The 144,179-nt window shown below is 46.1% G+C and overlaps 2 protein-coding genes and 1 non-coding gene across 3 annotated transcripts; 1 reads left to right on the forward strand and 2 right to left on the reverse strand.

Annotated features, from left to right (window-relative positions):
- The first annotated feature begins 6,761 nt into the window (after window positions 1-6,761).
- Window positions 6,762-52,622, forward strand: LOC149331259 (uncharacterized). Its single transcript, XM_089555919.1, has 13 exons — window positions 6,762-6,765; window positions 8,042-8,071; window positions 11,529-11,546; window positions 12,907-12,928; window positions 15,859-15,968; window positions 18,027-18,449; window positions 24,656-24,863; window positions 30,146-30,293; window positions 32,279-32,400; window positions 39,904-40,021; window positions 46,332-46,508; window positions 48,065-48,178; window positions 52,479-52,622. The coding sequence occupies exons 1-13, from the start codon at window positions 6,762-6,764 to the stop codon at window positions 52,620-52,622; spliced, it is 1,638 nt and encodes a 545-aa protein (XP_089412045.1).
- LOC149331260 (U6 spliceosomal RNA) lies at window positions 35,750-35,852 on the reverse strand. Its single transcript, XR_016285370.1, has one exon. It is a non-coding gene; the product is annotated as a U6 spliceosomal RNA (small nuclear RNA).
- A 7,553-nt stretch (window positions 52,623-60,175) lies between the features above and the next one.
- LOC149331261 (uncharacterized) lies at window positions 60,176-98,419 on the reverse strand. Its single transcript, XM_089555920.1, has 11 exons — window positions 98,413-98,419; window positions 96,248-96,269; window positions 92,825-92,934; window positions 90,301-90,691; window positions 83,011-83,223; window positions 78,287-78,434; window positions 75,792-75,913; window positions 66,051-66,168; window positions 63,293-63,469; window positions 62,380-62,493; window positions 60,176-60,316 (listed from the first exon to the last, which is right to left on the reverse strand). Exons 1-11 carry the CDS (start codon window positions 98,417-98,419, stop codon window positions 60,176-60,178), a joined length of 1,563 nt encoding a protein of 520 aa, XP_089412046.1.
- Between the last annotated feature and the right edge of the window lie 45,760 nt (window positions 98,420-144,179).

Consider the following 144,179-nt stretch of genomic DNA (forward strand, 5'->3'; position numbering starts at 1 on the left):
GAATAATTAAGTAGCCAAACAGTAATAGTTAAAAAGTTATGTATTCTATATTAGTTAACCATCGTGCTAGTCAGCAAGGCTTAGCAGTATTCTGATGTATTACCCCGCTCACAATGCTGCGTCTCAAAAAGCGCTCTTATAACTCACAAAGCACATTTTTAAAAACTGTGTAAACTCTTCGGTAAACGCTCTGTATATAGGCCGCCTCAATAGAGTGAGTAAATTGGTATTGGAAATGAAAAAGACGCCCATAACTTGCTTATAACTGTGCTTTCGCTCGATATTTCTTGCTAAGCAAATCTAAACCACAAGCCAACTATTTTACTTCTTGAAACATCGTTTCCACCTCTCTACTGCATGCGCCCTTTGTCCTCTGAGGAAATAACAGTTCGAAATGAAAATTTACTGCACCTCTCGTCGCAAGCAAGCGGCTATCAGAAGAAGACGAGGTTCGTAATCGCGCAAGCTTGCCTGTGCCCAAGCTCTTTCAGACTCGGTCGCTCGAGCTGTCCAGTTTCTGCGACTCTAACGGCTATCTCGGCAATCCCCGCCTGCCGCCCTTCTAAGGACTCCGGTGCTGCTCTCTTTGGCCGAGCTGCACTTGTTACCCAGGCCGACGACAACCCACCGCTACCGGTCCCTGCACTTACCAGGCTGCCCTTGAGAGCGCATCAACGTCTACCTAGGCCCCAGTCGGGGCAACCACCGTTCCCAGGTGAGCGCCTTAGGGGCTATCGAAGCCGACTCCTGCCTTAAGGGGTGCCTAAGCGACCACGGCCTCCTGCTGCTGAGCTCGAGAACGCGTGTTCTATTCCCAGCCGTGTGTGTAACGCTTTTCTCGGGCGAACTTAAAGGAAGACGTGCTTCCTACCTCGGGGTATCTTCCTGAGAGGAAACCCAAAGCCATATTGCTTAAACGGATATTTTTCGCACGTGGAAGATCACTGCAATGCCCATTTTGGCGCGGTGTCAGCTGGCTGCATCTCAACCAGGAAAGAACATCATCTTTAAAACTGCGTACCGTAGCTAAGGTACTGAGCCCCTGGCGCCGCGTGGCGATATCCTACCTCGGCCATTGGTTCCAGCCTTACGGCGTTGAGTACAGCGCTCTTGTTCTACCACCGCGCTTTTGCACCTTCGCGTGTGGGTCTCAGCTTGTATTGAACTTCGCGCTTTCCTTCTGTCTTTTTCTTTTGCATTCTTGAGAGTTGCGTGGACCTGCCATTTCGAACCGAATGTGTGCGTGTGTGTCCAAGCCTGCCGTTTCTCAGACATGGTGCTTTTTGTGAGTTCTGTCCAGGCATACAGGCTCTCCGTCCCCGATTTGCAAAACTGACTACGTATCGTTTCTTGCCCGTATGGAGAAACTCGCAACATTCAACTGTGCTCGCCTAGTGCTCGACTGAGGCTAATCGTGCTGGCAGTCGCCGCCATACCACGGCCCCCGCTCCGCCTTAAGGGTATGACGCAGTATCTAATGGGTTAACCACATACAGGGTCTGTTCTGAAATTAGTAGGACTGGTTTTTTCCTGGGCGAACGGGTGGACGAGAGGTGGCCTGCGCGTGCGGGATCGTTGAAGGGGGATATTGGGAATGCTGGGGAAAATCGGCAATCGGCTCTCGGCCGTTGAAGAGAGGAGGTCGCTTGTACTGTGAACCCCTGTCGAAACGTCTCGTCACGCAGAATCATCGATCGTTTACTGGATCAGCGATACGCGATTAAATTTTGAGTAAATCTTGGTAAAACGGGCAAAGAGACTCACAACATGACTAAGGAGGCCTACGGTGAGGCTTCCATGGGTAGATCAGGTGTTTTTTGAGTGGCACAAGCTGTTCCGAGAAGGTAAGGAAAGAGTGGAGGAAGACGACCGCTCCAGACGCCCTTCGACCAGCAAGACCAACGAAAATGTGTATCGAGTGAAACGTTTACTTAACAGTGATCGTAGAATGAGTATCAGAATGATGGCTGATGACTTGAGCATTCCTCAAACCCAAGTTTTTGAGATCGTGATAGAAAACTTATCCATGAGGAAAGCGCGCGCGAAGTTGGTGCCGGGAGTGTTGTCAGAGGCGGAAAAGGCCAACCGGTAGGATCTTGTTCATGATGTGAATGAGGACCCAATTTTTTGCCCAGCACAAGGCGGCAACGCTGCCTCAGCCCCCCCCCCCCCCCCCCCCCCCCCCCTACAGCCTCGACTTGGCCCCGCCAGACTTTTTTCTATTCCCGAGAATAAAATCGACGCTCGAGGGGAAACATCACGGATCGGTACAGGTGGTTCAACAGGCCGTGACGAGGGAGCTAAACAGCATTCCGGTCCAGGTGTTCCTGGAGGCGTACGAAAACTGTGAAACTCATTGGCAGCAGCGTGTAGGTGCGGAAGGGTGCTACCTTGAAAAATTGTAATCGTTTGTACTATTCGCTTGAATATGTTTTGTTTAAAAAAATGAGTCCTACTACTTTCAGAACAGACCATGTATATGCAGAATTGTTCTTCTTCTGTTTAACATTGATAGAATCCTGGGAAACGTCATGCCACTCTTGACGCAGCGGCGCCGTGGTTTAGTGGCGAAATAGAGGCCTGGAATGGCATGTGCTGCCATCGGTCAATTTTTGCGATTCAGGCTAATCTTCCAGGCCAATCTCGCGCAACCAATCATTCATTTAATCGCCACCTGCCAGTGCCTTGGGGTGGCAGGTGCTGCCACCGGGGGACTTCTGCGATCCAGGCTGCTCTTCCGGAGGAACCTCGCGTGACCAATCATTTACTTAACTGCCAGCTGCCAGGTTGCATGAGGACGCCACACAAGCATACACACACATTGTTTTTGCTGAATGGGTCAAGTAAAGGTTACGCCTGAAAAGAAGTGACTGCACTCTGATGCAGTCTTTAAGCAGGGCTTTAAGTGATCGTTTCGGAGCCCGAATTTAGACATCGTTGTCAGCAGTGTCCCCAAACTACTTTCTTACTTCGATCTAGAATCTAGAATACAGAAAGCACACACGGCTGTCACTACTACAGTCGAGGCACAGATAGCAGCCACAGACATAACGAAATGCCGCTTATTACGAACGTTTCAATGCTTCTGTAAAAAAATATGCATAAAGACAATGACAATGAGTCTCAGTTGCAACGAATAACTGTACCCTCATAACTTGGTTATAGGTAACGAGGAGGCGTGGTAAATTCGGCCTCAAAGTAGAAGAGCTTGCGCTTCCAGCAAACGCGGAGACAGAGGAGCGTTTCTCACCCCCAAGGAACCGCAAATAAAAGAAAATAAAAAGGCGCCATTGGAAGTGTACGTAACCGACGGTGAAGAACTCGCCGATCGCCTACTAGGTCGGTCATTGCCAGCATTTGCACCGGCTTGTCGAAACATCCGAAGTGGAAGCAGCAGCAACCGCGCATGATCATGGATGAAGTTACAACAGCCATTGCAGATGTTGAGTGCCTTGCTGGCCACACTGCACGCAAGGGGATGGAAAAGAGGTGCTCGTTATGAGCACCTCTTATAACGGGCACCTCTTTCGCCTGACCAGTCGGCTCCACGTTTTCTTGCTGCTACCATGCGCACACAATGACATATAGCAGACAGTACAGCTGATACATTCTCTGCGCACGTGCGCTGCTTTCGTCACTTCATGTGACACATGATGCTGTCTAAAACAGATGCGATCAGGCGCATGTAGATTTGTGGTAACGCGACGCTCATGCATGGATGACCGGATGCTGGCTCGGATAACTACGTTCATGCGGTGGCATCCCAGAGCCGTGGTCTCAGAGAGCCGTTGTGCGCAAAATACTAGCACACTCTAACCAAACCAAAACAAACCAGTAGGAATCTGATTAGTGCGGCCAAATTCCAGCCAGCCGCTGTGGACGCTTGAAGCCTGTTTAGTCATATCCCACTCCTCAAGTGAATTTTTGGCAGCAAGGGTGTCGGCGTGAAGAATATGACCACCCAAGACAAACTGAAAAGTCCCGCGGTATGCTCTGCTTTCAAGTAGTAAACGCACACGAAGTAGTTTTTTACAAAATAAACGCCACTTCATGCGGACTTAGTGATTTTTGTTGTAAAAAGGGGTGTCCACTTACTGTGAACATCGGATACAACAGAAGAATGGCCTGAGGGGCGAGTTGGTGCATGATGAAATGAACGGCGGCGCAACAAGGACACTAACAAGAGAGGGGACACCACATGCGCACACTACCAACTGTTTATTGCATGGAAAGATGGCATATTTAAACATACAGCTCAGGCATGACACACATCGCATTATCGCTCCGAACCCAACAAGTGGAAAAAAGCAGCAACATCAGGATAACAGACAAGAAACCTTTAACCTCAGCAGAAAAAACTAAGATTCTGATAACAGAACTTAGATGAAGGGATCTCGTAGCAAAAGCAGTGTCAAACAATTGTAGCAAAAGCAGAGTCAAACATGAGAAGCAAAAACAGTCAGAAAAAACAAAAAAAATGACAATCGTAGCAAAGGCAGAGTCAAACGCATTAACCAAAAGCAGTCGGAACCCGAAAAAACAACAAAAAGTAAAAGACAAAAACAGTTAGTGTCCTTGTGACGCCGCTGTTCATTTCATCGGATACAACGAATGCAATCGGCGTGAACGTCTGGTCCGCGATAAGCGGGCACGATGGTAGGCGATATGTAGGCCATGTAGAAACCAACTGTGAAGAAGATGCGACAGCATTAGAGTTCATATCAGGAGTAAACCAGGTGGCGCCCTGTGTTATTCATAAATATCCCTGACTGGTAGAGAGGTCGATTACGTCACGAGTTCACACGACGGGAACAAACCGAATGTTACTTAATCTATTACTTAATCAAAAGCGATGCCACCAAACCGGAAGTGATGGCCTGAATTGACGCCACCAAGGACGATTTTCCCATATCTCTTGTCTTATACTCACCGAAAGCGGACGCAGCGTCTTGCAAGGTGAGGCGTATCTGGTACAAAGACTCTGGGACCTCAGAGTGTCGCGCAAGTGCGGGAGTGCTCACTTTCTAATCAGCATGCGACATCGAACAGAATTTCTAGTCGCCACTTGCATCCGGCATCGGTCGGGAGTCGAAGTGCAAATGAACAAGTGCATGGGCGCGGATGGGACCCGGCCCGTCCAGCGAGTAAGGGCCCCTTTTACGGGCAGGTTCGGGCTTGGAGGTGACGAAGACAAATTTTCTGCTTTAATTCTATCGCATTGTTTTCACGTTGTGTAGTTATGTGGCCGCATGGTTTTTATGCCGTTTTCGAGTTCGAGATCCGGAGCAGGTTCCGAATCTTCGAAGTTGAAAAATTACGAGCAAATCTAAAGACCATTCCGCACGCCGCCCAGTCAGAATACAGAATGTGAATACAGATCTCCCATTGAAACACGCTCTTCGGTTTAATGGAGCAAAACACTTGGTCCGAGTCGCTTACTGGATGAGCCATTCCTCAGTCAAAACACAGAGAAAAAACATAGTTGCAGAGAAAGACTTTGAAGACGGAGACTGCAGCAGTTTTCCACGTGTTATTAGTGCCCATGCCGCTCAGAAATACTACAGCGCTGCCATTGCTTTAATAGGGTAGTGCTAGAGGGCTGTCAGGTGTTTTTTTTTTGTATTTCATGGCCTTTACCTTCCGGAAAAAACGGAGCTTGCAGGTTTTACGCTGCTAGAAGAAACCGAGTGAATAGTTTCTAAACCAGCTACATAAATTAATAAGTGCGCTTTGTGCTAGATGGTCATATCAAAGTCTGTTTAAATATTGTTGTCTGGTTAATTAGGTGGAATTTTTAAAGGAGCTGGATTTACGCAACGCAGCTGGAACAATACGTTGTAGGTTTTATCCACCAGGGATATTTTTGGGACAAATATGGGACATCTTTTTTTCTGTTCATAACAGAAAAAGCGGTTATAGCTTTAGTTTACCCATGTATGCCCGCATCGCACAATCGATCATACAGACTCGGCCGTGAGACCTTAATTAGTGATTCAATTTATTTCCAGCATTAGCTTATTTGGTCACCACAAATTAAGTTATTTATTAAACTCCGGACAATGGCAACCACCTGCGAACTGTGGCACCTGGCGTCGACCTACCGCGTTTGGCAGGTGACCTCCAGCCCAGCAGGTTGCCAGAAGCTGCCATGGCTGGCAGGTGCAAAATATAGACATGTAACGCCCCACTCCACATTTAAGAGAGAGGACGGAGTAGGAAGTGAGAGATGGAATAGACAGAGGGTGAGATTAACCGAAATTGTTACAACAGCTTACTCTGATTAATGCGCTAGGCAGGTAAACTTAATACTATAAGTTTGAAAACAGCATGTAACAAATAGTTCCATAGGCGCCGCAGAAACACATCACACCAAGAATCAATGGCGCTTCAGTTTCAAAAGCGCGTAACCAGTTACATAAAAACGCTTGCTTAAAACTTTTACAAACAATAAAATAAAACACAACACTTGTCCAATACCAACAAGGAAAGTTAAATGAGTTATATTGAATAATAGGATGGACAAACAGCAAGCGGAACTGCATAAAGGTTTAAAAATGTTCCTGCTCTGCGCATTAAGCTGCAGAATAAAATTGTCATTGAAAAATTTTCTTATAGTCCGAAAATAGCAGAGACGAAGACTATTTTGCTGATTTTGTCATTGGAGTGTCTCACATTGGACTCATCGTTCAAGTTTATTTCCAGAGCTCCCACCTGCGTCTGATCTCGCCCCTGTACAACCGCCTTGACAAACCAGCCTAACCATGGGTGAGTAAATTTTTTGTCACCTCCACGGTGCAGCCATCTTTGTGCAGGCGGAGCAGCGATTGTTTGTCTCGGAGACATTCAGAAAAAGGACTGGCACGAAAACGAAGCTTACGGCGCTATATACACAGAGTAAAGATCAGAAAATAACTGCATTCCGCACCAACGCCGGTGGCTCTGACAGGAAGGGTAGTAAAAAAGGCAGCTGCAGCAAAATAATCGTTCCTATCGTAGCTGGTCTGTGCTCGGTTGTCCAAAGTTATATGGAGGACAAGGTGAACACACGTGGCAAACACTTCAGTTTCAGCGTTTGAAATGATTTTAGTTTGAAATCCTTTAACGACGACGCAGGTTGGCTTCGTTCCAGCGGTGAAAAATGTTCATGTTGCGCCATTACAAGGCCACAAACTAAAGAAATCATGAATGATTTGCTTGATGCCCAAGCAGATCGGCCTTCAAGGAATTCGCCTGTATATGCGCAGCGCCACCCCAAGACTTTTTTGTAAACCACGTTCTTTAAGCACGGAATAAGTTGTGCTGCCTACTCCATGCTGATTGCGCCTTTATTTTGAAGAAAAAAGTGGTAGGGGTTTAACGCAGCTAAACGCAGTATGCGTGTGAAAGCATGTGTTTAGCCTTGCGTCGTCACGTCTGGCGACGATATTAGTCTGAGGTTATGCTCTGATCGAGGTTTTGCTTATCTGATCTGTTCACGCCGCAGATGGAAGTCATGAAGACGTCGATGCGGAACGAACAGCGCGAGAGTGCGTTAGAGTTACACCCGAGGTGTGATCGGCGGTGGTGATAGCATGGTGCTCTCCTATAGTGGCCACCAAATCTGATCTGTTCGCAACGCCGCGGGTTTAGAGCCGAGTCGCTGCAATATTTATTTTGTTTCTGCATGGGGTCTTGCTATGCTAGCTTTAGCCAAAGTCATCCGCATTGTCACCCTTCCGTTGGCTGAAGCTTGATCGACGCGGCTCCGACTTTAACCCGACCTTACCCGTGTTACTCAGAGCCTCACACAATATTTTTGTTTGGGAACATGTTAATTAGTGCTTTCAAGCTAAAAATATTGGTCTGAATGCGCAGTTCAAGAGAAATCCGTGAGCATGTCTCGCCACTCTCTTTGCGCTGTTCTTGAGGCTATAAATCTAGTCCAACTTGCCCACTTTGAGCTGTTTCACCAAATATTTCTGCATCAGTGTGGATCGGTGAAAGTTTTCACAAAAACTGAACACGAAATACATCTAACTGCCGTGCTTTGTGTGTTTCACAGGTGATGAGTCGCAAGTGTCTGTAGTGTCTGGTAAGTGTCACTTCCCTCCCAAGACTCACTGATCGCGCTAGTTGGTAATTCATAGCCGCTAATGCCGGCCCGTGAAAGTTTCCGTGTTGTTGCGCTGTATTTTTCGTAGCTTGTCTTTTCTCTCGACAGACATTTTTTCAATAGCTCCTGTGCGGCGCAGTTTCATTAAGGAAATCTGTGTTTCTTCTGTTCAATGAGGAATGGTGTGCAAGGGTACCACTCGATGTGTCTCCTATTGCCGGTCCTTAGTAAAGTATATCGCTGTGTTAGTTATACCTGCCAGCACGCTTAAAAGAGCTCCACAGCGTTGACTGCTCGTCGTATGTAGCAACTTGCAAAATCACCCATTCCTCCTCGAGTTCCGAAGAAGAGAAAAAGGAGCAAGAAAATTACACTTGCATACAAGCCGTCTCGAACCCACTCTGGGTACCTATAGTCCATGGTATAGATGAGAACCTGCTTACCATAGAAGAGTCCGAAAAGACTACACGTGCTATAAGTTTATAGCGCGTCCAACGCCTGACCGTATTCATAATTTGGTAGTCCTCTCATCTCGGGAGTAGAAAGAGATCATTTAAACGGCACAATAAATTCTAACTTCCATACGCCAAAGAAAATTAAACAATCTTCTAAACTTTTCCCATTTAAGGAAATACACGCCTTAAACTTTCCAGAAATTTAAGGCTTGATAAAGTTACCCTTCTTTCATCTGTACTTATTACAGTGCCCGCTGTAGATGTTAAACCTTTTACTCCTTCTTTGCCAGCGCAATTTCAGCGAGCCTATTCAAAAAGGAATCAATTGGTTCAGAAATTCTTTATTGTCGCCCGCCATAACTAAGAATTTATTCATTTCGATTTAACGACTCGTTAACGTCACTGAATTAAAGCTATAACAGCTGCAGGTAGGCGCAATCCTCTAACGGTATAATTCGGGAAGAAATGCAGTGTCTTTTTGGGGAAATTTTGCTGAAAACGCACAAAAATTGCGTCAGATTTCGGAGCCATGGTTCATTGCAGCCGCTCTCATATACGCATAGCTAGTGCGGCCTTGTCTGCTTACAGGTGGGCCTGGAGCAATTTTCTAGCATCACAAATGAGCCAATGCACACATTTGATATCTGGGTGAAGAATATGTAAACAAATTAGTGGCGTAGTAAAGAAACTACGCGCTGTAAATGTAGCGAAGCGAGACGCATGTAAAGACAGACAAAAGGGGCATGTGTCTTTCTCGTCCACTTTTCAGCACGCAGTTCTATTGCTCTGACGCTGTCAACCGACTAGCCTACCGGGATGTTCTGCAGAAAGAATTGTTCTCCGTTATTATTCATTTTGATTTATTTATTATGATGTATTGCGTCCTAACCTGAGGCTATCGTGCACCACATGCACAAAACAACGCCAAAGAACAGTCGAAATTAGGCGCGCTCTTGTTACGAGCCCATTAAAATTCTTGCCTCCTTCGACCTAACAGGTATACGTGTAGAAGCGTCGGTGACGATCGGTGAAATCTTTACAGGTGTCAAAAGAACTTCATACAGATACTACAGAAAAAGAATATATAGATAACAATGTGATGACGAAGCGTAACCACGCCATTCACACACGCCAAGACGGGAAGCAGCTGCCTAATGGCGGGGTGCAATAAAAGCAAGGAAAAATAATCGAGTCATGATCACGGCAAGGGTGACCTTTTACTGGGCGGGGCCAGTGACTGGGCTCCCAGGCAGCTTTGAACGAGCTGTAAAATTTTGGCTAACAACGAAATATTCGAAAAGGAATGAGTGTAACCTTTGATCCCTAAGAACTCCAGTTATTATTAACAGCTGTCTTATCAGTGACTATGACAGGCAGCACGAAACTAGAAAAAAAAAAGATTGTGTGAGAACATTTTCGCTTGAACTTCATCCTCTATGCAATGAGTGGCTGTTTCAGTTCCCTCCAAACATTCAACCATCCGTTCCTTTTGATCTTGTGACGGTGATAAAGTATATGGCTGCTTAGTCCCACAGGAAGCTTTTCTTGTAGTAAAGAATAGGAGTTTTCTTTTCCAGGATTCAGCACGATGTCGGGTAAGTAGTTGTGAAACCTGAATTTTTTCCATAATGCCCCGCCCGCACGTTTGCGCCCTGTTCCAACCCACCAAAGCTCAACACTTAAAACTACACATGCAAGTGTTGCACGAATAAACGCTCATAGAAAGGGTGGTTAATCGTACGCAGGATTCGTCACTTTTGCGGAGAACCTTGTGCGTGTTGGCGAGCGGTCGTCCTTTTTTTCTTCTATCGCAAAAGAGTAGTATGACGCCCCAAAAATAATGTATTGTGTTAAAAACCCGAACAATAGTCTATTTCATCTGGTCACCGAAATGTAATGCATGACGCTTAGGACTTAAGGTGCACAGTATCGGTGGTCGCCGAACTGACGAAATATAAGTTTGCGTGCCGGTTCTTTCTTAAATAAGAAGGTTTATAAATTAAAACGTATCATTTTTCTCATAAAAGCGATTGGTGTAGTATATATAAACAAATCGAACACACGATCTTGTCTGGCATTAAAAACAGAATCATTGCAGCTCTTGATAGAATTCCCTAAAATACGGTACATTTTCTCTTGGAATTGGTATGCGCTAATATACAGTAGGCAGTAAGCAAGCGAACTGCATATTCTCCCGACCACGGGCAATGTGATTTTTTGTTATATTCTACTTTAAAATCGTATACGCGGCAGCCTTGACAGGTGTAGAGGTCATGCCGTGTAAGGTAGATCTGAAGTCTGTGCTGTTATCTAGTAATCGTAGTCGAAGCCGTATCGTTTTCCGCCCCTTCTGGAGTTCTTGATAAGGTAGGAGTCCGGACGAGAGCAGTTTGCGATGATGGCCAAACAAAGTAAAGGCACTGATATGCGTCTGAAAAGGAGGTAGAACGCGCTTAATTAAGCATTTCTTGCCACTCGTAGATATGTTAATGCACATCAGCACACATTCGAGCTTTGACGAGCTCTAGTTCCCACGTGTTTTTACCTTCACAGCTTCCACCGAATTGTTCTTTTCCAACGCAGATGAAACGGAGAATAATAGATTTTAATACTATTTTCTTCCAAACACCGTTAACTCCTGAACGTTATAGTGCAAGAAAGAACTACGAGGTAGGATACAATGATGCGAAGATGTGAAACAAGAACTTAACACCTCCGATTATTACAACTTACCACTTCAGCGACTACAAGGCGCGCCGCGCATGTTAAACACCGAATGCGCAAATGTTTCTGTTTGAACCTTGCCGCGAATGCAGCGCGTGAGCATTCTGAATACTTCTTTCACGCGATCATTTTCTGCGTCCAAATGTTTAAGCTTTCGCTTGTCTTACTGTTTCGATGATGATACAGCACAGCTATCTGAATTTCCAAGTAGGCTTGCCATGTAGTAACCAATAAGGGTGCATGTTTTCTTTTTTCAGGAGTAAGCGGGATGTCGGGTAAGTACTTGGGAAAAAATTTCTTTTTTCCTAATGCTGCATTCGCATGTTACGGCCTCCTCCAAGAAACCAACTCTATAACAAAATAGCAAGCATACGCAAAAGTGATTTGTTTGGTGGAGTATGTTGTGTATGTGGAAGAGTGTCCACCTATGTTCTTCTCTTCGCAATAGAATATAGCGCTTATAACTGAAGCATTGTATTACAGATCCACCAGAATATTTCATTTGTGCTGATCTCCAAAATCTCCTCTTTGATAGCTCCAGTAACATAGGTTACCTTTACAAGTTAAGGTGCGCAGCAGTAGTGGATATGTTTTATGTATGTAGTTAATGCTTCTAGTTGACCTAAGCAAGACGGATGTGCGGTTTGTCTTGAATCGAAAACGAGAACCATTCAAGCTTTCCGCAGTACCCCAAAAAAGGATACATTTTTGCTCAGGTGCGATCATCTCATTCGACATCGATACTAAACTAGCCCACTGTACAAGGACCTCCGACCAAGCGATTCGATATTTGCTCAGAGGAAATCGTATGCGCAGCAGAAATGCGAGGAGCCAGGCTATTCTTTTTTTAACTACTTGCAAAAATCTCTACTGTTATCTGGTGATCATTGCTAATGCCGTGTCGTTCGGCGTGTGTTGAAAGGTTCTCAATAACGGGAGACTGGACAAGTTGGTATGGTATTCACATACATGGTATTCACATACATGAATGGTATTCACATGCGTTTCAATGAGAGGTAATACACTATTATGCAATGAACGCAACGAGTAGAAGTGCGACCAACATACTTAAGCACACATTCAAGCGATGAGGTGCCTCTTATTTCTTTTGCGCTCGAAAAGTTCGCACTTTTCTTGGCATTGTACTTTACCAGCATACATTAAAAATCAGAACAATTTCATTCACATTTCCGGCAAAAAATTGTTACCTCCTAAACGTTTTAAAAATCTCAAAAGTGTTTCACCCCAGTTCATGGGAGGATATTCTCCGGGCACATTACGGCGTCCGTCGTACTCGGAGTTGTTTTCGGACGTTAAATCCCACAAACCAGAATCAGAATCAGGTTTCAGTCGCGCCACAAAAGCAAAAAGTCAAACCCTAATTTACTCGCAGCTTCGTTTTCGCTATGATGTGTATGCCAAAGCAGAATGGCTTCCGCACAATTACAGCTCATATGCATTCTCTAATTCTCAGTTAGGTATTCCTCGGAATGTATGTTCTTACGTGGCGAATAAAAAAAGTCTACTGGCTTTGAGAACAGACGACGACTTCTTACTGAGAATCATTTCTGGACACTTTGCCTGTGCAGTCATTGTCAGTGGATGTTCTTATTCTCGCTTGATTGTCTTTTACAGGCATCGGTCAAAGTGGTTTTGAGTGAGTATGCATATTAAGTTCTTCACGCCACACTGATAAGCAGCATCTGTCATCAAGCTCAAATAGCTTTTCGCAACTCAAGCTGGTGCCTCTCAAAAGCCGCTCTGTTCGATAAGGATTGCCGTTGACCATTCAATTACTACTGCAGTTTCTCACGGAAGCGTGCGAAGCATTCCAGATCTGGAGCCAAAAAGCTCCATTACCTCGAGAGAGGCGTTTTTAAATTTGATAATTTTCTGTATTCCATGGCCCTCAGCGGCGAGCTTTTTATATTCCTGAAATAATACCGGGAATACAGGCGACGAAAATTTATCCTAACGTCGCTTGATTGCCGCTGTGACGCAGTAGAGTCCGCAATTCCCGGTACCTCGGTAATGCGGGACATTCAGACGTACAAGCACCAGACGCCTATCCTGCTTCTTAATATGAATTTACACCAAGAATAAAGCACGAGCTTTTCCCCAAGAACGAAGAGTCGATTTATCTAACATCTCGCAAACACAGGATTGCGCTTATTATTACCTTTAACACGTAATTTCGGCTATCTCAGAAGCACCGCTCTACGACATCAGCAGTTCGTTAGATTCAGGCGCCTATAGTTACCCTCATAGTGCTGTGAAAACTTAACCACTCGAGTAGCGAGTGTGATTTAGCCGTTCCTACGTTCCATTCTGTTTAATCTATGCAGTCACTATCGGTGGCCGCACCGAATGTGATATCACGTCGTTAGCGAAAAATGATGTGCCCCTTGGCAAAAAATGAAATTAGAGAATTGTAATTAATCGAATGCTCGGAGACTGTTGCCATCACGAGTGTCTTCATGCGGAATTTCGAGAGTGCTTACTATCAGACCTCCAGCATTAGTACAAATTCTCCTTTAGCCTGAGGATTGTAGTGTTTGTAGTTTTTTATGTATCCGTCTGCGATTCTCTTCTCCGGACTTTTCGTCATTTTCAAAGCTGCATTTTTATCATCTTTGAATACGTTTTCTGAATTCTTGGGATGAACTCATTCGCGTTATCTAATACCTCCGAAGGATTTATAGAGTTAAAAATTCTTCCTAATGAAGAATAATATTATCTATAACAACCATAAAAAGTGCCACCATAATGTAGGAAGCCGTTATTTCTCGAGAGGTACGACGCACTTCGTGCAACCAGGAATCCACCAATTTAGCTTTGGGCATGCTTGATTAGAGAGCACACAGACCGTTCCTTTCATTAAGCTTAGGATTTCTATTAACGTTATCTTCCTGTGATTTTCTCTCCTTGTATAAAATTCTCCAACCGTACAACAGCCTCGGCAATGATGCTAACAGTATGTATTAAATAAATAAATAATGAACTAAAAATTGCGCTTTTTCGCGTGGTCTTTCCCATGCGCGCAGTTTTGCGGCTATTCGAAGTTAATACATTTATTACTGACTGTGGAGGCGAAAGCTGTTCCTAAAACGCCATTTGCCAGGGTTGTCCAACGAAATTCGAGTGATAGGAAACAATAACTGAAATCCCAATATTGTTCGTATCTTTCCCATTTTGGTTTCAAACACTGTCTACGAGGATTACGCTTAATTAGTGCACAAGCTATAACATACGTGACGTCATATGGACCCCATAATTGTCATGATATTACGGCGATATTTGCGTATGTGATCCTGACGAACAAGTACTCCATGCTCCATCCGCAGCTATGGCATTGACGGCATGAAATAGCCATTTAAGTAATACTTGCTATCTGTATTGTGATCCTCCAACTTTCTATAGGTACACTGTATAAATATTTGTCCCTTTATGCTGCATTTGAGCTGCAGCGAAGTCTACGCAATGTGATAAAACGCCAGTATCGAATAGGTGCTGATGTGGGCTAGATGATCACTTAACCCTGTTTTCATATTAACGTAATTAATGACGTCGGTAACGAAGAGTACCCAAAAGAGAAAGACTGGCGCTGGTTTGCCGTTTGCCAACGTCAGGGCCTGAGTTCATTGTTAGAGGTTTTTAGTTAACAGTGGTCTTACTGATTCAGGAAGTTCCTAAATGGACATTTAGCACTGACTGCTGCATATTGTTTATTTTTATAAAAAAAAGATGGAAGAAAAACGTCCGAGGCTTCCTTGGCTGCCTCGCAGAGCAATGGGCGCTTGAACTATCACATTGACCAAGAAGTTAGGACAGACGACAAGCGTGAATTGTTGAAGAGAAAGCTTGAGGAGGACGGAAAGAAAGAACCGTAGTGCATGTGAAATAATTATTTAGCTCTAAACAGACGCTGTCCCGCTTATTGTAACTGCCGCTGAGCGTCCAAATCGTATATATCCACCGATAGAAAAATAAAATAAAACGTGTTGTTTTGTGTTCTGTTTAAAGGCTTATAGGCAGCTAAGGGCCTCATGCGCCAAGCACAAAATAAAATAAAATGTCATAATATAGCGTACTCGCCGGCAGTGTGGTACGGAACCACTGAAAACAAAACTAACGAAAGCAAGAAATTTTTCTAAACAATGATGAAATATTAGTGGTGTACTTAACGAATGCAATTGAGCTGCCCTCAAAAAGCAGCCGCCCTTTTTGGTGGCCCGTTGTTAGTCAGATGACACTGGTTAGCTTTCGAGGTGCATAGCAGCAGGTAGAACCGGCAGTCGCTGATTGCGCTGTCATGTACACTCACTAAGTGCAGCCGAAACGACAGCAGTCTTCAAGTGTCGTGAATTACGCTTTGGAACTGCAATGGAAACAGCGTCTGAACATCAAAAGCAAACAGCGATGCACGCTGCAAAAACTTACAGAATTACGCGATTCGTTTCATGTAGCGGTTCCAGCCAGATTTGTGCATTTCGTGCATCCACCAAACAGTGTGAGCAACAGCGCACTCCGCTTGGTAGAAGGCGTGCTCCGCTCCCTGATACCTCACCGTTTTGTTCGTATTCGCAGTGACGGCGGAGATCAAGACGGCAAGCAGGTCATGTTCGCCATCATTGGATGCTGTCTGCTAGTGGCCATCATCGGCGTCGCGCTCTCCGTGTTCGTCGCAAGCGAAAGCGGTGAGTACCACGTTGAACTCATCTCCTGGAAACACTTCGAGAGAAACGAAGATTTCGGTCAAAGCTTACCCCACAACGGCCAACGGTAGGACTCAAATTATTCGACAGCTTGCATATTGCTTCGCGCGAAATTCAATGACTCCTTTGTGTGGTGCTAAGTGCAATAGCGCGTATTTCTTTTAGCTTTTCTTCTAGCTCCTAGCTCAAAGCGTGCAGCATTGCCATTTCCACGTCGCAGTGACGTAACAATGACGTCTCGGAATATCGACCACCCAGTTTTGTCCTCTGCGTGTGTTGCCAAGCCGCGTCACAGTAATGTTCAACACATCATCAAAAGCAGACAAGGCAGCTTTAAGCGGTGTTAAGTCAAAACCGTCCCCAGTGCAATCTCAGCACAGGTGACAAACGCACCCCTGACGGCTGTCCCTTTTAAACAAAGCAAGGATGATGTTTTCACTGCTATTCTAATCTCGCATACGTATTGCGACAATAAACTACCACACCCCGATACGAACTCCACAGCGCCAGGGAAAGACGAAAAAATTATTGCCGCCCAGCGTAGTGCCCTGTATTTTCCTCCTATCCCCCTTCCCCAGCTTCAAGCGCCGTCTAGATCAACAATCACAGCTGGTGCAGCATCGAAGAAATCCGTAAACGAATTTTGTTCCTTGTGGCTGCAACCATCATCTGCGAATGCAACTCCCTATGCGCTGCTACTTCACGTAGTTCTCTCCTGCGACGACAGGAACCACGTGAGACTCTTTAGCCTCGCGACAGTCCATTGTGATCCTGATACGAGCGATCTCTTCCTGTTTGCTGTCCGTCGGTGCGTCTCTAAACGGTCGCAGTTCCTGATAATCGGTTCACGATTTTGGAGAGCGGAAAAGGTTTTTTTAGAACGGTTGAATGGGTTTTCTGGACGCGTTGCTGGATGTGGACTCTACATCCAGGGATAACACTTGGTTTGAAACGGGTGGTAGGTAAGCTTGGAGAGCTTTTTTTCTTTTTTTTTGCTTATTGGCAGTAACTTGCAGCGCGGGCTTTCTAGAGAAGTGCCTTGCACTCTGTGCCAGGGTTTTTTAATTTGCTTTTCGTTCTAGATCTGTCCGATGTAGAACGACTATTGATTGACTGCATCCCTGACTCTGTGCTAAAATGACGTCCCGGTGTTGCACGAGAATTCGTGCGCGCAAGTTCTAATAGCGTAGTAAACACGCTTCATATTAAATGCTCTCTGATATACACAGCGCAGGATAATTCAGATAAAATATTAGCCTATTTCACTGCCCGATAATGGGTGCGGCAATACACAAAATTTACTGAAAACTTTAAGCTAGGGTTCCAAGAACTAATTGCATGGTTTAAATACCTACAAACAAAAAAGCGTCATTTTAACGAACTGGACATACGTTCATGGGCAACAACTGTGTTAGGACAACCCCCGCTTTTTTTATTATTGTGGGTATTCGGGGTAAGTGTGGCCCTACAGGCGAAGCATGTAGTTGCTACGTGCGTTGCAAATATGTAATGTTATAATTGCGCGTTTGTTTTAAATACCAGAATTATGGCTATACTGAAGGACATTCAAAGAAGTAATACTCTGAAAATAGTTTTAGTGAAATGCCTGATATTAAATTTTGTATGGCTGTGACATAATAAAATCCAGGAATGTAGCTTTAACGGAACCAGAAACAGAAGATCTAAGAGGGGAAACTTAGTTTGAAAGGCACAAAAAAGTAGTTGTTTTCTATATATAGTCAAAATAATCCTCTTCAGCGTCCGGAATTGTAAGAAATTTTGGCAACATCGCTCGATGCTATTTGCCTTTTGCAAGAAATTCGCTCTTTTCACTAGAACAACAGCCCATTTTGAAACAAAATATCGGCGTAAGAAATCATGTGCTGTCTACAGCCGGTAATTACTGCGTGCAAAAACTAACCGTGGCAAAATTAACACTCGCAAACGACTGCTGACCGATGCCATGTACGTCGGCTGCTTGACATTCATTTGAGTGCGCTCCTTAGGGCCTTCTTATGCGGCAAAATGCAATCCACGCAGGAGTCGACATCGACGACGAGCTCGAGGAGAGCAGTGGCGGTGGCGGCGGTGGTGGTGGTGGTGGAGGCACTCCAACTTCCTTTCCTTCGCCCCCCATTGTCATTGTCGTCGGCAAAACCGAGACATCGGCAACGGGCGCGCCTGTGAGCAGCGAACAGCCAACAACTGCACCCGCAACACTGCCGACAGGTGTTGCGCCCCCAGGAATTACGGTGCCTCCGATGACAGTGATGCCAACGATGCCGACGATGGTAACGATACCACCGATGACAGTGGCTACGACAATGGCTACGACAATGGCTACGACAACGACTACAACGATTACAACGAGTACAACTACGACGACGACTACTACGACGACGACGACTACGACGACGACGACTACGACTACGACAACAACGACGACAACGACAACAGCACCAGGTACGTATCGTTGATCTTTAGGAGGGCGCAGGAACTCGGGAGACTTACGTGTAGGCTTCTGGTAGTATATGCCTATATGTACTCCTGGGCGCAAAAAAGATGCTTGGCACGCCCTGCGCCAATCGCCTACGCCAACGTCCGTTTTTGCGAAGCGCGAGATCCGCACATCTGAATCGCCAAATGACAAGCCTCTGTATACAAACGATTACATACTCACCTGCGTCGACAGCAGCTGGTGCTGGAATTATGTGGGTTAACATTCAAATGTAAGTGCAACTCGTACTGTGTACACCACATTACTTTCTAACACTTGGTTGGCCACAGTAGAAAAGAGTTAATAGGTGACTGATATTAAGTTTTCATTCAGGACGTTTCCTACTGTGCTATTCGCTGGTCATAGCAAAGCATGCGGCTGTTCCCCAGAGTGTCATCAAACCAAACGCAAACTAGTGAATCCTATATTGTTAAGAGTGAAAGCAAGTGGGTAAGAGCTGCTTAGAGTGCATCGGTTGATAACGTTTTCTTTACGGATGCAGTTTCGTTTCTATAGAATATCTTGAAAGTTTTCTTAGTATTTTACGCCGAAGCGTATCTGAATAAGATCCTTATTTTTGCATAAACAGCACCTATATGCAAGTGCGGTTCCAGTCCGTCATTATTCCGTCTTCTTCCGCTTTGTTGCATAACGCTAAAGTGGCGGTCACTGGGACGAAATAACTCAACGGCCAGGTTCAGAGGCTAAGCTGGAGTCGTTAAAGCCGGTTGTTTTCAGGAATGTTGCAGGGAAATTCGACTCTGCACCCATGAACCTACAACCGCACTAATCTCGCAACAAGGATTGCTCACTCTCTGCTTGACACTGTGCAATGAAAAGGGAGGGGGGGGGGGGGGGGGGGGCATAACATTAACTTAGGCATTGACTTTTACCTTTCAACCTCTTCCCTATTGCAAGATGATGTTGACAAGAGCGGGCGCTTTCGCTCTCGATAGTTCCACCCCGTCGTACACCCGGAACGGTGTACATACGTTGGGTGTACGTTGGTCGTACACCCGGAACGGTGTACGACCAACGGTTGTGTGATAGTTTCGAACAAAAGACGGAGAAAGGCATGAAATTAAAGGTACTGATGATGTCGCTTGGAATCCCTGTCTCGAGATTACCAGCAACTTGACTAAGAGACGTTTGTTATGTCTAGAGGCCGGATTTTTAGGCACTAAAAAGGAAGTTTTAGGCGCCATAAATAGGCGGCTAAAATTGCATTTTAGGCACCTAAAGGAGAAATACAGGCACTATAAACTTTATCAAAAGTGCACACAGTTCCGCACTTCAGAGCGCAATATCTGCCGCAAAATAAAACAAAAACACAGCAGGAATGATTTGGGTCCTTAAGCAAGGTGCGAACATTAGAAGCCGTTTTTTAAGGCTTTCGCGCAACTTTTCGTACAATACACATGCCTCAGCGGAGCAAAAGGGACGGTTACCAACCCTTTTAAAACACTTTGGTGTACCTCGAAACAAACAATTCGCTTGTCGTGTACAAAAGTAGAAACAATGAACACGTTAACAGGAGGCCATGTATTTAGAATTTGATAGAAACCTTGTCAATTCAGAGCATCTGACAAATGAGTTCAGTCCTCGCTCACACAGGAATTGAAATTTTTTATTGCAGGCATACACGATGTTTCAACATTAATAAATATGTTCTCATTTGTGTAAACAGTGTTTTATAGTTTGTGGCTTCGCGTGTCTGGAGCCACGCGACTATCAAATGGTGCTTGCCATTACAAGGGTCTGGAAACCATTAATACGAGATGCTAGAAAATGTTACACAGAGTGCTGCTTGATGCGGAATATACCGAAAAGAATCATAGTTCTGCACGGGCCTACGTACATCCACGAGGATATACGGTAAAATAAACAACATCCATCTAGAAATCACTGTTAAAGCTATGGAAGCAGTAGCCGACAAGAACCATCTCCAGGTTGATGGACTCAAATTTATGCCTCTTATCAGTAAGAACAAGCTTGTATGCAGAAAAAGAACGCTTAACATCAACGGATGTTACAGGAGCGTGCTTGCACTTAGGAGCATTTGATGTCTTTACACTGTTCGGTATCAGAATGTTCACCGGTAAGTACTCCTGAAATTTGCTTGAGGACTGAGAACCCCTCGTTTTTGTCCAAGACTGACTGCAAAAAATAAGGCAGGTTACCCAGGTGGAAATTTTAATCAGTTAAACTGTTTCCAGCAGGTTTGTGGAACATTTTACAGTTGGTTTCAATTGGAACCAACTGGGAATTATTTGGATGAACCTATAACTTACTCCTTATACTTTCCGAAATGTGGTGCCATCTGGTCAAACTACCACTTTAACAGCCATAATTATCAACAAGCTGCCACAATAAAATGGCAGAAATTAGGAAAAAGGTTGCTTCGATATTTTCGGCTGACGTGGTTGGTATTGTGTACACAGTCGACGTAGGTGCAGTGTTCACCACAGCCAACTGATGAGGTCATCTAATGTTTCCACGTGTGTGTTCTACTCAAAACCGAAATGGATTCGAAAGCAAAAAGAATATCAAAGCAAAACCACAAAAATAGGGAATTTTTAGGCACCGACGTCGGAAATAGGCATTTATAGGCACTGACACCCAAAATAAGCATTTATAGGCACTATAAAAAGAGTGTTAAACATATTGTCAACACCTAATTCGTGCTCATATGTAAAAATGGTGCGCCTACGAAGCGTTGAAAAAAATAGGCATTTGCCTAAAATCCGGTCTCTAGTTATGTCTAACGAGAAATGGTATGACACCACCCGAAACGCTGTATGGCGAACGATTAAGTCACAATTTTGAAGCGAATGTCGGGGGAGGCATAAAATTCGGGGTACATCTTTACATATGTAGCCTGATGGAAGTCCTGTCGCAAGGTAGCCTAGAACTTGAGTAGCAGATGTCAGCTACGTGCAACAAGAAATCCTATGACATCGACCGGAACGGTGTACGACGAATGCTCGGTGACATTTCTGATACGAATGTCGCGAAAACTGATCCCACATGCAGGTCCGCTAGTTATGCTGCACAACAAAATTGTGCTTTGGAGAAAATCGGGATGATAGAGGTTACTGCTCCTGGCGGCTGTTGTTCGCGTCGTCGCAGCACTACCCGGTTCAGTGGCTGCACGACGGCTGTTGCTACGCAATCTTTTTCGGACCACCTCTCGGCCTCAACAACAAAGATACAGTGATGAATGAGCGCGGAGCGTTGCTTCAACCCCGGCTGCTATCTGAACTCTTCGCGACAATCTTACGAAAGAGTGAAGCGCGTGGAATGGCCCAAAATCGATAGCGAAGATTTTGGCGAAGCTTTCTTTTCTTCTAAAGGAGGGGAGTACAGAGGTTCAGACAGCCTAGAAAATAGTCGTCGAGGGAATTTCGTCTGCTAGGGTTCACAATCTCGGCAGCGTTTTTATAGAGAGGTGAAAACCTTGATGTTAACAAAGGTTTTTGACCCGGTTTTATCGTACAGTAACACAACACAGTGTTTATTCAACGCAGGCAGTGTTCGCAACACACAAAACCGGCTATGCACTGGGAGGTGTTCCTAGGATAGCATCCGCCGGAGACACGCGTGAAGGTCCTCAAAAAATCAATGCTCCTCTAGCGGGCGCGCGCCTTCCTTCCCCTGCGGACTGCGCGTAACTCTCGCCGTCTTGGCGCAGTTCTGCACACGCGATGAAATCTCCACTGCAAGCGCGTACGCGTTGCTCGTACGCCGAAAGCGAAGTTTAATTGTGAAGAAAATAAAGGCGGTGTAATTGTCCCACTTCTGGGTGCGTACCTCCATCATTCTGTGAGGGCAGGGATGAAAGAGGGACAGCCTAAAATAGAAGCAGGCACCGTGGTGTAGGGCTCCGGATATGGACGACCTGCGGTTCTCTAAAGTGCGCCGATGCCGTGCAGCGCTCGGGTGATTTCACCTGCATCCAATCCGCAGTCGACCCTGGGGAGGCCAGATCAAAGACACTTCATAAACGCTACCCACCTTCGACTCGTGTCGCTTACGTCGATGCGGCAGAATACTCTCACCGCCCTGTCTTCGCAGTGGTAGTCTCGGATAATGCCCACAGCCTCCTCTGCCACGCCATGCTCGACCGGGTAGCTCAACCAATCGAAGCGGAAGAAGCTGCCACTGCTCTGGCAGTTGCTCACACTCAGGCTGAATATATTTTCTCATACTCAAAAACGGCGACTCGGTAATTCGCAATGCGCTCAATCCACGCACCCGCTTACCGTATCCTCCAATCTATCGCCCCTCCCCAGCGCATAATCACGATCATGTTGGTTCCAGCTCACTGTGAACACCCCGGGAACGCAGCTGCCCATGAACACGCCCGAGCACTCGTAAACCGGGCAGCGGACGGCCTAGCTTCCTTTCGCAGTGCGCATCAATGCCTACTCACCTACCACTAAATAACTTCATACTACCCCAATTCCCGCCTCAGCTGCCCTTCCCCTCATAAATATCTGTCCCAGGCCAAGCCAGTTGTTTGGCGTCCATTACAAATCAGCTCTATGCAGTCCAATAACCTTGATTTCCTAATTCATCCAGGAGACGCTTCATCCCACCGTCGTCTCTGCTCGAGCCGGCAAGGAGACTTTATTCACATATATTGTAATTGCCTCAACAACCCTATCTCTTCCCACTTTGAGGGTGCTGAACGACAGGAACGATGGGAGGCTGCTCTGTGCAGCTCATGGCCGGAAGATCAAATCCGGATCGTGTTCTGGGCCGCGGGGGCCGCCGAAGCCCGAGGATTTTTGACCACCTAGAGCGGCCTGAGGGCCCACTGTCTTCCGCTTCCCTACCCCCCCCCCCCCCCCCCCCGCCCCACCCTTCCCTAACCCGACCCTCTTTTTGGAGTCAATAAAGTTGTTTCCTCCCACTCCTGAGGGGCAGGAAGTTCGTCCCGTGTCCTCAGGATTAGCAGCCAGTACCTCCAGCTACTGAGCACACATGGCGGGGGGTTCACGTCACTAGTTCCTACACACAGCCCCGCGCTCGTGGGGAGCTACTGGTGGTAGCAGAAATGTGAAGCGTGGTATAGCGTTGCTTTAGCTACGGTACCGGGGAGTCCTAGCGTTGAGAAAGTAAAACTGAAAGCACGACCCGTTTGAACTTGGTCTGTTATTTATGCCTTATCAGTAGGGCTTCAACCACTTGAAAGCCCACTTGGTAATGAATAAACTCTGCAGAGAAAACTGTGCACTTTTAAACGGGAATGAACAAGAACATTCCATTCCTTATTGAACATCCGTATAATACGGCCTCTACGGGCTGCCACTGTTTGGCCTACTTGGCTTTTTCTTCTGGTTGGTAGCCGGAATTAGCTCGTTTTATAACACTGTGGATAGAAAAAATTGCTAAACTGGTTTTCTGGGAAAGGAAATGGCGCCGTATCTGTCTCAAATATCTCGGTGGACACCTGAACCACACCGTAACGGAAGAGATAAAAAAGGGACTGAGAGAAGAAAGGAAGAGGTGCCGTAGTGCAGGGCTTCGGAGTAATTTCGACCACCTGGGGATCTTTAACGTGCACTGATATCGCACAGCACACAGACACCTTTTGTGTTTCGCCTCCATCGAAACGCGGCCGCCGTGGTCGGATTCGAACAAGGGTAAATAGAAACCGTGCGTCATAAAATTGCCACGTAGTGGTGACAGCAGTCCGGCGAACAGGAAAACAGCGAGAATGTCTTCGAAACGAAACTCTTTATTTGGGGTTACTTGTGCCCGCAAAGAACTGAATCACTCGGCGGCGGCGTACCAACAAGCATGCTCGGCGGTCGTCGAACAAAATGCCCGCCGCTCTCGGCCGTGCTCTTTTTAAAGCTGATAGCGAACTTTCGAGATAAAGCTTGGAAAGTTACTAGAACACTTTGGAACAACGTAGAGTCGGCTCCGCCGGGATGCGATCGATCGAGATAAATCTAGGCGCGTCTTGCATCACAAACAAAGCGATAAAGCGGTGCGCCGGCAGCTTTGAAGTATGAACAAACACTACAACATTCGCGGCACCTGCTTCATAAAATTTAATACAGACTGGGGCCCTTTTGAGTACCACGTCTTGAAGAAATACCTGACTTTGAGCATATTTGCGCTAGTTGCGAAAACTCTCTTCCTCCTGCCTCTTGCTTTGCAGTGAAAGAACTCGTCTGCACGGTGGGGAAGACGGCATCTGTCCCGAACATGTACCCAGGTGATGACATCTGCAATTACATTTATTACACGGACGTATTCATCACCGGAAACGTGGTGGCGCCCACGGACGTTTTCACAAGTTTTGGCGTATTCAAGAAAGTCCTCGGTCGGTACAGAAAGACCAAAGGGGGACTTTCGTTCGACATTAGGTGAGTGACGAGGGATAGGGAGTTTCGGCTGGAAGTTGCTATTATTAAACGCAGAAGCGAAGATAATTGCTGCTTCAGGCGGTTTGCGCCGCCCACCACAGGCAGCTTCTCTTCAAGCTGTATTCGCGGTGGAATCGAAGGCTTCTTTATCACATTTAGTATCGCGGAGTCATTCCCATAAAGTGGCAGCTATATACCGCGACCAATTAGTTGCCATCCAAAGAATATTTTTCTAGCCCTGGCAAGTTCCGTCTTAAGGAACCCCAGGAATAAATTATTTAGGTTGTTCTATATCAATAAATTGGTTTTCTTGACACAGCCTGCAGTCGTTGAAGACGGATATTTCAAACGCTACAAACGGGAGATGGAAGTGCATGTCTCCCCACCAGTGATAGGTTATATTAGCAGACGACAGTGATGTCAAGGCAGTTATAGGCCACAATGTGTAATATTTCTATCCTAATATAGGAGAGATTTCTTTCCCTATAATTTAAAATCGCTGCCATTCTGAATGGCTGCCAAAAAGCCTCGTAATACATCCGCTATACTTTCATAATATTTAAGTCCTTTGCCTGCATTTTTGAAAACCAAATGAGGCGCCATTTTTATGCTGAAAATGCCAAGGAAGGCTTTTGACTAGCAAATGCTCTTCAAACACATTGAATGTAAATTAAAAGGCACAAGGTGGCATAGAAAGTAAAAAAAAATTATGTTAACTTTCTCTTAAAACAATTTCTAAAACACGCACCGGCGTGAAAGTTGCGCAGTAATCCACATTTTTTTACGCCTCTTTGGTCCAGCCATAATAACAACTTCCGAACTCTCTTTTAACTTTTAACTCTCCGAGGTAAAAAGCAAAACAGGAAATCTTTCTTCGCTTGGCTAACTCGTTCAATTAGTTGAGCTAAAAAAAAAGACATTTGCTATGTATGCGTATACTATAAAGGGTGACAAATTTAACTCCAGGCTCTTGCCTTCATTGAAGCGCATAATTTCGGGACTGCAGTAGTGTCATTTCCATAATGTTCTTTAAGCTTTAGCTGGAGACTTACAAAACATAGGTAAGCTTGCTCAGGTCGCGCATATCTCTAAACTGGCTTCCGATAGCCGTTTGTGGAACGGACTGTGTGTCAAACACCTTGGCAATCGGGAGAAGAAGTTTCATATACAAGAAGCAGATGTTCAATGAACCTTTCACGCGCTAAATTTCACGGAAATTATTGTCAAACGGAGCTCTTCACTACGGTGTCGCTCACAGGCTTAGTCGCTTTGGGAAATTAAACACCGTAAACCAAACCAAACCTCTTTTCCATCAACCTCCTTAGCTAGCAGTTCTCTAGAAGTGCTGCCGCTGGGAAGCCAGAGCTTTCAACGAATTAATTAACTATGTCGCCAGAAAGAGCAACATGAACATACAGAAAATACTACCTTCGTAGATGGAGCGCTCAGAGTCACTGATGGAATCATGACTATAGTAATGATGATTTATCCGTATGCATTCGGATATTAATGGATGCTGCACCAAGATATAGCTCTGTGAGACAGACCAGAGTTGAAACTTGGAGAGATGTCGAGCAAATGACATAACTGGTCAGATATAGAAATTTTCAGGAGAAAGGACAGTAAAAAAGTAAAATTATGGCTGGTACTAGCCAGCTGGCAACTGTGTAAAAAAAACCGAGGGTTGAGCGTATGAATTTATGTGTCCTAAAATTAGAGTAAAAGAATGCACCCACTTCAGCATTTCAATATTCCAGGGTGTCGTTTTTTTTTTTGCTTTCGCAGACTAGTAATTCAGTAATGAAGCCTAACTTGTTCATCTCTCTATATGAAAGGAGATGCAATGATACAGAAATACTATAGCAGGCATATGCAAAGTAGGATGCTTTCATTGCATTTTATTGCAAAAAGGCAACGAAAATGTGCTTTCTGAAAACAAAAATGCAAATCTGTGAATATTTCTCATCAGACCGGAGCCCTAGATGTATTAAAAAGCTGCACGAGGGGTAGTAAAATTACAAAAAAAAAACTAATGCAATTACTGTTTTCCGCTTCAAACCAATTTGAGCCTTAACTATACCTCAAATTTTAATGGATGTATGGGGTCTGCGGGGTGCCCTATGTTGGCAGCCCTACTATAAACGAAATCCACTCAATAATCGCACACTGCATTAAAATGGCCTTAATTATTAAATAATGCAGGACTCGTGACTTCGATAATTTGAGGACAAATGCGACCGTCTTGATGTCCACGCCCTCGTAAACTTCGAGTCTTAAATTAATGTCAGAGAACAAAACAAGGATATATTTCACGAGATGAAAATTACTAAACCTGGTTTGTACTTTACCATGTCCTGTTAAATACGCCTATGCTGCCTAAATTTTCCTGCAGCCCATCAATACGGTGTTATGCATTTACCATTAGCATCTTCGGGATGTTCAACCCAAAATACCATACGTATTGTCATTAGTGATGTTGTTCATTTATTGAGAAAACCTGTCTTCTCTAGAAACGGCAATGTGATGTGCTAACAGCGAATCTTTCTTCTTGAACTATTCCTTTAAACCAACTTATTTCCGTGCATCAATACGAATAACGTGAGCCGTACATCGGCACTATGTCAATATCTTCCTTCCAGCGTCTTCGTCTTGTATGAGCTCCAAAAAAATTCAGGGGGCACTTTGACTGTCTAAAGTGGGTAGAGGCAGAAGCGTTTTCCGCGCCACCTTCGCTGTTTCTGTGGCACTGGTGGCGTCACATGTAATTGAGTACTAATTACTAAGTGATGACAAATCACTAATCAATGGTTATTACTGATTAATGCCTGAATACTAATTAACTGCTAATTAATGACGCTTAAGCTTCGCCTTTAGGAGTGGAACGCGACAGCGCGTTGTAGCGCTGCCAGGGAGACCACGGAACGCCACCACCCGTTCGGCGCGATGCCTTGCCCTTTGAACGCAACGCTTTTTGAGGAAAGGAAATGGCGCAGTAATTCTCTGTCATCTCGGTGTACACCTGAACCGCACCGTAGAGGAAGAGAGGAAGTGGGAGTGAAAGAAGATAAAGAGGAGCCGTAATGAAGAAAATGAAAATTGTATTTGAGGAAAGGAAATTACGCAGTAACTGTGTCACAAAATTCAGGGGGGCACTTTTTTGACCTAAAGTGTGGTCACTGATGTGTGATTAAGATGTTAAGCTTCGTCCCCTAAGAGTGGAACGCGACAGCGTCTTGAAACGCTGCCAAGGAGTCCATAGAACGCCATCGCCCATTCGGTTCTGCGCCTCACTCGTCGGTAAATTGGTTTTTGAGGAAAGGAAATGTATCTGTCTCTCATTAGTCGGTGCACACCTAAACCTCGCCGGAAGGGAATGGAGGAGGATGAGAGTGAGTGAAGACACCGTATTCACTAGACGCGCCTTTGTTCATTCCAAACCATCGAGCTGGCATGGCGAAGTGGGTAGAATGCTCGTCTCTCACGCCGAAGACCGGGGTTCGATTCCTGAGCTCGACCAATTTCTTAATCGGTTTTATTTATTTATATGGCCTGACTAGTAAAACTAATTAGGCTAATTGGGTAATTAAGCAATTAACTAAGCTCAGTCCCACTTACTTGGAGCATCACTATACGATCCCTTCAATTGGTTGCATGGTTACTAGCCAAAGTACAATTGGCCCCGTTTGAAATTCGCGCACTGTGACGTCACGAACGTTTCCACCAATTGAAAAGCGTGACATTTTCTGTCGACAACTGCTGCTTACAACGATGAGACATTAAAGGCTTCCGCCCTAAAATAAAACAGACCCGGCTGATTAACAATAATACTTCGTCGTTCGCCTAAAGAATGCCCTGATAACCCGTTTATTACGGTAACACAAGCGATATGTGAATCGATAAAGTGTCGCACAAAATGTGGTGCTTATTTTAACAAAGCCCTCGGTGACTTAGTCCAAAGCTTCGCGATATATGTTCACGGACACAATATGCGGGTACACGCCACGCGCAGGAGTCAATTATTAATCGATATCAATGTTCTTTAAGTCAGTTTTAGATCAGCTTTAGGCTCTACCTAAACTGCATGTATAGGGGAATGAAGAGAAAAAGCTTACAAAACTGAACATGACTCGAGTTTGAATTCTACTCTCCTCAGTGCCAACTCACGCACAGCTGAAATGTAAAACATACAAAGAGAAAAACCATATAAGATTGAAAACTGTAGACGGTTGGGTCTGACCTCTTGGTTCCTTAACTTATGCTGAGCATTCTGCCGCGGCGTCAATCAGCGCCTGACAGGAAAATCTTTGAGTGCTCAACATTCTGCTGGAATCGCATTTCTCCTGAGTTCCGTACGTGACCTGCTTGTTTAGCTGCCGTGTCAAGTAGGCTGTTTCTCAAAAAGTTATAGTACAATGCTCACTGGTTCTTTCCGATGTCGGGTCCAAGGAATCGAACTGGACACATCAAAGTTCCTGCAGGGAGGCAGTGTGGCGAGGCTGCATACACGTATCAACCGTGTTTAAGAAGCAGCAGCGACAGTTATGGCAAAAACATGTCGCGTTCAGACCGGTATTTCAGTTGTAGTTTCGACCAGCCATTTACTTTGGCTGCTTCTGCCAATCATAGGCGACACACTTCCTGACCTTGACACCTTAGATTGAATAAATATGGCTTGACGTGAAGCTACTTCGGAACGGTATGTTGAATGTTAAGCTAACCGAATCGTAGGCGCCATCCGAGGTACTGTAGACAACCGACGGCGGGTACTGGAGACCCCACTTGGCATGCTGTCGTTCGGTGCTGTAATGATCAGTAGAGGTGCTGTCTGGCGGTATCCGAACAATAACCGGAAGATGCGTGTGTTGAAAGATAAATAAGGATGGCGCAATGTCGAACCACTGAATCTTGAATTGCAGTGCATGCAGTGGTTTTGCTGGCTGTCAAGTTAGAAAAATGTCAATAATTTTCAATTCGGCTTCGTGACAGCAGTTCAGTAACGCTGACAATAACTTCCTTTCAGCGTGAAGACTTAGGAAGATAGGGATTAACAGCATCCATAACAATGTCATTGCGTTTACAGCCAGTGTTTTGCTGGGCGTGAAATGGGAGTGCCAAAGAGACAGCGCACGATGAATTTCAAGCCGGTAAAGAATCTGAATACTGTGCAGTAGACATTAGTTAGCGGGCGTTAGCGAACCAGATGTACGTGTACGATATTAGCTGCATCGTAGCGCACACGAGCGAGTTCCGACAAGCAATTGTCTTTATTTCTTCCTACTCAGGTACATTACGGCAAACACCATCCGAAATAACGCATCAGCTGTGACAGCACTAGTGTCGAAAAACATATTACATTACGGGTTCCTCACCATGATTGCGCCAATAGTGAAACTCGAAGCGTGGATTAACAAGGCCAAGGACATTTTAATGGTAAGCCGTCTACAACCACTGAACACATTGTTATGACCACCGCTGTTGCTGAAATGCTGCGACCACTCTGAAGCGTCAATGCAAGCTCAATTTTTTCCTGGCTCCGTGGACACGATTTTCTACAGCGATAAAGCGGCATCCCTAACAGTATTTAGTTTGTATACCAAACCGACCAAACCTGACGCCATTTACAGCCAGGAGCTCCAGTACAGGCACTGGCTAACGAGCGCGAAGCGTAAAAGTGAGGAGGTCATCCGTAGTTATTATTATTTTGGAAAAAATCATATAAAACAAGTCACGTACAAAGGAACAAGCCTAGTTTGCACACATTATTTGCAATTAATGTTGCTGCGCACGCTAATATTCACATCAATTTTCCATAAACCTGATGTCAAATTTTGAGTTCACTAGGTTTGTGTTACCTTTCGATGTTAGCCCGAACAAATGAAAGAAAAAAAAACCTGAGGCAGGGCCATGTGCAGCGTGCCCTGCCTGCGTGGCCGCTTGTGGTAAGAGCGAAGTACAGCCGTGACCGCTCGATCCAAGGGTGCGTGTTCTGCTTCGAATGCTTCTTGAGTCAGACCAACTATTACGCCTTTAGATCGCTGTTACGGTCTATATGGCTTTGTGGCGTCAGCCAGGCCCCGCTGTATTTATCGCAGCAGTGCGAGGGCTTACAAAACCGGACAGGAAGTTGCAAACTCAAGATTCAGTTAGAAAACTCCTCCTTGCCTTCACGCCTCGCGTTCCTCGGCTATGCAAATGTGCTGCAGGAGTTCAGCTCAAGCTGCCGGCTACGCTGAAAAGATTTTGTTGATGGTAACAAAATCAGGCGTATTTCAAGCAACTGTAATTATAGGCTCCGAGAGAAGCTACTGCCTCTCTAAGGCGTTGAAAACTTCACGCATCGTGTCGTATTAACTGTTCATAACAGTCTATTGAGTCCTTCTTAACGTATGCCGAATCCTCAGCATTTAAATTTACATACAGTCAGGAACATTACAGTATTCTTGCTTCTATTACTTATTGCAAAGAAAAGATTTTCGTGATGTTTAACACCCGCGTTGCGTCTCAGCGGAGCGTAGAAAGACTGGCGTCAAAAGTTGTGCGCGGGTTTGAAAGACCGCAAATGTTTATGGAAAAAAGATTACACCTTTGTGGTTTTTCCTATGCACTGATGGGCACAAGCTTTAAGGAGTCCAGACACCCAATTTTGGTGGCATGTTTTCTTCTCTACAATTATGCGCAAGGCACTACTGCGCTTGAATCACCATCTGGTATTCGCCTACAACTGCTAAATATTTATTATCGAATTTTTCTGTCAACTGTTTCGGTTTCGGTTTCAACAACCGAACGATGGCTGTGACGTCAAAGTTTGGTTATACGTCATGTGAGGCATCGAAAACTGCGATATAATCGCTGCTTCATCATTTTAATTAATGACAGTGCTCAACCCAGCCTTCCGCAAGGGTCGCAATGACAACGATTGTAGAATCAAAGAATATATTGCAGTTTCTTGATGCCTCACGTGACCAGTAACCATGCATTGACGCCGCATTCATTATTCGGCGGCAGAAACGGAAACCGAAAAAGCACTCGAAAGAAATTTGAAAAATAAACAATTTATTGGTCATAGAAGGGTACCACGTGGTAATTCATGTATAATAATGCCTTACGCATCATTGCTAAGAAAACACGCGCTCAGTGTCTATACTCCTTTAAGAGGCCTTCAGCGAGTGCTCAAAAAATTAACTATTGCAGAAGCAAATTAAGTTGCGATGAAAAGGAGTTTGGTTGCGGATACTACTTAAAGAAGCACTGCTACCCTGCCTTGCAGTTTGTGCTCTCTGCAGTGTCTCCCATCCACGAACACTGTAAACTGTACCAAAATAATTTTTTGCTCCGATTAACGGCAGAGTCTCAGCATTCACTTCTTCCGCCCTTATGCTGACTTATGGATTACAACTACGCATTAACCATTGCAGGAGTTGAAAAATTTACAAGGCAACGACCCAACAAGAAGAACCATCATCGCCATCGGTACCTTTAACTACACTCAAGCAATGACCAAGTACACCGAACTATTCAGAAAAACCCTTGCTAAAGAGTGAGTTTTGACGTCATTACCTGCTGCAGCGCGGATAGCGTGCCTTCAGTAGCTTCTAACCTAGGCGCCCACATCTTCAAGAGAAATACACTTAGAGAAAGAATTCATTTCAGGTGCCTGCTCGCCTGTTACGATAACCATTTTTCACGTAAAGATATGCGGCCGCGATGGCATAGGCGTAAAACTATTATCGTTTCAACAAATTCTCTCGATCAAAAAACTTTTCTTGCATATGTGGTTTTATTCTTTCTGTTACCGACATTTGTGTGATATGTAAGTGTATGCCTACAAGCTAAATAATAAAAAAATATTTAGGTAATAAATATGCCTAATGCGAAAAAGAAACATAAGTGCAAGCAACACCACTCACCCCATCTCCACAAGGTATCAGCTCGTCTCATTGTACGAATGTCAACAGGACTCACGTGCCATTTCGATGCGGTTGCGGCCCACTGGTGGCTAGGAATATGACAACGAAAAACGACAAGAAATTCCTGATTCTTATTTCATAATTAGGAAAAGGTAAGACTAAGGCCCTCTAAATAAGAAAGGTACGAGAAATTACCATAAAACGAGGGTCAGTAAAAAAAAATTACATAGAATGTTTACTACATTCGAGTCAGAGCGAAAGCACGGATTTGTGCTACGTAGAAGACGACGGTGAGCAGGCAGTGCCGCGGGACGGAACAGATGGAAGTTGATGAAGACGACGCTCTGCAATCCACAACGCGAGAGTGTGGTGCAATTTAACGCGGGTCATGTTGGCTGTGGCGAGAACCTAGTGGTCTCGCTGAGCGGCCCTTAAAGGAGATCCGTTCTCGCAGCGGCCAGTTCGATTCCCAATCGTGGGTATTGATTCAATTTCTTTTTCACTTTTTCATGGTTTGACCTGTCACTCGGCTGAAGGTCAAAACTAGGCACCGGAAGATCGAAGTACGAAGTGCCGTAGTAAAGCTTACGCTTCAAAATAAAAAAAAATTGTAAAGCACTTCGCAATTCTTCAACTGTAATGCGCAAAACATTGTCCCGAGGATAAGCTAAGATACGTAATGCACGTTCAGCCGGCCAGATCATTAGCTGGCGTGCTTGAGAGCCGCGATTTCCGTGCTCCTGCAGCTTATGACCGAGCAAACTTGCGAAGATGTCAAATCTAAGCATAGCCTCACTGAGCCCGTGCTTAATATTGAGCGTTCCGCAAGTTCGCCTCGTCGTAAAGCGCAGGAGCGCAGTAAAAGCGGCTCTTGAGCAGGCTAGCTAAAGATTTGGCCGCTGTAAAAACACGTGAGGTGAGCTATTGAAATTTGTGGAGCAATGCTGTTTATGAAAAAGTAGACGCACTCTACCTCTGAAATTCTATAATCGGTGACGAGCGGTTCGTTCATACTAGTGTTAAGGAAAACGTTAGAGGCTATGCCTGCATATGCAGACTGTCTTTTAAGATATGCCTATCGGCAGAAACGCTTATAGCACATCTACAGCGGTTTATAAACGGGGTGTACAAGAAGATATTGCTTAATTAACACGGTTGTCGGTGCCGCTGATAAAGGCACTTCTAATTCCGAAGCAGACGTCAACTGTGGATTTGTAGCAGTGACACCCAAGCAAGAAATGTGCGCTCAGAATCTTTAAGCGTACTTACAAGATAACAAACGAGAACAAAAAACGAGAACTTTCTTAACATTCCTAAAAAACATAATACAATAGGATTTAGGTTGCGTGCTGTGACGTCTATAATGAGTAATGTTTTTCTTGCAACTTTCCCGCCAAAACACCGGTTGGAACTGGTTCAGTTGAGTCCTTATGTGGTGTGCATGAGTCATGACATTCTTGAATCTTCGACTACGTTACCCTTGGTTACCACACCTGAGTATACTAATTCAATCCCTTTTTTTGTCGCACCAACTACGGCAATCAGATGCTACGTTACAATATGCCACACTTATTAAACAAATTACAGTCCATGAATATCGATATTTCGAAAAGCAGCTTGCGCGAAATTAAAGCTGCCTTTAAATAAGCTACAAAACGTTGTTAAGTATATTCTTTTTTTTATGATGTATAAAATGTGTTGTATGTATAACTGTGTCTGTGTAAAAAGTTTTTGTCTCTAGCGTTTGACCATCTTCCGATGTTTGTTGCTGTATGCCATGTAAAGGGGGGTCCGGGGGTCCCTCAAGTGATCTACGATCACTTTTTACCCGGACCTACCCACATCTATGATGTAAAATAAACAAACTTCAAACTTCAAACTTCAAATCCACCAATCCACCTTAAAGCATCCATTACTTCTCACTAATCTACCTTAGGTCATTTTCAGGGTGGGCTTAGAAAATTTGAGGGGCCCTCTGAAATTTAGTGCGGTGGGCGATGTTCTTGATTTTGGAGGTGACAGAGACTCGCTGACAATCATAGGTTCGCTATTATTTAAATCGCGACAAGCAAAAAGAAGCAGTAACTTATCTGCCGCATTGACATTCCTGTTACTCTTATCGGCAGCGTTCGCGTTAACAAGACCGGTCTTAAACGAATTTAGTAGTGCTAGCCTATTACGCAGCCGAACATCTTGCACTGCCTCTAACGTGTACAACGCGGGCCCGTATTAACGCGACAGCTTTAAGGAGCGCATGTCACAGAATAGCAACCTAGGTTGCCCACCCAGTTGGTCGAGAGAGGTTGCTCAGCAAGAGCAACCTGGATCGCACAAGCCACATCGGTGGCAGTACCTGCCATCCCAGGGCAGTGACACATCGCTTAACCGCTACACCACTGCGTCACGAGTGGTACGAAGACTCCCACGGATCCGTGAATGTATGACCAATTCTGCATATGAGAACAATAAGGCATTAGTGATATTGCGTGATACCCTTAAAGCTTACCGCCTTTAAAATATTTACACTCACGTAGCATTTTGAAACAGGTGTAGTGTCCTGGCTACTAGATATGTTCCTATAAAAAAATGACAAAATATTGTTTTTGTTATTTCATAGCTTAGAGCAGGAAAAATTCCATTCCACTAAAGTGCAACGAATTATCTGAAAACATGTACCAGTGCAAAGATGGAAAGATTGTAAACCACAGCGTAACCCTTAACTGTAGCCCTTAACTGTAGCACGCAATATACTAACTCCAAAGTTAGCTGAGTTTAGTAATGCACTCACAAAGACGTGGGGAGTAGTGTCGAAATTTTTCCTGCAAAGCATTCTACCTCTGACATTCTACAGATGTTTGCATCAGTTAATGCATACTCGTGTAAAGGAAAATGAAAGAGGCTATGCCTACGTATGCAGTTTATCTCTTAAGGCGCGCTAAAAGCATTCATATAGATAAGCACATCTTTCATAATTTTATTCTTATTTTTTAACGCTTCACGATTTTGCATGTCATCCTTTCGCAGCGGCCATGTTAATATTCTCTGTATCGTTGCAATTTTAGTATATCTACTTTGTAATTAGGCATAAACATGGACCCCTTCTCGACCGCGTTCTTAAAGACGAAAATTGGATAGCATTTAGGTTGCCTTCGCCGGAGTGTACAATGAGTGTGTATTGTTCTGGCAATTTCCCCGTACAACGCCTGTTTTAGCCGGTTCCATTGCTATTTTTGGTGTTCATCAATCATCGCCTAGTCATATGCTCTAGTGCAGTCGTGAGCAGTATGATATGAAACAAACTTTTCGCACAAAATTGCTAATTTATTGCTTTTTTTCTCGTGTGAAGAGGAAATCCAGCTAAAGGAAGAGAAAAACTGTGAAAAAAAAGGTGAAAAACTGTGCGGGTTTGCAAAGAAAATGAATGCCCAAACTGTACTTTATCTCATATTGCTTACAACTCAACGTTCCTTTGTATTGTAGAACGAAAGTGTGCTGATCCGACCCACTATTCTACCTTAATCTACCCATTAACCCTCCATTTTTCACCTCAATCCCTTCTATGGGGAGTCTGCTACCAAAAGTTTTGGGGTCGGTAGAATATAGGGGGTGGCCGACCTGCCAAAGCTTAGCGCTCCTCAGATTTGTCATTTTGACGGTTCCCTATGTTGGTTCACTGTTAGTCACGTGGTATTGATGACGTCACGACCCTCTTAACAGCATTCATAGATCGCGAGTAGTCCCCATACCGCTAGAGCATGGCGGTGCGGTGGTTAAGCAATGCGCCATTGCTGCGACAGGCGACTGCTATACAGATGGCACTTGAGAGACCCAGCTTACTCCCCCCGACTTCCCGTAAGGTTCATGCAGAGCCCCACGGTGGCAGCTCACAATTTCAGTGAACTTGCCAAGGGAGAGTAGTTTCCTCACACTCCTGTACGCTAGCTGCCACCTGCCACGGTGAGCAGGTTACGATGACGTCACAAGGAAGTGTGGCCTCCGTCGACCAATCGCGGAATTTCGTGAAAGAAAAGCCGGATATATTTTGAATAGGAAAACCTAAATGCAGTTTGATTTCAAAATGTGCAAGAATGAACTGCCATCCTAACCGTCCCTGGTAAATCGAATGGGCCTCGCCTCATTCGCTTTTTGCAGGATGTTCTTCGTGACAGATATCTGGTCAATCAATGTGACAAAGTTGAACGTTCTTGGGAGCTAGTTGGTTCACTACAGAAAATATTGGTACTGCGCAAATGGGACAGGATAGAAGAGCGAGGAAAACAGATGAAAACACAGGCGCAGACTTCCAACTGTTTATTTGAGACCGAAAAGCGAACGCTATAAATGCGGTAAACATATGCGCATAACCATCACTGTCATTCACACAAGGCCTGATTAAAATCTGGACCACATTGATCACACAAGGTCTGATTAAAATCTAGACCACATTGATCAGAACTTGCGTTGCAGAAAGGCCGATACACCAGAGAGCATTCAGTCAGCATGTCCCCAGAAAGTCCTTGTCAAGAAAACGATCAGGAACTAGTAAGGAACCTAACAATCAGCCAGAGTAAAGAGCATGATAAATACTCGAAGTGACAATGCAGTTGTCCCTACAGACAACAAGAGTAAGAAAAGTATGAGAACGCGATAAAAGCAGTGTGTGACATATGGAAAAACCGGCAAGAGAGCATGGAAACCACAAACTACCAGAGTAAAGCTGAAAATTAAAACCAGGTAAAAAATTGGGGTATGGAAAAACAACCATCACATGGAAGGCAACGAAAAACAAGTGTAAAGGTGAACATAAAACCAGGTAAAACTACATTTCCGGCCTTGAAGTACATCTTAGAGACAAAACCAAACCAAACCAAAAGTGAAACAATTATAGGTGGTCTTCTAAAAACGTGATTTCTATTATTGAAAGCGAAATAGACGGACTGCTGAAACATTTTTTAAGATGTGAAAAGCTTCGATGACCTCCCTTTCCGTCTTATCTCTTGACTTAAACAAAAAAGTAGTGTTGCGCAAAATTGGGGTGCAAGGCACATAACAATATGGGAGGTCATCTGGCGCATCATTGAAGGGTAAGGGCAAGAAAAAAATGCCTTGCGTCCCAATTTTGCGCACGGAAAGAGAGGTCGTCGAAGGTTTTCACATCGTAAAAATGGTGAAAAATGTGTCAGCACTCCGTCTATTTCGCTTTCAATTAGCGAAATCACGTTTTTAGAAGGCCACGTATAATTGTTTCACTTTTGTCCCTAAGATGTACTTCAAGGCCGGAAATGTAGTTTTATCTGGTTACCTTTACACTTGTTTTTCGTTGCCTTTCATGTCATGGTTGTTTTTCCATACCCCATCCCCCCATTCTTTTACCTCTTTTTAATTTCCCCCTTTACTCTTGTTGTTTGTTGTTTCTATGCTCAAAAGGCGGTTTTTCCATATGTCACACCATGTTTTTATCGCATTTTCATAGTTTTTTTTTTACTTTTGTTCTCTGTAGGGACAACTACATTGTCACTTCGAGTATTTCTCATGCCCTTTACTCTGGCTACTTGCTACGTTCCTTACTAGTTTCTAACCGTTTTCTTGACCAGGAGTTTCTGGGGACATGCTGACTGAATGCTCTCTGGTGTATCGGCCTTTATGCAACACAAATTTTGATCAATGTGGTCTAAATTTTAATCAGGCCTTGCGTGAATGACAGTGATGGTTATGTGCATAGGATCACCCCATATATAGCGTTTGCTTTTCGGTCTCGAATAAACAGTGTGAAGTCTGCGCCTGCGTTGTCATCTGTGTTCCTCGTTCTCCTGTCCTGTGCCATTCGCGCAGTACTAATCTTTTCATCAATCAATGATTTTGCGTCCTGTCCTGCCCTCGTCTCCACAGCGGGTGACCATGGCTTGCCATCAAATGTGAATACAGGTTTAAGCCAGAGGGTAATGGAAGACTGGCGACTAATCATGCATACGTATTCCTTCTTGATAAAAGCTCAATGAAAATCTCATTTCTGTTGTTATAGAAATCGCGATGCAGTTAGAAGTAAAAGAGAAATAATTTCTTTGCGGATAGCACAATGGGTGACACCGACGTAGAAGATGCAAATCTGGTGGTACTGTATAGGCAGGTATATAGCTGAGTAGCGCGGCTGGCTGCTCTATAGAGTAGGTGTATCTGAATCCCTGCTTTGATTTCGATGTCCTCTGAGAGTGTCGTCGCCCTTTTAGCGCGGTAGAACCTAGGTGACATGTAACCACTAATGCCACGGGACCTCATGACATCATCAAAAATTTGCCAACCGTGGCAGCAATAAGTAAAATTAACGTTTGGTCGCGAGAGTTTTCTCGGGAACAGCAACCTGGCGCGCACAGTCTGAAGCACCTGCAATCGTAGGGCAGTGGCGCATCGCTTAACCGCTGCAGCATTGCACCAGAAATAGTATGAAAACTCTCAGGGCTCTAGGCATGTAATGTAAAGAATGAACAAATCCGCATACACGGGCATAACCCCAATCACGTTATATCGTTAAGACGGAGCATAAGTGTCTCCTCCAGTTTTTTAGTTGGCTGCATACACATCATCTTCCAACGTATTAAACTCAGTCGAGTCAAACGCATCCGGCCTCTGTCCCTTCTTGGGTTTGTCTGCTGGCGCCGTTCCCCAGTTTAAAAGGTTCAGAAAAGCCAACTACCAATTTTTTTCTTTCTGTCTAATGCTAATTTGGACTCAACCCCTTGTGATTGTGTGTAGTAAAGTCCATCCAGGTATGCCATTAAATTCTCTAGCACACCAAGCGTTACATTTCGTGGAACTATGGTTCCTCAGAAAACCTAGGGCTTTTAAAACCGAGTGCATTTTATCGTTAGCAGAGAGAGATAGAGATGAATGTTTTTAAAAAAGTCACCTCGAAATCTAACGGGGGTAAGGACGATGGGGAAAGGCTACTTGTGACACTTATTGGCACCCTGGCATGCAAAGCGCTGCCGTGGCAATTAATGAAGTGATATACCCCCAAAATCCTTATTCCCTATATTCATTACACCGGGAGAAATCTTCTAGGATATCGTGATATTTTTGTTCATACTGGTTTAAGAAATTAATCCCGAATGCGATCTCTTTTGCTTCCCCTCCAGCTACAAGGCAGACGTAGCGGTCGTGGTGTCATCTATCAACATTCAAGAAGATGTGACGAGATGCAAGGTTATCCCTCCCGGCCACCGAGCATCTCAAGCCGGCAATTACCCATTCTTTGTGAGTGCATTCATCTCCATCTCAGTGAACTATTCGTTGATAAAGTACAGATCTTGGAGCTTCCTGATACTCATCATCGAAATATTTTATGTGGCACGAAATGGTCAATGTAGTCAGGGCATTTCTGGGCCCAAAGTAGGAAACGCATGCTCTGATGATCTGGTTCCCGGAAGTCGGGCCAGGATCGGCCCAATGTCGCCGAGGCCATACTAAGACAATGGTCGCGCAAAGCTGTAATTCCTTCCGAAATTTTATATGGGACCTTTGCTGCTTCTACACAGGCCAGTCAAATTGTGGCTACCCCACCTGCTGGAGGCATGGTTAAGGATGTTGTAGCAGTGAAATGTTCGCCTAGCCGGCCAGAGGTCTGTGCAATATACCTCTGGATCACAGCAGTTTTAATAGGATTCAAAACATTCCAAAACGCCCAACAAGTCTCATTTCGACCAAGAAAGATTCGCACACACTTTGGTAGCACATGGCCGCCACTGTCTTTACGAAAAATTCAGGGGGCACTTTGGCTCTCTAAAGTGCTGCAAGGCGAAAGCGTTTCCTGGCGCACTGTTTGTTTTTATTTTTTATTTTCATACCTTGTTTTTTATCTTTGTTCCTTTTCTCATTTTTGTTTTTATTTTTATTTTCATATCTTATCTTTATTTTGTTTTTCTTTTTGTTTATTTTCTTATTTTTATGTTTTATTTCTCCTTTCTTTCACTTTATTCCTTCTATTTTATTTATGAAACCCATGCATTCACTAGATGCGCCTTTATTCATGCTCGAACCTTGAGCCTTCGTGGCGGAGTGTTAGCTTCTCCGCTTCAAATGCCAAAGGCTGTGGTTCCATTCCCACCCTCGGCGCAGTTTCTTTTTAAGCAGTGACGCCGAAAGGCGGACAAATCTGCCGACGCGTCTGTCGACACGGCTGCCGACAGCGTCTGCTAACGACAGTATGAGGCATTAAAGGCTTTCGCCTTAATACGCGAGTTAACCTAGCCCCAGATTTAGCAGAAGCAGCAGGGCTGCGGACCTAGCGGGCTGTCAGATCTCGCTTGCCAGTGGATATTAAAGTTGGCAACACACTATAACACTAGAACCTTAAAGAATTAAGCCTGCGTAAGCTTACCACATGAACTGGTGGGTAACTGGCGGTATTCCACAGCGCTTAGTTAGCCCGGTTAGGAGGGCAAATTAATCGAGTACAGAATTAAATTCCGGGCACACACGATGCTGTAACGGTTTATCTCTAAAGCAGGCAACCAGGTATGAAATTCATTTGCAATGAAGAAAATGCTTTCAACGCTTCAACGCCGTCAGAAGAAAGCAGCAGCTCGCTGAGGCTAAACTTAATGATTCGTGCGAGAATTCTGTAACCAACATGTACAGGAACATGCAAGGAATAATAATTGGAGTGGCGGCGCCCACGCTAATTGTTCTCTAAAAAAATTGCCGACAATTACCTTACTTTCTAATGCGAAAATTTGAGCGCAGCTCATCAGCTGTTTCAGCTTTTAGATAAATTGAGGCAAAGATTTCGAGCAAGACATGTATGCACAATTACAGACAACTTCTTATTTTTCACACATATTCCTTCTTTAAGAAACACTTCACTAACAGCTCTTGATTGTCATGAAGCAAGCTTTGTGGACGGAGAAATAGATGGATATATGCTCGACTTGCTGCGCCAATGACTGGTTCTCAAAGACGAGGACTGCGCAAGTATTTCGCGAGGTTTTCACAGTTGTGGGAGCCGTTACAAGCGAGAGGAACGGGATGATCTCCCGCATAAGTGATAAAGAAATTCCCGCCGGTTGCTAAGGATGGGAGGAGGTTGTGCTTTTACAGTCTCCTTTCCAAGCACCCGCTCCATTGCTTTCGCAGCTCGAAGGGTCACGGCGACGCCGCGAAACGCAGAAACGGGCGCCTAAGAACTGCGCTCTTAACTTACAAATATCCAATTATGGATGGCGCCTGACGAGGAGGCACTGTCTGTCGGCTACCAGTCACCACGCGCCTACTGTACTGATTCAGAGAAATGTATAAAAAAATGCCATAGATAAATGGTAGCGCTTAATATGTCCGTCATATCTGATCCTAAATATAAAACATGGTTGGGTTTAGAAAGGTGTAATCTCCCAAAGTGACCCAGGCTATGAGGGACACCGTAGTGAAGGGCTCCGGAAATTTCGACCACCGGGGGGTTCTTTAACGTGCACTGACATCGCTCAGTACACCGGCCTCTTGAATTTCGCCTGCATCAAAATTCGACAGCCACGGCCGCGATCGAACCCGTGTCTTTCGGGTCAGCAGCCGACCGCCGTAAACACTGAGACACTGCGGCGGCTTAAATGTACCAGAAGAGTGAGTCTGCTTGAGGCAGATGCGAAGAGAAGAACTGAGTGGAGCACATGAGCAAACATGGCCTTTTTATTAAAAGATAAAAAATTTTGCCAGGGTACGCAGACGGAAACTGCAGGGAAGAATGAACCTTAAGTAAAAAAATTCACGGGGGCACTTTGACTGTCTAAAGTAGGTAGAGGCGGAAGCGTTTTCCGCACCACTTTGACTGCTTCTGTGGCACCGGTGGCGTCACATATAATTGAGTACTAATTACTAAGTGATGACAAATCACTAATCAATGGTTAATTAGTGATTAATGCCTGAATACTAATTAACTGCTAATTAATGACGCTTAAGCTTCGCCTTTAGGAGTGGAACGCGACAGCGCGTTGTAGCGCTGCCAGGGAGACCACGGAACGCCACCACCCGTTCGGCGCGATGCCTTGCCCTTTGAACGCAACGCTTTTTGAGGAAAGGAAATGGCGCAGTAATTCTCCGTCATCGCGGTGGACACCTGAACCGCACCGTAGAGGAAGGGAGGAAGTGGGAGTGAAAGAAGATAGATAAAGAGGAGCCGTAATGAAGAAAATGAAAATTGTATTTGAGGAAAGGAAATTACGCAGTAACTGTCTCACAAAATTCAGGGGGGCACTTTTTTGACCTAAAGTGTGGTCACTGATGGCCCTAAGAGTGGAACACGACAGCGTCTTGCAACGCTGCCAAGGAGTCCATAGAACGCCATCGCCCATTCGGTTCTACGCCTCGCTCGTCAGTAAATTGGTTTTTGAGGAAAGGAAATGTATCTGTCTCTCATTTGTCGGTGGACACCTAAACCTCGCGGGAAGGGAATGGAGGAGGATGAGAGTGAGTGAAGACACCGTATTCACTAGACGCGCCTTTGTTCATTCGAAACCATCGAGCTGGCATGGCGCAGTGGATGGCATGCTCGTCTCTCACGCCGAAGACCGGGGTTCGATTCCTGAGCGCGACCAATTTCTTAATCGGTTTTATTTATTTATATGGCCTGACTAGTAAAGCTAATTAGGCTAATTGAGTAATTAAGCAATTAACTAAGTTCAGTCCCATTTAATTGGAGCATCACTATACGATCCCTTCAAGTGGTTGCATGGTTACTAGCCAAAGTACAATTGGCCTCGTTTGAAATTTGCGCACTTTGACGTCACGACCGTTTCCACCAATTGAAAAGCGTGACATTTTCTGTCGACAACTGCTGCTTACAACGATGAGACATTAAAGGATTCCGCCTTAAAAAAACCACTGCCGTTTGAATACAAGATAAATTGTGTGCTTAGGCCGGTGCCTGGCTTCGTACTTTAAGGCGGAAGCCTTTAATGCCTCATCGTTGTAAGTAGGAGCTGTCGACAAGAAATGTCACGCTTTTCAGTTGGTCGAAACGGTCGTAACGTCACAGTGCGCGAATTTCAAACGGGGCCAATTGTACTTTGGCTACTAACCATGCAACCAATTAAAGGGATCGTATAGTGATGCTCCAAGTAAGTTTGAGTATAGTTAATTGCCTACTCAACCAATTAGTCCAATTAACCTATCTAGTCAGACCAGATAAATAAATAAAACCGAATAAGAAATTGGCCGAGCTTGGGAATTGAACCCCGGTCTCCGGAGTGCGAGTCGAGCACGCTACCACTCCACTATGCCAGCTCGATGGTTTGGAATGAACGAAGGTGCGCCTAGTGAATCTTCGTTCACTCCCATCTTCCTCCCTTCCCGTTACGGCGAGGTTCAGGTGTGCACCGAGATATGCGAGACAGATACATTTCCTTTCCTCAAAAGCCAATTTACTGACGAGCAAGGCGTATTTGTCCGCGTTCCAGATTGGTCCAAATTGTCGTGATGTCACCACGCGCGAATTTTGACGGGTGTCCACCGAAATATGTGAGACAGTTACTGCGCCACTTTCTTTCGAGCCGCCGCGGTGGCTCAGCGGTTATGGTGCTCGGCTGCTGACCCGAAAGATGCGGGTTCGATCCCGGCCGCGGCGGCTGGAATTTCTTTGGAGGAGAAATTCTAGAGGCCAGTGTACTGTGCGATGTCAGTGCACGTTAAAGAACCCCAGGTGGTCGAAATTTCCGGAGCCCTCCACTACGGCGTCTCTCATAGCCTCAGTCGCTTTGGGACGTTAAACCCCATAAACCAAACCAAACCAACTTTCTTTCGTCAAATACAATTTTCGACTAGTGTCTACTAAGATATGCGAGACAGTTAATGCGTAATTTCCTTTCCTCAAATACAATTTTCATTTTCTTCATTACGGCCCCTCTTTCTTCTTTCACTCCACTTCCTCCCTTCCTGTACAGTGCGGCTGAGGTGTCCACCGAGACGACAGAGAATTACTGCGCCATTTACTTTCCTTAAAATGCGTTGCGTTCAAAGGGCAAGGCGTCGCGCCGAACGGGTGGTGGCGTTCAATGGACTCCGTGGCAGCGCTACAGCACGCTGTCGCGTTCCACTCCTAAAGGCGAAGCTTAAGCGTCATTAATTGGCAGTTAATTAATGCACCAACAAAATGTGAAGTGAACAATCGCGTAGCAGAATGCAGCACTCAGGCTTTCGCCTTTCAGCACTTTAGCCGCTAAAGTTCCTCGTAATTTTGTAACAAAAACAGCGCCGCACGGACGCTATCTCGCCAGCGCGCCCCTCTTTCTCTTCCTTCTTTCACTCCCACTTCCTACCCTTCCTGTAAGGTGAAGTTGGGGTGTCCACCGAGATGAGAGGGAATTACTGCGCCATTTTCTTTCCTCAAAAAGCGTTGGTTCAAAGGTGTTTCAAACCGCAAGGCGCCATGGCAAGGCTTCGCGCCCGCCGAACGGGTGATGGACCAGCTGTTGCGTGGACTCCCTGGCAGTGCTACAACACGCTGTCGCCTTCCACTCCTAAATGCGAAACTTAAGCGTCAATAATTAGCAATTAGTTAGTATTTGCCATTAATCAGTCCGGAGCCCTCCACTACGGCGTCTCTCATAGCCTTAGTCGCTTTGGGACGTTAAACCCCATAAACCAAACCAAACCAGTAATTAACCATTAATTAGTAAGTTGTCATTACTTAGAAATTAATTTTTATGTGTGGCGTCAACATGTGGTGATATCACCAGTGCTACAAAGGCAAAGTGGGGCTGAAAACGCTTTCGCCTCAATGCGCTTTAAACAAAGTGCCGCCTGAATTTCTTTTCTCCTCTGCTTAGTACGCTTAATGCAAGAGCAAGAAGTTTAACAATTTGTTTGCCCCGCCCCTGGTCAGTTATTCGTTTTATACGCCTACCCTAAAGTGCACTATTTACCACCTTTGCCAACAATGTAGAGTAGAAGGGGTTCATTTGCAGCTAAGGCCTATGGCGCAGTGCACACCGGTAGCGTTCTGTACCTTAGATATTGTAAGAGGAATTCTCATTATCGACTCCTCCCCCCCCCCCCCCCTTGGAAATAAAAAAACCTTAACTTATCAGGAATGCCACAAGAACCGCTCAGCACGTCTTAGAAGGAGACCTTTTCAGCTGTTTGCTTTCGACGAAGGATCTGCATGTTTGCCTATGGTAAGAATATCTGAGGCCAAGCGACACCAGTCTATGCTGCGCTCTTACTGTTCAAGCCGGCCCGAATGCGCCCTGCAAGGCGCCATACATGTGCTTAGGAAAGGCAACTTCACGAAGTGCCGGCATTGGCATTGCCAGGATTTCTTAATCTTTGTCTTTAGCTAGACATGTTTCCCTAACATTTGGAGAACAGAACTATGTCGTTAATTATCGCAGTCAGAACTAAAGAAGGTTGCTGAAAATAACATGCCTTTAGTCCTTTACCTGTGCTTCATTAATTGCTGTTTCGTGGGGCAACAATATTAACACCTCGTTATGAAGATGAATAGACATCTTATAGCGAGGGAATGATCCATTTCTGCGAAGAAGGTGCGAGAAAAATACCCGCTTTTTTTTTCTTTCAGAACATAATGATGAATCTTTTAAAGAAGACCAACCAGTACCCTGACAAGAACAAGATTGTTGGCATGACGTTGGAAATGGCAGCCATCGCTTACAGGTATCACAAGAATATCTCTAAGCCCTCGGACGTCCGGCTCTACGAAGCATGCACCCAGTACGCGCTTGTACCCGTGGATGTGGTAAGCTCCGCTTGATTCCGTAGATAGCCGAGAAACATCTGCTACTCATTAAAGCCTCAGGTGTCGATAGCCATTCGTGCATTACTTTATATATCAGTATTTTCTCCTGTAAATAATAATTTTAAAAGCACACTTCAAAATAAACGACCAATTAACTATGCATTTAAAGAAATTCAGGCAAAATGGCATTGCGCTATTTTCGAGCCACATCAGGGACTTTGTATCTTCACATTCGTACTCAGCATGCAATAACGTTTCGCAAGCAGTGTGCGTTGCAGCAAACTTCTGCGTTACACCCTGAAAATGCCTACGTGTGTCACAGCGTAGCAGTACTGTAGAGTGGTTCAATAACATGGAGCGTGTTTCCCAAAGCGTGCCCGTAATTAATTCTGCCCTGTGAGAACCATTCAATAAAATAAAACTATTTTAAACCTCGTGTAGTAAGCTAGCATAATTTCACTACATCTGGAAGGCATTCGGCTATAGCTGAGTTGCATGCAATACAGTGCAGTACGAATAGCATAAATTCCCTGTAAAAAAAAAATTAACCAAGGCAGAGGCAAAACATAAGTTTGGAATGATCAATTAAAAATCCTGCAAAATTTCTAATTAACCGGAAGAGTCTTGCGACGTAAGCAGTCTGTTATATCTTCGTTATATCGTGTGTGTTATCGCGCACATCGTTCAGGCTTCGAAGTGGGCCAGCATATCTGCTACATTTCAAGAGCGCCAAAAACGAAGACAACAAAAAACGAGGCGAGAAAAAATGGAGCTGTGTTTGTCTTGCCTGGTTCACTGCTGCCTTCGTTTTTCGCGGTGTTGAAATATGGAATCAAACCAACTCGCACAACTTTTTGTCCTCCAGAACAATATATGGGACCACTTATTCCGTTCGTCAGTGACCGTTATTCCTAAGCACTCCTAACGCATTTGCGCTCCCTGAACGGAACCGTCTTTGCAGTCATCAATTACCCTTGCGGGTTTTTTTTAAAAGCGCAGCTCTCAGGCGCCTGTTGCTGCCTTCCATGTCGTAGTCATTGGCGTAACTCGCCACCAGACAGGTTGCGTTTCTGCTTGTATTAGTAGAGCGAAACGCCACGTGCACGTCAAGAGCAGAGCAATGGGCTCAGCGCAAGGTGGCTACCAAGGGAACATCCTGGAGAGCGGATAGCAGAGTAAACCGCCACCTTGCGCTTCACTCTTCCAGAGGTTGCGGTCGTCGTGTGAAGAGCTGCTCTCAAACTTTGTATTACCGACTATCGTTATCGTGTGTCCATTTTCTTCGCCTCTTATCCTGCGAAGGACTTGTCACATTTGGCCCTTGATTCTGACCTACGTAGTTTGCAGATACCCAGAGAGCGTCAGGCGTGCGGGACGGCATAGTGTAGTGGCAGCGTAGATCACAAGTGGCTAGCACCCGACTGTGTGAAACATAATGGCGTATTCTTGTTCATCTGAAACGAGAAAGCCGTACAAGGGGCGCCGTACCAATAATATTGCGAAACTAATTATGGTATCTAGCAACGCGAATTGTGCTCCTCTGCTATTTCTTGCAGGCATGCGACTCCACACGAGTTGCCATGAACACTCAGTACACGAACATCGCCATCATGAACGCCTCCTCGGAGTACGCTGTATTGTGGGAGACCACTAACACCACATTGCCGAAGGTAAGCACCTTAATGTATCTATAAAAGCGGGTGCCGCTTAGCAATTCCGTCACTCCCTCGCTTATGCAAAGGTTGCGGCAAACTTGCGGGCTGTCGCATGGGCACGCCTGCACCTACGAGGTCTGTTAGAAAAGTATCCGACCTTACTTTTTTTTGCGAACACCTGATCGATATGAAACAAGCGCGCTTGCACCAGCCGACCTTGAACCTTCGTGCGCATGTACGAATTTTTTCCCGCCTGCCGATAGCGTCAGTCGCTGGGAGGCAGCGTTTGAGTGAGGTAGTGCGCAGTGCTCTCGTCGGTTTTTTAGTGCAAGCAAAATGGCGGTGCGACAGGAGCAGCGCTAACGCATCAAATTTTGCCAGAAACGGGGAGTCAGCCAAGTGGAAACCGTTCGGAATATTTAGACGGTTTTCGGTGATGATGCTTAGAGCAGCAAACGGATTAAGCAATAGTACAACTGGTTTAAAGATGGCCGGACATCGGTGGAGAACGAGCCACGCTCCGGTCGGCCATCAACATGCCGAAATGGCCAGGTCATTGCCGAAGTGAACGCTCTGGTGATGCGGGACCATCGTGTGACTATCCGAGAAATTGCGGAAGAGGTGGACATCAGTAGTTTTTCTGCACATTCCATTATCACCGAAGATTTGGCCATGAAGAGAGTTGCGGCGAAATTCGCGCCGAAGCTGCTCACGGTGGAGAAAAAGCAGCTTCGTGTTGAAGTCTCACAGGACACGCTGGATTCCACTAACAGTGACCCCGACTTCATCAACACCATAATCTCTGGTGTCGAGTCTTGGGTGTACGGATACGACCCGGAAACCAAATCCCAGTCGTCACAGTAGAAGTATTCCACGTCCCCAAGACCAAAGGAGGTCTGCCAAATGCTCAGCAACGTCGAAGTGATGCTGACTGCTTTCTTGGACTCTCGCTGTGTGGCACACCACGAGTACGCACGCCCCAGGGTCAAACAATGACCAAAGAGTACAACAGGGATGTCCTCCGTCGCCTACGTGATGCTGTGCGGCGCAAGAGACCGGAGTTGTGGTCAACAGGAAATTGGCGCATCCATCACGACAATGCTCCTGAACATTCTTCGCACTTAAGACTTTTTTGGCGAAAAACCAGACCCCTGTGGTTCAACAGGCTTCTTACTCTCCTGATATGGCCCGCTGTGACTTCTGGCTGTTTCCCAAAATCAAAAGGCCTTTGAAAGGAGCGCGATTTCAGAGAAGAGAGTACATTATGGCTGCAACGACAGCTGAGCTAAACTCCATTCCGAAAAAGGCCTTTTCGGAATGCTTCCAACAGTGGCAACACATCTGGGAGAAGTGTGTTGAGTCCCAAGGAGACTACTTTGAAGGTAATTAGGTTTCCAACGCTCCAGTTATGCCATTTTGTTTTCTTTGGCCAAAGGTCGGATACTTTTCTAACAGACCTCGTATTCCTTCTCTCAGATCCCTCGCAACGCAACCAATGCCACGGGACCTGTGCGATAACTGCACTAGAAGAGAGTGGAAGTATTGTCACGCCCAGATAAAACGTAAACAGCGATGGCAGGCAGTGCCCGAACGGAGAGAGGTTCAATGGCCTGGAGTTCGGGACAAGCATTTCTAGTTCGTACTCTTTGCTGCCACCACTTGGTTATGGGGCTGAAGATTGAAAAGAAATGTGTTGACATTATCCGTCACATAATGCTGAAAAGATGGTGACAGGCCGCTATACTTGGCGGTACTAGTTGGGCGCTGTCACAGATTTACTGTAATGGCTTTCTTTAATATTTCTCCTAGAAAAAACGTATGCTCTTAAACGAAGAGCATCTGAGTGCCGACGATGGCAGTAAGTGCAGTGGAGGATTTGAGCAGATGTTTATTTATTTATTTATTTATTCATTCATTTATTTATTTATTTATACATACATACATACATACATACATACATACATACATACATACATACATACATACATACATACATACATACATACATACATACATACATACATACATACATACATACATACATACATACATACATACATACATACATACATACATACATACATACATACATACATACATACATACATACATACATACATACATACATACATACATACATACATACATACATACATACATACATACATACATACATACATACATACATACATACATACATACATACATACATACATACATACATACATACATACATACATACATACATACATACATACATACATACATACATACTGCAATCCCATGCAGGCATTTTAGCAGGGTTGGAATACAACGAAAAAGATAAAAAATACAAGAACCAGATGGGGGGTCCTAAATGAAAAGAGCGACATGTTTGACCAAAGCGAACAGCAGCTCAGCAGCCAGTCAGCAGAAGCAAAAATCACGCTGAAACATATTACGACACACTTATAGACAGACGTTTATAACTATAAACGACATTCAAATAATTTCAAGGATGGCGGAAGGACTTCATGATTTGGGAGTGCATTCCAATCACTAACAGTTTATGAAAAAAATCTGTATGTAAAGGGGTTATTATTTGTGCGAAAAGACGTTATTGTTAGATTAGGATGCTTTTTTATTGCTTACCCAGAAGGAAAAGATATGACCTTATCAAAATCAATCTTGTAATGACTGTTCACTGTTTGATACAAAAAATTAAGACGAGGCATTCGATTTCTATTTAACTAATGAAACTAAATCTGCTTTGGTTAATAGTGCGCTCACAGATGTTCTCCGGAAGTCGTCGCATAAAAATCGAAAGGCCCTTTTTTGCACACTTTCAATTTTATTGATATTGTGTGTACGGGTCAATGGCATCACTGTAGGGAGCGCTCAAAAATAAAGCGGAGAGAGAAAGGTCACCAAAGGCGCGAAGGCACCCTTAATGACGATTACAAACGCTGTAAAAACACCTGCGACATGTTACTCTACGGTTCTATATCTCAGCCACCTATTTGGTTCGTTTAAGGGCGCGATAATTTTTCAAGTTTTACACAAGCCTTATTTTTAATATCTTCTTGCCCCACGTGACAATATTGAGGACTCGCTGCATAACTATACTGAGGTAAACGGCCCTTTAGACTTCGTGCATTCGCTGAAACTGCTTTTCAAGTTTCATGAGAAGTTATATCTGTGCTTCCAGATTGCTTATCTATGAAACCGTGGTTTAGACTTCACATGCAAGCGCATGGAAAGTTTGGTTTGATCGCTACGCTGCGATTCATATTCGTTCCTGAAACGCGTACAGAAAACGTGAAACCGCTGTTTAGCCTACTTCACATGGGAGGTTTGGTTTGATCTCTATGCTTATTTCATAATCCCATGCAACGCTGTAAGACCTAGCACACTTGTTTGCGCTGCATGCATCCGAGATTAAAAAAATTGCCGACGTTTAAGTTACTTCCTAATGCGAAATTTGAGCGCAGCACATCAGCTGTTTCAGCTGTCCGATAAATTGAGGCAAAGAATGCTTTAAGGCATGTGTGTACAATTAGAGACAACTTTTTATTTCTCACACATATTCCTTCCTCAAGAAACACTCCGCTAACAGTTCTTGATTGTCATGAAGGAAGCGTTGTGGTCGGAGAAATAAATAAATATATGCTCGACTTGCTGCGCCAATGCCTGCTTCTCAATGGAGAGGTCTATGCAAGTATTTCACGAGGTTGTCACAGCTGTGGGAGACTTAACGAGCGAGAGGAACGGGATGTTCTCCAGCATGAGTCGTAAGAAATTCCTGTTTGTTTGTCTTTATATCTACCTTAGAGTCCCCACCCGCCCTGCCACCCTTGCAGGCGACAGTTCATGGTTGATCGCGAGAGTTCCCACACCGTTGTCAGCGCTAGCGCATACAGCCCACATCTCTATCTCGTCACCCCACGTACCTATAAGCGCGATTCAGGCGTCCACTGACCCAGGAAGCCAGTTATTGAGCTGATTGAGAAGCAGATTGAGTCAGGGTGGAAAAGTTAGGTGACAATATTTTAGTCGAAATGTAGCAGAAGTGGAATGTCAGTGCGTGAATTTCGCGGCACTTAACCAATGGCCCTTGTCGGCAACGGAGTGGATTCGAAAGGAGGTCGAGCATAGCTGGGAACCGAAGAAGGTGAGGTTGCTAACGAGTTACTTTATCCTGTTGTAGGATTGTAGGAAACGATGTGGTTTATATAGATAGGTTTCGCTACTTTTCCTCGCTAGGCCGGTCCGAATATGTGGTAGTCGCAGTGAGCACTGCTTTGTGCTAGAATTCTACAAGTGAGCATATTCGCAGGTGGATCTCATCAGAACTCTGCCCGCATGGCATCGCTTTTCGTGGGTGGTATTCGACGTCCACATGTCCGACTCCCAGAGGAAGTGCCCACTCTACGACAGATTCGAGCTGCTCGAGGAGCTGAAAACACGCTTTGGATTCTGACGACAGTTGCAGCACCTGAAGCTATCACCACGCTGAGAGTAAAAAAGCCACTCAAGCCTACTACGTTTATTGTCTCCACCATTTAAGTCTTCCAGAACTCAACGTCCTCTTGCGGCACATTCCTAGCGTTCGCAACAACTGGATGCCTGTCCTATGACACTGCTTCAGACGTAGCATCCCCTGTAGCATCTACAGCCAATGGGGGTTGAGGAAGCTCAAGTAAGTTTGGAGGAGCGTCGGGCAAGCTGTAGCCAATGTCAGGCAGGTGGCATTAATGAATGGGCGCGACAAGTTGCTCGGGAAGAGCATCATCCCGAGTGGTGGCTGCAATAGAAACAGCCACCTACCAATGGAATGGCGCATCGCTAACCGCTGCGCCTCTAAGCTGGTAGTGGCATGAGGACTCGCCGCGATCTATGAATGTTAAGTAGAGAATGACCTATTCTGCATATAATAGTTAAAACACATCGTCATTGAGTAATTCCCTTAAGGCGAAGCTTAAGTGTCCCATCCAATTGAAGAATCAACAGCTGCTTTTTAACGCAGCGAGTTGGGTAGCGCTAAGAGACCGGAAGCGGGCATAGTGGGTGAGGGTGCAAACGCGGGCTAATGACACTTCAATCGAAATAGGAAGAAATGGGCTTGGGCAGGGCACGTAAAGCAAAGGCACGATAACCGCTGGTCTTTAAGGCTAACGGAGGGGATTCCAAGAGAGGGCAAGTGTGCTGTGGATAATTTATGGGTGCCGACTGTTCATGATTTCCAAAGAATCGTCATGGCACTGCCCATGTAGGTAAAAAAGGCCTATAGACAGTCTTCGAGATTTGGCCGTGCTAAATAACATTGCGAAATCAGCGCCCATATTCAATTAGCTGTCACATGCAATCAAATGTTGCTGATGGTGCATAAGAGTGGCTGCTTTAGAGTGCGTATAGTTGTGTGTACACGGGAAAACCTTCGATGATTACGGCCAGATGCATAGAAAGCCTATGAAAAGAACTTTAGGCCTTTCCAGCATCATTCCTTCTTAGCGTGCGCAAGCATCAAAGTCGAATGAGGTGTGGATGAGAAATTCGACATCGTTTCAAAAGTTCCCTAATATGGACTGCTTCCCTAAGAGGTCTGAAGGAAAATTGGCCGCTTATTTGAAACAACAGCGTGCAATGAAACTCAATTTCAGCCGAAATTTTCATCTGCGGACTATGCAGCGTATGCGGACAATAGTACAAAAGAACTTCACCTAATGAGCGCACTTTCCTTTTAAGAAGTTCCCTCAATTCTCTCAAGAACGAGGTGGGCATGCACTTATTGCACAGGGTAACGTAAAAAATCTGGAGTAGTGTAAACGGGAAGGAAGGAAGGAAAAACTTTATTTTACTCTAGTCCTTTTTCCTGCGGTTTGGGAGCATCTTCAGAGATGTTTTCTCCTTGATTTTACCCCCAGGAGTCTTCTCTGTCGAAGTCGTCCGCCTCTAATCAGTGGTCGGTTGCCCTCAGTCCAGGGCTCCGCTGGCCACTGCCGCCCGTTGAGCTCGCTGTACCAGACCTTCTTGGTCTTCACAGCGGTCGCTGGACAGCAGAGTCTCCCACTGCTCCGCACTCGGGTTTTGTATTTTGGGGACCACGTCTATCTTTTGGCAGGCCCATGTGATGTGATAGAGAGTAGGTGTTCCGTCGCACCAGGGACATTTGTCCGCGTATATGGTAGGGTGCATTTTGTTTAGTATATGTAAACGGGAAAAAATAATCTTCAGCAAGAAATTCATCCGGTACGGCTCACCTGCATAAACTACGCACTGTTCAAGTCAGTTTCCGCGCTCAAGAGCGCAGTAAAGGTTTCGTCTTCACCCGTACCCGTACCCGTAACTAGCATAACGGTTATTATCCAAAGAGTGCCCAACAAGTTTTCTCACTATCATCACTTTGCAAGGTGTCAGTATAAAGGTAATTTTGGTTTCAGTATAAAAGTAAGTAAATCAAGGTTTGCAAGGTTTCGGTATAAAAGTAATTTGTTCGTGTTTCCACTGTTGCGGAATGCGACCCGCTTTCCAGCAACTGCTCATGTAGTCCGTGAGGGCGGTAATAGATTTCCCATCGGGGTCACGGAGTGTTTGTATTGGTTATGCCATCTGTACTTGGGGTGGAGGTAGTGCGCGGCTGCTGCAGGGCTGGCCAGACGTCTGCCTCGGCGATTTCCTCGTCTAGGTAGGGGTTCGTACTCCCTTGGCATTGAAGAGCGGGGAGCGGGGGAAGGGTTAACAATATATTTGTTTTTCTGAAAAGAAATGAGCTGGTCGTCAGTACCCTCAATTTTGTGTAATAGTTTGGTGACTGCCTTCGAGCTGGCAGCTTTGGAGGAGTCCGGATTGAGCAGGTGTCGAAGAAAGTGCCTTGTATTTTTCAACCTGAGATTACCATCACATCATCAGCCTGATTACGCCCCCTGCAAGGCAAAGGCCTGACACATGTCTCTCCAATTAACCCTGTCCTTTGCCAGCTACGGCCACTTCGTAATCTTCGTAATCTCATCCTCCCACCTAACTTTCTTCCGCCCCCTGTTGCGCTTGCCTTCTTTTGGAATTCACTCCGCTATACTCAAAAACCAGCGGTTATCTTGCAGTCTCATTACATGCCCCGCCCAAGCCCATTTCTTGATCTTGATTTCGACTACGTTATCATTCAACCCGCGTTTGTTTCCTCACCCACTCCGCCCGCTTCCGGTCTCTTAACGTAACAACTACAATATTTTCTTTCCATAACTAGCTGCGCTGTCCTCAACTTATTCTGAACCGTTTTCGTTAGCCTCCACGTTTCTGCCCCATAGGTGAGTACCGTCAACATACAGGTGTATAAGTTTCTCTTGAGGGATATTGCTAAACTCTTGCCACTCTTTGAATAATGATAACTGTTATGCTAGTAAGAAGTACGGGTGAAGACGAAACCTTTACTGCGCTCTTGAGCACGGAAACCGACTTGAACAGTGCGTCATTTTATACTGGTGAGCCGTGCCGGATGAATTTCTTGCTAAGATTTTTTTTTTCCCGTTTACAGTTCTTCAGATTCGTTCTTTACGATACGCTGTGCATTAAGTGCACTCCCCCCCCCCCCCCCCCCCCCCCCCCCCCCCCCCCTCTCGTTTGTGAAAGAATTGTTGACCGAACTTCTTAAAAGGAAAGTTTGTTCATTAGGTGAATAGTTTTTTGTACTATTGTCCGCATCCGCTACGTAGTCAGCAGGTGCAAATTTCGGCTGAAATGAAGTTTCTGATTACACGCTGTTGTTTCAGATAAGCCGCCCATATCTGCACACTTTTGCAAGGACGTCAAATTTTTAAGGCGAAAACCTTTAATGCCTGATACTGTCGTTAGCAGACGCGTCGGCAGCCGTGTCGACAGACGCGTCGGCAGAAGTGTCGACAGACGCGTCGGCAGCCGTGTCGACAGACGCGTCGGCAGTAGTGTCGACAGACGCGTCGGCAGCCCTGTCGACAGACGCGTCGGCAGGAGTGTCGACAGACGCGTCGGCAGTAGTGTCGACAGACGCGTCGGCAGCCCTGTCGACAGACGCGTCGGCGTCACTGCTTAAAAGGCTCAAGGTTCCAGCATGAATAAAGGCGCATCTAGAGAATGCATGGGCTTCATAAATAAAATAAAAGGAGTAAAGTCAAGAAAAGGAAAATAAAAAATAAAAATACGAAAATAAACAAAAATAAAAACAAAATTAAAATAAGATGTGAAAATAAAAATAAAAAACAATAAAATTAAGAAAAGGGGCAAAAAATAAATAAGAAACAAAAATGAAAAATAAAAAGTAAATAGAAACAAACAGTGGCCAGGAAACGCTTTCGCCTTGCAGCACTTTAGAGAGCCAAAGTGCCCCCTGAATTTTTCATCCGCACTTCAGTTCGACTTGGATGCTTGCGCACGCTAAGTACTTTGAGCAGGAATGCTCCTGGTGAGGCTCTAAGTTCTTTTCGTAGTCTTTCTGTGCATCTGGCCGTAATAATCGAGGTTTTTCCCGTTTACACACAAATACGCACTCTAAAGCAGCCACTCTTATGAACCACCAGCAACATTTGATTTCATATGACAGCTAATTGAATATGGGCGCTGATTTCGCTATGTTATTTAGCACGGCCAAATCTCGAAGACAGTCTATAGACTGTTCTTTTCTTACTTGGACAGTACCGTGACGATTCTTTGAAAGCTAAATCATGAAGAGTCGGCACCCATAAATTATCCACAGCACACTTGCCCTCTTGGATTCCACTCCGTTAGCCTTAGAGACCAGCGGTTATCGTGCCTTTGCATTACGTGCCCTGCCCAAGCACATTTCTTCCTATTTCGACTGAAGTGCCATTAGCCCGCGTTTGCACCCTCACCCACTATGCCCGCTTCCGGTCTCCTAACGCTACCCAACTCGCTGCGTTAAAAAGCAGCTGTTCATTCTTCAATTGTATGGGACACTTAAGCTCCGCCTTAAGGGAATTACTCGATAATTTGATGTGTTTTTAACTATTATATGCAGAATAGGTCATTCTCCACTTAACATTTATAGATCGCGGCAAGTCCTCGTGCTACTTATCTTAATTCATGATCTGAATTCAAAACAAAGGAGACGTCAAGGACTCGAAGAATTACAGATCGATCAGCTTATTGTCTGTTGCTTACAAGGTATTTACTAAGGCATGTAATGCGAAGGCAAGATAACCGCTGGCCCTTAGAGTAACGGAGTGGATTCCAAGAGAAGGCAAGCGCAGCAGGGGGCGGCAGAAAGTTAGATGGGCAGATGAGATTAAGAAATTTGCGAGAATACGGTGGCCGCAACTGGCGAAGGACAGGGTTAATTTTAGAGACGTGGGAGAGGCTTTTGCCCTGCAGTGAGCCTATTCAAGCTCATGATGATGACTCCACTGGTAAGTGGCTGTTTGTATTGCAGCCACCAGGCGGGATGGTGCTCTTCCCGTCTTGAATAAACATCGCGAACGAAGACGAGCACAAAAGACAAGAAAACGGACGACACAGCGCTGATTAACAACTGAGGGTTTATTGCTGATCACACAAGTATAAATACATAGGTGTCGGCAGAGAGAGAAAGGTATACAAAGTGCAAAAAAAAAACAAAAAACACAACATAAATGTGACAACAGCAACAGAAGAGCGCTAGAAATCAGCGGAGATTATCAGCCCCCAGGAGTGACAGCTCTTTTTCCAGTAGTGTTAGCGAAGGAGTGCTTATACACCCATTTCCCTGCTTGAATATGTTGTAGGCCTCGATAATTTGTCTTGAAGTTTTTTCCCGATTTTTGGCAATGACCTTAGTTCCATGATATAGCGGTACGCACTGTTTTTTCCCTGTCTTTGCCCATTCACAATCCCGACAATGAATGCCGAGGTGACCGGAATCTACTTTTGAGACTTTATTGCTGTGTTCGCTCAGCCTTTTATTGATACATCGTCCCGTCTGTCCAACGTACTGCCCTCCACAAGGCAGAGGGATGTTATAAACAGCCCCCTTATCACAAGGGACGGAGCGTGACTGGTGCTTAGTTGTGCACTTAGCCACTTTTCCTTTGATCTCATTAACAGATCGGCACAAACCAGCCAGACGATCAGGCGCGGAAAACACAACATCGACACCTGCTTTTTTCCCCACTTTTTTCAGGGAGTGTGAAATTCCATGTAGATATGGAATCACAGCGACACGTTTGCGGTTGTTGTCCGATTCCTGGCCGTCCGTGTAGCTGATTCTGACTTGCTCATTTTTAGGGCCGACTCAGCTACTGACGTGATAAGTTCTAGGGGGTAGCCTGCCGAGAGCAGCCTTTTTACCTGGTGTGAAACGCTGGAGTGCAGTCTGTGGTCGCAGGATTTTGTTAATGAGCTGTTCAAACAGGACCCTATGATACCCCTCTTAATGAGCTTGGAATGGCAAGAACCATAGGGAAGAAGGGGCTTGTTACCTCGAGGTTCGAAAGCCCAGCAAACGTGGCTAAGAGTGAAGTACAGGCCAAGGTCTAGAAACTTGATGCGGTTGTGAACAGGGATTTCATGAGTGATCTCAAGAGGGGAGAGAGCGTCAGAAAAAATGGACAGACTACGAGACATCTCGGCTTCAAACTCCAGTCCAGAGCACTTAACAAAAACAAGGTAGTCGTCGACAAATCTAAATGTTTTTACGACCTCAGTTTTCCCAAGGCGTTCTTTGAGAACACGGTCGCATCTGGCGAGATAAATGACACTGAGTATGGGGGCGATACAGGAGCCTATGCATATGCAGTTTTTTTTTTAATGAAGATGGATGAGTTCCACTCAGTGAAGGTTGATTGCAGGTACAAGGAAAGCAGATGCAGAAATCTTGCTACAGAGATACCGGACACGTTTTGAAAGGCAACCACGCCATGTCGGTCAATGCATTCACTGACACTGGTTAACAGTTCATCATAGGGAATCGAATAGAACAAGTCTTTCACGTCAATAGAAAAAGCTAAAAGTTCATCAGCATTGTGCGTCGTCAGGAAGTCAGTTACTTGGTCCGAATTTTTTACCTGGAAAGGATCGTCAACAGAGATTACGGCGAGTTGCCGCTTAATGAATTCAGCGAGGCACTTCTGCCAAGTACCCCTGTCTGAGGCAATCACACGGAGCGGGCAGTCAGGCTTGTGCGTTTTGGCAGACAAGAACATATTAAGACTTAGTTTATCGCTATTCGCAATATCCTGAGCAAGCTTAGTGAGGTTGTAATCGTTGCAAAGTTTTTTGGACGGCTCCTTGCCTTCTGTAAAGATGCCGTACTGCATTCCCTGAACACGGCATACACAGCTTCGCCTGCTTTTGACAGGAAACATTCGTTGGGCAATACAACAAACCCCCTTCCTTATCCGACTGTAACAGGGTTAGAGACTTCCCCCTCAGAAAATCAACAGTCTCCCTTACGGGCAAGCGCCTGGGATCCTTCCTCGTTCTTGACAGGACGTCCACGCCATCCACGCTATCACTACTGCAAAAATGAGCTGTCTCTCCTGGGGGCTGATAATCTCCGCCGATTTCTAGCGCTCTTCTGTTGCTGTTGTCACATTTATGTTGATTTTTTGTTTTTTGTTTTGTTTTTTTTGCACTTTGTATACCTTTTTCTTTCTGCCGACATCTATGTATTTATACTTGTGTGATCAACAAACCCTCAGTTGTTAGTCAGCGCTGTGTCGTCCGTTTTCTTGTCTTTTGTGCTCGTCTTCGTTCGCGCTGTTTATTCAAGATGCTTAACCAACTAGCCCGCCAAAACGTGTTAATGCTCTTCCCGAGCAACTTATCGCGCCCATTCATTACTGCCACCGGCCTTACATTGGCTACAGCTTGCCTGACGCTCCTCCAAACTTACTTGAGCGCAGTGCTTTCGTGCTAGTATCGTAGGACAGGCATCCAGTTGTTACGAACGCTAGAAATGCGGACGACTAAAGGAATGGGAAGACTAAAGAGTGGAGACAATAAGCGTAGTGGGCTTGAGTGACTTTTTTACTCTCAGCGTGGTGACAGCTTCAGGTGGTGCAACCCTCCTCAGAATCCAAAGCTTGTTTTCAGCTCCTCTAGCAACTGGAATCTGTCGTGTTGGCACATACTCTGGGAGTCGGACAGGTGGACGTCGAACACCACCCACGAGAAGCGGTGCCATGCGGGCAGATTTTTGATGAGATCCACCTGCGAATACGCGCACTTGTAGAATTCTAGCACAACGATATATCCACTGTGACTACCACATATTCGAACCAGGCTGGCGAACAAAGGTAGTGAAACCTATCTATATGAAGGACATTTCCTACAATCCTACAACATGGTTAGGTAACGCTTTAGCAACCTCACCTTCTGCGGTGCCCAGCTATGCTCGACCTCCTTTCGAATCCATTCCGTTGCTTAGTACAGCTAATCGACCAATCGGCAAAAAAAAAAATGCCAAGACACTGGGTCTTTTTCAGCTCGTCTTATCGCGAGCAGCGTGTTGAAGCACCATGGCATAAACAAAAAGAAACACACTTGAAAAGGCCGCCAAGGTAGCAACGGGCAACTTCAGTAGTTTGTGCGGTGGTTGTACGATAGGCAAGGCTCAGGATCTGTTGCACTGTAACTCAGTATTCAACCAGTGCAAGCTACGAAGCTGGTCAGCTTCATACGTAAGGAGAGCGAGAGGTGTCTTCAAACCCCGCTGTCCTAATCCTCCTATGTTTTCCAGATTTTAATGAAACACTACTGAAGTTTCATTGATGAGCAATGTGGAAGCACATGTATAACTGCCCATGGAACTAGAAAAGCAGCTTCAGCGAATGCGCGCAATCTGAAAGGGTTGTTTTCCTCGGTATAGTAATGCAGCGAGTCCTCAATATTGTCACGTAGTGTTTGCGACAAGAAGTTATCAAACAATAGCGCTTGATTAAAACTCGAAAAACTTTTGAGTGTATTATCGTGCCCTTAAACACAAAAATAGGTGGCTGAGATAGAGTAACATGTCGCCAGTGTTTTTACATCGTTCGGAATGGTCATAAGGTTGCCTTCACGCCTTTAGTGAAGTTTCACTCGCAGCATTAGTTTCAGCCTTCCCTAAAGTGATGCCATTGACCCATGTACACACACTCACTAATATCAATAAGATTGAAAGTGTGCAAAAAAAAGGCCTTTCGATTCATATACAACACCTTCCGGAGAATATCTGTGAGCGCATTATTAACCCAAGCAGATTTAGTTTTATTAGTTCAAAGAAATCGAATGTCTCGTCTTAATTTTTTGGATCAGACAGTCAACAGTCATTACAAGATTGGTTTTGATACCACTATATCTTTTTCTTCTCGGTATGCAATAAGACAGCGTCATAATCTAACAATAACCTCCTTTCGCATAAATAATACCACTTTCAAATACTGACTTTTTCCATGAACTTTTAGTGATTGGAATGCACTCACAAATGACGAAGTCATTCAGCCATCTTTCCAATTATTTGAATGCCGTTTGTAATTGTCTGCCTATAAGTGTGTTATAATACGTTTCAGTATGATTATTGCTTCTGCTGACTGGTTGCTGTGTTGCTGGTTGCATTGTTCAAACATGTAGCTCTTTTCATTTAGGAACCCCTTCACGTTCTTGTATTTTTTTATCTTTTCCGATGCATTCCCACCCTGCTAATATTCCTCCATGAGATTGCAGTATGCACAAATAAAAAATAACAAATAAATATCTGCGCCGACCCTCTAGTGCACTTACTGCCATCACCGACACACAGATGCTCTTCGTTATAAAGAGCACAAGGTACCTCTAAGAGAAAGATTAAAGAAAGCCATTCCAGTAAATTTGTGACAGCGCCCAGCCAGTACTGCCGAGTTTAGCGGCCTATCACCATCTTTTCAGCATTATGTGACGGATAATGTCAACACACTTCTTTTCAATCTTCAGCGTCATAACCAAGTGGTGGCAGCAAAGCGTACGAACTAGAAGTGCTTGTCCCGAACTCCAGGCCATTGAACCTCTCTCCGTTCGGGCACTGCCTGCCATCGCTATTTGTGTTTTATCTGGGCGTGACAGTACTTCCACTCTCTTCTAGTGCAGTTATCGCACAGGTCCCACGGCAATGGCTGATACGAGGGATCTGAGACAAAGAATAGGTGCAGGGGTGCCCATGCGAACAGCCAGCAAATTCGCCGCAACGTCTGCATAAGCGAGGCAGTGATGGAATTTCTAAGCTGCACCCGCTTTTATAGATGCATTAAGCTGCTTACCTTCGGCAATATGGTGTTAGTGGTCTCCCACAAAACAGCGTACTCCGAGGAGCCATTCATGATGGCAATGTTCGTGTATTGAGTGTTCATGGCAACTTGTATGGAGTCGCAGGCCTGCAAGAAAGAGCAGAGGCGCACAATTCGCTTTGCTAGAGACCATGATTAGTTTCGCAATATTATTGTCATGGCGCCCCTTGTACGGCTTTCTCGTTTCAGATGAACAAGGATACGCCATTGTGTTTCACACAGTCCGGTGCTAGCGACTTGTGATCTACGCTGCCACTATGAGGGGCGCCGTTGTGAAGGACTCTGGAATAATTTCGCCCACCTGGGGTTCTTTAACGTGCACTGACATCACACAGCACACGGGCCTCTGGAATTTTGCCTTCATCGAAATTCGGCCGCCGCGGCCGGGATCCAACCCGCGTCTTTCGGGCTAGCAGCCGAGCGCTGTAACCACTGAGCCACCGCGGCGGGGCAGTTTGAAAATGATAGTTTAATTTTATTGAATGGCGCTTACAAGGTATAATTTGTTACGGGCATGCTCTGGAGAACAAGCTTCATGTTATTGAACCACTCTACAGCACTGCAATGCTGTGACAGACCAAAGCAGATTCTGTGTATAACACAGAAGTTTGTTTCAACGCACGCTGCTTGCGAAACGTTATAGCATGCTAAGTAAGAATGTGAAGTTACAAAGTCCCTGATGTGGCTCGAAAACAGCGCAATGCCATTTCGCCTCAATTTCTTTAAATGCACTGTTAATTGGTCGTGCATTCTGAGGCGTGCTTTTAAAATTATTTACAGCATGAAGGTCTGATATATAAAGGAATGCATGAATGGCTATCAATACCTAAAGCTTTTATGAATAGCAAATGTTTCTCAGCTGTCTAAGGAATCAAGCGGAGCTTACCACGTCCTCGGGTACAAGCGCGTACTGGGTGCATGCTTCGTACAGCCTGACGTCCGCGGGCGTGGAGATATTCGTGTGATACCTGTAAGCGATGGCTCCCATTTCAAGCGTCATGCCAACAATCTTGTTCGGGTCGGGGTACTGGTTGGTGTTCTTTAACAGCTCCATCATTATGTTCTGAAAAAAAAAATCAAATATTTTTCTCACACCTTATTCACAGAAATGGATCAGTCCCTCGCTATAAGATGTCTATTCATCTCCATAACGAGATGTTGATATTGTTGCGCCACAAAACTGCAATTAATGGAGCACAGATAAAGGACATAATAAATGATTTTTAGCGCAACGACACAACACAAGAAAGACGACAACACGGGCGCGACAACAAGCGCCCGTGTTGTTCTCTTTCTTGTGTTGTGTCGTTGCGCTAAAAATCATTTATTATGTCTGAAAACCAACTAGCTCAGCAGTTAACCCTCTTACAGATAAAGGACTAAAGGCATAGTATTTTCGGCAACCTTGTTTAGTTTTGACTGCGATAACCACTTACAAGGTTCTGTTCACCAAATGTTAGGGAAACATGTACACCTGAAGAGAAAAATTAAAGAGGTTCTGGCAATGCCAATGCTGGCACTTCGTGAAGTTGCCTTTCCTAAGCACATGTATGGCGCCTGGCAGTGCGCATTCTGGCCGGCTTGAACAGTAAGAGCACAGCAAAGCCTGGCGACACTTGGCCTCAGATATTCTTACCATAGGCAAACATGCAGAGCCTTCGTCGAGAGGCCCGTGTACTGTGCGATGTCAGTGCACGTTAGAGAACCCCAGGTGGTCGAAATTTCCGGAGCCCTCCACTACGGCGTCTCTCATAGCCTCAGTCGCTTTGGGACGTTAAACTCCATAAAACCAAACCAAACCAAAGCAAACAGCTGAAAACATCTCCTTCTAAAGCCTGTTTCACATGCCAGCGAAAATGCTAGCGAATCCTGTCGCCGCGGCGGAAAAACCTGTTTTGAGTCGTCGCTGCGACGAGCGGCGAGGTTTCAACAAGTTGGAAATTTTCGCTGCGACGCGCCGCTCAATCGCTCAGTCGCTTGCATGTGAACCGGCCTTTAGCCGTGCAGAGCGGCGGTTCTTGTGGCATTCCCGATAAGTTAGAGTTCTTTTCTTGTGTGTGTGTGTGTGGGGGGGGGGGGGGGGGGGGGGGCGGAGGAGTTGAGAACGGGGATTCCTCTTACAATAAACGGTACAGAACGCTACCGGTGTGTACGGTGCCATAGACCGCAGCTGTAATTAAATACCTTCTACTCCATATTCTTGGGAAAAGGTTGTAAATGGTGCACTACCAGAAAACAGTAAATTTATGCCAGGCGTGTAAAAGCGAACTGATAAGGGTGAAAAATTGTTACAAAACTTCTTGCTCTTGCACTGAGTGTACTAACCAGAGAAGAAAAATTGGCTGTGGTTTAGCTCTGGTTAAAGCTTGTAGAGTAGCGAGAAGTACATACGCCTGCCGACACTTAGGTTTCGCTTGAAAATAAGATACACGACGGAGCGTTCGGAGGCCGTGTGAGCGGACGCGCTGCACATGCGCTCCTCTAACCTTTACAGTCGGATTACCTCATCCTAGCCGTCTGAAGCTGGTATTTTCAGCCTCCGCTTCTCGCCAGGAACCTGCCGATACCAACCTTTCCCAGTTTGGACTACCACATGAATAGGCAAGTCCATATCTTTTCATATCTGTTCCTCACAGCGCTACGCTAAGAGGCTAAGCCTCGCGACGCAGCAGCCACCGATACCGAACGCTGCTAGAGACGCAGCTTCGCGCTCGGACCACCGTAAGTTTATCCTCAGCGAGCTGCTGCTTTCCCGTGGCAGCGTTGAAAGCATTATCCAAAGGAATTTCATACCTGGTTGCCTGCTTTTTCGATCAACCGTTATATCATCGTACGTGCCAGCCATTTAATTCTTTACACGTTAATTTGTCCTCCTAACCATGCTAACTAAACCCTGTAGGATACCGCTAGCTGCCAACCAGTTATTGTCGTAACCTTACGCAAGCTTAATTCTTTAAGGTTCTATAGTTATACGTTGCCAACTTTAGTGCCCACTAGCAAGCTGTCCGCACAGGGTCTTGGCATCCTCCTCTGCGTCCGAGATCTGACAGCCGCGTATGTCCGCAACGCTGCTGCGGCTGCTAAATCTGGGGCTAGGTCAACTCACGTATTCATAAAGAAAATGGCGGCCCTGTGCTACCAAAGTGTGTCCGGATCTTGACCTGGTTGAAATGGGCGTTGTTGGGCGTTTTGGATTGTTTTGCAGACTATTAAAACTGCTGTGACCCACAGTAATATCGCACGGATCGGACCTCTGGCACGCTAGGCGAACATTTTACTGCTACAACATCTTTAGCCGTGTGTCCAGCAAATGGGCAAGCCAACATTTGACTAGCCTGTGTAGAAGCAGCAAAGGTCCCATATAAAATTTCGAAACGATAACAGCTTCACGCGGCTGTTGTATGGGCTGCCTGCACTAGTCCATAATAACGGCGGAGAGAAAGCGTCAGGGTAAGGGCGACGTTAGGCCGATGCTGGCCCGACTTACGGAAACCAGATCATCAGAGCATGTGTTTCCTACTTCGGGCCCAGAAGAGCCCGGACCACATTGACCATTTCGTTCTACATAAAATATTTCGATTATGAGTATCAGGAAGCACCCAGATCAAGGAATAGTGCACTGGGATGGAGAAGATTGCACTCACAAAGAATGGGTAGTCGCCGGCCGAAGCTGATTGCGAGCCCGGAGGAATCACCTTGCATGTCGTGACATCGTCCTGAATGCTGCTAGATGACACCACGACCACCACGTCTGCCTTGTAGCTGCAGGGGAAGGAAAACAGATCGCATTCGGGGTTGATATCTGAATCCAGAATGAACAAAAGCATGAAGATATCCTAGAAGATTTCTCCTGGTGTAATGCATACAGGGAATAAGGATTTTGGGGATATAACACTTGAGTAAGTGCCACGGCGGCGCTTTGGATGTCAGGCTTTGAAGAAGTGCCACATGTAGCCTTTCCCCATCTTCTTCAACCCCGTTAGGTCTGGAGGCGACCTTTTCGAAAACATTCATATCTACCTCTCGCTGCTAACGACAAAGTGCCCTTGGTTTTAAAAGCACAAGGTTTGCTGCGAAACCATAGTTGCACGGAATGTAACGCTTGCTGTGTTGGAGAGTTTACTGGTATACCAGGAGGGATTGTGGTACACAGAATGAAAAAGGGACTCAGTTCAAATTAGCATGAGACAAAGACAAAGTTGATAGTTTTCTTTACCGAACCTTTGAAACTGGGAAATTGCGCCAGCAGACTTGAACTCAAGAACGGACAGAGGCCGGGCGCGCTTGACTGAACTGAATTTAATACGATGAAAGATGATGTGTATGCAGCAAACCAAAAAACTGGAGGAGACACTTATGCTCCGTCTTAAAGGTATGACGTGATTGGGGTTATGCCCGTATATGCGGATTTGTTCATTCTTTACATTACATGCCTAGAGCCCTGAGAGTTTTCATACTATTTCTGGTGCAATGCTGCAGCGGTTAAGCGATGCGCCACTGCCCTACGATTGCAGGTGCTTCAGACTGTGCGCGCCAGGTTGCTGTTCCCGAGAAAACTCTCGCGACGAAACATTAATTTTAGTGATTTCGGCCACATTTGGCAGATTTTTGATGATGTCATGAGGTCCCGTGACATTGCTGGCTGCATGCCACCTAGGTGCTACCGCACTAGAAGGGCGACGACACTCTCAGCGGCCATCGAAATCAAAGCATGGATTCAGATACACCTACTCTATAGAGCAGCCAGCCGCGCTACTCAGCTATATACCTGCCTATACAGTACCACCAAATTTGCATCTTCTAAGTCGGTGTCACCCATTGTGCTAACCGCACGCGTAACACGAAGGTAAACGCCGCAAAGAAATTATTTCCCTCTTACTTCTCACTGTATGGTGATTTCTATAATAACGAACCTGAGATTGTCAGTGAGCTTCTATCAAGAAGGAATATATATTTATTTATTTTTATTTAGAACATACTGCAGGCCTACAGTAGGCCCAAGCAGGAGATTCGACTAATCATGCTCATGCATGATTAGTCGCCAGTCTCCCCCTCCCCACTAGCTTAAATCTGTATTCACATTCGAAGTCAAGCCATGGTCACCCGCTGTGGGGACAAGAGCAGGACACGATGCAAATTATTGATCGATCAGATGTCTGTCACGGAACATCCTGCAAAGATCAAATGAGGCGGGATTCACTCGATTTACCAGGAATGGTTAGGACGGCAGTTAATTCTTGCACATTTTGAAATCAAATTGCATTTGGGTTTTCCTATCCAAAAAATATACGGCTTCTCTGCCACGAAATTCCAAGATTGGTCGACAGAGGTCACGCATCCTTGTGACGTCATCGTAACCTGCTCACCGTGGCAGCTACCCTACAGGAGTGTAAGGAAACTACTCTCCCTTGGCAAGTTCTCTGCAACGGTGAACTGCCACCGTGGGGCTCCGCGTGAGCCTTAGGGGAACTCCGGGGGGATTAAGCTGGGTCTCTCAAGTGCCGTCGGTATGGTAGTCGCCGCAGTCGGTCGCAGCAGTGGCGCATTGCTTAACCACTGCACCGCCGTGCTGTTTTGGTATGCGGACTATTCGCGATCTGTGAATGCTGTTAAGAGGGTCGTGACGTCATCAATACCACGTGACTAACAGTGAACCAACATAGGGAACCGTCAAATTGACAGATCTGAAGAGCGCTGAGCTCTGGCAGGTCGGCCACCTCCCTATATTCTAACGACCCCAAAAATTTTGGAAGCAGCCTCCCCATAGGAGGTATTCAGGAGGAGGTTAATGGGTAGATTAAGGTGGAATAGTGGGTCGGATCAGCATACTTTCTGTTGTGTCCCCTTATTGCTTTTGTGTGTGTGCGCCCCCGCATCCTCCTCCTGTTATGGGAAGCCACTCCCTCCCGTGGACGCTTCTCCGCTCCCTCCTTTCTTCGGGCGGCCAGTTCGGCTCCTGCCTCGGTCGACGCTGGTCGCACCCTCATCGGCTTTAAATAAACGAAGTCTTAAAGTACCGTGTGCGTCTTTCGCTGCATTCAACACAGCGACCGGACACGACAGTGGCGACGAGAAAGTGGATTCGACCCGCGCTACGCAACGCTATTGACAAGCCATGGCTACGCGAGGGTTTCCCAATCAGATACCAGAGTTCAACGGCTCATCGTGGTCATCGTGGGTTGGACGCCTTCAGTTCTACTTTGAAGCTAACAACATCACAGACCCAGCCTTGAAGAGGGCCAACCTGCTGACGCTGTGCGGGGAGCAGACCTACGATACTGTCTGCGCCCTTATTCAGCCAAGCACACCAGCGGCAGTGTCTTACGACGACATCGTAAAAGCGCTGCAAAAGCACTACGACCCAAGGCCATCCGAGGTCTACAGCCGGGCTCGCTTCCAACGACGAGATCAACTGGGAGGAGAAACTGTGAGCGCCTACGTAGCCGCGCTCAAGAAGCTCGCTGCCGACTGCAATTTTGGAACGCTGTCGACAACAGCTACCGGGCAGGAGGGAGACGCAGCTTCTTCTGCTAACACCACCATGCTTCCCTTGGACGTGATGTTACGCGACAGATTTGTGTGCGGACTGAGTGACGAGTCACTGCAGCAGCGCCTGTTCGCTGAGAAGGACCTCACATTCAGCAAAGCTTACGACATCGCCGTTCGAGCGGAGAGCGCCGGTCACCAGCAGAGAGGGATTCGCCGGAACACCGAGCCGGTACACCAGACAAGCAACCAGGTGCGCAAGCCTTCTGTTGTTGTAAAATCGGTCAAAAAGGCACAACGCTGCTGGCGGTGTGACGACCAACACAACCCCCAGGGATGTCGATTCCAGTCAGCCACGTGTAATTTTTGCCACAAGCGAGGGCATATCGAAAGAGCATGCATTACGAAACGGAGACTTGCCAAGATAAAGTCACCTTCCCAGCCTAATCACAGCGTCAACGCCTCAGAGAATACGCCGCTATCTGATCTCCATGGAACAACATCAGCAACACCATCTGTGTTGTACGACCTGAACACCATGAATCTCGGCACGCGACCGAAGATTTTTACAGAAGTAAGCGTACATCACCAGCTGATTAAGTTCGAGGTGGACTCCGGCGCAGCCTGTACTCTGATCAGTGAGGACACGTTCCGAACTTCATGGCCATCTGACGCACCCGCCCTGCAACAAGACGACACGCACCTGCGAACGTGGTCAGGACAGAATCTGCCACTATTGGGCTCTGCCAACGTGCAGGTTAACTACAACGGCCAGACCCATACGCTACCTCTGCTTGTTGTGAAGGGCACAGGATCAAGCCTTCTAGGGAGAAACTGGTTTTCTCCACTAGGCGTGATGATATGCGGCATACACCAGACGCCGAGCCAGAACATGGTTGAGCAACTGCAAGAGAAATACGAAAGAGTATTCTCGGAAGAGATTCCAGGAAACGAAGGGCCCCCGGTCACACTGGAGTTGTTGGACAACGCGCAACCCAAATTTCTGAAGGCCAGGCCGGTGCCGTTTGCTCTCCGAGATTCAGTTGAAAAAGAGTTGGACAAACTGGAGCAGCAAGGTGTCATCGAGCCGACGCAGCATTCAGAATGGGCCACACCACTTGTCGTAGTTCGCAAGAAGAACGGAACCATACGCCTCTGCGGAGACTACCGGAGCACCGTCAATCTTGCGACTAAAGCGTCCTCTTACCCGCTGCCGACACCTGAAGAAGTATTCAGTGTACTACGTGGCGCAAGAGTCTTCAGCACATTGGACCTCACCCAGGCGTATCAGCAGCTGAAGGTGAGCGAGTCAACTGCTGAATTATTGGCAATTAACACACTGAAAGGCTTGTACAAAGTCAAGCGACTGCCTTTTGGCGTAGCTGCAGCCCCGGCCATATTTCAAAAATTCATGGAGACAGTGCTTCAGGGCATCCCAGGAGTTTGTGTCTACCTTGACGATGTCATCATCAGTGGCACTTCCACTGAAGAGCATGCAGTGCGCCTAGAGCTCGTTCTCGAAAGGCTAGCAGACGCTAATTTGTGCATAAGCAAATCGAAGTGCTGTTTTGCGGTGCCAGAGGTGCAATTTCTGGGACACCGAATTGATGCGGAAGGCATTCACCCTACCGAGGACAAAGTGCGAGCGATCACAGAAGCACGAGCTCCAACAAACAAGCAGGAGCTACAGGCTTTTCTCGGACTCTTGACGTTCTACGACCGGTTCTGGGAACAAAGAGCTACCGTGGCCAACGACTTATACCAACTCCTTCGGAAAGATGTGACATGGACATGGTCGCCACGCCATCAGCAGTCATTCGATGCCCTGAAAGACCTGATTCGAAGATGTACCGTCCTCCGCCACTACGATGAAAGGAAGCCTCTGCTTTTGGCTTGCGACGCATCACCGTACGGAGTCGGCGCGGTTCTATCGCAAACTGACGAGCAAGGAAGGGAAGCTCCCATCGCCTTCGCCTCACGTACGTTGTCGCAAGCAGAACGCAACTACGCGCAACTTGACAAAGAAGGGCTAGCCATCGTCTACGCGGCGACACATTTTCACCAGTACATTGCCGGCCGGAAGGTGACCTTTATAACCGATCACCGACCGCTATTGGGCATTCTGGGACCACAAAGGCCTATGCCACCAACTTTGTCTCCGCGAATGACACGTTGGTGCATCAAACTCTCAGCGTACGACTACGCTCTGGTCTACCGCAATGGGAGTAAACATCAAAACGCCGATGCGCTAAGCCGTCTGCCACTAGACGCAACTGTTGACGAACCATTTCCACCAGGAGACGTTCTGATGTTCGAAGCACTGCCAGAACCTCCGCTTACAGCAGGCACAGTTGCAGCATCTACGCAGAAGTGCGCAGCTCTCCGGCTAGTTTACACAGCTGTCCAACAAGGCAACGTGCATAAACTCAAAGGGGACAACTTCGACGCTTACCGCAGGCGAGCTACAGAGTTGAGCACCCATCGCGGCTGCATCATATTTGGGTCCCGAGTTGTGATGCCGAGAGAACTACGCGCACAAGCTATGTCTCTCATCCACGCCGGACATCGGGGCATCGTTGCAATGAAAAAGTGTGCCAGAAGCTACATGTGGTGGCCTGGCATTGACAACGACATCGAAACAGTGGTGCGAGAATGCAAGCCTTGCCAGAGCAGCCGGAGCGCCCCGCCGAAAGCTCCTGTCCCAGAATGGGAAAAGCCAGACACACCATGGCACACACTGCACATTGATTTTGCAGGACCAATTGAGGGCTGCACTTTCCTTGTGGTCGTAGATGCCTACACAAAGTGGCTTGAGATAAGGCAAATGGGACAGACGACTTCGGCAGCAGTCATTGACAACCTCCGATCACTATTTGCAACGTTCGGCCTGCCGCGCAAGGTAGTGTCGGACAACGGAACACCGTTTGTGTCTGCGGAGATCCTCAAGTGTTATCGCGACAACGGGATCTCATCAGTTACATCGGCCCCCTACCACCCAGCGACAAACGGACAAGCCGAGCGCTACGTAGCCGAGCTAAAACGCGCCCTTGAAAGAGATCAGACAGGCTCGCTGCAGCGCCGCCTTGCGCGCTTTCTCTTCAAGCAGCACACGACGGTTCAGAGCACAACAGGCGAGACCCCCTCGAAAATGATGTTCGAGCGTGAAATGCGAACCCAGCTCACAGCCATCCTCCCCGAGCCAAAGGCAGAGACGTTCCGGGAAGAAAAAGCAATTCCGCGCTGCGGCACGCTTAATGAGGGGCAGCGCGTCCTCGCCCGACAGTTTCTGAAAAAGCCACGCTGGGAGGAAGCTACAATTGTCAGACGCATAGGCCTGCGCTCTTGGCTCGTCAACATACATGGCACAGTAGCACGCCGACATCTCAACCAGCTGCGTAGATTTACGACGCCGTCTGAGAGCTGTCCGCCAGCGGAGAGAACACGTGCACCATCTTCCCACATAGCCTGGCACCTCTTCCCGGAAGAAGAGACTTCGCCCAGGACAGACCTAGGAGACACAGCGAACAACAGCCAGCCTACAAGTGTTTCTCCCCCGAGCGCACAAAGCCAGCGCGCCTCCACGCGTGAGCGCCGACCCCCTGCACGATACCAGGCAACTTTCTAAGGGGGAAGGAAGTGTTGTGTCCCCTTATTGCTTTTGTGTGTGTGCGCCCCCGCATCCTCCTCCTGTTATGGGAAGCCACTCCCTCCCGTGGACGCTTCTCCGCTCCCTCCTTTCTTCGGGCGGCCAGTTCGGCTCCTGCCTCGGTCGACGCTGGTCGCACCCTCATCGGCTTTAAATAAACGAAGTCTTAAAGTACCGTGTGCGTCTTTCGCTGCATTCAACACAGCGACCGGACACGACACTTTCTTTTGACAACCCAAAGGAACGTTCAGTCCTAAGCAATACGAGATGGAATACAGTTTGGGCATTCATTTTCTTTGCAAACACGCACAGTTTTTCAAATACGCTTTGCAAACACGCACGAGTATGCATTAACCGATGACAAACGTTTGTAGAATCTCAGAGGCACACTACCTCATTTTTTTTTCTGATGAACAACTTTGCAAGAAAAATTTCGACACTTGGCCTGAGGTCTTTGTGTGTGCATTGCTAAACTCAGCTAACTTCGGAGTTAATGTGTTGCGCACTACAGTTAAGGGTTACCCTGTGGTTTACAATCTTCACGTCTTTGCACTGGTACATGTTTTCAGATAATTTATTGTACTTTTCATCTTTAGTGGACCGGAATGTTACATGCAGAGATAGCAATAAAGAATATTTTGTAATTATTTGTAGGAATATATCTAGTAGCCAGGACACTACACCCGTTTCAAAATGCTACGTGAGTGTAAATACTTTAAATGCTGTAAGCTTTAAGGGTATCACGCAATATCTCTAATGCCTTATTGTTCTTATATGCGGAATTGGTCATACATTCACGGATCCGTGGGAGTCTTCATACCACTCGTGACGCAGTGGTGAAGCGGTTAAGCGATGTGTCACTGCCCTGGGATGGCAGGTACTGCAATCGATGTGGCTTGTGCGATCCAGGTTGCTCTTCCTGAGCAACCTCTCGCGACCAACTGGGTGGGCAACCTAGGTTTATGCTCTTGGATTTTCTCGAGCAATTTTCGCACACGGTGACCACGCTGGCTGTCCTGTGACATGTGCTCCTTAAAGCTATCGTGTTAATACGGCTCGGAATTTTATATGCTAGAGGCAGTGCAGGGTGTTAGGCTGCGTAATAGGCTAGCACTACTTAATTTCTTTAAGGCCGGTCTTGTTAATGCGAACGCCCCCGAAAAGAGTAACAGGAAGATCAATGCGGCAGATAAATTTCCGCATTTTTTTGCTTGTCGCGGTGTCTATAATAGCGAACCTGTGATTGTCACCGAGTCTCTATCGCTTCCAAAATCTAGAACATCGCCCTCCCCACAAAATTCCAAAGGACCCCACAAATTTTCTAAGCCCACCCTGAAAATGAACTAAGGGGGAGTAGTAAGAAATAATCGGCGCATGAAGGTCGATTAGTGGATGGAATTAGTATGCTCCCATGTGATAAGGCTAAGGTAGGCGAACATACTAGAAGGACATGACTCATGCACACCACATAAGGACGCAATTGAACCAGTTCTAACCAGTGTTTTGGCAGGAAGGTTGCAAGAAAAACATTACTCATTATAGACGTCACAGCACGCAACCTAAATCCTATTGTATTTTGTTTCTTTAGGAATGTTAAGAAACATCTCATTTTTTGTTCTCGTTTGTTATCTTGTAAGTACGCTTAAAGATTTTGAGCGCGCATTTCTTGCTTGGGTGTCACTGCTACAAATCCACAGTTCACGTCTGCTTCGGAATTAGAAGTGCCTTTAGCAGCGACACCGACAACCGTGTTAAGAAATATCTGCTTGTACACCCCATTTCTAAACAGCTGTAGATCTGGCTATCGGCAGTGACGCTTATAGCGCACCTTAAAAGACAGTCTGCATATGCAGGCACAGCCTTTTACGTTTTCCTTACCACTAGTATGCACGAACCACTCCTCACCGATTATAGGATCTCAGAGGTACAGTGCGTCTATATTAAACAGCACTGCTGTACGAATTTCAACAGCTCACACCACGTATTTTTACACCGGTCATATCTTTAGCTAGCGTGCGCAAATCTTTAGCTAAAGCGCAGGAGCTGAGCTCCTGCGCTTTACGACGAGGCAAACTTGCGGAACGCTCAATATTAAGCACGGGCTCAGTGAGGCTATGCTTAGATTTGATGTCTTCGCAATTTTGCTCTGTCATAAGCTGCAGGAGCACTGAAATTGCGGCCGTCACGCACGCCAGCAAAAGATTTGGCCGGCTGAACGTGCATTACTAATCTTAGCTAACCCTCGAGTCAATGTTTTGCGCATTACAGTTGAAGAATTACGCAGTGGTTTGCAATCTTTTCATTTTGAAGCGAAAGCTTCCCTACGGGACCTCGTGCTTCGATCGCCAGATGCCTAGTTCTGACCTTCAGCCGAGTGGCAGGTCAAAACCATGAAAAAGAGAAAAATAAATTTAATCAATATCCATGATTGGGAGTCGAACCCGCGGCTGCGCGAACGGATCACCTTTAAGCACAGCTCAGCGAGACCACTAGGCTATCGCCGCAGCCAGCGCGCCTCGTGTTAAACTGCACCACACTCTCGCGCCGTGCATTGGAGAGCGTCGCCTTCATCAAGTTCCATCTGCTCCGTCCCGCGGCACTGCCTGCTCACCGTCGTCTTCTACGTAGCACAAATCCGTGTTTTCCCTCCGATTCGAATGTAGTAAACATTCTATGTATTTTTTTTTTCACTGGCTCTCGTGTTATGATAATTTCTCGCAGTTTTCTTATTCAGAAGACCTTAGTCTTACCTTCTCCTGATTATGAAATAAGAATAAGGGATTTCTTGTCGTTTTTCGTTGTCATTTCTGGCCACCAGTGGGGCGCAACCGCATCGAAATGTCACGCGAGTCCTGTTGACATTCTTACAATGAGACCAGCTGATACCTTGCGGAGATGAGGCGAGTGGTGTTGCTTTCACTCATTTTTATTCGCATTAGAAATATTTATTACCTCAATATTTTTTTATTTAGCTCGTCCGCATACACTTGCATATCACACAAATGTCGGTAACAGTAATAATAAAACCATATTTGCAAGAAAAGTTTTTTTGATTGCCAGAATTTCTTGAAACGAGACTAGTTTAGCGCCTATATCATCACGTCCGCATGTCTTTACGTACAAAATGGTCATCGTAACAGGCGAGCTGCCACCCGCAATGGATTCTTATTTCCCTAAAGATTTGGGCGCCCAAGTTAGAAGCTACTGAAGGCACGCTATCCGCGCTGCAGCAGGCAATGACGTCAAAACTCACTCTTCAGCAAGGGTTTGTTGGAATAGTTCGGTGTACTTGGTCATTGCTTGAGCGTAGTTGAAGGTACCGATGGCGATGATGGTTCTCCTTGTTTGGTCGTTGCGTTGTAAATTTTTGAACTCCTGGAAAGGTTAATGCGTAGTTGTAATCCCTAAGTCAGCATAAGTGCAGAAGAGGTGAGTGCTGAGACTCTGCCTTCAATCGGGGGTAGAAATTATTGCGGTACAGTTTGCAGTGTTCGTGGATGGGAGACACTGCAGAGAGCACAAACTGCAAGGCAGGGTAGCAGTGCTTCTTTAAGTAGTATCCGCAACGAAACTACTTTTCATCGTAACTTAATTTGCTTCTGCAATAGTAATTTTTCGAGCACTCTCTAAAGGCCTCTTAAAGGAGTACAGACACCTAACTTTTTGGGTGTTACCGCCGCGGTGGCTCAGTGGTTACGGCGCTCGGCTGCTGACCCGAAAGACGCGGGTTCGATCCCGGCTGCGGTGGCTGAATTTCGATGAAGGCGAAATTCTAGACGCCCGTGTACTGTGCGATGTCAGTGCACGTTAAAGAACCCCAGGTGGTCGAATTTTCCGGAGCCCTTCACTACGGCGTCCCTCATAGCCTGAGTCGCTTTGGGACGTTAAACCCCAATAAACCAAACCAAGCCTAACTTTTGGGTGCGTGTTTTGCTCTTTGTAATGATGCGTAAGGCATTATTATATGTGGATTACCACGTGGTGTTCTACGGCCGCTAAATTGTTTACTTTCAAATTTCATTCGAGTGCAGTTTCGGGTTCCGTTTCTGCCGCTGAATGATGAGTGTGAGGCGATTGGTGATGACTGTGAGGCGATGATGACTGAGGCGATTGGTCACGTGAGGCATCAAGAAACTGTAATATAATCCCTGCTTCTAGATTCGTTGTCATTCTGACTCTTGAGGAAGGCTGGTTGAACACTGCAATGAATTAAAACGATGAAGCAGCGATTATATCGCAGTTTTTCGATGCCTCACATGATATACAACGAAACTTTGACGTCACAGCCATCGTTCGATTGTTCAAACCGAAACCGAAACAGCTGACTGAAAAATTCGATAATGAATATTTAGCAGTTGTAGGCGAATACCAGATGGTGATTCAAGCGCGGTAGTGCCTTGCGCATAATTGTAGAGAAGAAAATATGCCACCAAAATTGGTTGTCTATGCTCCTTGAAGCTTGTGCCCATCAGTGCATAGGAAAAGGCACAAAAGTGTAATCTTTTTTTTTTATATAGTGTAAACATTTGCAGTCTTGCAAACCCGCGCATAAATTTTGACGCCAGTCTTTCTACGCTCCGCTGAGACGCAAAGCGGGTGTTGAACATCACGAAAGTCTTCTCTTTGTGATGGGTGGAAGGAAGAATACTTTCTTATGTTTCTGGCTGTACGGAAATTTAAATGCTGAGGATTCGGCATACGTTGAAAAGAATTCAAGAGGCTGTTTTGGACAGTTAGTTCAAATGGATGCCTGAAGCCTTCAGCGCCTTTGAGAAGCAGTAGCTTCTTTCGGAGCCTATAAATTTGCTTGACATCTTAACATCCCAAAGAAACTCTGGGTGTGAGGGACAGCGTAGTGGGGGGCTCCAGATAATTTCGACCATCTGGGGTATACGCCTGATTTTGTTACCATCAAAAAACAATCTTTTCAGCGCGGCCGGCAGCTTGCGCTGAACTCCTGCAACACATTTGCAGAGCCGAGGAATGCGAGGCGTGAAGGCAAGGCGGAGTTTCCTAACTGAACCTTGAGTTTGCAACTTCCTGTCCGGTTTTGTAAGCCCTCGCACTGCTGCGATAAATACAGCGGGTCTGGATATCCATTTAGACCGTAAGCCATATAGACCGTAGCAGCAAGGGAAATGCGTAATAGTTGGTTCAGTACCTACTCCACACCGTCTGACTCAATAAGCATTCGAAGCAGAACTCAGAACCTTGGATCGAGCGGTCACGGCTGTACTGCGTTCTTACCACAAGCGGGCACACAGGCAGGATGCGCCGGACATTGACGTGCCTCAATTTTTTTGCTTTCATTGGTTCGGGCTAACACCGAAATGTAACACAATTCTAGTGAACTCAAATTTCGATGCCAAGCTTACGGAAAATGAATTAAATGAATGAACAGCATTAATTCCAAAGAATATGTGCAAACAAGGCTTGCGTCTTTACATCACTTCTTTTATACAATTTTTTCCCAAAAGATTATTAAGTACGGACGAGCTGCTCAAGTTTACGCTTCGCAATCGTTAGCCAGTACCTGTACTGGAGCTGCTGGCTGTAAATGGCGTCAGGTTTGGTCGGTTTGGTGTCCAAACTAAACATACTGTTAGGGATGCCGCTTTATCGCTGTAGGAAATCGCGTCTACGGAGCCAGCAGAAAAATTCAGCTTGCATTGACGCTTCAGAGTGGTCGCAGCATTTCAGCAACAGTGGTGGTCACAACAATGTGTTCAGAGGTTGTGGAAGGCTTACCAATAAAACGTCCTTGGCCTTGTTCACCCACTCTTCGAGTTTGGCTATTGGCGCAATCATGGTAAGGAAGCCGTAATTTAAGATGTTCTCTGACGTCAGTGCTGTCAGAGCCGATGCGTTAGTTCGTAGTGCGTTTGCCGTAATGTACCTGAGTAGGAAGATACAAAGGCAGCTAACTGGTTGTCGCAACTCACTCGTGCGCAATATGCTGCAGCTAATATCGTACACGTACATCTGGTTCGCTAACGCCCACTAACTAATGTCTACTGCACTGTATTCAGATTCTTTACCGGCTTGAAATTCATCGTGCGCTGCCTCCTTGTCGCGCCCATTTCACGTCCAGCAAAACACTGCCAGTAAACGCATTGGCATTGTTATGGATGCTGTTAATCACTATATTCCTAAGTCCACGCTGAAAGGAAGTGATTGAGAGCGTTACTGAACTGAAGTCACAAAGCCAAATTGAAAATTGTTTTTTTGTAACATGGCAGCCAGCAAATTCTCTGCATGTACTGCAATTCGTGATTCACTGGTTCGAACAACGCGCCATCCTTATTTTATTTTCAGCACATGCATCTTCCGGTCATTGCTTCGGACACCGCCAGACGGCATCTGTACTGAGCATTACAGCGCCGTACAACAGCATGCCAAGTGGGGTCTTATTATTACCCTCCGTCGTTTGTTTGCTGTACCTCGGCTGGCGTATGCGATTCGGCTAGATAACAGTCAACGTCCCTATCCGAAGTCGCGTCACGCCAAGCCACATTTATTTATTCAATCTAAGGTGTCAAGGTCGGGAAGTGTGTCGCCCAGGAATGGCAGGAGCAGCTAAAGTAAGTGGCTGGTCTCAACTTAAACACCGGTCTGAACGCGGCATGTCTTTGTCATTAATGTCGCTGGTGTTACTTAAGCACGGTTGATATGTGTATGCAGCTTCGATACACTGCCTCGCTGCAGGATCCTTGATGTATCCAGTTCGATTCCCCGGACCCGACATAGGAAATAACCAGTGAGCATTGAATAACTCTTTGGGAAGCAGCCTACTTAGCGACACATTTAGGCGACACGGCAGCTAAACAAGCGGGCCACGTACAGAACGCAGGACAAATGCGATTTCAGCCCTCAAACCTTTTTTTGTCAGTTAGGCGCTGATTGACGCCGCGGCAGAGTGCTCAGCATAAGCTAAGCAAACAACAGGTCAGACCTAGCCGTCCACAGTTTTGAACCTTATATTGTTTTTCTTTTTTGTATCTTTATCTTTTACATTGCAGTTGTGGTTGAGTTGGCACTGGGAAGAGTAGAATTCAAACTTGAGTCACGTTCAGTTTTGTGAGCTCTTTTCCTTTATTCCCCCATACACGCAGTTTCAGTGGAGCGTAAAGCTGACCTAAAACTGCCTTAAAGAACATTGATCTCGATTAATAATTGACTCCTGTGCGTGGCGTACGTGTACCCGCATTTTGTTTCCGTGAACATACACCATATTTTGTGTGACATTTTTTTAGTTACATATCGCTTGCGTTTTCATTATAAATGGGTTATAAGGGCATTCTTTAGGCGAACGATAGAATATTATGATTAGTCTGCGAGTCTTTAGTTTTTGGAGCTCATACAAGACGAAAACGCTAGAAGGAAGACATTCACATTGTGTCGATGTACGGCTCACGTTATTCGTATTGATGCACGGCATTAAGTAGGTTTAAAGGAATAGTTCAAGAAGAAAGGCCCGCTTTTAGCACGTCAAACGTCGTTTCTAGAGAAATAGGTTTTCTTAATAAATGCACAACGTCCCTAATGACAATATGTATGGTATATTCGGTTGAACATCCCGAAGATGCTAATGGTAAATGCATAACGCCGTAATGGTGGGCTCCAGGATAATTTAGGCAGCATTGGCGTATTTAACAGGACATGGCAAAGCACAAACCAGGTTTAGTAATTTGCATCTCGTGAAATATAGCCTTGGCGAAGAGTGCTTGATCCCACTATCTTTAAGGCGAAAGCCTTTAATGCCTCATCACTGTCAACAGAAGGTTGTCAGCGGAGGCGTCACGCTTTTTCTAGTCAGACCAGAAAAAAAAAAACGGTTTGCGCGATGGGAATCGAACCACCATCCTTCCGTTCCGGAACCGAGCGTGCTAATGGCTACGCTACTTCCTGTCAATGCATATGTAGTTCTCCTTGTCTAGGACGCTGTTTCCAGAAAGGCGTGGAATCTGAAGGATGCCTCCCAAACGCCCTCCAGTGTCTCCAGCATTTAAGGTTCACAAACGATTGCGTACTTAACATCTTAACCACACATCAGTGACACAAGCAGCAACACCGCGCTAAAGGCTTTCGCCTCATCGTACTTTTGGTCAACAAAGTGCCCCCCTGAATTTTTTTGCTGTTGCATGATCCCGGTCTCTTCCAACGTTTTCTTTGACGTTAATTTAAGACTCGAAGTTTACGAGGTCATGGACATCAAGACGGTGGCACTTGTCCTCAAATTATCAAAGTCATGAGTCCTGCATTATTCAATAATTAAGCCGATTTTAATGCAGTGTGTGATTACTGAGGGGGTTTTATTTATAGTAGGGCTGGCAACATAGGGCACCCCGTAGACCCCATACGTCCATTAAAATCGGAGGTATATTTAAGGCTCATATTGCTTTGAAGCGGTACACAATTATTGCATTAGTTTTTTTGCAATTTTATTAACCCTTGTGCAATTTTCAATACATCTAGGATTGCGGTCCGATGAGAAATGTTCGCAGATTTGCATTATTTTTTTTTTCAAAAAGCACATTTTTGTTGCCTTCTTCCAATAAAATGCACTGAAAGAAATCCTACCGTGCATGTGTGTGCTATAGTAATTGTGTACCATTGAATCTCCTTTCATATTCAGTTATGAAAAAATTAGGATTTTTTGTTGATGTACTAGTAATCTGCGAAAGCAAAAAAAAAAAACGACACCCTGGAATATTGAATGCGGAATTGGGTGCACTCTTTCACTCTAATTTTATGGCACACAAAATCACAAAATCATAGCTGAACCCTCTTTTTTTGTACACAGTTGCCAACTGGGTAGTACAAGCCATAATTTTACTCTTTTACTGTCCTTTTTCTTGAAAATTTCTGTATCTGACCAGTTCTGTCATTTGCTCAGTATCTCTCCAAGTTTCAACTTTCGTCTCTCTCACAGAGCTATATCTCGGTGCAGCATCCATTAATATCCGAATGCATAAGGTAAATCATCATTACTATAGTAATAATTTCATCAGTGGCTCTGAGCGCTCCGTCAACGAAGGTATTTTCTGGTATGTTCATGGGCGCGCTTTGTGACGTAATGGTTAACTAATTCGTTGAAAGTTCTGGCTCGCCAGTGGCAGCACTTCTAGAGAACTGCTAGCTAAGGTGGTTGATGGAGAAAAGGCTTGACAATAATTTCCGCGAAATTTAACGTGCGAAATGTTCATTTAACATCTGCCTACTGTATATGAAACCTCCTCTCCCGATTGCCAAGGTGTTTAGAACGAAACCCGCTTCATAGACGGCAGTCGGAAGCCAGTTTAGAGAAATACGCGAAATGGGCAAACTTATGTTTTTTAAGTCTCCAACTAAAACCAAAAGAACGTTGTGAAAATGACAGCCATGCAGTCACGAAATTATGCACTTCAATGAAGGTAAGAGCCTGGAGTTAGATCTGTCATCCATTATAATACATACATACACAGCAAATGCCATTTTTCTTAGCTTAAATAACTGAATGAATTAGTCGGGCTTAGAAAAATTTCCTGTTTTGCTTTTTACATCATTTTGGTGCAGGAGTCAGAATTTAAGTTCGGAAATAAGTACACTGCTATTCTGGCTGGACCAAAGAGGCCTAAAAGAATGTGAATTACTGTGCAACTTTCACGCAGGTGCGTGTTTTAGAATTTTTTAAAGAGAAAGTTCGCATATTTTTTCGTTCCTTCTTATGCCATCCTGTCCCTTTAATTTCCATTCGATGCGTTTGAAGACCATTTGCTAATGAAAAGCGTTCCGTGACAATATCAGCATAAATGTGAACGCCTCATTTGGTTTGCAGAAATGCAAGCAGAGGACTAAATTATAAAAATCTAGACGATGTTATTACAAGGCTTTTAGGCAGCCAATCAGAAGAGCAGCGATTTTATATTATAGGAAAAGAAATCAAGCATACGTGAGATGCTGAGCCCAAGATCTCTGCGTTACGCGCAATGACCTATTCGAACTGACAACGGAAAGGGCGATCTGTCCTCCTATATTAAGTTGCAGCTACATGTTCCACAGCGTCGCCTATAACATCGCTGCCGTCGCTGCAGTATAACCAAGCACTGGTGGGGAGAAATGCACACCCTCTCCCATTTGTGCGCTTGAAAGCTCCGTCTTCAACGAATGCAGACTCTGTCGAGAAAACCAGATTATCGATAGAGGACATCCTAAATAATATATCCTTGGGGTTCCTTGGGAAGGATATTGTCAGGGCCAGAAAAATATTCCTTGGACGGCAACTAATTGGTCGCGGTATGTCACTGCCACTTTGTGGGAATGGCTCAGTGATACTAATTGTGATAAAGAAGTCTTCGATTCCACCGCGAACACAGCTTGAAGAGAAGCTGCCTGTGGTGGGCGGAGCAAACCGCCTGAAGCAGCAGTTGTTTTCGCTCCTGCGTTCAATGATAGCAGCTTCCAGCCGAAACTCCCTATCACTCGTCACTCACCTAATGTCGAAGGAAAGTCCCCCTTTGGTCTTTCTGTACCGACCGATGACTTTCTTGAATACGTCAAAACTTGTGAAATCCACCGTGGGCGCCACCACGTTTTCGGTGATGAAGACGTCCGTGTAATAAATGTAGGTACACATTCCATCACCTGGGTACATGTTCGGGATAGTTGCCGAGTCCCCCACCGTGCAGACGAGTTCTTTCACTGAAAAAATGAGGCAGCAGGAAGACTGTTCGCACAACTAGCACAAATGTGCCCAAAGTCAGGTATTTGTTCAAGAGGCGGTACTCAAAAGGTCCGTATTAATGCAATTTTATGAAGGAGGGTTTCTATCTACAGTGTTATAAAACGAACTCATTACGGTTACCAACCAGAAATTGGAAAAGATTTACTTGAGCAGAGCAGTTACAGCATCTGCTACAGGGGCAGAGGCTAAAGGCTGTGGCGCCTGACGAGGCCTCTGTCCCTCTGCAGTCGACGGAAGTGCAATACAGTTTGCGCATAACATGAAGGTAAGGCACATAATTAAAACAAATGTGGATAAATTTTGCCAATATACTCACAACATTAACACAGTATACGGACTGATATAAATACAATAATATGCAAAGATATTATACAGAGATTTTGTTCAGTATACATTGGAGGACAGTTATAACAAAAATAAAGTGAAAAACCATGGCAAGCAGGCCAAACAGAAGTGGTAGCCCATACAGGCCGTATTGTACCGATGTTGAATGAGGAATGGAAAGTTCTTGTTCATTCACTTTTAAATGAGTAGAGTTATTTCTACAGAGTTTGCTCAGTACCATGTGGCTTTCAAGTGCTTGAAGCCCTACTGCTAAGACAAAATTAACGGACCAAGTCCAAACGGGTCGGGCTTTCAATGGCACTTTCTGAATGCTAGGACTCCCCACTCCCGTAGCTATAGCAACGCTATACCACGTTTCACATATACACTACCATCGGCAGCTCCCCACCAGCGCGGGGCGGTGTGAGTAGGAACCGCCACGTTGGCGGTACAGGCTGCTAAACCTTAGGACCGGGACGAATCCCCCCCCCCCCCCCGCTCAGGAGGGGGAAGAAACAACTTTATCGACTCCCAGAAGTGAGTCAGGTGAAGGAGGGGGGGGGGGGGGGGGGGGGGGGGGGGGGGGGAAGCGGAATACAGTGGGCCCTCAGGCCGCTCTAGGTGGCCGAAAGTCCTTGGGCTTCGGCGACCCCCGCGGCCCAGCACAGGATCCGGATTCGATCTTCCGGCCATGAGCTGCTCAGAGCAGCCTCCCATCGCTCCTGTCGCTCAGCCCCCTCAAAGGGGGAAGAGATAGGGTTGTTGTGTCAATTGCAATATACGGGAATAAAGTCTTCATGCAGGCTCGAGCAGAGACGACAACGGGGTGAAGCGTCTTTTGAATGAATTACGGAATCAAGGTTATCGGACTGCATAGTGCTCGTTTGTGATGGACACCAAAGAACTGGCTCGGCTTGGGACGGATTTATGGGGGGTGGGGATAGCTGAGGCGAGAATTGCGGTAGTGTAAAGTAATTTCGTGGTAGGTGAGTAGGCATTCACTCCCGCTTCGAAAGGAAACTAGACCGTTCGCTGCCCGGTTGACGAGTGCTCGGGCGTGTTCATTGGCGACTGTATTCCCGGGGTGTCCCCAGTGCGCTGGAACCAATGGGACAGTGATTATGCGCTGGGGAAGCGCGATGAATTGAAGGGTACGGTAAGCGGGCGCGTGGATTCAGCGCATCGCGAAGTTACGAATCGCCGTTTTTGAGTCTCAGAAAATATATTCAGCCTGAGTGTGAGCAACTGCCGGAGCAGTGGCAGCTTCTTCCGCCTAGATTGGTTGAGCTAACTTGTCGAGGGTCACGCAGCAGAGGAGGTTGTGGGCTTTATTCAATACTACCACTGCGAAGACAGGGCGGCGAGAGTATTCTGCCGCATCTACATAAGCGGCACGGGTCGAAGGTGGGTAGCGCTTATGAAGTGCCTTGGCTCTGGCCACCCGAGGGTCGACAGTGGATGGGATGCAGGTGAAATGTAGAAGACGCCCGAGCGCTGCATTGCGTCTGCGCACGTTAGAGAGCCGCAGGTCGTCCATATCCGGAGCCGTGTAGGAGCCCTATACCGGAGCCCCACACCCTAAACCAGTTCGCTTTCAGCGCAGAAGCAATTGCTTTGAAGGAAAAACAACAACGCCGCCGAAGACGAAGCACTCGGAGCGTTGTTTCGCAGGATCCGACTTCGTGCGGCCGGATTGTGGCAAACAGATCGGAAATTTAAAATCTTCCCATCCTTGACGTTATCACCGAGCTTCACGCTATTACAACGCTGTAAGCGGAAGCATGAACTTTAGTCGGCGATCACGGTACCATGCTCAAAGCTGGCGTAAGAAAATTTGTATGCTATAACAACACCTAGTACAGATTTGAATCACATATATTGCGGAATTCTCGAAAATTGCTGCAGTTGCCTGCCCTTAACGGCCGAGTGAACAGACTACTAAACGTTCCCGTGTCCTTTTTTTCTGTTTTCATTTTCTTTTGTCAATGGTTACCAGTATCAGTCGGGCGTCACCCGTCGTGCTGCCAAGCTTTCCTCGACTCATTTTTGCCCTTTCCTGTTCATAAAACTATTTTCCTGAATGTGCTTAGCTCCGCAAACGTTCCTGCGGAACCTATGGCTCGAGTAGAAGTCACAGTACGAGAAGGCCGATGATACATGCATTCTGAATTACCTGGAAACTTGTTTTCGTGAATTTGAAACTGCCTCTGAAAACGAATCAGTTGAATGGTTATGGCAGCGTCTTAAAATTATCATCAAAACTTGTATCGACCGGTACGTTCCGACTAGACTGAAGAAAACAAAGCAGCGCAACCCATGGGTCACCAGAGATATCACTCACGCGAAATGCAAGTTGAAAAAATTGCGAAGAATGGCGACTACAATGACGTACAGGTTCTAAGTCAAAAAATAAAAACGTTGCTATCGGCTGCAAAAGAAAGATTTTTTAATCACACTCTTAGTGGTTTTCTGAGAAATTCTCCAGAAAAATTTTGGCGCTATCTTGATAAAAGAAAGAAAATAGTAAAGCAAGTGAGAGTGGGAGGCGAACTTATTGTAGATAAATCGAATGTAGAACAACACTAATAAATACTTCCAATCGGTATTCGCAAGAAACACGAGCCAGAGCGATGCACACGACGAAGCACATTCTCGTGAAACTTCTATCGATATTATCAGCTTTACTCAGAGCGGCGTGTATAAGCAGCTCATGCAATTAGACGAAAAGAAACCTATCGGTCCGGATGGAATACCTACACGCTTCATGATACGGTACGCTGAATGGATGTCCTTCTACTTGGTAACTATGTTCCGAAAATCACCCGTAACTCATTATAATTATTAAAAGTGGCAATCGCACAGTCATGAACAACTATCAGCCTGTGCCACTTACTTCAATCTGCTAATGGAACATGTTATTGTTATTGCGAAACATATCATTTTTTTAGAAACAAACGGACTACTTTCTGAATGTCAGCATGGGTTCCATCGAGGGTTTTCAACAGTGACGCAGTTAATTGAGACAATACATGACCTTTCTAAAACTATAGATGACCGTGGGCAGCTTGATGTTATTTGTGTAGATTTTGAAAATGCCTTTGATAAGGTTCCTCATGGCAAATTACTCCTGAAAGTGCGAAGGGCTGGCAATAATGAAGATATCCTTATATGGATTGAAGAGTACTTGGCTAAACGCAAACAGGCGGTACGTGTTGACAGTTGCGAGTCTGGCTTTTTGTATGTATATTCTGGTGTGCCACAGGGTTCTGTGTTGGGGCCACTGCTGTTTTTGGTGTATATCAATGACGTAGTAGCTGCTGTTGGATATTCGGTTAAACCAAAACCCTTTGAGGATGACTGCCTCATTTAGGCACCTATCACATGTGAAGGAGATGAGATTAACATTTACCAAAACCTGCAGGCTTTTGCACTTTGGTGTGAGAAATGGGAAAGTAAAATTAACTTCAATAAGACCACATTTACCCATATAACTATCAAACACAATATAATTTCTTTTCAGTACAATACTGCAGGTCACGATTTGGTTAATGTCAGTGCGTTCAAGCGTCTGGGGGCGTCAATTTCTCACAACCTAAGTTGGCCCAATGATGTCGAAAATGCGTGTGCGGTGGCACATAGAAAACTGTTTTCTAAGAGGAATGTTGGGGAGAGCAACGAAAGATGTCGAACTTTTAGCATACAAATCTCTCATACGGCCTTCCCTAGAATATGCATCAGTAGTATGGTCTGCTCACCAGAAGATTCTTTCAACGGACAGCTGACTAGCGGATAGAAAAAGGATAGATAGCCGTTTCGCGCGCTGCCCAGGACAAAAAAAAAAGAAAAAAGAAACGGGCTAAAAGGGGCTTCCTGTGAGCCGCACAGAAGCGGCGATTGGCACAGGCTGCTTAATCCGTAAAGCTATCCAGGGCGAATATGCGTGCCGTCCAGGTCGAAGGACTGAGGAAGCACGTCTGTTCTAAATTCAAAACAAATGCCCAAGGCCCGAGTGCGGAAGCCACCAATTGTGAGCCCGCTAGAAAGCGCTACGCTTCTCCTGCAATATACAGTCTAGCCCGTTTATAACGAAGCCACTTATAGCGAAATAGCGGTTATAACGAAGGGATTTCAATTTCCCATTCCCATTTTTGCATTTTCAATACATTTTGGGTCCGGTTTTAACGAAGTAAATAAGAGCGCGTCAGCGGATATAACGAAGAGATTTAATACCAACTGAAAAATAATCTGCCAATCAACACATTTTTCCGTCCTTGAGGCAATTTTTTCCGCGAAAATAAGAGAAAAATTCGGCTGACGGCGTCCTTTCATGGCGTCGTCTGCTCTCCTGCGGAGCGAAAGGTTGCTTCACTGCATCGCATGGCACGCCGGTCTCGTGTTGCGCCGTCCTTGAACGGCGTCACGGCGTAGAGCGGTAGAGCACGCCGCGCAGGGGAAAAATGTAAAAAAGAACAGAGACGATTTTTTTTTTTTCGATACCGCTATTGACGTCACTGCAACCGCTGATGCTGCCGCCGCGACGGCCTGCTTGGAGCAGCTTTGGGATTCCGCTAGTGACTTCAACCTTGTGCCTGCGGGTCTAAGCTACATGGACTTCGTTTTCGCCGACGAAGACCTTGTTGCCACCGAGGACTTGACGACTGAAAAAGTTGCCGGGAGTGTCATGGAAGAGACCTTGGCGGAGAGCGCCTCCGACAGCGAATGCGACGATGCTAGTTGTGCCCCTAAGCCGGTCACCTCCGCAGCGGCCATCGCAGCTGTTGACACGCTACGGATGTACCTCGGGAGTCCGGAGTTCGACCAGATCTTTGGTTCGCAGTTGGATGGTATGGAAGCCGCAATCGTGAAGTCCGCACTCGCGAAACGTGTTCAGTGGACGCTGGACGACTTCTTTCAGCGGCAATAAATCGGTATGCCGATGTTTGCATTTTTTTTTCGTAGTCCGCATATTACGAAATAGCGGATATAGCGAAGTGATTTCCGATTCCCATCGACTTCGTTATAACCGGGCTAGACTGTACATGTATTTAGGGTTTACACTTGCTCTCGGCGAGGAAATAGAGCAAATGCTTTTTTTTTCCTTAATGTTTCAGTTGAGAAATTTGTCATTCATAACCTTGTAAACCATAATATCTGGCTATGAGGCTCTAACACTGGCCGTGAATTTTTTTTTAACGTGCCCCTGAGAACAATTTTTTTTTTCATCCAGCAATAAACGCACATCCGCCTAGTGCACATACAGAAGTTTTTTTGATGCTAAACGTCACCTGGTGATTCCTACCGGGTTTAGCTTTGCGAGGCATGGTTTTTGTGGCTACCTTTTCTGTCCTCGAAACTTTAAGAGGCCCAAGTCACTTCACAGGCTGTTAACGGAGAAATATGCGCGAAGACATTTATCACAAGCCGAGCCTTGCAGGAAATATGCAAATCAATGTTTCTCGGGTAAACTGTGGCTAAGGGAAGCAGTCATGAAAACCAGTCGAGAGTAGTCAGCGAACGTGGGTCCCAGGTTTAGTTAACTCATGAATTCATAGTTTCGGATCGTATATGTGCGACAATACGAGTTCAACCGAGAATTTTTGGAACTATCGAGAGCCCGCTCTTGTCAACTCCATCTGGCAATAGGGAAGAGAGGTGGAGGGTATAACCCGGTGCCTAGGTTGATGATTGTTGCCCCCCCCTCCCCCCTCCCTCCCTATTTTCATTGCCCAGTGTCAAGCAGAGAGCGACCATTCCTTGCGACATTAGTGCGGTTGTAGGTCCATGGGCGCGGACTAGTTCAGGAAGCGATTTCCCCGCAACATTCCTCGAAACAACCGGCTTTAACGGCTCCAGCTTCGCCTCTGAACCTAGTCGTTGGGTCATTTTGTCGCAGTAGACGCCACTTTAGCGATATGCAACAAAGCGCGAGAAGTCGGAACCGACTGATGATGACGGACTGGAACAGCGCTTGGATATAGGTGCCGTTTATGCAAAAATAAAGAGCTTACATAGAAATGCTTTCGCATAAGATAGTAAGAAAACTTTCAAAACTTCGTATAGAAATGAAACTGCATCCATAAAAAGAAACATTATCTACCGATGCACTCTAAGCAGCTCTTACACACCTGCTTTCACTCTTATTATAGGATTCACTAGATTGCAATGTGGTTTGATGACACTCTGGGGAACAGCCACATGCTTTGCAATGACCAGCGAATAGCGCAGTAGGAAACATCCTGAATGAAAGTTTAATATCAGTCACCTATTGACTTTCTTCTACTATGGCCAACTAAGTGTTAGAAAGAAACGTGGTGTACACTGTACGAGTTGCACCTACACTTTAATGTTAACCCACATTCCGGCACCAGCCGCTGTCGACGCAGGATAGTATGTAACCGTTTATGTACACAGGCTTGTCATTTGACAATTCAGATGTGCGGCTCTCGCGCTAAGCAAGAACGGCGATTGGCTCCGTAGGCGATAGGAGCAGGGCGTGCCAAGCATCTATTCAGAGCCCAAGAGTAGTACATATAGGCATATACTACCAGCAGCCTACACTTAAGCCTCCTGCGTTTCTGCGTCCTCCTAAAGATCAACAATACCTACCTGGGGCTGTCATTGTTGTTGTCGTCGTTGTGTTGTAGTCGTCGTTGTAGTCGTCGTTGTAGTCGTCGTTGTAGTCGTCGTTGTAGTCGTCGTTGTAGTCGTCGTTGTAGTCGTCGTTGTAGTCGTCGTTGAAGTCGTCGTTGTAGTCGTAGTCGTTGTTGTAGTCGTTGTTGTAGTCGTTTTTGTAGTCGTAGTCGTAATCGTTGCAGTCGTAGTCGTTGTCGTTGTCATTGTCGTAGCCATTGTCGTCGTCGGTGGCATCGTTAGCATTGTTGGTATCATTATCATCGTAAGCATAGTAATTCCTGGGGGCGGAATACCTGCCGGCTGTGTTGCGGGTCCGGTTGTCTGTTCACTGCTCCCGGGCCCGGCTGTCCCGCCTCTCCCGACGACAATGACAAGGGGGGGAGGAGGAGTGCCTCCACCACCGCCGCCGCCGCCGCCGCCGCCACCACCGCCGCCGCCACTGCTCTCCTCGATCTCGTCCTCGATGTCGGCTCCTGCGTGGATTGCATTTTGCCGCTTAAGAAGGGCCTGAGGAGCGCCCTCAAATGAATGTCAAGCAGCCGAAAGTGCATGGCATCGGTCTGCTGTACTTTGCGAGTGTTAATTTTGTCACGGTTAGTTTGTGCATGCAATAAATACTGGCTGTAGACAGCACATACGATTTCTTACGCTGATTTTTTGGCTCAAAATGAGCTGCTGTTCTAGTGAAAAGAGTGAATTTCTTTCAAAAGGCAAACACCATCGAACAATGCTGCAAAATTTTCTTACGATTCCGGATGTTGAAGAGGATTATTTTGACTGCATTTAGAAAACAAGTACTTTTTGGTGCTTTTCAAACTATAATATTTCTTTCTTAGATCTTCAGTTTCTGGTTGCGTTAGAGCTACATTGCTAGATTTTATTATGTCACAACCATACAAAATTTAATATTAGGCCCCATCCCACTGCGAGCGTTTCATGTCTTTTATGCTGGCACTTCACTCAAACAATTTTCAGAGTATTACTTCTTTGAATGCCGCTCAGTATAGCAATAATACTAGTATTTAAAACAAACGCGCAATTATAACGTTACATATTTGCAACGCACATAACAACTAGAACCTTCGCCTGTCGGGCCAAAGTTACCCCAAATACCCATAGAAATAAAATATGCGGGGGTTGTCCTAACACAGTTGTTGCCTATGAACGTATATGCAGTTCATTAAAATGACGCTTTTTTGTTTGCACCTATTTAAACCCTGCAAATATCTCATGGAACCCTTGCTTACAATTTTCAGTAAAGTTTTGTGTATTATTCACGCGCCCATTATCAGGCATTAAAGTAGGCTAATATTTCATCTGAATTATCCAGTGCTGTATATATCTAAGAGCATTTAATATGAAGCGTGCTTATTACGCTATTGAGAACTTGCGCGTACGAATCCTCGCACAACACCGGGACGCCATTTTAGCACGAAGTCCGCGATGCAATCAATCAAAAGTCGTCCTGTTTTCTGAGCCAACTCCTGCCTTGTTTAGGCGTTACAGATATAAAAGAAAACGCAATTTTTAAAACCCTGATACAGAGGTCAAAGCACTTTTAAAGCAATCCCGTGCTGCAAGCTACTGCCAGCAAGCAAAAAAGAAAAAAGCTCTCCAAGCTTACCTACCACCCGTTTCAAACCAAGTGTTATCCCTGGAAGCAGCGTCCGCAGCCGGCAACGCGCCCAGAAAACCCATTTCAACCGTTGTAGAAAAACTTTTTCCGCTCTCCAAAATTGCAAACCGATTATTGAGATCTGCGGCCGTTTAGAGATGCACCGACAGACAGCAAACAGGAAGAGATCGCTCGTATCAGGATCACAATGGACGGTCGTGAGGCTAAAGAGCATCACGTGGTTCCTGTCTTAGCAGGAGACAACTACGTTAAGCAGCTGGGAATGTGTAGTTGCATTCGCAGATGATGGTTGCAGCCACAAGGAACAGAATTCGTGTACGGACTTCTTCGGTCTGCACCAGCTGTGATTGTTGATCTAGACGGCGCTTGAAGCTGGAGAAGGGGGGAAATGACAGGACAGTACGCTGGGCGGCAATCATTGTTTCGTCTTTCCCTGGCGGAGTGTAGTTCGTATCGGGGTGCGATAGTTTATTGTCGCAACACGTACGCGAGATGAGAATATCAGTGAAAACATCATCCTTGCTTTGTCTCATCAGGACAGCTGTCAGGGGCACGTTTTTCGCCTGTGCGGAGTTGGCACTGGGAACGGTTTTGGCGTAACACCGCTTAAAGCTGCTTTGTCTGCACTCGATGATGTCGTGTTCAACACTACTGAGACGCGCCTTGGCAACACACGCAGAGGACAAAACTGGGTGGTCAATATTCCGAGATGTCTTATGTAACGTCACTGCGACGTGGAAATGGCTATGATGCACGCATTGAGCCAAGAATGAGAAGAAAAGCTGAAAGAAATACACGCTGTTCTACTTACCTCCCCAAAAAAGGTGTCACTGAATTTCGCGTGAAGCAGCATGGAAGCTGTCTGTTAAATAATTTGTGTCCTACCGTAGCCCGTCGTGGGGTAAGCTTTGACCGAAATCTTCCTTTGCCTTGAAGTGTTTCCAGGGGATGAGTTCAACGTGATACTCACCGCTTCCGCTTGCGACGAACACTGCGAGCACCACGCCGACAACGATCAGTAGCAAACAGCCTCCTACGATGGCGAACAAGAACTGCTTGTCGTCTCGATTTCCGCCGTCACTGCGAATACGAACCCAACGGTGAGGCAACAGGGAGCGAAGCACGCTTTCTACCAAGCGGGGTGCGCTTTTGCCCACTCTGTTTGGTGGATGCACGAAATGCACAAATCTGGCTGGAACCATTACATGCAACGACTCGCCGCGTAATTCTGCAAGTTTTTGCAGTGTGTATCGCTGTTTGTTTTTGATGTTAACGCGCAGTTTTCATTGCAGTTCGAAAGGGGAATTCACGACACTTGAAGACTGCTGTCGTGTCAGCTGCACTTATTGAGTGTACATGAGGGCGCAATCAGCGACTGCTGGTTCTACCTGGTGTTGTGCGCCTCGAAAGCTAATCAGTATCAGCTGACTAACGGCGGCCCATCAAAAATGGCGGCTGCATTTTGAGGGCAGCTCAATCGCATTTTTAAGTAAACCGCTAATATTTCATCATTGTTTAGAAAAATTTCTTGCTTCCGTTAGTTTTGTCTTCAGTGGTTCCTTAGCCGTCTGCCAGCCTGTACGCTATATTATGACATTTTATTTTATTTTGTACTTGGTGCATGATGGCTTTAGCTGCCTATGTGCCATTAAACCCAACACAAAACAACACATTTTATTTTATTTTTCTATTGTGCTTGTATAATGGGTGACTATATACTGCCACGTATCATTGTAGGGTCCGTTCGTGCGCGCTTGAGGCCGCAGGAACGGGGCGTTATCACTTTTGCTCGTGGCGCGAGAAGCGACCGAACTAATCTCGATTGATCACAGCTAAGAACTGCATCTCGGTTTGTCCAATTACTGCAGTTGATTTTGACCTGTTATCTCGAAGTTTCCTTGCCGGCTTTAAATTGAGCGATGCAGCGAGCGGCGGGCATTCGTTGTTCGTCGACTGACGAGCGCGTTTGTCGCTTACGCCGCTGCCAGTGCTGTTTAGTTCTTTTGCGGGCGCAAGTCAGCCCAAATAAAGAGCTTCGTTTGCGAGTCTTGTTGCTCTCTTCCTGACCGCTGGACTGCCGTCACTACAACGTGACAATACGATTTGGATGCTCAGCGGCAGTTTCAATAAGCGGGACACCGTTTGTTTAGGATTAAATAATTGTTTCTTGTACACTGCGGTTCTTTCTATCCCTCCTGAACAAGCTTTGTGCTCAACAATTCACAATTATCCTCTGACCTGACTGCTTAGTCAATGTGATAGTTCAAGCGCCCGAGGGAAGCCTCGGATGCTTATGTTCCATTTTTCATAAAAATAAATAATATGAAGCAATCAGTGCTAACTGTCCTTTTAGGAACTTCCTGAATTAGTAAGTCTACTGTTAAATAAATACACTAATAATAAATTTAAACACTGACGTTGGCAAACGAAAAACGGGTAACAGCGCCAATCTTTCTCCTTTGCGTACTCTTTGTTGCCGACGCTATTAACTGCGTTCATAATATGAAAACAGGCATTAGAGACTGCCTAGCCCACATCAACACCTATTCGATACTGGCGTTTTATTACACTGCGTAAACTTCGTTGGCGCTCAGACGCAGCATGAAGGGACAAATATTTATAGAGTGTATTATAGAAAGTGGGAGGCTCACAATATCGTGAACAAGTTTTAAATAAACGGCTATTTCGTGCCGTCAGTGCCATATCTGCGGATGGACTCTGGAATGCTCGTTCGTCAGGATCACATACGCAAATATCGCCGTAATATCGTGACAAGTATGGAGTCCATATGACGTCACGTATGTTATAGCTTGCGCACTAATTAAGCGTAATCCTCATAGAGTGTTTTAAACCAATATGGAAAACATACGAACGATATTGGGATTTCAGTTATTGCCTCATAACACTCGATTTCCGTTTGAGTCACTCTGGCAAACGGCGTTTTAGGAAGAGCTTTCGCCTCCATAGCCAGTAATAAGTGTATTAACATAAGGTAGCGGCAAAGCAGCACGCATGAGAAAAATCACGCAAGAAAGCATGATTTTTATTTGCTTATGTATTTATTTATTTAATATATACTGCTAGCCTCATTGCCGAGCCTGCTGCGGGGTGGGGTCATTTTATACAAGGAGAGAAAATCACATAAATTTAACGTTAATAGAAATCCCCAGCTTAATAAAAGGAACGGTCTGTGTGCTCTCTAAGCACGCATGCCCAAAGCAAAATTGGTGGATTTCTCGTTGCACGAAGTGCGTCGTACCTATCGAAAATTAACTGCTTCCTACATTATGGTGGCACTGTTTTATGATTCTTATAGATAATGTTAATCTTCATTAGGAAGAATTTTCAACTGGATAAATCCTTCGGAGGTATTAGATAACGCGAATGAGTTCGTCCCAAGAATTCACAAAACGTGTTCAAATATGATAAAAAACGAAGCTTCGAAAATGACCGAAAGTCCGAAGGGAATCGTAGACGGTTACATAAAAAAGTACAAACACTACGATCCCAAGGCCAAAGTAAAAGTCGTACTAATTCTGCAGGTCTTATAGTAAGCACTCTCGAAATTCCGCATGAGGACACTCATTGTGATGGCAACAACCTCCGAACATTTGATTAATTACAATTCTCTAACTTCATTTTTTGCTAGGGGGCAAACCATTTTTCGCTAATGACGTGATATCACAGTCCGTGCGGCCACCGATAATGACTGCATAGATCAAACAGAATGGAACGTAGGAACGGTTAATTCACACTCGCTACTCGAGTGGTTAAGATTTCACAGCTCTATGATCGTAATTAAAGGCGGCTAAGTCTAACGAACTGCGGATATCGTAAAGCCGTACTTCTATGATAGTTGACATTACGTGTTAAAGGAAATAATAAGCGGAATCCTCTGTTTGCGAGAGGTTGGATAAATCGACTCTTCATTCGTTGGGAAGAGCTGGCACTTTATTTTTGGTGTAAATTTTTAGAAGCAGGATAGGCGTCTGGTGCTTGTACGTCTGAATGTCCCGCATTACCGAGATACCGTGAATTGCGGACTCCACTGCGCCACAGCGGCAATCAAGCGATGTTAGTACAAATTTTCGTCGCCTGTATTCCCGGTATTGATTCACGAAGATAAAAAGCTCGCCTCTGACGGCCATGGAATACAGAAAACTATCAAATTTAAAAAGGGCTCTCTCGAGATAATGGAGCATTTTGGGCTCCGAATCTGGAATGCTTCGCACGCTTCGTGAGAAACTGCAGCAGAAATTGAATGGTCAACGGCAGTTCTTACCGAACAGAGTGGCTTATGAGGGGCACCTGCTTGAGTTGCGAAAAGCTATTTGAGCGTGATGACAGATGCTGCTTATAAATCTGGTGTGAAGAACTTAATGTTCATACTCACTCAAAACCACTTTGACCGATGCCTGTAAAAGACAACAAAGCGAGAATAAGAACATCGATTGACAATGATTGCAGAGGCAAAGTGTCCAGAAATGATGCTCAGGTAAGAAGTGGTCGTCTCTTCTCGAAGCCAGTAAACTTTTTTATTCGCCACGTCAGAGCATGCATTCCGAGGAATTAGAGAACTCATATGAGCCGCAATATTGCGGAGGCCGTTCTGCTTTGGCATACACATCACGGCGAAAACGAAGCCGCGAGTAAATTAGGATTTGACTTTTTACCCTCTTTTGGCGCGACTGAAACCTGATTCTGGATGATGGTTTGTGGGGTTTAACGCCCTAAAACGACTCCGGCTACGAGGGACGCCGTAATGTGTCCGAAGAATATCCTCCCATGAACTGGGATGAAACATTGGTGAGTTTTTTAAAACGTTTAGAAGGTAACAATTTTGTGCCGGAAATATGAGTGAAATTGTTCTCATTTTTAATGTATGTTGGGAAAGTACAATGGAAAGAAAATTACGAACTTTTCGAATATGTACTTAAGTATGTTGGTTGCACTTGTACGAGTTTCGATCAATGCATAATAGTGTATTACCTCTCATTAAAACGCATGTGAATGCATTTGTTTGGTCTGACTGCCACTGCAAAACTTGCTCCGTCCCCCCTTATTGAGAACTTTGCAACACGCGCAAAACGATAAGGCATCGGCAATGACCACCAAATAACAGGATAGGTTTTTGTAAGTAGTTCAAAAACGGATAACCTGGCTCCTCGCATTTCTACGGCGCATACGAATATCGAATCGCTTGGTCAGAGGTCGTTGTACAGTGGGCTAGTTTAGTGTCGATATCGAATGAGATTATCGCACCTGAGCGAAAATATAATAACGTTTTTGGGATACTGCAGAAAGCGTCATTGGTTTTCGTTTTCTATTCAAGACGAAACCGCACATCCTGTCTAGCTTAGGTCAACTAGAAGCATCAAAATGGTCACGCATTGCATTCGCGGTAAGCTTCAAACAGAAACATTTACGCATTCGAACACGTGCGGCGCGCCTTGTAGTCGCTGAAGTGGTAAGTTGTAATAATCGGAGGTCCTACCCTATAACCTTCAGGAGTCAACGGTGTTTGGGCGAACACATTATTAAAATTTATTTTTTTTTTCGTTCTTTATGCGTTGGGAAAGAACAATTGGGTAGAAGTCGCGAAGGTTAAATCACGATGGAAATAGAGCTCCTCATTGCTCTAATGTGCGTTGATGTGCGTTGATGTGCATTAACATATCTACGAATGCAAGAAATGCTTAAGCGCGATATACCTCCTTTCCAGACGCATGTCAGTGCCTTTACTTTGTTTGGCCACCATCGCAAACTGCTCTCGTCCGGACTCTCACCTTATTAAGTACTCCTGAAGAGGTGGAGAACGATACGGCTGCGAAAACGGACACTAAGTAACAGCACACGCTTCAGACGTACCTTCCACGGCATGGCCTCTAAATCTGTCAAGGCTGCCGCGTATGCGATGTTGAAGTAGAGTAAAACAAAATTTTCAATGCCCGTTGTCGGGAGAATATACAGTTCGCTTGTTTACTGCCTATATTAGCGCGTATCAATTCCAAGAGAAAATGTATCGTATTTTCGGGCATTCTTACGAAAGCTGCAATGGTTCTCCTGTTTATTAATTCAAACAAAATTGTGTGTCCGATTTATTTATATATTCTACACCAATCGCTTTCTTGGAAAAATTATACGTTTAAGTTTAATAACCTTCTAATTTAACAAAGAACCGCGGCACGCAAACTTACATATCGTCAGTTCGGCGACCACCGATACTGTGCACCTGAAGTCCTAAACGTCATGCATTACATTCTGGTGACCATATGAAATAGATAGACTATTGGCCGGATTTTTAACACCGTACTTTATTTTTGGGGCGTCATACTATTCTTATGCGATACAAGAAAAAAGGACGACCACTCGCCAACACGCACAAGGTTCTCCGCAAAAGTGACCGATCCTGCGCACGCTTAACCACCTTTTCTACGAGTGTTCATTCGTGCAACGCTTGCATGCATAGTTTTAAGTTCTGAGGTTTGATGGGTTTTAGCAGGGCGCAACGTACTGGTGGGGCACTATGGAAAAAATTCTGGTTTCACAACTACTTACCCGACATCGTGCTGAATCCTGGAAAAGAAAACTCCTATTCGTTACTACAAGAAAAGCTTCCTGTGCGACTAAGCAGCCATATACTCTATCACCGTCACAAGATCAGGGGGAACGAATGGTTGAATGTTTGGAGGGAACTGAAACAGCCACTCATTGAATAGAGGATGAAGTTCAAGAAAAAGTTCTCACACAAGCGTTTTTTTTCGTTACGTGCTGCTTGTAATAATCGCTGAAAAGTCAGCTGTTAATAATAACTGGAGTTCTCAGGGATCGAAGGTTACCCTCTTCCCTTCTCGAACATTTTGTTCTTACACAAAATTTTACAGCACGTTTGCCTGGGAGCCCAGTCACTGGCCTCGCCCAGTAAAACGTCATCCTTGACGTAATCATGACTGAAATATTTTTTCTTGCTTTTATTTTATCCCGCCATTAGGCAGCTGCTTCAGGTCTTGGCGTACGTGACTGACGGGGCTTCGCTTCATCGTTACGTTGTTATTTATATGTTCTTTTTCAGTACTATCGGCATGACGTTCATTTGACACCTGTAAAATTTTCACCGATCGTCACTGACACTTATGCATCTATACCTGTTATGTCGAAGGAGGCAAGAATCTTAAGGGGCTCATAACAAGAGCACTGCTAATTTGGACTGTACTTTGGCGTTTTCTCGTGCATGTGGTGCACGACAGCCTCACGCGAGGACGCAGTACGTCGTAATAAATAAATCAAAATAACTAATAATGAAGAAATAAATTCTTTCCGCAGAACATCCCGGTAGGCTAGTCGGTTCACAGCGTCAGAGTAATAAAACTGCGCGCTGAAAAGAGAATGAGAAAGACATGCCCCTTTTGTCTGTCTTCCCATGCGTCTCGCTTCACTACGTTTATAGAGCACGTAGTTTCTTTGCTACGCCAGAAATTTGTTTACATATTCTTCACTCAGACATCAGATGTGCGGGTTGGCTCATTTGCGATGCTATAAAAATGCTGCAGGCCCACCTGTAAACAAACAAGGTCACACTAGCTATGCGTGTATGAGAGCGGCCGCAATGAACCATGGCTTAGAGATCTGACGCAATTTTTGTGTGATTTCAGCAAAATTCCCCCAAAAAGAGATTGCATTTCTTCCCGAATTATACCGTTCGCGGATTGCGCCTACCTGCAGCTGTTATCGCTTTAATTCCGTGACGTTAACGAGTCGTTAAATCGAAATGAATGTATTCTTAATTACGGTGAGCGACAATAAGAACTTTCGGAGCAGTTGATTCCTGTTTTAATCGCCGCGCTGAAATTGAGCTGGCAAAGAAGGAGTAAAAGTTTGAATATCTACACCGGGCACTGTAATAAGTACGTATGAAAGGAACATAACTTTATCAAGCCCTAAATTTCTGGATATAAAGTTTAAGGCATGTACAGAGGGCAAAACACATGTCTAGAACGACCGAACTGTTTGTTCCGCAGGTCCTAAAGCCGCTGCGACCAGGAAGGCGAAATATGACGATGAAGTCCTATGAATTTAACTGCAAAGGCTTACATACAGACAATTTTTAACCAAATGTTATCGCTAGATATCGCGTGATCAGCCTGAAACACGCCCTGAACGTGTTCTAGGCAAGCGTTTTGCCCTCTGTACTTAAGGCATGGGAAGGTTTTAGAAGATTGTTTGTTTCTTTGGCGTATGGACGTTCCAATTTAGTGTACCGTTTAAATAATCTCTTTCTACTCCCCAGATGAGGTGGCTACCCCATTATAAATGCGGTCAAGAGTTGGACGCGCTATAAATTTATAGTGCGTGTAGTCTTTTCAGACTTATGTATGGTCCCCAGATTGCCATTGACTATAGGGCATCCAGTGTGGGCTAGAGACGACTTGAATGCGAGTGTAATTTTCTTGCTCCTCCCTCTCTTCTTCGGAACGCGAGAGGAAAAGGGTGATTTTGCAGTAGCTACATACGACGAGCAGTCAACACCGTGAAGATATTTTAAGCGTACTGGCAGGTATAATTAATGCGGCGATATACTTTACTAAGTACCGGCAATAAGAGACACATCGTGTCATACCCTTGCACCCCCTTCCTCATAAAACGGTAGAAACATAGATTTCCTCAATGAAAATGCGCCACACAGGAGCTATTGAAAAAAAGTCTGTCGAGAGAAAAGACAGGCTACAAAAAATACAGCGCAACAACGGTGAAGCTTTCACGGGCCGGCGCTAGTGGCTATGAATTAACAACTAGCACTAGTGAGTCTTGGGAGAGAAGTGACACTTACCAGACACTACAGACATTTGCGACTCGTCACCTGTGAAACATACAAAGCACGACAGTTAGATGTATCTCGTGTCCAGGTTTTGTGAAATTTTTCATCGATCGACACAGATGCAGCAACCTTTGGTGAAACGGCTAAAAAGTGGGCAAGTCGGACTACATTTACCGCCTCAAGAACAACGCAAAGAGGGTGGTGGGACATGCTCACGGATTTCTCTTGAACTGCGCATTCAGAACAACATTGTTCATTTCAAAGCACGACTTAACATGGTCCAAAGAAGAGTATTGTGCGAATTTCTGATTAAGACGGGTAAGGTCGGGTTAGTCCGGAGCAGCGTCGCTCAAGCTGCAGTCATTGTGAGGGTGACATCGAGGATGACTTTGGCTAAAGCTAGCATAGCAACAGCCCATGGAGAAATAAAATAAATATTGCAGCGACTCGGTTCTGAACCCGTGGCGTTGCGAACAGATCAGATTTAGTGGCCACTATACGAGAGCACCATGCTATCGCCGCCGCCGATCACACCTCGGGTGTAACTCTAACGCACTCTCGCGCTGTTCGTTCCGCATCGACGTCTTCATGACCTCCACCTGCGGCGCGGACAGATCAGATAAACAAGACCTCGATCAGAGCATAACCTGAGACTAATATCGTCGCCAGACGTCCCGACGACATAGAAAAGCAGAGCCGTGAGCCAATTAGGCTAAAGACGTGCTTTCGCACGCATACTGCGTTTAGCTGCGTCAAATCCCTACCAATTTTGCTTCAAAAAAAAGGCGCAATCAGCAGGGAGTAGGTAGCACAACTTATTTCGTGCTCAAAGAACGTGGTCTACAAAAAAATGTTTGGGTGGCGCTGGGCACATGCAGCCGAATTCCTTGAAGACCGATCTGCTCGGGCATCAAGCAAATCATTCATGATTTGCTTGAACGAAGTCCACCTGCGTCGTCGTTAAAGGATTTCAAACTAAAATCATTTCAAACGCTGAAACTGAAGTGTTTCCCACGTGTGTTCACCTTGTCCTCCATATAACTTTGGACAACCGAGCACAGACCAGCTACGATAGGAACGATTATTCTGCTGCAGCTGCCTTTTTTACTACCCTTCCTGTCAGAGCCACCGGCGTTGGTGCTGAGTGGAGTTAAACGAGATTTCCTATTTTCTTAGCTTTACTCTGTGTATATAATGCCATTTGTTTCGTTTTTGTGCCACTCCTTTTTCTGAACGTCTCCGAGGCAATCATTCGCTGCTCCGCCTGCACAAAGTTGGCTGCACGGTGTAGCTGACAAAAAATTTACTTACCCATAGTTAGGCTGGTTTTTCAAGGCGGTTGTACAGGGCGAGATCAGAAGCAGATGGGAGCTCTGCAAATAAACGTGAACGAAGTGTCCAATGTGAGACATTGCAACGACAAAATCAGCAAAATAGTCTCCGTCTCTGCTATTTTCGGACTATAAGAAAATTTTTCAATGACAATTTTATTCAGCAGCTTATTGCGCAGAGCAGAAACGTTTTCAAATGTTTATGAAGTTCCGCTTACTGTTTCGTCATTCTGTTATTCAGGATTTAACTTTCCTTGTTATTGCACATACGTTGTGTTTTATTGTATTTTTTTAAGACTTTTAAGCGAGCGTTTTTATGTAACTGGTTTACGCTTTTGAAACTAAAGCGTCATTGCCTTAGGGTTTGACGTGTTTCTGTGGCACCTATGGCACCATTTGTTTTATTCTTTTTGAAAAACTTATACAACTAAGTTTACCCGCCTTGCGCATTAATCAGAGTAAGCTCTTGCAGCTGTTGTGACAATTTCGGTTAATCTCACCCTCTGTCTATTCCATCCCTCACTTCCCACGGCGTCCTCTCTCTTAAATGTGGAGTGGGGTGTTACGTTTCTACACTTTGCACCTGCCAACCGTGGCAGCTTCTGGCAACCTGCTGGGCTGGAGGCCACCTGCCAAACGTGGCAGGTGCCACGTTTTGCAGGTGGTTGCCATTGTCCGGAGTTTAATAAATAACTTAATTTGTGGTGAACAAACAAGCTAATGCTGGAAATAAACTCAGTCACTAATTAAGGTCTCACGGCCGAGGCTGCTTAATCCATTGGTGCGATGCGGGAACACATGGGTGAACCAAAGCTATAACCGCTTTCTCTGTTGAACAGAAAAAAAATGTCCCATGTTTGTCCCAAAAATGTCCCAGGTGAAAAAACCCAGAACGTATTGTTCCTTCTGCGTTGCGCTTATCGAGCAGCTTTGAAAATTTGCCCTAATTAACTAGACAACAATATTTAAACTTAATGATATGCCCATCTAGCACCAAGCGCACTTATTAATTTATGTAGCGGGTTTAGAAACGATTCATTCGGTTTCTTCTAGCAGCGTAACCCCTGCACGCTCCGTTTTTTCCTGAAGGTAAAGGTCATGAAATACAAAAAAAAAAAACACCTGAGTGCCCTCTTGCACTATAGTATTAAAAATCAATGGAAGCGCTGTAGCATTGCTGAGCGGCATGGACACTAATAACACGAGGAAAACTGCTGCAGACTCCGTCTTCAAAGTCTTTCTCTGCAACTATGTTTTTTCTCTGTGTTTTGACTGAGGAAGGGCTCATTCCAGTAAGCGATCCAGACCAATTTTTTCGCTCTATGAAACCGAAGGCTGTGTTTCAATGGGAGATCTGTGTTGAGATTCTGTATTCTGACTGGACGGCGCGCGGTATGGTCTTTAGATTTCCTAGTCATCTTGCAACTTCGAAGATTCGGAACCTGCTCCGGATCTCAAACTGGAAGCCGGCATAAAAATTATGCGGCCACATAACTACCCAACGTGTGAACAATGCGATAGAATTAAAGCAGAAAATTTGTCTTCGTCCCCTCCAACCCAGAACCTGCCCTTAAAAGGGGCCCCTGCTCGCTGGACGGGCCGGATGATACCAGCGTCCATACACTTGATTTATACTTCCGTCTCCCGACCGATGCCAGACGCACGTGGCGACTAACAATTCTGTTCCATGTCGCACGCTGACTAGAAAGTGAGCAGTCCCGCACTTTCGCGACACTCTGAGGCTCCAGAGTCTATGCACCAGAAACGCCTCACCCTGCAAGACGCTGTGTCCGCTTTCGGTGTGACAAGGCAAATGCTAGAGATATGAGACACTTCCTCTTTGGTGGCGTCAATTCAGGCCATCACTTCCAGTTTGGTGACATCGCTTTTGATTAAGTAACAGCCCGTTCGCTTGGGTGCCGTCGTTCGAACTTGTGACGTAATCGACCTCTCTACCAGTCAGGGATATTTATGAGTAGCACAGGGCGCGCCCCCTAGTTTTCTCCCGATGTGAACTCTAATGCTGTCGTGTCTTCTTCCCAGTTGTTTTTTACATGGCGTAAATATCGTTTAAAATCGTGCCCGCTTATTACGAACCTGACGTTCACGCCCGTTGCATTCGCTGTATCCGATGTTCGCAATAAGTGGACACCTCCTTTTAGAGCAAAAATTAGCAAGTCCGCGCGAAGTGGCGTTTGTTTTGCAAGAACTACTTCGTGTGAGTTTACTTCTTGAAAGCTGAACATACCGTGGCGCTTTTCAGGTTGTCCTGGGTGGTCCTATTGTTCTCGCCGAGACCCTTGCTGCCAGAATGTACTTGACGGACGGGATTGGCTAATCGTGCTTCAAGCGTACAGAGCGGCTGGCTGGAAGTCGGCCGCACTAATCAAATTCCTTATGGTTTGTTTGGTTTGGTTATAGTGTGCTCGTATTTTGCGTACAACGGCTCTTTGAGAACACGGCTCTGCGATGCCACCGCACGAACGTAGCCATCCATATGCATGAGCGTCGCGCTACCACAAATCTACATGCGCCTGCTCGGATCTGTTTTAGACAGCATCATGTGTCATTTCTGGGCACATGAAGCGACGAAAGCAGCGCACGTGCGCAGAGAATGTATCAGCTGCACTGCCTGCTACATGTCATTGTGTGCGCGCATGGTAGCAGCAAGAAAACGTGGAGTTGACTGGTCAGGCGAAAGAGGTGCCCGTTATAAGAGGTGCTCATAACGAGCATCTCTTTTCCATCCCCTTGTGTGCAGCTTGACCAGCATGGCACTCAACATCAGAAATGCCTATCGTAACTTCATCCATGATCATGCGCAGTTGCTGCTGCTTCCACTTCGGATGTTTCGACGAGCCGGTGCAAATGCTGGCAATGACCGACCTAGTAGGCGATCGGCGAGTTCTTCACCGTCGGTTACGTACACTTCCAATGGCGCCTTTTTATTTTCTTCTATTTGCGGTGCCTTGGGGGTGAGAAACGCTGCTCTGTCTCCGCGTTTGCTGGAAGCGCAAGCTCTTAAACTTTGAGGCCGAATTTATCACGCCTCCTCGTTAGCTATAACCAAGTTATGAAGGTAGAGATCTTCGTTGTCACTGAAACTCATTGCCATTGTCCTTATGCATATTTTTACAGAAGCATTGTAAAGGTTCGTAATAAGCGGCCTTTCGTTATGTCCGTGGCCCCTATCTGCGCCTCGACTGCAGTAATGACAGCCGTGAGCGCTTTCCGAATTCTAGAAGAAAGTACGGAAGTAGCTTGGGGACGCTGCTGACAACGGTGTCTCATTAGTGCTTCGAGACGATCAACGCCCGCTTCGTTTCCTCCGAAACCACTTAAAGCCCTGCTTAAAGACTGCATCAGAGTGCAGGCACTTCTTTTAAGGCGTAACCTTTACTTGACCCATTGAGCAAAAAATTCGCTGTGGCTTAGCTTGGTTAAGACCGGTAATTGCGAAAGCAATATCCGTTGGTTGGTTGGTTGGTTTATTGGGTTTAACGTCCCAAAGCGACTAAGGCTATGAGAGACGCCTTAGTGGAGGGCTCCGGAAATTTTGACCACCTGGGGTTCTTTAACGTGCACTGACATCGCACATTACACGGGCCTCGAATTTCTCCTCCAAAGAAATTCAACCGCCGCGGCCGGGATCGAACCCGCGTCTTTCGGGACAGCAGCCGAGCACCATAGCCACTGAGCCACCGCGGCGCCATGGTACAGCTGGTAGTGTAGCTGGTAGTGGTGCTTGTGGTTAGACTTGTGGTGATGCATCAGTTATGCAATCCAATCTAATCCAAACCAACGCAATTCAATCCCATCCAATCCCATCCATTCCAATTTAATCCACTCCACTCCAATCCAATGTAATCTAATGTAATCTAATCTAATCTAATCCAATCCAATCCAGTCCAGTCCAGTCCAATCCAATTCAGTCCAATTCAATCTAATCCAATCTAATGCAATCAAGGTGAAATGAAGGTCAATGGTGGTCACCGCCGCGGCACGGCAAAGGCGTGAAAGTGCAAGTAGCATTGCTTTCGCAATAAAAACCATGTGTGTGTGTGTGCTTGTGTGGCGTCCTCATGCAACCTGGCAGCTGGCAGTTAAATAAATGATTGGTCACGCGAGGTTGCTCCGGAAGAGCAGCCTGGATCGCAGAAGTCCCCCGGTGGCAGCACCTGCCACCCCAAGGCACTGGCAGGTGACGATTAAATTAATGATTGGTTGCGCGAGATTGGCCTGGAAGATTAGCCTGGATCGCAAAAATTGACCGATGGCAGCACATGCCATTCCAGGCCTCTATTTCGCCACTAAACCACGGCGCCGCTGCGTCAAGAGTGGCATGAGGTTTCCCAGGAATCTATTAATGTTAAGCAGAGGAAGACCAATACTGCATATATGTGGTTAACCCATTAGATATTGCGTCATACCCTTAAGGCGGAGCGGGGGCCGTGGTACGGCGGCGACTGCCTGTACAATTAACATCGGTCAATTAACCAGGCGGGCACAGTTGAATGTTGCGAGGTTCTCCATACGGGCAAGAAACGATACGTAGTCAGTTTTGCAAATCGGGGATGGAGAGCCTGTATGCCTGGACAGAACTCGCAGAAAGCACCATGTCTGAGAAACGGCAGGCTTGGACACACACGCACACATTCGGTTCGAAATGGCAGGTCCACGCAACTCTCAAGAATACAAAGGACAGAAGGAAAGCGCAGAGTTCAATACAAGCTGAGATCCACACGCGAAGGTGCAAAAGCGTGGTGGTAGAACAAGAGCGCTCTCCTCAACGCCCTAAGGCTGGAACCAATGGCCAAGGTAGGATATCGCCAGGCGGCGCCCGGGGCTCAGTGCCTTAGCCACGGAATGCAGTTTTAAAGGCGGTGTTTCTTTCCTGCTTGAGATGCAGTCAGCTGACACCGTGCAAAAGTGGGCAAAGCAGTGACCTTCCATGTCCGAAAAATATACGTTAAAGCAATATGGCTTTGGGTTTCCTCTCGAGAAGATGCGCCAAAATAGGAAGCAGGCCTTCCTTTGATTTCGCTTGACAAAAGCTTAGCAGAAACGGCAGGGAATCGAACCGGCGTTCTCGAGCCCAGCAGCAGAAGGCCGTGGTACGATAGCCTAAGGCGCTCACCTGGGAACGGTGGTCGCCGACTGGGGCCTAGGTAGACGTTGATGCGCTCTCAAGGGCAGCCTGGTAAGTGCAGGGACCGGGAGCGGTGCGCTGTCGTCGGCCTGGGTAGTAAGTGCAGCTCGGCCAAGAAGAGCAGCACTGGAGTCCCTAGAAGGGTGGCAGGCAGGGATTGCAGAGTGAGCCGTTGGAGTCACAGAAACTGGACAGCTCGAGCGACCGGGTCTGAAAGAGCTCCGGCACGTGCAGGCGATGATGATGATGTCCTCAGGCTGAAGGACATCATCACGTGCAGGCTTGCGCGATTACGGCCCTCCTCTTCTTTTGATCGCCGTTGGCTTGCTACCAGAGGTGCAGTAAATTTTCATTTTGAACTTTTATTCCCTCAGAGGACCAAGGGCGCATGCAGTAGAGGGGTAAAAACAATGTTTAAAGAAGTAAAATAGTTGGCTGGTGGTCTAGCTTTGCTTAGCAAGAAAAAAATTCAGGGGGCACTTTGGCTCTCTAAAGTGCTGCAAGGCGAAAGCGTTTCCTGGCGTAATTGTTTTTTATTGTTCATATTTTATTTTCTACGTAATCTTTACTTTCGGTTTCTTTTGTTATTTTTATTTTCATTTTATTTTTATTTTTGTTCCTTGCCTTATTTTTATCTCTTATTTCTTTTATTTTACTTTGAAACCTATGCATTCATTAGATGTGCCTTTATTCAGACTCAAGCCCTGAGCCTTCGCGGCGGAGTGGTAGCGTCTCTACTTCAAATCCCAAAGGCCCTGGTTCGATTGCCCGACAACAATTTTTTTTTTTAAGCAGTGACGCCGAAACGCGGACAGACTTGCTATGATTAATTGATCACGACAGTATGTGGCATTAAAGGCTTTCGCCTTAATATCGTGCGAAAGCACAGTTATGAGCAGGTTATGGCCGTCTTTTTCGTCTTCAATGCCTTTTACTCACTGTATTCAGGCGGCCTATATACAGAGTGTTTCACTTAAGAGTTTACACAATCTTTAAAACTAAGCTTTTTGAGTTAGAAGAGCGCTTTTTGCGGCATAGCACTGTCAGCGGTGTAGTGCATCAGAATAGAGCTAAGACCTGCCGACCAGCAGGCTGGTTAACTAATATTGAATAGATAACTTTTCAACTATTACTGTTAGGCTACTTAATTATTGAGATGTGCGTAGCACACCATTAGTAATATTCATATAAGCTTTAAGAATTTCGAAAGCGCGCTTGCCTTCGGCGCTGTGGCGCAACAAATTTTGGATATTTCGACGAGTTAATGCACTGGAGGGGTTGCTTTGAATAGAAGCTTCTCGACAGCGCATGTATTTTGGAGCGATTAAGCCAAAACTAGCTGGGCCACAGTGCCGAGGGTAACCGCGCTTTCTAAATTCTAAAAACTGATATGGATATTACTTACCCTGGTCTACACGCATCTTAATAATTAAGGAGACTAATAGCAATAGTTAAAAAGTTAACCAAAAAGTTAACCATCCTTCTTAATCAAAAACCAAGAAGTTAACCAAAAAGTTAACCATCCTTCTAGTTAGCACCTCTTAGCCCTATTGTGATTTAATACACCACTCACAATGCCACCCCGAAGAAAGAGTTAGAACTCGCGTAGCGTATAGTGCGAGTCAAGTTGCAGACCCTTGTCGGTGGAGGTGTTGATGTGTAGAACTAGGCCCGCCTTATGAGTCCTTCAACTTTTAGTGTTTCGTAGTTGTTTAATTGAGATAAGGGAGTGTGTAGGTCATCCTACTGATGACAAAGGCTTGCACCAATCGGCATAGATCATTTTCTTTAACGCCTCTTCTGTTGTTTGCTATGCATCGGATCAGTCTAATGGTCTGGTGTACGGAGACGTTTAGCGTTTGGATGGTTTCCGTGTTTTTGCGGTTCTCTTGGATGGTCAGCGCAACGATCCGAATGGAATTCACTTGTATAATTGAGTTTGCCTTGCGCTTGTATGTTTATGTTGGCTGGCGAGAGGTTGCATTTCTGTACACGTCGGAATCGCTTTTTCATTTAGCAGCTCCGATTTGGAATGAGAACATTGTAGTCCTACCGTTTGATCTAGGCTTCTATGGTATCGACTGCCCTCTGTAGGGATTCTTCTACCTCCCCATCATTTCGTACAGTTATCCAGTGGGTTATATCGTTGGAATAGAAGGTATATCTGAGATCTGGGATGGCTTCGGGCTATTTCGGTAATTCTAGGAGTGCCAGGTTAAAAAAATGGTTGAGGCTTAGCTTAGGTTAAGCCTAGTCAGATGCGAAGCATATTGTCGCCGAGTTGCATATCGAGCACGCCGCTTGGCTAGACGTTCTTCACGCTCTTCATCAGTCTCTGTAGCACGCCGCAACTTTTGCTTCTCATTCCAACGAGCAGCCCTGTCTCCAGGAGGCATCGCTATCTCGTGTACGCCTAGCAGAGGCAGGCGCACCCCTTTGTATACCGCCGCTCCAGCATCACGTGTTCACTACAGCGCACCTAGCGGCAGAAGCAGGAAACACATTGGTCGCGACACCTCGCGCGACGGCGCGAGCTGGAGCCCCGTTTCTCCTATGTCGTTACGTCACGCATCACGTGGTCCTCCTTGGTCGCGACGCCTCGCGCGACGGCGCGAACTGGGCCCCCGTTTCTCATCTGCTGTGACGTCACGCACCACGTGGTCATCCTTGGTCACGACGCCTCGCGCGACGGCGCGAGTTGGGCCCCCGTTTTTCATCTGCTGTGACGTCACGCATCACGTGGTATGACATGGAGGTCACGAAAGGTCAATGGTAACGACACCGCCGCGCTCGAGGAGCTGGGTTGGGCTATTTTAGTACGCTTCGCATAAAAGGAACGGAGGGAGCACAGAGCCTTGCGGCATCCCAGATATCTCATGTGAATGAGGTCCGAGCGAGATTGTATCGTCGAGGGGTACTTCTGCCGTACTCTTGTCCAAAAAATTTGACGCCGATTACCTTACTTGCTAATGCGAAATTTGAGCGCAGCTCATCAGCTTCCATTTCCTTTCCTCAAAAACAATTATTAACAAGAAAGCATTACTAGGCTATGTCCGCGGCTTTTTGTCATCAAAACCGTGTCCGCAGCGATTGTGCGAAACTATAAAGAGATATCGTCTGTTGCCGATCGTTGTTGTTGTTGTTGTGACTGAGAGAAGGATGAAAAGGAAATTGCACGGGCCTGCTACTGGCTCTAGCCAAGCCACCACCGCTGCCAACGTGCAGATAGAGAAGAGGTAAGAGATCAGAGGAAAGAGAAAAAGGCAAGAAAAGACGCGCGTCGCAGCAACAACAAACGTTGGCAACAACTGCGTCCGCCGGAGCGGACGCTGCTGAAAAAATCAGATAAGCGGCCGAAGCCGCGCTCGCCGAAGCGAGGTCAGATTGTTGCCGATCGGATCATTAGTTAATCAATTAGAGCCAGAAAGTGACCAATAGTGGGCGTGGTCGGCCCGGGAATGGCGCGAAGTTTGAATCGCCGGAAGTGCGGGGCCACGTGACACACCAAGTGATGAACCATGTGATTGGCCCACGTGACCGAAAAGGTGGGCGGAGCCAGCGCGCGGCACGAAATTTGGATGTCCGAAATGAATACCGAGATGAGACGATGGGGGCTTTGGAGTTAATCGAAATCTAATCAATACTAACAAATTATAGAAACGCCAGTAGTAAATTAAGATGAATTAAGGTGCATGAGAGGGAATTAAGGTGAATTAATGGTAAATTAAGGTGGATTATAATGTGACTTAATGATACAATGGAATGAATTAAAGGTGAATTTCAGTAAATCAATTGTGAATACGTTGTGAATTAAGTATGAATAAAATGAGTCAATTCCGAATCAAATGAATTAAGTATGAATCAAATGATTAATTGTGGACTACTTGTGTAAAAATTGTGAACTAAGTTAATTAAGTGCGATATTTCGGCCGCGGCGGCTGAATTTCTATGGAGGCGAAATTCTAGAGGCCCGTGTACTGTGCGATGGCAGTGCACGTTAAAGAACCCCAGGTGGTCGAAATTTCCGGAGCCCTCCACTACGGCGTCTCTCATGGCCTTAGTCGCTTTGGGACGTTAAACCCCATAAACCAAACCAAACCAGCGTTGCATATTCTTTTCCTCTGCCCGGCGGATCCTCCCCCGCGGGGCCTGGAGCACCTTACCACTTGGGAGGCTTGGGAGACCCTACTGCGCTCCGAGGACCCGGCCAAGCAAGCCATCGCCACCGGCCGGGCTGCCAGCGTCATGAGCCTCCGGGACATGAACGTTTGAGTGCAGTGGGGCCGTGCGGGGGCCCAAGGACCGACGTGTCCAAAACTCCCTTGTTATAAATAAAGTTTTCATCATCATGCACGTGATGTGAGAGTACAGCGAACAAACCCCGGGGGGCACCGGCTTCAAAAAAAAAAGTTACATAACCGCCGTGGTCGAAATTATTCCGGAGACGACCACTACAGCACCTCTTTCACTCCAACGTTCCTCGGCGCGGTTCAGGTGTCCGCCGAGATATGTGAGACAGATACTGCGCCACTTGCTTTCCTCAAAAAAACATCTTTTTACCGGCTCATCCTCTATGTTTATTGAAGGTTTGCTCTCTCTCTCTCTCTACCCGGGTTCGAACGCGACCGTGGCGGCCGCGTTTCGATGGAAGCGGAACGTAATGAATGAATGAATGAATGAATGAATGAATGAATGAATGAATGAATGAATGAATGAATGAATGAATGAATGAATGAAAAACTTTATTATACTACAAGGGTTCTTTCTCGCAGCGTAGGTGGAGCCCTCAGTTCAGGGCCCCAGTGGCCTTTGTAGTCTTGCGAGCCCTGTCGATCAGCTTGAGGTGCTCTTCAGGCTTCGAGCTGGACAGCGCAGCCTCCCGCTGCTCTGGTGTTGGTGTGTTGTTTATCGGCGCTGCCTGCATTTTCTGACAGGCCCATGTAACGTGATAAAGCGTTGGGTGTTCACCGCATAGCGGGCATTTGTTGTCATATGTGGAAGGATAGATTGTGCTGAGTAAAAAATGGCGCTCGTGTGCTGTGCGGTATCAGTGCACGTTAAAGACCCCCAGTGGTCGATATTATTCTGGAGACCTCCACTACGGCACCTCTTTCTTCTTTTCTTTTTTCACTCCCACCTTCCTCCTTCCCTTACGGCTCAGTTCGGGTGTCCATCGAGATATGTGAGACAGTTACTGCGTCATTTCCTTTCCTCAAAAGGAGGTTTTCAATTTTCATACATAAACTTTATATTAAAGCATGCCCGCTGTTTTCTTTTATGCAAGAAATACAAGCAGATAATTTCTTGCAGAGTCGAAATTTGCGAACAAGAGGTGACGGTCTCTGTATGAAGGGCACGACGATTGATCAGGGCCAGCTTGCTCGCGAAATGATTAACGCAAGTGCGACGACACGCATGACAGCACGACGATTGCACTCATTCATGTTATGTGGGGATACAATGATTGCATTTGGCCGGAAAAGCGCACGGGCACGGAAATAGCGGATCTTGCCGCCTAACCTTTTTGCGAGCAGCGTCCTAAACGCGTCCTTGCTGCTCTCAATCCTCCCTACGCTTACCAGTTGTGGCCTGCAATGCAAAGATGTTATGTACCACGCGCCGGCAGTCTGTGAGCTGTCAAGTGATGTAGCTGATGTGCGTCGAGCTAATGCAGAGCAATAGCTAATGGTGTCATTTGACGCAGGGATGGCCACTGTCGTGTCCGGTCGCTGTGTTGAATGCAGCGAAAGACGCACACGGTACTTTAAGACTTCGTTTATTTAAAGCCGATGAGGGTGCGACCAGCGTCGACCGAGGCAGGAGCCGAACTGGCCGCCCGAAGAAAGGAGGGAGCGGAGAAGCGTCCACGGGAGGGAGTGGCTTCCCAAAACAGGAGGAGGGTGCGGGGGCGCACCATGGGGGGGCATCTGGCGACAGCGTGCGACGAGGGGCAAGTGGTCGTTAGGAGGAGGATGCGAGTGGTCGTTAGGAGGACGATGCGAGTGGTCGTTAGGAGGACGATGCGGGGGCGCACACACACAAAAGCAATAAGGGGACACAACACTTCCTTCCCCCTTAGAAAGTTGCCTGGTATCGTGCAGGGGGTCGGCGCTCACGCGTGGAGGCGCGCTGGCTTTGTGCGCTCGGGGGAGAAACACTTGTAGGCTGGCTGTTGTTCGCTGTGTCTCCTAGGTCTGTCCTGGGCGAAGTCTCTTCTTCCGGGAAGAGGTGCCAGGCTATGTGGGAAGATGGTGCACGTGTTCTCTCCGCTGGCGGACAGCTCTCAGACGGCGTCGTAAATCTACGCAGCTGGTTGAGATGTCGGCGTGCTACTGTGCCATGTATGTTGACGAGCCAAGAGCGCAGGCCTATGCGTCTGACAATTGTAGCTTCCTCCCAGCGTGGCTTTTTCAGAAACTGTCGGGCGAGGACGCGCTGCCCCTCATTAAGCGTGCCGCAGCGCGGAATTGCTTTTTCTTCCCGGAACGTCTCTGCCTTTGGCTCGGGGAGGATGGCTGTGAGCTGGGTTCGCATTTCACGCTCGAACATCATTTTCGAGGGGGTCTCGCCTGTTGTGCTCTGAACCGTCGTGTGCTGCTTGAAGAGAAAGCGCGCAAGGCGGCGCTGCAGCGAGCCTGTCTGATCTCTTTCAAGGGCGCGTTTTAGCTCGGCTACGTAGCGCTCGGCTTGTCCGTTTGTCGCTGGGTGGTAGGGGGCCGATGTAACTGATGAGATCCCGTTGTCGCGATAAAACTTGAGGATCTCCGCAGACACAAACGGTGTTCCGTTGTCCGACACTACCTTGCGCGGCAGGCCGAACGTTGCAAATAGTGATCGGAGGTTGTCAATGACTGCTGCCGAAGTCGTCTGTCCCATTTGCCTTATCTCAAGCCACTTTGTGTAGGCATCTACGACCACAAGGAAAGTGCAGCCCTCAATTGGTCCTGCAAAATCAATGTGCAGTGTGTGCCATGGTGTGTCTGGCTTTTCCCATTCTGGGACAGGAGCTTTCGGCGGGGCGCTCCGGCTGCTCTGGCAAGGCTTGCATTCTCGCACCACTGTTTCGATGTCGTTGTCAGTGCCAGGCCACCACATGTAGCTTCTGGCACACTTTTTCATTGCAACGATGCCCCGATGTCCGGCGTGGATGAGAGACATAGCTTGTGCGCGTAGTTCTCTCGGCATCACAACTCGGGACCCAAATATGATGCAGCCGCGATGGGTGCTCAACTCTGTAGCTCGCCTGCGGTAAGCGTCGAAGTTGTCCCCTTTGAGTTTATGCACGTTGCCTTGTTGAACAGCTGTGTAAACTAGCCGGAGAGCTGCGCACTTCTGCGTAGATGCTGCAACTGTGCCTGCTGTAAGCGGAGGTTCTGGCAGTGCTTCGAACATCAGAACGTCTCCTGGTGGAAATGGTTCGTCAACAGTTGCGTCTAGTGGCAGACGGCTTAGCGCATCGGCGTTTTGATGTTTACTCCCATTGCGGTAGACCAGAGCGTAGTCGTACGCTGAGAGTTTGATGCACCAACGTGTCATTCGCGGAGACAAAGTTGGTGGCATAGGCCTTTGTGGTCCCAGAATGCCCAATAGCGGTCGGTGATCGGTTATAAAGGTCACCTTCCGGCCGGCAATGTACTGGTGAAAATGTGTCGCCGCGTAGACGATGGCTAGCCCTTCTTTGTCAAGTTGCGCGTAGTTGCGTTCTGCTTGCGACAACGTACGTGAGGCGAAGGCGATGGGAGCTTCCCTTCCTTGCTCGTCAGTTTGCGATAGAACCGCGCCGACTCCGTACGGTGATGCGTCGCAAGCCAAAAGCAGAGGCTTCCTTTCGTCGTAGTGGCGGAGGACTGTACATCTTCGAATCAGGTCTTTCAGGGCATCGAATGACTGCTGATGGCGTGGCGACCATGTCCATGTCACATCTTTCCGAAGGAGTTGGTATAAGTCGTTGGCCACGGTAGCTCTTTGTTCCAAGAACCGGTCGTAGAACGTCAAGAGTCCGAGAAAAGCCTGTAGCTCCTGCTTGTTTGTTGGAGCTCGTGCTTCTGTGATCGCTCGCACTTTGTCCTCGGTAGGGTGAATGCCTTCCGCATCAATTCGGTGTCCCAGAAATTGCACCTCTGGCACCGCAAAACAGCACTTCGATTTGCTTATGCACAAATTAGCGTTTGCTAGCCTTTCGAGAACGAGCTCTAGGCGCACTGCATGCTCTTCAGTGGAAGTGCCACTGATGATGACATCGTCAAGGTAGACACAAACTCCTGGGATGCCCTGAAGCACTGTCTCCATGAATTTTTGAAATATGGCCGGGGCTGCAGCTACGCCAAAAGGCAGTCGCTTGACTTTGTACAAGCCTTTCAGTGTGTTAATTGCCAATAATTCAGCAGTTGACTCGCTCACCTTCAGCTGCTGATACGCCTGGGTGAGGTCCAATGTGCTGAAGACTCTTGCGCCACGTAGTACACTGAATACTTCTTCAGGTGTCGGTAGCGGGTAAGAGGACGCTTTAGTCGCAAGATTGACGGTGCTCCGGTAGTCTCCGCAGAGGCGTATGGTTCCGTTCTTCTTGCGAACTACGACAAGTGGTGTGGCCCATTCTGAATGCTGCGTCGGCTCGATGACACCTTGCTGCTCCAGTTTGTCCAACTCTTTTTCAACTGAATCTCGGAGAGCAAACGGCACCGGCCTGGCCTTCAGAAATTTGGGTTGCGCGTTGTCCAACAACTCCAGTGTGACCGGGGGCCCTTCGTTTCCTGGAATCTCTTCCGAGAATACTCTTTTGTATTTCTCCTGCAGTTGCTCAACCATGTTCTGGCTCGGCGTCTGGTGTATGCCGCATATCATCACGCCTAGTGGAGAAAACCAGTTTCTCCCTAGAAGGCTTGATCCTGTGCCCTTCACAACAAGCAGAGGTAGCGTATGGGTCTGGCCGTTGTAGTTAACCTGCACGTTGGCAGAGCCCAATAGTGGCAGATTCTGTCCTGACCACGTTCGCAGGTGCGTGTCGTCTTGTTGCAGGGCGGGTGCGTCAGATGGCCATGAAGTTCGGAACGTGTCCTCACTGATCAGAGTACAGGCTGCGCCGGAGTCCACCTCGAACTTAATCAGCTGGTGATGTACGCTTACTTCTGTAAAAATCTTCGGTCGCGTGCCGAGATTCATGGTGTTCAGGTCGTACAACACAGATGGTGTTGCTGATGTTGTTCCATGGAGATCAGATAGCGGCGTATTCTCTGAGGCGTTGACGCTGTGATTAGGCTGGGAAGGTGACTTTATCTTGGCAAGTCTCCGTTTCGTAATGCATGCTCTTTCGATATGCCCTCGCTTGTGGCAAAAATTACACGTGGCTGACTGGAATCGACATCCCTGGGGGTTGTGTTGGTCGTCACACCGCCAGCAGCGTTGTGCCTTTTTGACCGATTTTACAACAACAGAAGGCTTGCGCACCTGGTTGCTTGTCTGGTGTACCGGCTCGGTGTTCCGGCGAATCCCTCTCTGCTGGTGACCGGCGCTCTCCGCTCGAACGGCGATGTCGTAAGCTTTGCTGAATGTGAGGTCCTTCTCAGCGAACAGGCGCTGCTGCAGTGACTCGTCACTCAGTCCGCACACAAATCTGTCGCGTAACATCACGTCCAAGGGAAGCATGGTGGTGTTAGCAGAAGAAGCTGCGTCTCCCTCCTGCCCGGTAGCTGTTGTTCGACAGCGTTCCAAAATTGCAGTCGGCAGCGAGCTTCTTGAGCGCGGCTACGTAGGCGCTCACAGTTTCTCCTCCCAGTTGATCTCGTCGTTGGAAGCGAGCCCGGCTGTAGACCTCGGATGGCCTTGGGTCGTAGTGCTTTTGCAGCGCTTTTACGATGTCGTCGTAAGACACTGCCGCTGGTGTGCTTGGCTGAATAAGGGCGCAGACAGTATCGTAGGTCTGCTCCCCGCACAGCGTCAGCAGGTTGGCCCTCTTCAAGGCTGGCTCTGTGATGTTGTTAGCTTCAAAGTAGAACTGAAGGCGTCCAACCCACGATGACCACGATGAGCCGTTGAACTCTGGTATCTGATTGGGAAACCTCGCGTAGCCATGGCTTGTCAATAGCGTTGCGTAGCGCGGGTCGAATCCACTTTCTCGTCGCCACTGTCGTGTCCGGTCGCTGTGTTGAATGCAGCGAAAGACGCACACGGTACTTTAAGACTTCGTTTATTTAAAGCCGATGAGGGTGCGACCAGCGTCGACCGAGGCAGGAGCCGAACTGGCCGCCCGAAGAAAGGAGGGAGCGGAGAAGCGTCCACGGGAGGGAGTGGCTTCCCAAAACAGGAGGAGGGTGCGGGGGCGCACCATGGGGGGGCATCTGGCGACAGCGTGCGACGAGGGGCAAGTGGTCGTTAGGAGGAGGATGCGAGTGGTCGTTAGGAGGACGATGCGAGTGGTCGTTAGGAGGACGATGCGGGGGCGCACACACACAAAAGCAATAAGGGGACACAACAGCCACATAAGGTTTGTTTGCGCACCGGCGTCAGACCGTGCAGGTGGGCGTTTGTGTATAGCTACCTGCGACCGTTTCAATATTTTCAAATATTTATTCCAACATTACACCATACAGATATAATGTCGAGGATGGCAGGCAAAAAGCCTCCTGGAGGCTTGACCGGTCCTGCATCCCGGTGTACACTTGGCAGAGCGGCGGTGGCAGTCAGCTCATCAGAACACAAGAAGTGAATAAAGAAAAGAGAAGATGAGGAGAATTCCATTATATCTTTTTTCGCAGCAGAAATCGATTATTATGGATTTTTATGGCGCAAGGATATCTGGGGCCAAAGAGCGCCATGGTGCAAGGTACTTTTTGTTTACTCAAGGTGGGGTCAAAGACCCATTTCCCAAGCATTTCACCCTAAATAAGGCGAGCACCAGACCAGGGGAAAGCTTGTACCCATTGTATCATCGGTCAGTAGCCGGCGGCACTGGGGGCATCGCTCTTTCTGGCTGTGCTCAGAGAAGGACGTGTTGTCGCTGCTAGTTGGTGCTGCAAAGTGTTAAGAAGTTAGCTCAAAGACTAGAGACAAAGGGCAAGCGAAGAGCGCGTATTAATTGTCATTTGTGTCTCTATTTTTTACGCTGACTTCTTTATATCAAATTTATTCTAGAATAAAAGGCGTTTGTTGCTGAGATGATAAGATTTCAGATTAAATATACTTCACTCGTCACTAGTAAAAAAGTGGTGAGGTCATCGTCTGAAAGTGGAACGTGATGCCCGTTTGAAAATGAATGACGCTAGCCTCAAAAAGCCGTTGTTTGCTTGCGGAAAGTGCCGATGTTGCTGATGCACGTAATTCATTTTTCACTTTGTCTGGGTCATAGCAAACATCTGTTTTCAGTTAACGTAGCCCCTGCGCATTAGAATGACATTTTATTGCTACAGACTAAGTTCAGTGTGTTTTCATTCTTGCTCTCAGGTTTTGCCCCTCAAAGCTCATTTTTCTTCATTCTAAGCACACGGATTAGTCTCTTCTTGGAATAGGAAAGACTTCCACAGTGGTTTAGGTACTGTTCCTAATTTCATGAACGGCATGTGAGCAATGAAGGGGGGCATTTACTGCCAAAACTTTCAAAGTGGTATTCACACAGGCAAGCATGGCGAGGAATTTTGACTAAGCCACCTGTCAATGAAATTCCCTCCGTAGAACAGGAATCTACAAAAGCGAAGGGAGCCAAAAGTAGTATTACTCTATGTAGAATAACAAGAAGTAAAAGTCAGCGAGGCTATTCGAGGTCTCTGTCAGAATACCGAAGAGCGTAATTTATTAAGTGGCCAGACATCCGACAAAAATATTTGTTGACGTCGTGGAGACCTCGTGATATTTTGAATAAGCTTCAAATAAATACGAATCCTCATCAAGAGGAAGCCCACCTAGAGATATTATAAACATTAATACGAAATGCGCACGGTTTCTCTATCTACCATAAGATCCAGAACAAATTATGGAACGCAAAGGGTAAATAATCAAATTGCAGCTTTGTGTAATACGCACCCATCTTTAGTGGAAATAGCTCAGGAAGCTACAAGTTCTATTGCTTTTAAAAAGAAATTGAAGCTGCTTTTTCCTATTTTGTAATTTTGTGTTTATTTGAGTGGGTTGGCACTGTTTTTTGCTCTTTTTTGTTGTTTTATCAGTGTTATGGATTTCTTTCTTTATTGCATATTTGCACTCCATTGTCTGTTGTCAATTTTGCAAAAGATTTTCAATTTGTTGGTATTAGTTGTGCTTTACTTTTCTGGTAGATAGTTCGGGCGTAACGGTGTCATGTTTGCTTTTTTAAGATATCAGGAGTGTCTTTGTTTGTTTCTCTTTGAGATTAGGCAGGTTCCCTTAAAGTGTTCTATTCTTTTGTTGTAAAGTTTTTGTTTTTTTTATTGCATGTGTGATTTGCCGTCTTGTCACCTCTGTCCTTATGTGTTTGCCGGGGTGTTGGCCTCGTCAGGAGGCATGCTTTGTCTGCCTCCTTTCGCCTCTACCCGGGGGCATATTGTAAATATGGCCGAATAAACATTTCATTTCATTTCATTTCAAAATTTAAGTGGTCGAATTCACGTAAATCTAATTAAAGTGCTTGGTCTTCGTTTCGGTAAAAGCGTTCTTCATGAATGCTAAATAACAGCACACTGAGGCCTGGACTACAATGTGTATTTTACAGAAATATATGTTTTTAATTTTTAACATAGCGAGATTTAGTCTCGCATCATGCTCTAAACAATATACTGACGTAAGCCGTCCGATGCAGAAGATTTAATCAGGTCCAGAGATAAGGTGGTTTGATAAAGAAGCTCCATATTGTACCCTTTTCCTCCCTCAGTGAATCTTGAAACGACAGCTTCTTCCGGTTTAAAATGTGCCGCATAACAAGTAGAAAAAGAAAATTGTCAGTGAAGAAGAAACAGACGTTGGCCTGGAGAGAGTAGGCGATACGTCACAACGGCCGCGAGTGTGGCTTTGAGAGCCCCCATGGTGCCTATGAAAATGTACATACACCGCTGTCAGTACAGCCGTGTAGCTTTCAACGGTTGTACGCAATGTCCCGCATTCAGGTTATGCTCAGGCTAAGATGTGTATAATACACGCAATTCTTTTAATTTTAATTTATTAACACTGCTTCTGTATAAAAAGTGAAACATTACGCTGAAAGAAATATGATTGTACAGATAAAGATGAACTTTGTATTTTTATATAATCGACAAAACATGTTACTTTTCAAGTGTCACGCCCCACCACTGTAACGGCCCCACGGCCAACAGTATTTGCAAATAAATAAATAAAATAAATAAATAAAGACACACCACTAGCCAAACCAGGCGCAGTAAGGGCTATTGCCTTCGCAACTTACTGGGCTTAACCAAGCTAAGCCTCTGCAAATTTTACTCATCATCGCGACAATAAGATCCAGTTTGTGTCAAACTTCTTGCCGTATTAAATTAAAGTACATTCTCTCCTTACACGACACACCTTTCTTCCCTCATTTTGCAATGCTGAGGGAAGCCGATATTCTTATTTTTCGGGAACACCTGCCAAAGCACCGTCATGGCCTTCAGCCTCATGGTCGTTACCACCATAACTGAAGCGCCTGCTGCCTGCGAAAACTGAGCGTTGTCAAACTGACTTTGTAACTTTGAACCTGACTGAGACATTTCATTTCAATACATCTAAAAACGGCGCACAGAAAATCCAGGAAAACAAAGGGAGAAACGGACAGGACAGGAGCGCGTTTCCGTGTTTTTCTGTGCGCCGTTTTTAGAGGGATCGTTGCCAACTAGCCCAACTTTCTGCTTTAATCATTTCCTTGGTAACGTTTCACAAGTTCCCTCCTAAAAATTTTGTGACAGCGCCCTGAAAGCGCATTACTTGGGCGATAGATATATCGTCGCACTTCACAAGCAAAGGAATACAATGTTCCGGACCAATTCGTAAAGTTAATTCAGGCACTTCTTGGCCATAGTTTTAGTGGAAAAGACTACTGCGTGGTGTAAATCAAGCTAGGTTTTACTGTGCGTGTTTTGTGCTGCTAGTTCCTGTCACTAAATATTGAGCCGTCCTTCGACGGCTTCCTCGCGTCCGCACTTCATTCATCGTCGACGTAAACAACTCGTCCAAGCTCCGTATATACTGCGATTTCGATCTCACGGAAGCAGCAGAGACACTGCGGTGAAAACATTCTGGATTCTGTTGTTCCACAGTTCACAATTAAAAGGCCCCATTCGATTCGTTCTTCCCAAATGACTTGTCACGCTTCGTACCTAGCACAGCGTGGCAACCGTCGGAACAATTAGAAAATTTATGCGCCATTTTAATCGACCACTGCTTGAGCAGTTAGTGCCCGCCAGGCTTTGGAATTTTCTTTAGCTTTCCACATTGGTGGGCCAGCACATCACCAAGGAGACGGAAAACATTGAATAAATGAGCCTCACAAAGATGCCTCTACATAGCTTTTGTGTACAACTCCTGCCACTACCACTTACAAATGCAAATGTTCGCTGCTACAGTCCACCATTCAACTGCAGAGACAGAAAATAAACTCCTTTCTTAAGGCTACTTTGCCGTGCGGATGCGGGCAGGTTCACGCTATCATGACGATGCAAACGCCCTTCGTAGGACGAATGTTATTCTTTGAAACATTGACTGCAAGCAACAGCAAACCCGAGTAGCGCCGCACGAGTAGTCGCAGGACGACCCCAAATGCTCCGTCGTACACCTCGCTCGAAGCTCGTGACATCGAGTGATTCTTCGGAGACTTGAGGAAATCAGGGGCTGCCACCACTCTCCGTTTGCGGCACGATTCTTCTAAAGTGCACGAAATGCTAAGGCGACCACCAGCGTTTCCAGGAAATTAGAAACTTTTCCAAGGGTGGGGCGTTTGACACAGCATTACTGTGTGCCATTTGTTCGAGGTTTGTCTTGACCTCATTACGAGAATAGGTTGTTTTCTGGGTATTTAAATCTCCAGCTAATTCTGGAAATCCTCTTCCTTCCGGCGTTCGAACTGTGCGACGACAGGAAAAGAAAAATTCAAATGTTAAAAAAACCTCCCCACGGGCGCAACACTTCTCTGTCGCAGGAACGCCAGAACTATAAAGGTGTAACTGCGTCACAGTGAACGTAAAACGCTCTAACTGAACTCCGCTTCCGGTGACCGTCCTTATTTTCCATAATGACGGCTGTACGAGTGCTAGTGTCAGCAGCCCTGTTACTCCAATACCAATTTGTTCCCCACGCAGCTGAAAATTACAGTGAACGCGTTGTTCAGACGCTGCGTTTTCTCATAGGGAAAAGTAATCACTTGGCAATAGCGACGTGCAGTGGCTTCAAGGACTCCTCTGGAAATAACCGCACGCATCAGCTTCCGTGGGCCTCGAGTCGCTGGGCGCTGCCAAATCGGAGATTCCACGACATGATCGAAAATAACATCTACTCCAGCATCAAGACAAGCGTGGTAGTACTAGCATTTGGAAGCCACAATCTGACGTGCCTCGAAGACATAATGAAGAAAGAAAGCTCCTTTTACTTCGTGGACTGGATACTGATTGGCGACGGTGGACCCCACAGTAAAGGCGTGAATCGCAAAATGTGGCCCTCTGCTAGCAGCAGATTCCAGTGCATAGAACCGCCAGCCAATGACTACAACGACGTGAAGCGTAACACTTACCAACCCTCAAGCACCGAACTGGCATCGTCCTTTTACTCACAGGAGTGCACGACGCTGTTTCATAGGCTAAAAACAACGAGAGAGATTCAGGCAGGCTTCAAAAATAACCCGATTCGTGCAGCCTGTTTAGCCCCAAATTTTCAGAAATCAGTGCGTCCCTGCAAGCATGTAAGATCTCAAGTCATTCAGAGTCTTTTGCAGTTTTATAACGCTACTGTTTCTGTATCCTTGTACCATGATATACCAAGCATCGCTAGGGATATCTCCACAGCGGATGTCGATATCATGTTGCATGTCGGCGCTGCGACAGCCTCTGCCATGACGAGATTCAGCATTCCACCTGTAGTCTCCTATACGACCGAAACATTTTATTCGCCACGTGGTGAAAGGAAAACTGTGTCCTCCTTCAATATTGTAATAGAATCCGAACGCGCATTCTACCTGCTGCTCACTGTCTTAGTGTGTTCTCTGCTTGTGCTTGGAATCGCAGATTTTCTGGAATTCCGGTTCTCTTCAATCGAAACGACGCTGGACTCGTCCATGTTTCTCGTTGCGTCGTTCTTGGCCACTTCTTCGCCCATGCCCCTCCCCAGGCGCTGGCTGCTCAGCAGGAACCTGGTTTGCGGGTTCTGGCTTCTCTCTATTCTGCCACTCTCGAACTACATTAGGAGCGAGCTGACATCACGGCTCACCATCCAATCTCCTCCAGAAAATCTCGACACGCTCGATGAGCTTGACGAAGCCCTCGACCGGCAGAGTATCTTCTTGTGTTTGGCTTCAAACTCAGTCACAGAAGACGGTCTCGGGCGAAATTTCACAGGCTCTGCACTTTACGTAAAGTTAAGCGCATTATACTGGAAGCAAAGGGAAGTACTTCCATCGGACAGGAAATCTGCCGTAGAGTGTCTCCACTGCGCCGAAAAAGAAGGACACATCTGCTTGATTGACCGTATTAAGGAATGGAAGGTAAACATTGAGGCGCCAGGAGTCGTGGAGTCCGTGGACAATTTGAGGCCCTTATTCGGGATAACGCCTGTTCGAAAGAACTACGCTTTCGCAAAGGCCTACGCAAACTTTCTGCGCAGGGCATTAGAATCGTCAATGCTTACACTTGACAGGGAAGACACCCGCCACAAGATTCGCAAGGGCAGACACGATTTTAGTTGGACAATGAGCCTGCGCGTGGAGCAGATTGAAGAATTTCGCCTCTTCTTTTCGTGCTTCGTGGGGATACTAGCATCCGCTGCAGTTGTCCTTGCGACTGAAGTCCTTTGGGGATGGTGTGTGAATAGCAAAAGGTAAGCAACCCCCAGCTACTCGGAATATACAAGCGCCTTCCACTAGAGCACTTTTTTGCTGCTGTATGTTCCCTCCCATTGGCCATACCTTGCGGTTTTCTCTCAATCTGAGGCCGTATTATGTCCGTCGCATTCATATCAAACGAATTCACTACACTGAATGAAAAGAGAGAACGAAGGAAGGAGAAGTCGCTGGTTGAAAAACCTGCGTTGGGATTAATATGTGATCAGATATAAAGGGATATGATCACTTTTTACAGCACGCAACTTGTAATATGACTACAGTTTAAGCAACAATTACACCTTTTTTAAATTACATGACTCTTTTTGGCATATAATACTTTATTCTCCTGAAAGGAGAAAATCCGCAATGTCTCAGAAAGAGATGCGGCAGCAAATACATCCCGCAGCAACACAGGTAATTGGTCCAATATTTGAAATGTATTGGTAAAGGCTAGTGTTACAAAGGACCGGTGTGAAATCACCCATTTCCAATATTGGGCCGATCACCCGTGCTATTTTGGGTTAGCCCCTATCATTGTCCATGTTTGTCTAGGCCGCCAAGTCTCATACACGAGGGTAGACTGCTCCGTGTTAGCGATGCCCAGTTGATCCCTGAGAAGCATTAAAAATTTCCTGTGTTACTTCTTTCTCCCCGTTCAATAATATATCGTAGTTTCCAAAACGCGCCTAGCTAGATCTGCACAAATAAGGGCCTAAGCAATGGCTATCTATGCGCAAACTCCGGTTTGCGTGGCGATGAGTTAACTTTAAGTGAACTATGCGTGTTGATCTCGTACGCTGTGCTTTTCATCGTATGTATCACCGCACCATACAATGACAGTGACAATTCTAAGTGGCACTGAAATCCTCCTTAGTGACACGCTGATGGCCAGAATCCTTGTAAAATATTTACAACTAATATCAGATCTGTGACAGTGACAGAGATAACTGAATAATAAAGCATTGGCAAGAGAGCTAATAAAGCACTGGCTGAACGCTAGAGCGTCAAAAACGCCCAACGAAGAAAATGATTGAAAAACATGTGCCATGCAGAGGTACTAAGGAACAATTAGAGTACTTCGAAAAAAAAAAGTTGGTTACTGCAATATGGTCTAGAAAATTCCTTCAATATCGAGCAAACTGATAATGATTAATATATCATTGGACTCCACCCAAGCGCAGCAGTTAGGCACTGAAGGAAAGCTGTACAGCTTTCATAGGAACTTCTAAGTTAAAAATCTCGTCCTCAAGTTTTTCTTCAATTGCAAAATTTTTCGACAAAGCTGTTTAGCTTTGCTTTGTAGCCATTACACTGCTCATTTATGTATGCTAGAGAGCACTTATTTCTTATTAACGGTGATTGCTTAGTAGCCGCCGTGGTGGCTGTTTGCTGTCCCGAATGATGCGGGTTCGATCCCGGCCGCGGCGGTCGAATTTCTATGGAGGCGAAATTCTAGAGGCCCGTCTACTGTGCGATTTAGTGCACGTTAAAGAACCCCAGGTGGTCGAAATTTCTGAAGCCCTTCACACCGGCGTCATTCATAGCCTGAGTCGCTTTGGGAAGTTAAACCCGCCACAAACCATTGATTACTTATTGCCATCAAGACCCCTTTCTTCAATGACAAGCGCGAAAATCTGATTTGGGCTATGACAGGCACCGCATCCTGCATCCCGAAAACTTTTTTTTCAATTGACTGGATGCTAGCACTGCTAGGCAACTTGAAGGTTTGTAAACTGTTCATGGGTATTTCTGACACACATTTCTTTACATTTCACAAAGGACTCCTCGAAGCGGGAACGCAAAGACCTGTGAAAAGATCACCACCACCAGCCAGACTTCGATGAGCCTCGAATCCGTGCATGTGGACAAAGGGTCCGGCAAAAGGCGTCCAAGAAAGGTATTTAAGGAAAGAGAGCTATATGATCCAGAAATAGTTCATGCAGCGCTGAGTCAAGAACCCACAAGACGGCTCGAAAGCGCCACTACCTAGAAGAGCAGAATCTTTAAGACTGCCAGCACACGGGTAATGGACTGAGCCCGAAGTGCTACCACGTCCACTGGCAAGCATGTCGACTGCAAAGTAACTAACAGGAGCCATCTGGTGGTTCGGTGCCGCTCTACCGATCCTAGAGCTGCAAAAACGGCAGCCGAAAGACAAGGTATACCGGTAACCCATTACCGACGCAAGTGACGCATTGGTGCCAGTGAATTCTTATTCGCAGATATATGAGTGATTCTTTACGTGCTCCTCGGTCGCCATTAGCGAAAAGATTCATTTGGGGTTCCGTGTGGGATACAAATCTTTCTACTTAGCTGTGCACGAGCGGAGACGAGGACACAGATTAGCATGCACGGCAGCTTCAGATGCATCGTGCAGGCTTGACTGCGCCAAGGATTGACCTAAGTTGTGGACATCTGAGCGGCGCCCATAGAGCTGAAGCAAGTACTCTCGGCAGACGGGGACGTCATCGCGGTAAAAGAAAATGGCACTTGAAGCCACTAAGTTGTTCAGCAAGAGTCTACGAAAGGTTTGAACGGCAGCAAACATGTGAATAAAAGCTCGTGAACGTCACAATGTCTCCAATGAGTTTATCCGCCCCATTTTCGGCTGATCCGAGGTGCATTTGTGTGTTAAGGGCATTTAAGAAACATTTAATGGCATTTAATGGCTGTTTAAGAAACAGCCATTGCTCTAGCCATTGCGAGATCCTCGGCAGAAACCATTGCCAGCAACTCAAAATAGGTGATACGGAACTACGCGTTGGAAATAATCTGCCCACAAGCAACACGGATGCTGCAAACTTCTAAACCCACACGGCGCATTCGCCTAATCTAAACGCTCATGCCTCTCTCGCTGGTAATGAGGAGGCCCATAACCTAGCTCGAGAACTGGTCTGCCGAGCTCGATCGAGGAGCCCGCCGGCCCAATACTCCGACAAGGGCAGGTTGTTTTCTCGCAGAGAAATCCTGCAGCACCACAGGCTTACAAGGCTCCGATTCACCCCAGCAGGTAAGACGCTCTGCAAACGACAGGCCTAACACTGGCGTAAAGTTCAGACTAACAGCTATCCAAATCCCCAATTGTGCGGCTTCTTTTCGAAAGGACTCTACTCAGACAAATGCAAAAATTGTGATAGCAAAGCTGATCTAAATCATTTGATTTGTAACCGGCCTCAGACCCTACCCGCGAGTCACTTCATTACCGACTGTGATCATTGGGAGGCTCTAATGCTCAGCCCCGACCCGGGGACACAGATCAAGCTACTCCAGCCAGCTCAATACACCGCCACTGCCCAAGCGATTGCGGCCGTCGTTTAAGCGGGGATCGGCTTCGGGTAGCTGCTCTGTATCCGCTGGTAATTAAGATTCAAAACGACCACCATCGAGGAGCCCAGGAGTAACATGATTCTACTTCTGGCACTGTGCTGAATCACGTGCTCCTACTCCAAAGGTCTCCACATAGAAACCTGGAAACAATGGCGCCAAATTCCTAAACCTAATGAAACGCTATCCGCCGGTGCTTCGTGCTATGGTGCACGCACTGTGAAGCGCAGTGACGTCACACCTGTTTTCGATTGCATTTAGGAATATTCTAGGGTGGTATACTAAAACTCTGAGTAGCGTGTAGTAGCTCTTCGCAGATTGTCTTTTACTTCCCAAATGAAATGGTCCGCTTTTAATATAGTCGAAAGTATAAACCTATGCGGTTAGTGTGCAGCTAACGCTTTCTTTTCCAAACATACTGAAAATGCCTCCCACGGCGCGATTCGCCCTGACTGCTGCTGGCAGACCCCGTCAAAAACAAAATGTGAGCACGGTGTGCATCGTCCGTAGTTCTTACAGAGGACCGTACTGTTAGTTAAGAAGGTTAGCATGTTAATTCCTTTAGTTTGCAATACTGACAGTACGTGTCACGTCTACAACGCTGCAGAAAAGTTGTCATTTTTGCGAATAAGGTGAGAGCATATTGTCACTGAAACAGTTTTAATATTCCCCTCATTCCGCCAGTTTTCCTTCGTGATTGCTAAAACTGATGACAGAGAAATAATAATAATTGTTCTCAAATCAAATCACGCAAATTTTAACCTCCCGGTGGACTAGCGTGATGAGGATATGGAATTCTGTTTCATGCATCATCAAGAGCTCTTCCTCAACGATTTTTTAAGATCTACACGCTGGCTGGCACGTGTCAGGAAGATTGCTTCACAGATTTTAAAGTGGGCTGCTTTGATACTTCATTGTTTATTTTTTTAGAGACAGGAAATAAACACGATAAGCACATTGCTCAGGCACTGCATTCTCTAATTGACAGAAATAACTACAGCCATAGCAACGTGCAAGGTTTCCTGCGACTTAAGCTACAATGGAACTGCATGCAGCAGCTCTTGCGGCCATTAAGTCGGTAAGAGCTACCGAATCCGAAATTCTAGGACATGAAAACGATGATCAACTTTACGATGTCATGTCTGCCGTACTACCGTCAGCAAAATACTAACCGGCGATTACACATTGGTGGTAACCTTAATGATGAAGGCTAGCAGAATGCTTTTGCAGAAATATGCCGATTAATACACTGAGGATTTATGATTTACAAATCAGCTAGCCCGTCTCGCGCGGTTACGATGAATGCAGCAATACTGCAGGTCGGTAATATCAAGAGTGCTGACGTCGTCAACCTTTGTTAACCGTTAAGCCGTTTCTTGAGCTTCTTGCTTTCAGTAAGCCGGCCAGTTCAGTTAGTTGGTACCATACCATACCGTTAAGCTAGTTGATACATTCGCCGTCTATCACCGGCGAAGTGGAGCTCGCCAGTCTGCACCTCAGGAATCGTGCGCGCCTTGTGTTTGGTATCGGCGCTTCCCTGAAGGCGCGAACATCTCTGCGGGCCTTGCTCCACTTGTGGGCCCTGGCCACCCCTTTGCGCGCCACGTCCTCCGCACGAGCATCTGCGCCACGTTGTTCCTGTGTGCGACTGATGTTATTTTCACCCGTACATGACGGTTCCAGGACTGGCAGCGGAACACCGCTGCTCCCCGACAGTGAAGTTTCCCAAGCCGACGGGGAAGCACTACCGCACAGCCAAGCCTCCACAGGAAGGCACTTTGAGATGGCCCTTACGGTGCTGTCCCGAAGCTACTAGGCATAAGAGAGAGAGGGAGAAAGGAATTTTAATGAGAGGAAAAGGTGGAGAATCCAGGCATAACATAGTCAAAGACACTACTAGGCATAACATAGTAACAGACACTATTGGTCACATGTTTAGGAGAATCCCCCAAGGTGGAGTAGATTTGTAATAAGGGAGTAATTACTCATTGACATCCACCCGAGCGCAGCCATACGGCTACAGAGGAAAGCTATACAGTTTTCTCGGAAACTTTGTAAAACAAATCTACTCCACCCTGGGGGATTCCCTTAAACATTTGACCAACACAGTTCCCACTTCGAGTTATTGACCAATTCGCTCTCGCCCTACCGTAAGCTTGCCGTCCCGGTTAGCTAAATTGGTAGACCGACTGCTCCGGTGAAGCGGTGGTCCCGAGTTCGAACCCCGGACCAGGACCAATTTTTCTTTAACTACCAAGTCTCTGAGAAAGCTGTATAGCTTTCCTATGTAGCCGCATGGCTACGCTCGGGTGGATGTCAATGAGTAATTACTCCCTTATCACTGACGCTATAGTCGGACGCAATTCAAGTCAGAAGCGACAAATGCCGCTATAAGGAGCCCCTCTAGCGAATGGCGTTGACCGATTCTCCCCCGTGACCGTGTGGATTTGCTGGCCTGAAATTGCAAGGGGTGGCAGATTGAAAAGAGAAAAATTGGAGGCTTATCAAGGTTAAGCCCAGTGGATGCGAAGCATGTCCTTAGCGTTTGGAGGCATCTTGACCGCATACACGCCCGGCGTAAAGACGCTGGCGCGGTTGCGGGCACAGAGACTGACGCGACGGCGGGCGCGCGCCGCCTCATCCCTGGCGTGACGTCACATATCACGTGATGCAGCGATGGTGGCGCCGCCGCCGCGTCGCGCGCGACGGCGCGAACCGAAGCGTGGAGGCCTCCGCCGGGCGACGTCCGACGGCGCGATATGAGGCCCCATCTGCAGCCGCTGTGACGTCATCACGTGACGTCACATCATGTGATCTCACTTCAAGGTCAATGGTGGCCACCGCCGGGAGGCGAACGACGGCGCGATATGAGGCCCCATCTGCAGCCGGTGTGACGTCATCACGTGACGTCATGTCACGTGACCTACTTGAAGGTCAATGGTGGCCACCGCCGGGCGTCGCGCGAAGGCCCGAAACCTACGTTAATATGCTTCGCATAATAACCACGGCTTAATCGGATTAGCCGCGGCGTCATGAAAAACAGTTGACGTCATTGTTTGGAGGGCCCCCTTGGAGAGGTATCTACCGTTGCGTTCTCGAGTTGCATCCGACTTAGTGATAGACACAAGCGCCTACGTCGAAATTCGACCGCCGTGGCCGGGATCGAACCCGCGTATTACAGGTCAGCTGCCGAGCGCGCAGGGACCGCTAAGTGCATGCATTCTCAAGGGTTGAATTTGGCTTAGAAGTTGATTTGCGCTATTAAAATAAATTTAAGTGCGCCGCATGGACTATGACATGTGTTCTTTCCGTCCAATACTGATGCCTGCTTTCTCAGACATGGAACAACACCGTTCACGGCTAGCAGCCAGACACATATCCGATGTCTTCGGTGCGAACAATTATTGCTTGCCAGAACAGACGAGTATATAACGCGCATCTTAGCCTGTACATCGCAGTTAAGAGAGTCTAGTCGGGAGGACCATGTGTGGGGTATTTCTCCCCAGACTTCACACAATTTTTAGAAACAGGCTTTTTGAGTTTGAAGACCACTTGTTTCCGACATAGCATTGTCAGCGGCGTAGTACATCAGGACAATACCGAGACTTGCTAACTAGCACGCAGTTTAACTAATATTTAATATTTAACTTTTTAACTATTACTGTTAAGTTCTTCAAATACTGAGAGGCGTGTAGCGCATCCTAAGTGATATCCATAACGGTTTTTAGAATTTCGAAAACGCGGTAGCCCTCGCCGCTGTGGCCCAACCAATTTTGGCTATTTCGTCGAGTCACGTGCACTGTAGAGGTCTTTTTGCCAGCACGCTTCTCGAAAGTGCATGTATATTGGCCCGATGTATCCAAAATTCGGTGGGCGAAAGCACCGCGGTTAAGTACGTTTTCGAAATTCTAAAAACTGATATGGATATTACTTATGGTGGGACACACGCCTCTCGATAAATAAGGAGCCTCACAATAATAGTTAAAAAGTGAACTATTCAATATTAGTTCACCAGCCTTCTAGTTGTTAGCACATCTTAGCTGTGTTCTGAAGTACTACACCCCTGCCAATGCTATGGCAAAAAAAGAATTTAAAAATGCTGTTTTAAAATTGCGTACAGTTTTAGGTGAAACGCCCTGTATTGTGCAAGCACTGTTGGATGTTCGGTGTGAGCACGGCAGCCTACTTCTTGGTTTGCGCGATAAGGGCACCCTCTGCTATAGCATCGCCGCCAGGGCCTCATTCAACTATTCCATCCAGGCCAGAGGTTTTTGTTGTTGTGTGATCAGAATGTACTTGTCCTCCTAGCTTTAACGCGCGAAGGACAAAACAGGTTAAACCAGAGCTAACTGCTCTTAATATAATTCTAATGAGAAGTCGACAGGCTTGAAACAAAATGATTTTATTTGTGATAAGATAAACTTGTTCCTCAATTTTTTTTATCGATAACATACCTTTTTGGAACAGTCGCATCAAATAAGATCAAGATTATTGTTTAGGCACGTAACTAGCAAAGCTTACATGTTTTTATGTGGAACGGATTCCATAGTCGGAAAACTAACCGGAATCCCAAAAATAACGAGATAAATATAGAAATGGATTACAGTTGCATTATCAATCTATGCTTTCATCTTGGACACCGTTTCTTCTTGCCTTCGTTAACCTTTGAGAAGCAGGCCGGAGATATGTTCATCTACAGATCTCTCCGTCGTTTATGACGGTCAAGCTTTACCTCGTTATCTCTAACCTGTCATGTTAGAAAGACAAAACTACCTTAAAGTATAGTTTAGAGAATTAGTGTCACTCGTGGAGAGAGAGCAAACCTTTGATAAACAAATATAGACGATGAGCTGGCGCAGACCGTGAATGCCGGCATCATCTTGGTCCGGGTCCCTAGTCCGGGATGCCGCAAGATCCCGCCGCCTCGCGAGCCCGGCATGCGAGGGCAGCACGAGGGATGGGGGGGGGGGGGGGGGGGGGGGGATATGGAGGGAAGTGGGGACTGCGTTGACAGGCCCACACCATGTGGGACAGAAAACAGAGCTCGTCACAGTTTGAGCACAAAGCATTTATTTTCTAGCCACAGCGAGCAGTAATGGCGGGACATACCAGCAAGTGTTCGTCTGTAGCTGTCGCAGAATGCGTTAGTATGCCTTCGACAGCCTCTGTGCCGGTTTAGGGAACTGGCTATGCCTTCTTTTGTAATCTTCTATAATTTCACGAAACCGCAGAAGCGGTCGCCAAGGCTCATCGACTGGGGAGGACGAGGAAGTAGGTGCTGGGAGTATAAGTGCTCGAACAGCCACATTCGAAGCTTCGTTTCCACGAAGTCCCCGATGGACCGGCGCACACACGATTCGTCTAGGCGTGGGTTCGAAGTCTCTAACGGCTTTGTACAGAATGGCATAGGATAGAGGACATACCTCGCCCTTGACATAGCTCTCGCAAGCGAAACGTGAGTCGGAAATTACAACCTTGTATTGAAGGTTCATTCCGTGTTGTGTCAGCCCGGTGCCCGTTTAATCTGGCACTCATTGTTTGCCCGGTTTCCCCGATATATTGTTTCTGGCAGAAGGAGCACTGGAGCATGTAGATAATATTGGACGATGTGCAGTATGTGCAGACATCGTCCAATATTATCTACATGCTCCAGTGCTCCTTCTGCCAGAAACAATATACCGGGGGAACCGGGCAAACAATGAGTGCCAGATTAAACGGGCACCGGGCTGACACAACACGGAATGAACAGAAGGCAGTGTCGACCCATTTTAATCAACGCCATCGCAAATTCGACGAACTCAAATTGTTCATTCTTCAGTCAGGCTTCAAATCGACTAGGGACAGAAAATACAGAGAAGCATTCCTAATCCACAAATTTAAAACACTGCAACCAACAGGGATTAACATGTCTAGAGGAAACCTGGAATCTCTCAGGTACATTCCAGGGTTAGCATAATTTTAAATTAACAAATGTCTTGCACGTGCTCAGACCATTTCCTAGAACCTCGCATAAGTATATTATCTTTTCAGGAGGACACAGGGGCGGGATGGGGGGCACGGGCGTGGAGGTAGACAGGGACAAGGGCTTGTCCCTGTCTGCTTCTATGTCCGGGTCTTTTGTTGCGCCCCTGTGTCCTCCTGAAAAGTTATGAACCAACACGGCCAAATACAAGTACTTCCGAGTATACTATCGCTCTTTGCACCCTTCCCACGTCATATCTTCCACCACATTTCCGGCCTTCTCACCGTCTCCCTGTGACTCACCCCCCCCCCCTTTTTTTTTTCTCCTAATCCCCTACTATCAGTTCTCGGAAACCATGACATTCCTGTTACCCCCTCCGCCCCACCTTTATGGCTTTCTCTGAACTCGAGCCATCCCCCCCCCCCCCCCCCCCCCCCCCCCCCCCCCCGCCTTGTCCTTCCTTGGAAATGCCCCGCCTTCCAGTGCCAGCCTATGTTGTTTGCCTTCTTCTCATTTCCCTGTACCACGCTGACTAATCCTCTTATCTGAGTTTTTCAGGTCCTACAGCGCCTCCCCCCGTCGCAGCCCCTTCAAAGCCTTTGTTCATTACACACCCCCCGGATATAAGTTTTTCCACTATTGCAGCTTAACGAATCAAGGTTCACCTCCCTCCCCTTCCTGTCACGCATCCCCTCTCACACCACTTTCCTTCCCCACCCCCGGGGCCTTCCTCCTCGGAGCGAAGGCCCTATTTAATCCCTGCCAATGATGAACGCTTTGCCCAGACGAAGACAAGTCCCCTTGTCGAAACGTTGGCTCAAGCAAATTTGGATTTGTTTCACCAGGCCAGCTTGGATTAGCTACTGATCCCGAGAAAATATATTAGAAACGACTACAGCCGAGTCTCTATCTTGAAGGAAGCTGATAAAGATATGCGGGTTTTGAAGGAGGTCGCAATGACTTTTTCGGGGGAAAATCAGCGTCTATTTCGAAAAATTTTTATACTTAATGCAAGTTAAGTATGGTTCACAGAAGCTGATTGAAAAGGCGGTTCAGTGGCTGTGTTTTGCACAGTCATGGACGCAAACATTTTCAGAGCACGTCCATCAATTCCGGACAAAAAATTTAAAAAATGGAGAATTCTAAGATACTTTTACGATTTACGTACATTGATGGTGCATTCTTCTGATACGTAGAAAAATTATACTTTTAAAGTGTTTCCATCAATCGCATCGAACAGTTAAGAATGCTGTGGGGAAACCAATGGTGAATACTTTTGATGATAGCAAAAACGTTAATAGGAAAACAAAAATTCAAGACTGCCGTCGGGTGATCAGCGGATGTATTGATTGTTATAAAAAAAAAACTACATACATGAAAAAAATTCGTTCATAAATGGTTTGCCGCTCAAAAATGCTTTTGTCCGGGATTGTTGGGAATGTTCCGGGAATTCGCACTTTCTGCTCGGGACTGTGAAAAGAAAATTGTTTTATCTATTGCTTCGCTTAAGCCGCAACATTTTTTTCTCATCCGGCGCATTAAGTCAGCGTATGAGCCTTCGGAGGTAAGAAATGAGATACAAAAAGAGAAGTGAAATTCAGGTGTGGGATTGGAAAGCCGAAAGGGTTCCGGCTCTATACGTGTTCTGTGTGTCAGGAACAAAGCTGGACTTACTTGATTTGATTCACACCACATGTTCTGCAGAGGGTGGCCCGGTCGAGACATGCTACACGGTTCGCGAAGAAGATTCGCGTTTATTTCCATGAGGAATGGCATAAAATATGGAATTCGTAACAACCCGTTCGCAATAATTGCTACGCTCGACAGATGCAAAAAAGCGTCATTATTCCCTTGTACAAGGAGACAACGCAACTACGAAACATTCAAGCAGGTGCCATACAGCGAGTTAGAACAGGGTTTGCAAGATGCGTGTGTCACACGAGTCCACGGCAGTAGTGAACTTTATGCTAACACTGAAACAGTCCTGCTGTGGTCCGTTTACGTGCCTTCGGAATCAAGAGCATTGGTTTTGCAATCCAGCTGCCGCTCCAGTTTTATCTTTGCTCGAGACCGGCGATATATCCCTGTGCGTATGCATTGTGACCCTTTACTTTGCGTCACAGTTACGTAATATCTCCGTGGATGTTGCTAGCTGAGTTGAGTGCACAATGGCGATGAGATCTGCTTCAGTGGTGGATCCAGGAAGAGACCCTACGCATGCACTTCAGAGCATTGGTTTTGCAACGGCCGGTAGGATGCAGTGCGGACCACGGATGTTTATTCTCTCTCTAGTCACGTTGTCATCTATAGACTGGGTGGATTTTCGGAAACAAACATTTTAGGTTTTGAGCGATCTATGTCATGAGCAGTGACAGAAATAAAAATATTAATGCAGCGAAACTTGCAGACACAATAAAAGGAGAAAGAACTTTGATAGGATTAAAAGTAAAAAAGAAACACAAACAAAATAATAAAGCCATTTTGATTTAGTATGCAAGCTGGCTCCAGCAACCGCCCGATTGAAAGGGGCTGCCAGTGTAAAAACACTGATAGATAAGTATTATAATACTTATCTATCAGTGTCTTTACACTTTTTTGCCGCTCAGATCGGCTCTAACATAACTTTCTTAGCCACGGTGTGTCTGTTTGCGGCCTCGGTAGGCCATTGGAATGATCTTGGCTCAACGAAATGCATAACGCTTCTGCTTCTCCGTATCTTTGGCCTCATGCTTGCATCTGTACCGCTAAGTATTAGGTTGCCATGCACTTTTTATTCCTGAAGTCCAACAAAAGAATCACTCGCCTTCTCACTAGAGCAGCGCGTTCTGCTCTCCCCGATAAACATTTAAACTGCACTAAAGAAGAATCTGAACTCACCTTTTTAGTGAGGGAACTCGATCAACGCATTCCAAGCATTCTTAGAAACTTGGAATTATTTTCCTGTACGGCCATTTTGCTTAATTTAAATCGGATTAAACGTCCCGCTCCCGCCTTTTTTTTTAATTCCCCGCAGACTGTGGGAGGAGTCAACCAACCTTTCAGCCAGTCCCGTGGCGGCTTGCCGCTCTGCAATCGGCGGAGTTATCCGTAGCGGTCGGCGAAAGCAAATTGTCCTCGAGTATTTTTATTTCCCTGAGCCTAATTTTCAGCTATTCATTCTCTCACTGCCCCTATTTATTCACGAAAACCGAAAACAAAAAACAAAGTTCTAGCGAAGCCCTCACGCGACTGCCTTAAAGGCACTCTACGCATTAGTTGATTCCTCCTACCTTGAGCGGTGAGTTCAAAAAAAGGCGGGAGCCGGGACATTCAAACCGATTTAAATTATGTAATCGGACGTGCAGGACAATAAACCGAAGTTTCTAAGAATGCTAAGGATCCCGCGGTAAAAAAGAGGAGTTCAGATTCCCCTTTAGTGCACGTTTAAGCTCTTTTCCCGTACGTCCTGTGACGGGATACAGTCAAAGATCGCTCTCATCGCCGCCTGTTGGTTGCCGTTGCAGTCGCTTCCAGGTCCTCCGAGAGACACGGCAAATGCTGAATGCCCATCACTGGTTCTTACGAGGTCGACGTACTCTACCGTGTGGCAGGTAGAGGCCGAAGTTGTCTCGCTGTGTTTCCAGCAGTATTGAGGCTTGATCCTTGCTCGGTTGTGCCGCTGTTGAGATGTCAGGTGCATTGTTGCGGCCGGGCGTGCGTCGAAATGCCGCAAGTGCAACAATCGCTGCTCCGTATAGCTCTGCTCCGACGAAGACTTCTATGGAGCGCTGCCTCTCGATCCGTTCGTCCCCCCTGCACGAGGACCACTGAAGACTGGCTGGGCGCTGAGGTGCTGAGAGGTGTTTTCGCCGTGCACCTCCGAGGAGAGCTTGGGAAAAGAAGAAAAAATGGCAAAAGGAAACCATGCTGAGCTTAGACATTGAAACCTGGAGTGCTAGCATTCCTTCGACGAAGAAATGCTAGAGTTGGAAGCGGTGATAACTATACTCCTGCCTCCACCGCTTTGACTGGTAATATTTTACACTAAGCATTTCCACGCGCTGTGCTAGTATAGAGTAACATTTGCCCATGAAGTAAAATTTCGGTGAACCAGGCATTCAATAATAGTTATGCACACATGCATCTTGCTTCACACAAAGAGACTGGTTATTGGTTACTGTGGCGCAATACTACGCGTACTGGTGACAATGTCTTGCCTTGCAAATGAAATAACCTGTATTCCAACTCTGTAGTTGCTGCATGGACATAGCCTTTTATCTGCCGAGAATAGAAGGCTGTGTGGTCCAAAATAAGAGAGTTCATGAATGAAATGAGTTTAAATGTGTTTTTTGTGTTTTTCATGGTGCTTGCGCTGCCGTAAGGATGATTTAGTCTTGTCCCTCTAGTACATTAATTGCCTAACTATAAATCGAAAACATCTGCATAAAGCCGAAGTGTAGATGTCTCTAAAATGCATGTGCGCCTATGTCTTTGTTTTGTGCATGCTCGTGCAGCCACAAAAACACAGCATGCAGTGTTGTTTTTAGAAACTTCTCTCTGTATTCTACAGGGTGCTTCGACTAAATTACCACAAACTGTAAAAAATGACAATGGGTTCTGCGAATATTCCACTAGTGCATTATTATAGGCAGTCATCAAGTGCAGGAGAACATATTTGTAAATGCTCTTATATTGCAAACACAGCCGCCGCGATGGCTCAGTGGTAATGGTGCTCGGCTGCTGACCCGAAAGACGCGGGTTCGGTATCATCTGCGGCAGTCGCATTTCGGTGGAGGCGAAATTCTAGAGGCCAGTGTACTGTGCGGTGTCAGTGCACGTTAAGGAACCCAGGTGGTTGAAAATATCCGGAGTCCTCCACTACGGCGTCCCTCATAGGCTGAGTCTCATGAACCTCATAAACCAAACCAAAGCAAACCTATATTGCTAACTGACAAAGACCAATCAGCCAACATATTTGGTGCTAATTTTAGAGAAGAATTTCCAATTTAAGAGTTCCAAATTTATTGAAAAATGTTTATTTCAGTTATTTTCTTCAAAGTGACTTTTGGGAGGTTCTTTTTTTAGAGCTTAACACAAAGCCCAGGCAATAAAAAAAAAATTTCACATCCCTATATGCCTCCGCGTGTCGCAGTGTTCACGCCCTTAACATTGCCTACAGTGAAGGAACAAGGTTACGCAAAGCCGCAATGAACGAACAGGCCACCGAGGGCAGCGGTGGTTTCCCGATAAACGGGGCTACTTCCTTTCGCTATAAATATAATACAGCAGCGGAGAAAGGCATGACTACGCCACCGCCATTTTACGGCACAGCACAGGTAGTAGAGGAAGCGCTGCCACAGGTTATTTCTTGCTGTACAAAGTGTTTCGTCTACGATGCTGTATCATGATTTCTGCAAAACGGAGCGCCCCTATTCACCCCATAACCATCGCTCTGACCCAAGTTACAACGTTAAAATCACTTCGAAGATAACAAATGAAATATCTATATCCGGATTAGGTATACAAATTTAACGTGTATTATTGTGCGTGGAGGTTAATAATTAAGTAGTGAGATTTTTTAACGCTAATTTCCTGATTTGGAGCATTGAAAGATATCGTGACCTCGTCAAGGCATTTCGTATAATGCTGCGATAGTTGAGTCTTAGCATAATATGTTGTCGTTCTTTAATGATTTTCACAAATTAACTGTATCGACTTGCATAATATCCTTAGCTCTTAATTTTTTCAGTAAGTTGGTCTAATCTTTTTTGGTTTTATCTCATCACACGGAAACGTTTACACCGAAAGTGACTCCTCGATCATCGCTTTGAGGTGAATGGCACTGTAGCCCAACTTCTGGTATCCGCGCCGAAAAAACCATGTCGGCGTAACGCAGTTCACTTCCTAAATCTGCTGTTTCTGGCGACACCTGTGTTTAATATTTTTTGGCCTCATTAAGCGTTGAAAGACGCAATTTTCAGTGAAAGCAGCGTATTTGTGGTTAGAATGTGGTAACCTTTCAAGGCATGCCAACATCAGTTTACCCTCAGTGTTCCTTTAATTAAGGTACGAGTTAGAAGACTTGTGCAGTATGTGTCATTCGTAGAGGGAACACCAGAAATTGTTAAATCGGCTCTTAACTCGAGAAAAGTAAGTTTTACCGCGAAGCTAAAAAAGAAGGTGCAGAGAACTCGAAACAAGGAGCCTGAAGCCGCGCTCCAGCTTAGCGGTGAAACACACTTCCCTCCGCGTTAAGAGCCGCTTTAAACTTTGGTTATGTACCCTTTAAGTATAAGAGACTACTGTACGGTACTACCACGGCGGAATAAAATTCACCGCCTCTAATGGCATGGGTAGAGCTACGCAACTGAATCTGTGTTCCTACACACATGTTTGCAAACGTCATTAGTTCTGCAGCCTCTCCCCAAACGAAGGCTTACTTCTGTCTTTGGGAATCAATGTAAAACATTCGTACCCCATCTATAGTTTTTGAAGGTATCATCTTAATTATCCAAAGAGAAAGCCGATAATCATTATTTTCTGCCACGCCTTCAACATTACAATTGCCATTACAATTGCCACAGAAGATTTGACAGCCGTCGCCGTAGCTCAGAGGTAGAGCACCGGACGCGTAATTCGCAGGTCGTGGGTTCGGATCCCACCGGCGGCATGTGGTTGTTTTTTCTTCTGCTTTTCTAATCAATTAGCTTTAAGCGATAACATATTCAGTAATATTCTAAATATATCAACACCACAAAATAAATAAATTAATTTTTAAAAAATTCCCTGTGCCCCTTGGTTTCTTTGGCTGTTGGCTTCTTTCAGAGGTAGCAATGTTAGTTACGCACACGATGATCTTAAACCCCCTCGTATATATCTAAAATAACTTCTCACCTAGTTATGATTCAAACGACGGCCAACAAGGATCTCAATGGTGAGTACTACCACTGTGACACCCAAGATGATCAAAAAGCACGAAAAGATGACGCGAAGCTCCTCAATCTGTCCTGACTGCGTACTGGTTGCACCACTGGTCTCGATCGCGCCATACCGCAGCTCATTTAGGCTGTCTTCTTTGTCAATGACTTCCAGTGAAGCTTCGAAGATCTTGCGCAGTAACTTTCCATAAGCCGTCGCAACTGGGTAGTTCTTGCGCACTGGCGTTATGCCGAACATTGTCCTCAATGGTTCCACCGACTCTACTAAGCCAGGAGCTTCCTTGTTGACAAGCCATCTGGGGGCGTTGTTGATCAAGCAAATGTGTCCTTCCATCTGGGCGCAGGCAAGGCAGTCACTGTAGATTCTCGTCTCAAGCTTCGACCCCCGAGTTTGTCTTCTGAACAAGGAGTGGAGCTTCGTATAAAGTATGTTGCCAGTGTTATTCCTTTCCAGATTGCGCGCCGTAACTGCGCGCTGAACAACGCACAAAGCGACTCTTCCGTGGTCGAGAGCGTCTTCAAGCTTGTCCAGTGAGTCGAGATTCTGCGGAGGGGATCGGAAGCTGAGCCTTGACGTCAATTCACTGCGAATGTAGTTTGAGAGTGGTAGAATGGCGAGTATCCAGAATCCGTACACCAGCTTTCTGCTCAGAGCCCAACGCTTAGTGGAGGGAATGGGTGAAGAAGATGCGAAAAATGAAGCCAAGAGGACCATCGCGGAGTCGAACGTTGCAGTAGTTGAGCGGAATCTGAACTCTTCTAAATTCGCAATCCCCAGCACAATTAGCGAGAGCGCCAGGACAAGGAGCACGAGGCAGATGGTTTGCTTGAATTCTGTGACCATGTAGAACAAGGACACAGGCTGCGTTTGGCCACGCTTGGAGTAGAACGTTTCGTAAGTGTATGCAACCGCAGGTGGAATGCTGAACATGACTGAACCATGGTGCGTAGCCGAGATGACATCCCATATAATATCGACGCTTCCTGTAATGACAGCGGCGAAAATTTCTTGGTATCTACCGTACGTCGTTACTGAAAACGTGACGTTATAGAACCTCAAAGCACTCTCAACGATTTGGGATTTGAAGCTGCATGAACAGGGTGGGCTTATCAAGGACCGGCTCAAGCAGGCAACTCGCACCACATGGTTCCTGAACAAGGTCCCCATCTTACCCCTGGTTTCTTTCTCCTGAGATGATGTTGCGCAATTCTAGGAGTAAACACTCAATGACAACATGTTGGATTCTTGAGGAGTACTATCGGGCTGATCGTTTGTATGGACTTCGTCACCGCTCACACCCGTCTCCTTGCATGCGAAGCTTTTGCCGTAAGAGTTTGCCGTCGTACGATTTACGTCGGCTCTGGCGTGTACACTGTCATCGATTAGTATCAAGTCGACGAGGTAAAGGGATTTTTTCTCGTTAAATGCTTCCTCGAGGCACTTGGAACCGTCCTTTCCTTGTGCTGGTGCTACAACGCATGTCTTGACGTGGCTAAACTTGTTGCTCCGGATCATGTCTCTGAATTTCAGATTCGGCAGCTCCCACCGACTCGATGGCCACGGAAACTGCCGCATCCACGGGACATGAGAAGAGTTCCAGAGTCTCTTGCACGTCGCTATGGCCACGTGATTGTTATTCTCAATGCGAGAATGAAGCGCCTGTAAAATGCGCTCTCCGTCTTTTTCAGCTGCGTTTACAAGATGCGATAAATGCGCCGCGAAGGCCACTGATGCTAAGACTCGTAAAATAATCATTATGACGAGCGCTAGCCGTCCATCAGGCGAAGGAAATGATTTAGTAAATGTGGCTCACGATGTAGCATACACAATTACATGCCATATTTGTTAGTTCACAAGTAGTGAAACCTCGTTTTTCTCACTGATGGTTTTCAAAAATGGACGTAATGCTTTTTCAGCCGGCAGTTCGCGCGACTACTAAAGCGAAATCGCTCCGATGCACTGATTAATGAAGCTGTCTAAGGATGAATATAGGCTTTGTTTTTTGTGTAACCAGAAGATTAAAACTGTGAATAGCATTGCGAACAGTAAGCGGTCCTGTCTATAGAACATTTCTCGCCAATAGCCTTCTATACCTTTGTTTAGTGAGATTATAATTATTAGCAACTTGAGTTCAGTGGCGACGGATTTTTCAGTTCATATGTTTTGCAATGCCATGATGCCGGCGATTAGGCCTGCATCACGGAATAAGAGATAATGGTCAGATATTGCAACAAATGGGCGCAGTCGCACATGCGCAACAGAAGTCCCCGTATCCAACTTTGGTGAAAAGAGCTACGTTTGCACAGTGAGGTCCAAAGATAGCCTACAAATACCTTGGGCTCATTTGCAGAGTTTCAGCATACCACACTGGGAAGATTCGCGACTGTCCATGCCATCCTTAGTAGTTCCACTTCGAATCGCTGAGGTCGAAAGTCGCTTACGGAAGGTTGAAGGATGGGTAGATAGCGGCTCGTCTAATTTCACAACGAATATGGTAGGAACACCAGCTTCAATCAAGGGCAGGTAGGCAGTGGTTGGAGCATTGTGCCAACTAAGTGGGTTACTGCTCTTCCTGGTGCTTGCTTCGGTTGAAATGCGATGTACGTTAACTGTTTTCTGTACGATAACATCTGCACCAGGAAGCTAAACTCTGCCAACTTGTCGGAGCCTAATAAATCAGAGTTCTAAACTGAGTCCGTCTTCTGAGTATTCCTCACTGATCGATGAACTGCACCTGTGGTCTCTCCAAATGGCCGCAGCAATTCTGATTCTCATCAAGCTCACAGCGATAATGAAGAGGGCTGTACACAGAAGCCGTACGGCTAAGCCATTTGAGGCAAATTCACTCACGGTTTCACCGTCGCCATGGTGATGAGCTGGCCAGTATGTGTACATTTAGCATTCGCGTTTTTGCAGCTACTTGAGAAGTGCCATCTCTTGCACAGATTTGCGGCTACGCAATCCATCAACAAGGCTGTGCAAAGGGGCGTATTTCAACTCGCTGATTCTTAATTGCTTGGGGTGTGAAATAAAAAGGATATTGCGTGGTGTGGCTAGATGTAAGAAGGGTTTTCACAGCGCAGGGTGCTATCGAACCGTAGAAAACGTGAACGCCTTCAACCCAAACTTTTCTACCACTACTATTAGAGCTGAGTCGCCGCTTGCACCTAGATTTAACGTTATTCCTGTTTATCGCTCATAAACCGTGGACGTAAGGCGGTGGTCGGCGGGTGATCTGCTTTTTTATAATGTAAATATCCCCGGTAAACAAAACCGCCGATGAATATCTCGCGTGATTCAGAGCACTTATATTTTTGGTTCCTGTACTGAAGAGAAGTTTACAAAAAAAAATTGTAGTAATCGATTTAGCAAAGTGAGGGAAGGAACGTGGACAGGGATTGTCTCACTCAATGAAAATATCGGAACTTACCCGAGGCTGCGTGAAAGCGAGGAGCAGCACCTGGCGAGATGCACTTTCAAGTTTATAATACGCTTGAACAGCGCGATGATTCGGCGAATGCCTATTTATTTATTTTAACCGCCAAAGCCAAAACCTTCGAAATGAAGGATGCCGTTTCATACAAAGAGCTTGTGTGCAGGGTGCTTACAACCCTAATTTTACAATTATAGCTAAAGTAGAATGAAAACACAAATGATCAGCGATGACGGGCTTAGGTCCAGGCAGGTAGTTCCATTCGTTTGTTGTCCGAGGTATAAAAAGTATGCTGCAGATTTCATTTTAGAAAAGAAAATTTAAACCCTATGGAAAGGGTGAACTTGCGATGAGACATATGACAGAGATATACGAGATCAGTGTGTAGCCGGGGGTTGTGGCAAGATCTCCT

The sequence above is a fragment of the Amblyomma mixtum genome, chromosome 8 (assembly GCF_055824585.1).
Source record: "Amblyomma mixtum isolate Tamu chromosome 8, ASM5582458v1, whole genome shotgun sequence".
NCBI lineage: Eukaryota > Metazoa > Arthropoda > Arachnida > Ixodida > Ixodidae > Amblyomma > Amblyomma mixtum.

Bases quoted from the DNA above. Each gene is read 5' to 3' on its own strand.
- LOC149331259 (XM_089555919.1), top strand. The intron at 30,294-32,278 runs GTAAGCCGTCTA...TAACCATTGCAG, and splicing joins AGGCCAAGGACATTTTAATG to GAGTTGAAAAATTTACAAGG. The intron at 40,022-46,331 runs GTGAGTGCATTC...TTTTTCTTTCAG, and splicing joins CCGGCAATTACCCATTCTTT to AACATAATGATGAATCTTTT.
- LOC149331261 (XM_089555920.1), bottom strand. The intron at 92,935-96,247 runs GTGAGTATGAAC...TCGTATTCGCAG, and splicing joins ATCGGTCAAAGTGGTTTTGA to TGACGGCGGAAATCGAGACG. The intron at 78,435-83,010 runs GTGAGTGACGAG...CTTCCTACTCAG, and splicing joins GGACTTTCCTTCGACATTAG to GTACATTACGGCAAACGCAC.